The 142,327-nt window shown below is 42.4% G+C and overlaps 6 protein-coding genes across 13 annotated transcripts; 2 read left to right on the plus strand and 4 right to left on the minus strand.

The window, feature by feature from the left end:
• Window positions 1-882: 882 nt before the first annotated feature.
• On the minus strand, window positions 883-44,905 carry wscd2 (WSC domain sialate O sulfotransferase 2). The gene is made up of 9 exons (XM_085425498.1): window positions 44,411-44,905; window positions 18,365-19,269; window positions 15,361-15,475; window positions 13,292-13,476; window positions 10,342-10,463; window positions 10,097-10,271; window positions 5,650-5,814; window positions 5,355-5,555; window positions 883-2,642 (listed from the first exon to the last, which is right to left on the minus strand). The coding sequence occupies exons 2-9, from the start codon at window positions 18,750-18,752 to the stop codon at window positions 2,290-2,292; spliced, it is 1,704 nt and encodes a 567-aa protein (XP_085281624.1). The 5' UTR covers window positions 18,753-19,269; window positions 44,411-44,905; the 3' UTR covers window positions 883-2,289.
• Window positions 44,906-57,757: 12,852 nt separating this feature from the next.
• Window positions 57,758-74,353, minus strand: LOC146657436 (sodium- and chloride-dependent GABA transporter ine). Of its 3 annotated transcripts, XM_085425499.1 has the most exons (13): window positions 73,754-74,353; window positions 71,020-71,154; window positions 68,024-68,237; window positions 67,572-67,704; window positions 67,327-67,461; window positions 64,360-64,463; window positions 63,759-63,883; window positions 61,812-61,924; window positions 61,193-61,333; window positions 61,002-61,101; window positions 60,158-60,258; window positions 59,913-60,080; window positions 57,758-59,453 (listed from the first exon to the last, which is right to left on the minus strand). In XM_085425499.1, exons 1-13 carry the CDS (start codon window positions 73,947-73,949, stop codon window positions 59,328-59,330), a joined length of 1,791 nt encoding a protein of 596 aa, XP_085281625.1. In that variant the 5' UTR covers window positions 73,950-74,353; the 3' UTR covers window positions 57,758-59,327. The 3 variants fall into 3 exon arrangements, with proteins under 3 accessions (XP_085281625.1, XP_085281627.1, XP_085281626.1); XM_085425501.1 differs by lacking the exons at window positions 71,020-71,154; window positions 73,754-74,353 and adding an exon at window positions 69,659-70,986 and having other exon boundaries at window positions 57,760-59,453; XM_085425500.1 differs by lacking the exons at window positions 71,020-71,154; window positions 73,754-74,353 and adding an exon at window positions 68,653-70,986 and having other exon boundaries at window positions 57,760-59,453.
• A 15,152-nt stretch (window positions 74,354-89,505) lies between these two features.
• limk2 (LIM domain kinase 2) lies at window positions 89,506-108,090 on the plus strand. 2 transcript variants are annotated; one of them, XM_085425505.1, is made up of 16 exons: window positions 89,506-89,756; window positions 90,019-90,109; window positions 97,102-97,237; window positions 100,649-100,758; window positions 101,882-102,067; window positions 102,345-102,450; window positions 103,569-103,783; window positions 103,890-104,076; window positions 104,157-104,243; window positions 104,537-104,668; window positions 105,163-105,219; window positions 105,575-105,640; window positions 105,731-105,902; window positions 105,993-106,048; window positions 106,243-106,400; window positions 106,776-108,089. In XM_085425505.1, exons 1-16 carry the CDS (start codon window positions 89,741-89,743, stop codon window positions 106,987-106,989), a joined length of 1,989 nt encoding a protein of 662 aa, XP_085281631.1. In that variant the 5' UTR covers window positions 89,506-89,740; the 3' UTR covers window positions 106,990-108,089. The 2 variants fall into 2 exon arrangements, with proteins under 2 accessions (XP_085281631.1, XP_085281628.1); XM_085425502.1 differs by lacking the exon at window positions 89,506-89,756 and having other exon boundaries at window positions 89,949-90,109; window positions 106,776-108,090.
• A 2,426-nt stretch (window positions 108,091-110,516) lies between these two features.
• Window positions 110,517-117,160, minus strand: pik3ip1 (phosphoinositide-3-kinase interacting protein 1). Of its 2 annotated transcripts, none has more exons than XM_085425507.1 (7): window positions 116,996-117,160; window positions 116,457-116,817; window positions 116,147-116,275; window positions 115,629-115,745; window positions 114,095-114,211; window positions 113,835-113,913; window positions 110,517-112,240 (listed from the first exon to the last, which is right to left on the minus strand). In XM_085425507.1, exons 2-7 carry the CDS (start codon window positions 116,566-116,568, stop codon window positions 112,024-112,026), a joined length of 771 nt encoding a protein of 256 aa, XP_085281633.1. In that variant the 5' UTR covers window positions 116,569-116,817; window positions 116,996-117,160; the 3' UTR covers window positions 110,517-112,023. The 2 variants fall into 2 exon arrangements, with proteins under 2 accessions (XP_085281633.1, XP_085281632.1); XM_085425506.1 differs by having other exon boundaries at window positions 114,095-114,277; window positions 116,996-117,157.
• Window positions 117,161-119,478: 2,318 nt separating this feature from the next.
• Window positions 119,479-132,990, minus strand: LOC146657439 (tRNA (32-2'-O)-methyltransferase regulator THADA). 4 transcript variants are annotated; one of them, XM_085425510.1, is made up of 32 exons: window positions 132,794-132,990; window positions 132,519-132,699; window positions 132,347-132,433; window positions 132,236-132,263; window positions 131,971-132,119; window positions 131,772-131,891; window positions 131,567-131,687; window positions 131,201-131,346; window positions 131,040-131,124; window positions 130,826-130,962; window positions 128,018-128,215; window positions 127,189-127,909; window positions 126,767-126,919; window positions 126,560-126,669; window positions 126,318-126,478; window positions 125,236-125,390; window positions 124,994-125,158; window positions 124,760-124,908; window positions 124,528-124,665; window positions 124,344-124,448; window positions 124,057-124,257; window positions 123,808-123,958; window positions 123,356-123,608; window positions 122,688-122,924; window positions 122,369-122,576; window positions 121,900-122,088; window positions 121,103-121,362; window positions 120,830-121,000; window positions 120,483-120,749; window positions 120,192-120,394; window positions 119,984-120,100; window positions 119,479-119,881 (listed from the first exon to the last, which is right to left on the minus strand). In XM_085425510.1, exons 1-32 carry the CDS (start codon window positions 132,916-132,918, stop codon window positions 119,838-119,840), a joined length of 5,535 nt encoding a protein of 1,844 aa, XP_085281636.1. In that variant the 5' UTR covers window positions 132,919-132,990; the 3' UTR covers window positions 119,479-119,837. The 4 variants fall into 4 exon arrangements, with proteins under 4 accessions (XP_085281636.1, XP_085281635.1, XP_085281634.1 ...); XM_085425509.1 differs by having other exon boundaries at window positions 119,479-120,100; window positions 122,369-122,573; XM_085425508.1 differs by having other exon boundaries at window positions 119,479-120,100.
• Window positions 132,991-133,631: 641 nt separating this feature from the next.
• On the plus strand, window positions 133,632-139,898 carry tctn2 (tectonic family member 2). Its single transcript, XM_085425512.1, has 18 exons — window positions 133,632-133,787; window positions 133,917-134,030; window positions 134,853-134,923; window positions 135,178-135,379; window positions 135,470-135,570; window positions 135,665-135,864; window positions 135,954-136,074; window positions 136,746-136,899; window positions 137,003-137,086; window positions 137,175-137,297; window positions 137,408-137,482; window positions 137,564-137,662; window positions 138,186-138,303; window positions 138,385-138,488; window positions 138,644-138,791; window positions 138,866-139,009; window positions 139,127-139,215; window positions 139,626-139,898. Exons 1-18 carry the CDS (start codon window positions 133,700-133,702, stop codon window positions 139,745-139,747), a joined length of 2,157 nt encoding a protein of 718 aa, XP_085281638.1. The 5' UTR covers window positions 133,632-133,699; the 3' UTR covers window positions 139,748-139,898.
• Window positions 139,899-142,327: the final 2,429 nt, after the last annotated feature.

Below are 142,327 nucleotides of genomic sequence, written 5' to 3' on the forward strand. Positions count from 1 at the left end.
ATTGCGTCCTCACTGGCCACATCATTAGGTAGGTCTGTTCAACTGCTCATTAATGCGCATTTATGCATGTCGACATTGTGCAAACCAGCTGCTCTTCCTTAGAAACTGGCATCCCATCCTTTATCAATAGTTGAGGGTGCTGGTGGTGTAATGGTGTGGGGGATACTTTCCTGGCACACTTTGGACGAACTGAGCATTGTTTGATCACCACAGCCTTCCTGAATGTTGTCACTGAGCATGTCCCCTTTATGACCACAGTGTACTTATCTTCTATCCTACTTCCAGCAGGATAACACACCACACCGCAAAACCCAAGCCATCTCGAACAGGTTTCTTTAGCATCACAGTGAGTTTACTGTGCTGGCCTCCACAGTCACCAGCTCTCAAACCAATAGAGATAAGGTGGAGCCGGAGATTCACATCATGGATGTGCAGTGTGATGCTAATATGGACCAAAATCTTTAAAGAATGTTTCCAGCCCCTTGTTGAGCTCTTCTGAAGGCAAATCTGTCTCCAATGTTTGTCTTTCATATACCTGTTTTGATATTTAACCTGCTAAAAGAAATTAGCACGTGCATGTTAGCAGCACACGACATTAGTATTTATAGCTTTAGGTAACGAAGCAGAACGCTTGTCAGTGCTTAGTCTTGTTTTTCTCTTGGCTGCGCTCTCAGAGGTTTACAGGAAAGCCTTGTTGTGCACACTGAACCATAAAACTACAGAGCGCCTAAGGGTCACAGCAGGAAAACACTTTTTCTCTTACCTGTAGTCACAGGCAGATCGCTATTGTGATATGGTATGCGATATATTAATAAAAATGTTTAAGACTACTGCAGATCGTAGCAGATTTCTAAAAATTCAGACATGAGTCACTCCTTGGATTCACTCATTTATTGGGCCATATTACATTACATTCATTCCATAGAAAATACATTCAAATGTGACACCTGTTCAATAAGTGCCGGCTTGTCAATAAATGCAAAGAGCCAATAAAGTTTAAAGCATGTGTTAAAAATAGAAACAACCTCTCCCGTTTGCCTGTTGCAATACAAATATTTTGAACGTGTTCAGCATACACTATAAAAATATAGTTTTATTATACTGAAAATGGAAGTCAGTTAATGCTGTCTGGCTCTCAATCACTGGTGCTGTTGTTGTTTTTTTATCCTTGGATTTATCAATCTGTGTATTTGTTTGTGTTTAAGCGGCAGAGGAGATCGAGCGCCGTTTTAAGACGTGCTGCACAAAAGTTTGCTGGAGTTTTTTTGTTTTTTCAACAAGGAATAGGAAAATGATTACGAGCTTTAACGGTTTCAAAGCTTTTCTTACAACAAAGCAGTGAAAAAAAAGAAAAAAGACAGTTTTCACATTCAGTATGATTAGCTCTCATAAATAAACCTCTACAACAGTCACTACTTATAAGGTAAACTCCAGTCTATTACATGAGTGTAATGCCTAATTCCGCAGTGATCTTTGGGGAAGGTGTTGCACACCGAAGTGCTTTTTGGATTTCTGCATCGAGTCCAGTGTTAAGAAAACATATTCACAGCCAAATGAATCAACGTGTGCGCTGCTCACGGGAGATAAATAAATGCCGCAGACATTAATCCTCTTCTCTCCTCGAGTCAGTCTCTTCGAAAGGGATAACTCAGCTTCTTGAATAACCTTCTGATTTCTCGTACATACAGTGAATTAAACACCTTACAAAATCTTGGAAACACACAGTATCATCACCATCAGGTAGTTATACCCTGCATATTGCATTTTCCCCCCTAACAAAGAGATACAGCTTTCAGTGAGCTTCTTATATAAAATAGTTCTGTAACTGTAATAGCAGCAGGAAAATTAATGTTTTGACTTTTCTTTTGCACAAAATAAGCTCACTGAACACACTTTGCAGTGTTGTATCGTATCTTTTGTCAGCACAGTCAGATGAGCCCCTCTGTAGTCACAGCTACTGTAGCTTCTTTGTGTTAAGGCATGTGCACATGCCTACACAGCACATGTGCATAGAGCAGGATAAGGAGTGCTTTTCATTCAGCAAATGAGAGAAACACAAACCTTGCCTGCTAAAACTGTCACGTCTACTCCATGAATGCATGAAGCTGATTTAGTTTCGTTTAAAAAAGAAACAGATGACTGAAAAAATGAAATAGGTGTCCATCTACATGACTTAACAGACATCTAACACGATAAAAAATCTATTTATCTCATGAAATTCTACAAGATGTGCAGGAATAAAAAGGAAAACTAACAAAATAAAAAGGAAAACAGAGGTCTTCACATTTATCATCTTGGCATGTATTCCTCTGGAACCCCAGACATGTTTCTTTTCTTTAAAGCAGCATCTACTGTTCTGATCAGTTCATTGATGTTTGAACGCATTTCAGGAGTATACGGGTCGTACTCGAGCTTACGTAGCCCCGACCGCTTGAAGTTCCCGTCCTTCTGGCCCTCGACGCAGAGCAGGCGATCCTCAGAAACCTTCAAACCCAGAAACTCGACCATTCCTTTGAGCTTGGTGAACAGGTCCCTCTTCAGATCCTCAAAGTGGACCACGTGGACGTTCCTCCCATAATGCAGCCAGTCCAGCGTGTGGGACGCCCACCAAGGGGCATAGTTCTTGACAAACTCGGGCCACTCTGCAGGACAAAGAGGCCACAGAACATAAATAAATGAGGGTTTTGGGTACCAATGCACAAGTTAAAGGGCATTCTACAGTACAGACTGAAATATAGCAGGAAGAACATCTACAGCCACCCTGTGAACAGCAGATGGATCACCTCTGGCGTCTTGTGTCAGGTCTTTGTTGGATTTTTTCCTGTATTTTAAGAAAATGACTTTTAGATATTGTTTATCTGCTGTAGTTTTTTCAGGCCTGACACTTCTTCTTTTGACCTCCACTTCTTCAATTTCCTAATTTTTCTGTTTTTAAAAGACACACGGCACACCATGCTGCGATATGCCCAGTTTTGGCTAATAGCTCTTTGCTCTTGCAAAAATACTATTTTATCCTAATTAACTGTGTTATGTTTGGCATTTTTCATAGATTCAAATAAAGAAATGGGAATAACGTATGAATTTTTGTGTCAGCATGCTAGTACAAAGTGCCTAAAGATACAATTTAAAATTGGTTCTTTGCTAAGTTTGTCTGTTATGTGTTGACACACTGGTTCATCCTTTGAGTTGTTGCCTTTATGCTTGAATGACTCATAGGTCAACTTACAAAAAAGCACTGCTATAGCAGACTGCAATTAAAAAGAAGTGACGGGGCAGCCGATTTCCAAAGCAAAACCTTGAAAGACCTTCAGAAAGCCACTTCAAAGTGCTCAAGAGCACTTCAAAAAACACCAGAAAGGGTGGCTCAAGACTTTTGCTTGACAATGATGAAACAACTGTAAACCAAAAGTGTAAGTGAAAGAAAGATAATAAAAAAGAAATAACAGAACTGAGCCGTCTCCATTAACACCAGAAAATTTGCACTTTGAGATTTCAGCTTAGACGAAGAAGCGGTTACCAAAGGTTATTAAGTCATAATTGTCAAAGAGCTCATATTGCTAAGTGCATGTACGTTTTGTCTGTTCGAATAAAATTTAAGTTCTCGGTAAAATGAACTTCGGTACAAAAAAGTCAAAGTGTCAGCGTGGGCATAGAGTTAAGAGGAAGTGAGAGCTGTGTTAGCTGTGTTAGCACTGATGTCATTCAACTCCAGAGGCAGGGAGGACACATTAAGTAATTTCTGAAATGTCCGGACATTTTTGGTTGTCATTCAAACTGCAGAGCTGCTGTGAGAAAACCTTTTCTTTCAGCTTCATCTAGTGGCCCATAAAAAGTGGGAGCTGGCAGGAGCTGTGCTGCATAAGGACAAATCTTTACTGCTGGGAGAGGGTATCGATAAAGTTTAAAGTCTGCTGAGTTTGCAATGTCTCAGAAACCAATCATAGAGGCAACTTTAGTGCCAGAGTGGACAGAATATCAGAAATTTCCCCCAAAAACACAACCAGCAGTGCAGAAATGCCAAGAAGCTGCAAATACAGAAGTTACAATAAAAAACATCAAAGTATTTTAACTTTTTCTCCAAAATCCTGTTCTGCTCATTTCAGAGTGAAGACACAGACAGTATCTTTTTGACAGATTACCCCAAAAAAGGCATCTGTATAGCTTCTAAATCTACGAGATTACAGTGGAAAATAACTCACTGTGCTTTCTAAAATGGCATGACCTCCAAAATAAGTTGCACTTGCCCCTGAGCTGACATTATGGGGCCACGCTGGAAGGCATCAGTGTCTGTGACATCATCTGTGCCCCACAGTCTCCCTCTGTGGAGGTGAATGCATCAAATCGTACATGTGGGGCCCTGCGCACAATGTCACGCTGACCCGCTCTCCGTCTATTCGAAGTGGCAGCTGTCAGAAAGCCTTTCTCTTTAGTGATGTCACTGCATCATTTTCCAAACAACAGAGGGAATAAACACTCATTGGAAATGGCAGGCCAAATGTGCTGAAGTTTCCACAAAGAGAGACAACTGCTGGGTCGGCAACTCTCCAGCCTCTGGGGAAAAAAATCGATGAAACCTCGCATAAAGTCAGACAGACGATACGGGGACGAGACAAAAGCGGTTGCCACGGTTACTAAGACATGAAGAATGCAATAGGAAGAGCAAAATTTGCCTGAAATATAAAGACATCTCTATATTTTACACATAGTTATTAATGAAAAATGAACTTAATCCATAATTTTAAGCATCAAGTGGACAAAAGAGGAATTAAACATGACTAAACTGTGACTTCCTGGATGGAAGACATTTCACCAGCTTTTTAAACTGTGCATTCGTTTTCTGACTGATAACATCTGCAGCTAACAGCATAAAGAAGGAAACAAAGTAAGCTGCTAAGTGTTCAGATCATGCATACATATATTTCCCACTTTAAACCTAGAATGAAGATCTGAATCAGACTTGTCATAAACACTTCTAATTTATCTGACTGCTGATGCTGTGGCTAAATGGTGTAAATGATTTTCAAAAGACAAAATGTTGCGCTCAGCCACACTGGTGCAGGTCAAACTGCTAAAAAAGGCCAGAGTTTGATTGCATTTCCTCAATCCTTTGCCCTTCTATATCACAGTTTCTCAGTTCTTTTGTTTTTCTCTCATTTTGCAGTGTTTCAGTTTCTACTTATTGTGAAGCTTTACTCAAACTTTGTTCACCACAATGTTATCAGCACAAAAAATGAAATATGCCCTCAGTGCCTCAGTTTAATGAAGTCTTTTATTTTCATTTTCTTCATAGTACGATGACGGAGAGACTTCCGTGCAACATAATATTCACTGATCCAGAGATTTCCGCAGCTTACCTTTCCCTCTCCAGTGGGCCTGGGAAGCAAATCCAATATGTCCACCATATTTCCGGTTAAATTCTGCCATCAAGGCTTTGTAGGGGTTTCGTATCATGAGGATGCTGGAGTCGAAGGCTTCGATTTCTTTCCTGCCGCTCTCATGTGTCTTAATGCACATTGTCCTCCCACTCCGCCAGTGGTCGCGCTCCCCTTTAAATCCTGTGAAACAGCCCAGAGTGACTTTATAGCATCCACGGTGGTGCATTCATGGCTGAGCGCCTGTGAATCGTGTCAAAAACATGCCGAGGCATACCTTTATTGTACAGGGAGCCATCAAAGTAATAGCTGCCGGTGTAGAAGCCAGTGGCGAGCTCTATAAGGTGGCGAGCCCAGGTGTTACCAGCTCCAGGGAAACTGGCGAGGGCCACCAGCTGCTTAGCACGAGTGGGAAGGAAGTGCCGGTCCATGCACCGATTATCTGACAGTGGACAAAGATCAGCCGATTAAATGAACCTCAAAGTTTAAAATTAATACTGAAAATCAGTCACTTCCTGCGTATTTACACAGTTTTGTAATAACAGACACAGAATTATTACGTTTCAACTTTGGATGATTATTATAGAAAGAAGAAATGTCAAGGCGGGCTTGTTTTATTATATTTTTCTCCACAAAATATCACCTAATAACTTCAAACAGTCTCCCAACAACTCAAGTTGACCTGTCTGTTTCCATCCAAACTATTACACCTTTTAGATATACAACATTTGTGTTCGATTTGTAATAATTAGGGTTTGAATTATTGAGTTATGTCTCAGTCATGCAAGTGTAAAAACAATCTCCTTAAAACTTGCAACAGGATGCAACCTGTCTCCAAATATTCATGATCCAGACCAACTGCAATCTCTCTCAGACACTCTGTGAACAAAGCAACTGACTGCAAGGGGTCACAAACCAGACAACAACATCTCAGCTTCACAGCACTACTGTCTTCCCTAGTAGGGTGTAGCATTGGGCCAAAACCATGTGGTGTGGTAAACAATCGTTTTTTCCAACTGAAACCAGATTTAAAGCTAACACATTCAGACCTCTGACAGGTTCCCTTTTCTGGGTTCAGCTTGCCAAGAATGATCACATGAAGTTCATTTCCCACAGCAGCTGATTTTTGTTTTGTTTGTTCACAGCAACCTCCATTTCTGTTTACTGCAATGTGACTCTGCTGATCCAAGCCACATCTGTCCACTGCGTTAAGGAAACACAGCCCACAACAACGCCTGGACTGAAGACAGACCTATTCTGGATTTTTGAGTTTCATAACAATATTTGGAATAACAAGAAATACAGCGATAAGCATGCATGTGTCTGGAACCCAAGATTTTACAGTCAAATCCAAGAACATTCATGATGATATTGTTTTAAGTAAACGTTTTAGAGCATATACTATTTAAAAATTTGCAAATTTACAAAAAAGGAAAAAAACAAATAAAAATGAATAAATAGTGTTCGGATGATTTGCAACATCGAGTGTGCATAATGGCACGAAAATAAGAATTTAGTGCATGTGTGTGTGTGTGTGTGTGGGGGGGGTGTCAGGCAGAAGCACTCAGAAGTGTGACTTCCTCATATGTGACCCATCCCTTTGCTGTTCGTGTGCATGTCTGCAAACTCCAGACAATAATATCACAGCCATTTTTTTTCTTAGTGCCCTCTGCTCCTGCTTAAACTGCGTGGACACACTCGGGTGTTTTCACACTTGCATCCTGTTTGTGCGCACACAAAATGCTGAGACTTTTTTTTATTTCTGTTTATTCCCGAAATTGTTCACATGTTGTGGTTTTAAGCTTTGTATTTATTTTTAGTTTTTCCAGCTCATAACAAGCAAAATATCTCAGTATTAGGAAAAAAGGAGCCACAGTGGGATAATTATACCTGTTGTGCAAACAGAAGGTTATTATTTTTCCTTCATGACAGAAATTCAGAAAGAAACTAATTAAATTGGAGCCAAAGTGCTTTGGTGTATTGCATCTGGGTTTCCTAAGGTAGGGACCCTGCCCACTCCATATGAATAAGTGGTTCATGTCTTCAGTCCTGTGTGTTTTCCAGGTTGGTATACCAGGAAACCACACACACACACACACACACACACACACACACACACACACACACACACACACACACACACACACACACACACACACACACACAACCTTTTAGCACTAGTGTAATGAGTCTTTTTAGGGACACGGCTGTTTATCTTAGTTTAGTCTGTTGCCATGGCATCTTAAGAAAAAAAAAGGCAGGAGCTATGTTACAAACAACGCTTTTTTAAGCTTCATAATGTACCGATAATCTGTGTGTGTGATTGCGTGTATTTATTTTCAATACTGCGGCGCTGAACCCTTGGCATATGGCACAGTGCCGATAGTGTTAACGCTGTGACTGGGTTAAGGTTTAAAGTGTGACGCTGGAGGTTTTTTTAGTTTGTAATTCATTTGATGTTGTGAGCTCAAATGAGAACAATCATAGTTATTTAAAAGTAACTCTGAGGCTGTGATTTATGCTGTGAGATACCTGAAATATTAACTGGTTGAAAGTGAAGCCTCCTGAATGAATCTCAGTGTTGATTTGGTTTATACAGTTTGAAACTGAGCACGAGTTACGTCTGTTGTTGACATAAAGTAAGTATAGCCAACGCTGGACACTAGAACAAAGGAACATGTGGAAATTTATAACAGTCATGTTTATAACCAACCAACCACTTGTTACTTTGGTACAACTAGTCCTAGGACTCGTAACATTAGTTCACTGCTCTTTAGTCAATGAGTTTGCATAAATTGCAGCTTTTCCCCAATTTTTGGTTTCTGGTCAAACAGGGAACTCTCCAAGCGGACCAAAGTGCGTCACTGCAAACCACACCAGAACAATCAGTCTGCTTACTGAGCACATGTGTCTGGAGAAGAAGCACAGACAACACATTTACTCCTAACATTTGTATTTATATATCTGTTTCCCTCACTTCAGTTTGCTAAAAACTGTGCACACTGCATTCTCCCTGAATGCAAAGTGTGCTTGGCAATGGGCGTGTTTATTGTCAGCACACAACTCTTAGCCTCTGAGATGGATCATGCTCCCACCATAAACAAACCACTATGGAGTTCCTTTGGAAGTACAACTAAAGCCACCTCCTCCAAATTAGTCTTGGTGGTCTCGTCTGTACCTGAATGTGAGAGTGCAAAGCTGACATCTATACAAATGAATCCCACCTCTTTATCCATTTCTCTTTATGTGGTTCTGAAGTCAATTATCTCTTCCTTTAGCCCAACTACTCCATGAAGTTTCCTAAAAACCGGGCTGATAGCTTTTGGATAGTGTGGAGGTACTCAAAATGTACCTGCAGCCCAGAATTAGCTTAGCAGAGGAATTAAATAATTGATACTAGCGCAGGTGATATATTTTTCATGTCAGTTGACAAAAATCCACGATAACCTTTTGGCACGTTGTAATTCAAGTGGTCTAAGAGGGAACTACATTCCTGCACCTCCTCTGGGCTCTGTTTTCAAGATGCACTTCGACCAATCAGACGTCATTTTAGACGAGTAGCAGCTTCAAGAGTGAAGTTTCAGGACTTTGCCTACAAAATTTAAAAACATGAACTTGTCTAAATGAAGCTTACACACACGTTTAATAAGAAAGATCTGTATTCAAACATCTGTCTGCTTCTCGGATGTTTGGTAACTTATCTAAGCTTTGCATCAGTTCCCCTTTCCCACACTGTCAAGCTCATTGCAAGATCACAAGTCCAATTGTCCTTCTGCCTGCCTTCTTCAGGTCAATCAGCCGCTACTCCATGTACTTTAAATATCACTGCGGATTTTTCATTTTCCTTTCCAGATGCCTTCATGCAACCAGCTTCCTTCCCTCTCCCATGTCAGGCTCCATCCAAGCCTCCATCTTCATCTCCATCACCAGCATCTAGATTCCGAGGGGTTTTTCCCTAATCCCTATCACTGCTGGGATTCTGCTGCGTCCAATTGACAGATCTGGATCTGATCTATAGATCCCATTCTCATCACAAGTGATGATCACCATTGTGAATTCTGGGCAGCTCAACACAGAAGTTGGCATCTTATCTAAATGAGAGGCACATGCAAGTAGTAGAAGCTAGAAGGCCAGTGAGTAGTCCAGATGTGTGAGTTAATAAGGAAGACAACCACAACTTTTTTTTATTTCACATCACAGACTGCTATAATCAGCAATGCAGTCAACATAGAAAGTAAGCAACTGTGGAGCCAGTAAATACATAAATATGAGTTGAGTTGAATTCCATGCTAGGCCCAAAACAGCACTAACTTAATATTAGAGTGTAAGATGCATGTCTGGTTGAAGGGGCTAAGAACAGATGTGGCAAAGCTGCAGGAGAAGAACTGTTGATTTTTAAATTCTGTGATTTTTGAAATGATCTTCTTCACTGCATGATCACATCTTTAATCCACCACAGATTCATGCATCTCATACGTGGAATCATCTACAGCTCAGGGTTGAACAGTCAGTGCCAAAATCATTTTGCAAACTTTGCACGACATGTAAGTTAGACAAAGTTCCGGCTCATGCTGACACTTTGCACTTGAATACCACATGTGTTATCATACTTTAAATTGAATGTGCTAAACCTCAGTCTGACTTGGACTTCCCACCAACAGAATGTGACCAACTTCAACACATGTGTGGCTTTTCAGCCGCTGCCAGGAAACACTTAAATTTACCTTGAACCTGTGTCTGGTAGACGACAAAGTACTTGTCGTTTCCACAGCTTTCAAACTCTTCCCCTTGGCACTGATTGAGACACATGCCCTCGTCCTCCAGCTCATGCAGGGAGAAGAGGGGCGTTGGGAATCCGCAGTAGCATCGATCTCCAGCGAGCACAGCCAGCGATTTCTCCTGGAACACAACAGCCATTATACACTGAAGACACACTCGTGCAGCGTACAAATCCCCAACATCCACTCACCCTCTCTGTGCACATGTCCACGCACTTATCCACAGACATGTTCTGGATGACCGCGCTGAAGGGGAGAGCCAGTGTGACATTGTCTGGCCGGTGGAAACACCCTTTGAAAATGGCACTGCCATCTGAAACAGACAAAACAAGCCAGACTGTCACTTACCAACACGAAAGAACACAGAGACCCTAAACTAACAGCAGCACTCGTGTCCCTGGGATGACTTGCAACCTCCAATCCTCTCTGTGGTCTGATGTTGGTGAAGACAACACATCACAAAAGCTGCTCTTCTCCTTCATGTGCAGGTCTTTTTTTTAACCTTATTTTAATTTGTTATTGACCTTTTTTTGCCAGCCTGCTGAACCTAACTGAAAAGATAATTTAGTTTTTATTCACGATGGAAATGTTTCTCGCACTGCACCACAACTTTAAAGGGTGACACCCAGATTTAAGTCACTGCTAAAGGAAATCTAAACATCCATTTCACATTTATTGCAGGCTGTCAACCTGTCAGCAGCGCCAGTATAGAGTACTTACGAAAATGTCTCTGTTGTCAACAAACTGTTAAGAATTAATGACAGAGGAGAGAAACCAAACAAGCGCTGCTTTTCACTGTGACAGACAGTGTGATGAAGACACCTTGCTTGCTCAGACATAGCCAAGTAAAATATGCAAATGGAGCTTCGTCTCTTTGGTATTCCTTCCTCTCAAAGTTTATAGTGTCACTACCAGTAAACAAGACTATTGAGCACTCTCTCCTTTCCTTTACAGGAAGTATTAGTGATCAGTGGTGTCAGACTTTAAAAAAAAAAGAGAATATCCCCTTTATAAATTAGTTCTAGTGCTGTGTGTGTGTGTGTGTTAAATGTTTTATTTATTTTCGACCTTGTTCTCTGACTTAAAGTTGCATTTTTAATGCCACGTTCTCTTCACGGATCCTGTTTGTGTTACCTTTCTGTGTTTTAACATGCTGCAGCTATAAATCCATCCAGCTATCACAGAAAATGAGGTCTCAATAACAAAGAGTGCATCAACGATGCATCTGTGCTCAGTTATTATAGCTTTTAAGAGCTGGGATTTACTCGGCAAAGCTTGCAAAACACATCACATTTCCTCCATTTCCTCTTTGATGTTCTGAGCAGCCCTCACATGACATGAGATCGGGGTTAGAGGTGAAAATGCCGACCTGAAATGCTTGCGCAGCAGTTAGATAGAAGGATTAAAAGCAGAAATGAGAATAATAACAAACAAACAGCAGAGGAACAGAGGGGTGCACTGTGAAGCAGGTTCAGCATAGCCAAACTTTCTTTGTGTCAGCTGGCTCAACAATTTCTCAAACCCCCAGTCAGAGATAACGGATATCGCTACGGTTGCTATCAACAGTCTCTGTTAATCCAGGCTTCCCGCTTCTCACATAAAAGAAGGATTCGGACGCATTATTAGACTTTTCGTCCGCTCAGAATTGATCATTTGAGTGCCGCCTGCTTCAGTCAGAGACATTATGAGGAGAGCAGGTGATAGAGATTGAAAAAGAACGGGCTGTAACAATGAAACAGCAAAAGGAAGGCCTGGGGGCATTCAGGTTTTACAGTGGCCCATACCCCAAAACAGGAATGTGGAAATTACATTAGAATGTGTCCAATTATTTCAACTGATTTATCACAGACTGGTCAAAGTCCTAATCTTTGTTTAGCAGCCATGGTTTCAGCAGAGTAAAATCAGGTCTAGGATCGAGTATAAAAGTATTCATTTTATGCATGATCTACTGAACTGTGACCATATATGGTGATTTTTGTACTGCAGTCTTTTAGCAGGTTCCTTCAGCTGTGCCAACATTTTTATTAGGTTGCATCTATAAAATGTTTTCCTTCAGGACTTGGAGCATGTTGTGATTATAACCTGCTGTGCACCAGGTTATCTGTTCAGCATAAAGCTGAATGTACCAAGGTACAGCCACCTTCGTCACAATGAGAACCTTGACTTTAAGCTTGAAATACCACCCTAACCCAATAATCTTGCTTTGTAGTGCACACCTCTGGAGAGAGCAGTTGAGCTATGAAAATATTCACCACATATCTGCATGGTAACTCTCTCTGATCTCACAGTATTTCCAAGAAGCAGGAGCCAAGAAAGAGAAAAAGGAAGAGTGAATGCAAAAAGGAAAGGGTGGGTAGAGTCACCCCACCATGTGTTCGGGACTTTTTTAGATTATAAAGAAAAAAGTTCCCACAACAAAGCAACAAAGCAAGCCACAGTTTTATAACAGGTATAGCAGGAGAAATAATTTTTAGACACCCTGCTGAATTTGTTACAAAGGAAAGATTTTTCTGGATGTTTGGTTCATATTCTGTCTCTCTCAATTAAAATTCAGCTAGCATACGAAATAAAGACTGTTCATTAGTTTGTAAGTGATCCAGCAGGGAATCAAAAAAATTAAGCATATTCTGTACTATAAGATCATTACAACTCCTGATAATCAGCTCTTTCTCCCAAGACTGAAGTTTTCCACTGGCAGGCAGTCGGTGTTTAGGATGAAGACCACAGGCGGCTGGGCTGTGTAGGTAGAGCAGCTCCCCGGGGAAAGAGGTAAACACAACAGAGCAGCCTGCTCCCGACTGTGGCAATAAAACAAATCTTTTCCCTCAAAGTAGCCGCGGGTGTTACACTCCTGAATCAAAATTACATCTTTGTGCCTAAGTACAGACTCTCAGGACACTCATATCTAATCAGATCCATCTTAGAAAAGGGACCCAAGTTTAATATTTTATTTTCAAATATCAAATTCAATTTTTATGGCAAATCTATAATGAAATTAAACTTTTTGAAGGTTCCATTTAAAGGATTCATTTCACATTTATTTTAGACTGTGAACCTGTCAGTGTTGATATAGAGTATTTATATCAGCAGTGGTAAACACTTGACGTGTTGTGTTATTGGATATGCTGATGCCAGACTTACAGCGGCGCGCAGACTCCTGACTCAGCTCCAGCCTATAGATGGACAGTCTGTTGGGCCCTCCGCACACGTTGCTCTTCTCTCCTTTGCACTCCATGTTGCATTCGCTGTCTGAAGCATTGGGCGCCTGGATCTTATGACCACAATAGCACTCTGCGCCAAACTCCAGGCCTGCAAACATATATCCCCTGGAGGGAAGAGGAAAAAAAGGATTAGCATTGTTAGCGTAGGGAGACAGAGGGGTTTAAGTGATCGTTTTGAGCCTTCATTATGTTCCTTAATCCTCCACAGGCAAAAACAGTTCATCCTCTGGAGCAGCTGGGAGAGCTGTAATCAATGGAAACAAACCACTGATGTGGTTTGTGCATGAAAATATTATTCAAGAATAATGCATCGCTGTGAAAATGAGAAAACTTATGTGCTTTGCAGGCGTCTTAAGCAAAGCCAATTATAAATGTGTGCAGTATACTAGAATTTATCACACAGGGCTTCTCCTCTCCGTACTGTTGCCTGATGAAGGATCTGACTCCCAGAAGGCTTTTCAGGTGCAATTAGACATCGAATATGCATACCTCACACAGGAGAAATCCTCAGGCTGTCAATCAAACCCAAACCCCTTTCCCCCCCTACGATGTGTTGCCCCACATTTGTTTGTCTGCTTTTATTAACCCGCTACTCTAGCAAACGTGGCTGCAAGAGGCAAGAACTAATAGGAGAAGGAGCTGAAAACAGGCATCTCTCTCTGCTCCTATTCTCTGCTCTGTGAATCAGTCATGGGTGTAATTCAGTGCATTCGATAGAGCCGTCCCTGGTACTCCACAGGGAGGGAGGAGGGAAAAAAAAGAGGTGAGAGAAGGATGGTGAGGTATCGCGGAGAGTGAGACGGGATGAGAGGATAATGGGAAACAAATGGAGGAGAAGTGGGGGAGATGAATGGCTTGAAAACTGGAGCGCCTATTTTTACTACATGAAAACTGTGGCAGTGCAAAAAAACCCTAAAACAAAACAGAATTTTTTTGGCAATCAGTGAAAGAATACTTGCATTATAACAAACCGACTGATGTTTTTTTACCTTATAAAACATGATATAAATGCAAATGTAATTTAATAAACGGCCTGAGGCTTTTTGTTTTGTTTGTTTTTTAATGAATGGGCTTTAATTATAAACCAACACCAGCATGACTCAAAACCGCAGTTCAGTGTTTCAACAAAACAATCACATTTCTTTATAATATGCAGAACTAAAACACAGTAAAAGCTGAGCACTGCATAATCTTAGAGGCCTGAAGAGGCCGGGTCAAAATCTAGTTTTAAAGTCTTTATCACGTCGCTTGTGTCATTTCGTTTTGTACGTTGTGTTCAATGTTCTACTCAAGCACAGGAAAACTATTCACGTACACAAACAGGGAGGTTAATGGTCCGGTTAGCTCATTTTGCCCTGGGCCGCAGTAACAGATTAATGTGGCCATAGCTGAACGGAGGCCGAGGAAGGGGCAGCCCAGTTAAGTTCTTCCAGCAAGTTGTTTGTGTGCCATGACCACAAATAAATAGAAAAAGGGTATTTTTGAAACTGCAGATCCAAAGTTGGGAGGACTTGGATGCCTAAAATATCATGTGGTCTGTGGTGGAGCACTGGCTCATACTTTAGCCTATTCCAAGAGCATTTTCAAACATTTTCACACCATAAGCAAATGTATTCTGTCACGTTGAGTCAAGAATGAACTCTGGAACTCAAAAACTGTGAAGGATTTGTTATATGTGATATAAAAATGTGATACGATTGGGAGCCTGTGTGCAGCCACAAATGGGCCTGGAGGTCATCTTGCTTGGTCTGCTGTGCATCTTTCCTCGTGAGCTTTTCTCTCTCTTTCATTTATTTATTTTTTGCTTTTTTAGCTCAGTTACGATGGGAAAGTACCTTTTGATCTCCTGCAGGTTTTTTTATCTCCCCTTCAGCTCTTTTGTAGTGGAGGGTTTTTTTTAAAATTTCTCAGTAGGAATCAAAAGACAGCAAAAAAAAGAAGGTTAACTTGCCTAATGGATGATTTTTTTGTTGTTTGCTACTGTCATACCTTTCTGCACAGTTGTCCTGGCAACGAAATACAGTCATTTTTTTGTAGTCAAAAAAGGAAACTCCTCTCAGAGCTCTTTTCTGAGTGTCATCAATGTAGCAGCCGATGTACTTTGCTGAAAAAGGAAAGAAAACACAGTTGGTCGTGTGTGCAGAGAAAACATAACTTATATGTACATAAGATTACATTTCTAACGTAACAGCTCATACAGAGCAATCAAAACCCTTTGTCAGAAGTGTCAGAGGTGAATTTTATCCACATTAGAGTCCTCACACACAGCGTCACGCTGTGGTGACATCGCACATGGGAGTCCAAACTGGGGCAGAAGCTTTATTTATTTATAAAGACAGATATCCCCTTCTAGTGGCCTGTAACTGTAGTGGCAGTCATCTCTCTGCATTTTTCAGAAGTGTGTGGGGGCTGGGCTCTAGTGAACCTCTGCAGAGGCATACAATGACCCTCTAACAGCTTCTTGCCTCTCATTAGAACAACGTTCTCGTGTTTAACCGGGCTACACAGACCCTACCAGCAAACCTCTCACCATCTGTGCTCTGCTATCACCCCTTTAAACCTCTGTTAATAACTAAATGGGGGAAAAGCATAGAGTCCCCTGCATTATCTTAATTGTGCTGGTCTACAGGCCTGCATTTGAGCAGCATGTTGTGCACTGCAGCGGATGGTAATCTACCTATTGTTGAGCTGGAAAATAATCTGCTTTTTGATGGAGGCAAATGCAGATTTGATGAAACAGCATCTCTTGTTTTGAATAGCACACTTCTGCTTCGCATTACACGAAGGTAAAGGATGAAATGGCAGATGCAACTGATACAATTATTGTTTTCAATCATTTTAGCATCTTCCGAAATGACCTCATTGCAGCTGGTGAATCACATTTTCCATAGTGCTCCGAGTATATCCTTTCTCCAGCCTACTCCTGTTGTCTATTTGTGCAGCATACATCTGTGCAATTGGCCCACACAGCAAAAATGTGCTTATGCGCCGTGGTCTGCATCTTATCGCAATATTCCCTTCAAATTAAATTTAGAGCCAAGGTGAATTAGTACATTTGGAGTAAAAAGAGAAGGGGAGAAAAACTCTTAACCCAAACACAGCCACCTTTGGAAGACAAAAGGCTCTTAAACACTACATATTAATGAGTGGCGCTGGATGCACGAGCGCAAAAGATAGCTTTGAGGTTATTAATTACTCTATCATCACGTTCGGCTGCAATCCCGTGAGGTTAGAGTTTCAGAAAAGGGCGGCGTGGGGGTGGAGGCGTGGGGTGGCTGAGTGTACATTGTAAACATGTTTGCTTTGCTCCCTCTGAATGTAGAGGGAGCTAAAAAAAAAGGTTATTACCGCTTGTGCATTGTTTTATAGTCTAAATTTGAATTCACAGCAGGTTACTGTGCTGTGACTCAGGGATTATGACCCGCTTCACGCTTACAGATGTTGGGAGTCTTTCTCAGAGTTAAAAATCAGGAGGGAACTCTGCTGTTGTCATAGCACACATAGCACAGATGGAGCAGCAGTCCCTCACACTTATGTTTCATCTTTATGGCAGTTTAGCTCTCCCACCTGGCTGTAAAGCTTCTCTGGAGAAAAAAAAAAAACAGGAACCAACATCACTAAAAGGTAGTTTAAACAAAATCTGTCTGTTTATTTACGCTTTTTTTCAAGTGTCTATTTTAGGATTTTATAGATGATTAAATAGAAACAGCCAGATAGCATGTGCTCATTCCCAGTGAAGTTATCTCCCTGCCAGTGCGTGAAGCAGATGATTATCAGTAGTGGCACCCGAGTGTTTCGAACTCATGCTGTTTTGTATTCTTCCTCCGTGGCGCTGTTGCTCTTTGAGTTTCTTGCACTTATCTAACGACTGTGGGTAAAATGTTACATGTTAACATAAGAGGGGAAAAAATGGTGTTACTACTTTTTTCTTAAGGACTTAACTAGTTTATAGTTTTCTCTTGTGTTTCGCCATGAAGATAGGAGCAACACAGGGGTCGTTTTTTACTTAATAAATGCATATGGCAGAAATGTGAACTGTTGACTTCGTTTTCAAATGTTTGTGCTTCATCCAAGAGCAAAGAAAGTGATAGACACGATACGAAAATCAGAGAGGAGGAAGAGAAAACAGAGCCAGGAGCAAATTTGTCCATGTTTCATTTTAAAAGATCTTTGTCCTGTTCAAGCTCAGAGATGTCAGCTGCAGGTAGACACATCCCAGCCTTACACCAGTGTTTCCATAACACATTATGATTTAATAAGCTGGCACTGAGTTTACATGTAAACCTTTTAAGACGGGATTGTGCACATGAGCCAGATAAAGGGGTTAATCCCACAATCGTCTAATCGTCTGGTTGTTGTCATATCAGTCAAAATGTGAGCATGTGCAGAACATGTGAAGGAGCTACAGCTGAAGCACAGAGACAGGGAGATCCTTAAAGGATTTATTCCGGAGAAAAGACATAATTATAATTATCATCTCACTCCACTCTGAGGAGATCTCCCACATGACCAATTACAGCTAGTAGCGTCGAGTCATTAAGATGCAGCAGTTTGTAATTTTTGGGATCTCTTTCATTTTAGCACAAAGTGGGACAAAAGCAGCTTGTGAGTATGCCAGTGAGCTTCCATTATGAATGGGCCTGCAATAAAAAGTTCAGCATTTGCACCACTGCTGCTGCTATGTTGCCAATTTAGCATTTTTCTCATGCAACATATTGAAAAGAGTTAAAAATGAAGCAGTTAAATGAAAAGTGCGATAACAGCGTACCATATATGACAAATGGAGCCTCTCCCAGCTGACATAATGCATGACTCGGCGTTCACCCTGGACAGGACTAACCACTGAACCATATTGTTTAAAACTGCTTAAAAGAGACATTTGCTAACTTGCTTTGAGATGTAAAAGAAACTAAAGGTTGTGGCTCAGATGGTTTATTTGGAAAACTCCCCAGCTAAAAAAAAGTGCACAACTGCAACAGCGGTTTTCACCCACCTCTTCCATCATCCAGGTCTTTGGCATTGCGTCCTTTCAGCGCGCGGTTCCAGTTGCTGGTGTAGTCTCGCCCCCTGCCCACCATCCCAAGGCCCTCCTGTCTAGTTTTCTTCATCCAAGGGGGACCGAACCTCCGTCCACTTCTCCGTTTTTCCTTAAACACCCTACTCATGAGGCCAAGTCCCCGAGTGTCCGATGAAGCCCAGCTGCCCATCTCCGAAGCTATAAGAGAGTCTCGGCCTCCTCGGGCTCCGGGACCGTTGTCCCCGACGAAGCCAGCGTGCAAAAAAACGAGGCTCCCGGCGGTCAGGTAGAGGAGGATGAGGGAGAAGAATCGCACAGGTTTCCTGCGGAAGTAGCGCTGTATCTTCAGCAGAGGCTTGGCCATGCTGGCTCTCCCAGCCACTCAGACACACTCGCCCAGTGATGAAAAATCATAAAGATGAAGAGTCAACACCACACACAGCCCCACTGGGCACCAGCTAAAGCAAAGATAAAAGTCAATGAAAAAGTCTTAGACCTGCATGAAGGTCACCCAAAAAATAACATGTCTTTTCCCTTGTGGATAAATCTCCAGTCTCGTAAGGAAGGCTGCTTGCATCTGTGCTGCTCTGCCGGTTGTGAGAATCTCTTTCTGCTCCCACTGACAGACCTGCCCTGACAGCCGGCTCTGGGGCCACGTCCTGAAAGGTGAGTGGCTCCAGGTGAAAGATGATCGCTCAAACGCTGCTTTCACTTCAGTTATCAGCCTACAAAGATGCCACACCAGCACCGCAGTGGCACTTTCTCCCACACTGTGCGGAGGGAAGAGGGTTTTATTTATCAGCTGAGCTGAGATCCTTTCAGCTCTGTGCGGCCGGCTATTCACTGAGATGATCCGGGAGAGAAAGGGCGTGCCTCACCATCTGCAGTGAAGACACACACACACACACACACACACACACACACACACACACACACACACACACACACACACACACACACACACACACACACACACACACACACACAGGGAGAATAAACATACACCTGAGTTAGTTTCATCACATGTGGAGTGGAAGAAAAAACATGTGCAGGTTACAAAAGGATAAAGAAGGCAGATCTAAAACGTCTTGAAAAGCTACAAATCAATCCGAGAAAAGACACAGAAGCCGAACACTGAAGCATTTCCTTTACAATACTGTTGGTCCATGCAGTTCAACTTTGTTATGCAATGCAAGCGATCTTCATTCTTCTGTCAAACTCACAGCAAACAGAAATACCAGATGGAACAAAGACAAGCACAGAAAATTAAATAACAGGATTCAAAGCAATTACGTATCTTGGAAACGACTCTGTTTTTAACCGTTGCGCCAAACAGTCATAAAAAATTAACTCTACAAGCCTCAGAGTGCTTTATTATCTTTAATAAATTAAGCTAAGCAGAAAGGACAGGAAAAAATAAAACAAAGCTCTACCCCGCAGCATTTTCTTTAAGATCTATTGTCTGTGGGAGTTTGTGGGAATTAAAGACATTTGTGTAGATGACAGAAAAAGAGCAAAAAGCATCTTTTAAAGAATGCAGAGGTTAAAAATCTGGAAGATTAAGGGTGGTCATCCATAAAACACATGCTTTCATGATTCTGTTCAAGATTTACTGATTGCTCCATTTTGGTTGTGTGTGTTTCGGGATGACTGTATCCCGACTTTCCAAACTCTCTGCAGCTTCTCTCAAAGGAGTCTCTGTTCTGGGACGAGCCCCAGAGGCTACAGTCGGATGGTGTAACGCAACACTCCTCAAGGTCAGGGAATTTTCCAGAACATTTGAGGGGACACTCACCCATGTGACTTTTCTGTCTGTCTGCCTCAGGACAAATCTGCAGAAGACTTGTCACCTGAAACCTAAATGGCACCGCAGTCCCCCCCACTTCCCCTTCTTCTTTTCCCCTCGGTAGTCTATGAAGACTCTGGGACCCTCAAGGAGAAAAAGATTACATTCATGTGCTTCAGCCTGACACAAAGACGGCCCTCATCCTGTTTGACGTCTCTCAAAACTTTGCCTGGATGTAAGGATGGCTTCCATTACCGATGTCTCTCCGCATCTTGATTATTGTGTATTTTGTTCATTTTTAGGATCAGATCTCTCTTCCACAGATAAAAACACGAGACGTTCTGAGATGTTGCAGCCATGTTCACGTCAGCTTTACGAGGACACAAAAACAAACAATGGAGCTTCAAAAAATGTCCGAAAAATAACATCTTAGAAGTAAATCTCTGATGGCGCCAAGTCGCTGAGTATGAACAAACAAATTCACAAGAGATTTAAGTAACTGTTTGACATTTGGGGGAAATGCATTAATTTCCTTTGTCTGTAACCTAATTAACATCTTTATTGTTTGATCTGTACACAAACAAAAACGCCTGCTTCTGCCTGTTAATTTTTCCATCCCCTAAGAAAACAAGTACGATAATAAACTCTTCCTTTAAACGTGCCTGAAATGTCATCCTTTCATTCCCATGAAACAACCTCTTTTCCACAATAACGCAGTTACACAGTAAGATAATTCCTCAACAGCTGTATAAACACTGTTGAAAAGTGACTCCTGCACTCCAACTCCACATTGTAGCCACAATAATTTATCATTCCTGCGTCAGTGTTTCGCTCCCGGTCGATGGAGAAAAGATATTCCTGGACGACTCGGCGACTGCTAAACAAGCTGGTGTTTGTTTCAAACCGAAAACTGTTTGCCCAGGAGACGCTGAATCATGTCGAAGCCAGGGTTATGCGGTTGAAAATCAAACTGCGTATTACATCATGCTTACGACCCCTACCTCACCGAAGACAAAAACACAAGTCTAATAATTTGCACCGGTCCTTCCTGAGATCAGGCTGCTTGAAGGCCACGGGGGTTTTGAGTGGGGCTGTTACGTTTGCCACAGCTTAAAATCAGCGTTCTCTACTGAATCGTATAGTAAATGGATTTATGAGAGCAAACGGACACGTGTGACATCTAATCACTCTCCCTCTCATGAACACGACAGGACCACACACAAAGGATAATTACTGCTGTTAATAATTCATGGTCCCCCCTCCCCAGTTACCAAAGTGAAACTGAGCTCTACTTGTGGTTAATTTGCAGTAACAAAAGTGTGGATGCATGCTGCAGGTACATGAGTCCCATGTTTAAAAAACAGGCAAGTACACACTTTACTGTGCCTCTAACTCTGCCAGTTCCAGCACAAGTTAATGTTAATATAATATATGTCTGTGTGGATTTTTTTATGGTAAAATATTCAATTTTTCACAGGAAAAGTCAGAGGATCACTATTTAGATGCAAAATCTTTACAAAATGAGTCAGATTATAAATATTTGCTGAGATATTTCAGACAAAAGTGAAGGTCTGACTGACCAAATAACACTGGCTAACCTCCCTGACCCCAAGTATGATCCCACCGTACTTTGCAGCTTAGTTAATCGCAGAGGTGGGACCAAGTCATTGTTTTGCAAGTCTCAAGTAAGTCTCAAGTCTTTATCCTCAAGTCTCAAGTCAAGTCTCAAGTAATGTCAGGCAAGTCAGAGTCGAGTCTCAAGTCACTGGTGTAAAAGTCCGAGTCAAGTCACAAGTCTGAAACTTTGAATTTCAAGTCCTTTCGAGTCTTTAAAAAAAACAAACGAAAAAATAATGTTGCAGTTATGCTAAATGTAAATATTAGACCATGTAATTTTTAAATCTGTGTTTTTCTCAACACATGACAAAATAGTGAACTTAGAAAATATACACAAATTGTGAAATTGCACCTCTATAAAATGCAGCTCAATTAAACCTAGCTCCAAGAATAATTTTCACCGACAGTTCTGAGATAAGCTGCATGTTATTCTTGGATGTGGTTGTAGGACCAGCTTTAAAATCGCATGACAAAAATATCATACACATTAAAAAAAACTGTATCACCAACGTAGCCTGGACAACATTTGCTAGTTAGATGAAGTCAGCTATCTCATCGTAGCATATTTATATGCATATTTATAATTATACGGTTCTTGGAGTGAGCGCATACACTCATGAAGTTTAGTAACTTCAGGTCACTGCAACAAGCCCAGGTACAGTTTACCGACGGATGGGTACAGGACCTTGAAATGCACCGTGTAGAAAGTAAAGACCATCGTACGTATCATAAGTTTACCAGTCTCACAAATCGTCTTCATAAATACACATTCCTTAACTGTTTATTAATAGGACCTTTGAGCTCAACGGTAATTAATTAGTAGTGGAAATAATTTCTGGTACCCATCACAGAAATGTAGCAGTGACAATAATATTGGATGCTGTAATCGTACTGGGCAATTAGTGATACAAAAAACCTGTTTTATCCTGTGAATAAAAGTATATATTTTTGTCAATGTACCATAATAACAGAAGCGAAACGCAATATTGTGTCAGGACAATTCACTATTTATGCACAATAAACAAAGGAGCATAGCGCGACAATTTCTGTTCAGCGCCAGACTTGCTTGTAACCTATATCACCAATTATGTTATGAAAATGACGTATTAACTACTACAAAACACTGACCTTCGTGTAAATGCTTGGAGCAGACTAACATGTGAGCTGGAGTGTTCTGGGACGTTATATTTGATCTTTGAATGGCTGCAATCCAGGCCATCCGTCGCGTCTTTGTTACTTCGGAAACATGAACAATTTCTCTTCAACGACGTAATCCGATAACAACCGATCTCTTTACCCGTCGGCTTCCCGTGGCTGTCATGCGACCGGCTATTGCAGTTAATAATACAACAGCTTCTTGACATTTTTGTGTTTCTTTTTATCGCTGTATAACTGATTTTAATTGAAAGCCTGCGTGCGCTAGTACCGCTTGCCACGAGTTCCCAGAATCCTTTGCGGTTCTACCCGTGAATGACGTCACATTTTCAATCTCTATATAATATGCATGCTAAATTTTATATTTGGGGTAAAATATCAAGTCTTTTCAAGTAAACCGGTTCAAGTCCAATTCAAGTCCCAAGTCATTGGTGTAAAAGTCCAAGTCAAGTCACAAGTCTTAGAACATTTTTTCAAGTCAAGTCTAAAGTCATAAAATTAATGACTCGAGTCTGACTCGAGTCCAAGTCATGTGACTCGAGTCCACACCTCTGGTTAATCGCATCCTTTCTTCTGGGAGAAAATAGGAGAACAGAATTGAATAAAACAGACACATGAAGAAAAAGGAAATGCAGACAGAAAAGAGACAGGAGGAGCTGTGGAGGTCTTTTTTTTTTTGCCAGATCACCGATATTACTCCAGTGGAGTGGGCACAAACTCACTGACTGACCATTAATTCACATTCATATTAAATGAGCCAGCAAATATTTAATCAGAGAGGATTTCAGGACGGAAACGTCAAAGTTAATCTTTGGCAAGCAGGCGGACGGCCAGCTTTGCTTTTGGTGCAGGCAAACGCCGCCACAAGTCAATCCATAAATATTCTTCCTATGGGACTCGTTGGGCAAGGAGAGGAATGAGTGTTTCACCTCTACAGTCAAGAAACAGACAACTGTCAACTAGCACGGACAAGTGGTGGCTTCAAACAAGGAGCGATGGGAAGAAATCAGCAATAAAATATCTGTGCTCTACTCTGCCTTTGTTTGCAGGTTGTTAAATGTTGATGCTGATCACCTGAAGTGCACAGATCGGGTTTGAGAGTCTTTTCATCCTCTCAGCTCAGCATCAATTTTCATGTTCCCAATGAAAGATTCAAATATTGTCCATAAACACTTTATTGCTGTAAAATGTACTGAATAAATGCACATTCACAGCTATAAACAAAACACCGCCCACATGCTAAACTGACCATAAGCTGAGCAACCGCCTCTCCACATTGTTAGAATACTTTATGCAGTTAAAGACTCGTAAAAACAACCATGCTGCGACAGAGATGACACCAGCAGGAAAAAGGCTCTATTAGAGTGGTTATGCAATACTTGATTTTGCATAACGGTTCTGATTCAGGACAGGAAGAGAAAAGTTATTTCACACCCAACAAGATGTGATCTTTAGTAGATTTGGTTTTTAGACGTGTTATACTTAGTCATGACAGAGGCAGAAAAAACATCCAGTTATGTTACATGACTCTGCAGATCCTTTCCAGGTCGCCAATTTTCTTTGCTTTCGTTCTTTTCACCAGTTCGTGAAGTGCAAATCAGCTGTACGGAATCAGCTATGATATCCTCCCACAGTTTTTAAATGGGAAAAATACCGGAAAACAAGTGTTTGGTAAAGCGAGGTTGTGTTTAGTCCGCAGTGGGGGGAAATAAAAAGCAAGGACAGTCATTAACAATGCGTTTGCACACGAGGGAAACACACACTGCTGTGATGGAAACTAGCAATATCAACAGTGGCAGGAAGAAAAGGTTATCAGGACTCTGGTGCCAGCATTACTGGGAGGGGAAATCATTTGAGGTTTCTTCTAATGCCCTCTTTGTCCCTGTTTGTACAACTTCGAGTCCCATCCTGTAAAAGAGCCGTTCTGTGGGACGTCTTCTTTCCTTTAGCAGCAGAGGGGGTTAACAATGATAGCGGCAGCAGCCCTGACCCTCCCCTCACCCTGGGGCCCGTCCTTCCGCTCTCCTGGTGTGTTTGGCCTGCCAGTGCACATTAGCTATGACTGTCAAATCACATCAAACTAAAGATCGCATTCCTCCCCCGGTGACATTACTAAGCATGTTTGTTTTTACACGCAGATTCCTCATTCATCCGGCTGCAAAGTTGCCTTATTGCAGGTCTGAATGAAATGTCAAAGCAGAGGAGTTATTGAGAGCTCCTCTTTAGCATAAAGTGTGTAAATGTGTTTATTTCAACATTGGTTTTAGGTGTTTTTCAATGAAAACTTTATGGAAGACATCTGCAGTCTAGAAAAAGATCCATCTCATGTAAAAACTGAGAAAGCTCAAATAAACCACTGCCAAAGTTTTGCTGATCTGCAGAAGAGATTCAAGTGGCTCGCTCAGCACAGATGGCAACTCTTAGGAGCGCATGACCCCTGAAAACTGGAGTGTGAACATGACTGTGTCGAGTAACAACAGGATTATACTGCCAAAGCAGTTTTCTTCCTTTAGCGTTTGGCAAAAGCTGCTGTGGTATGTGCTACAGTTTTGGCTTCCCATCTTGTTGTAAGCCATTTTAATTAAAACTGTGTTTATCTCACTGTGTGTTCACATTAGTGATTGGCTTAATGCCCAATACACTTCATTAGTGGTGGCCACTCACAAGGAAACTCATCAGCAAAGATGCAAGAATCACCGCACGGCGACAAATCCCATGAAGTAAAGCACTCTGCTCACAAACATTTTATTACGAATGGTTCAATTTTAAACTTTCTCCCAAATCCAACAACATAACTAGGAACCATCACATCCAGCAGGCTCCTGACACCTCAAAGTATCACTTAACATATCCTGTGATAAAGTTTCTAAATATAATGCTCCACTATCAGCGCTGCCTTGTAATGCATGCTGTTTATTATTGGCTCGTCTGTCTAGAACCTCTGTATGTCTGGATATTTTTAAAAATGTGAACTATCTGATAAAAGTATGACAGAATTTGAGTACGTGTGATTAAAAGTGTGTTAAAACTGACTTGGGATGATGGCGTGCTTAAAAGCGAATAATGTAAGCTGTTAGATTTCGTGTGTTTAGACTTTTTCAGAATTATCTGTTTAACTTCATTTTAGGTTTGAGCAACAAACCTTCGGACACGCTGTAACATGTAACTTAAACATTGTGATAAAAGCTCTGAAGCTCTGAGTTATAGAAGTTCCATGATGTGCAGCCGATCAGTGTATGAATGTAAACACAGACCGTAAGGTTCAGCAGAGGTTTACGTGACAGAAATAATGATGACACGACGCATATGTTAGCCAAGTTTTAAGAGGATACAAAGTTTACAAGAGGACCAGCACTACCATTTTTATTATTGAGAGCATATTTCAGGCTGACATAATCAGCATGTGTGTAAATAAATGATGATAGCAGATTAATAATCCACAAATATTTGGCTTTCATCCACCAAAGTTCAAGGTCAACTCAATGATTTATTTGTCAAATATTTACAAATATTGTCAACATATGGAATAGCACCATATAGGATTTAAAACTCCGTGAAGCGCTACCTTATCGTGGTGGAGGGGTTTGTGTGTCCCAGGGATCCCAGGGGCTATGTTGTCTGGGGGCTTTTGCCCCTTGGTAGGGTCTCCCATGGCAAATAGGTCCTGGGTGAGGGACCAGACAAACAGTGATTCAGAAGACCCTTATGCCCCGCCCTGGAGCCAGGCCCAAGGCCCGAGGGCGAGCGTCTTGGGCCCAAGGCCCGAGGGCGAGCGTCTTGGGCCTTGGTCCATGGGGCCCGGCCGGGCACAGCCAGAAAAGGGGACATGGGCCCATCCTCCCGCAGGCCCACCACCCGCAGGAGGTGCCGTAGGGGTTCGGGTGCATTGTGTGCCGGGCGGCGGCCAGGAGTGGAGGCCCTGGCGGACTGATTCCCGGCTACCAAGACTGGCAATTGTGACATGGAATGTCACCTCTCTGGTGGGGAAGGAGCCTGAGTTAGTGCGTGACGTTGAGAGGTACCGGCTAGATATAGTCGGGCTCACCTCTACGCATGGCTTGGGCTCTGGAACCAGTCTCCTGGAGAGGGGCTGGACTCTGTCTCAGTCAGGAGTTGCCCCTGGTGAGAGGCGGCGGGCTGGGGTGGGTATTCTAATATCCCCTCGGCTTGCTGCCTGTACGTTGGGGTTCTTCCCGGTGGACAAGAGGGTTTGTTCCCTGGGCCTTAGGTTCGGGGAACGGGTCCTGACTGTCACCTGCGCTTATGCGCCGAGTGGCAGTTCAGAGTACCCAGCCTTCTTAGAGTCCCTGGGTGGGGTGCTGGAAGGTGCTCCACCTGGAGACTCTGTTGTCCTGCTGGGAGACTTCAATGCTCACGTGGGTAACGACAGCAAGACCTGGAGGGGCATAATTAGGAGGAACGGCCTCCCTGATCTGAACCTGAGCGGTGTTTTGTTATTGGACTTCTGTGCAAATCACAGTTTGGCCATAACAAACACCTTGTTCGAACATAAGAGTGTCCATAAGTGCACGTGGCACCAGGACGCTCTAGGCCGCAGGTCGATGATCGATTTTGTAATCATATCACCAGACGTGCGACCATATGTTCTGGACACTCGGGTAAAGAGAGGGGCTGAGCTGTCAACTGATCACCACCTGGTTGTGAGTTGGATCAGGTGGCGGGGGAGGATGCTGGACAGACCCGGTGCACCTAAACGCGTAGTAATGGTGTGTGACGCTGCTGTATTGAGCTGCGGCTGCAAGATGGTTGGTGCCTGTTGTGGTGGTAACCCCGAACCAAATGGTGGACACCAGAGGTGAGGGGGGCTTATCGGGCTTGGTTAGCCTGTGGGACTTCGGAAAGAGCTGACAGGTACTGACAGGCCAAGTGGAATGCGGCTCGGGCAGAAGCAAAAACTCGGGTGTGGTAGGAGTTCGGAGAGGCCATGGAAAAAGACTTTTGGACTGCCTCGAAGAGATTCTGGCAAACCGTCAGGCGTCTCAGGAGAGGAAAGCGGTGCTCTACCTGCACTGTGTATAGTGCTGGCGGAGCGCTGCTCACTTCGACTGAGAAAACTGTCGAGCAGTGGAAGGAATACTTCGAGGACTTCCTTAATCCCACTGACACGTCTTCCGAGGAGGAAGCAGAGGCTGGGAATGAGAGGGATGACCAGCAAATTTCCGGGGGCGAGGTCACTGAGGCAGTTAAACAGAGGCACCAGAGAGCCCCTGGTGTGGATGAGGTCCGCCCCAAGTTCCTGAAGGCTCTGGACGTTGTAGGGCTGTCCTGGCTGACACGCCTCTACAATGTTGCGTGGAGATCAGGAGCAGTACACGTGGACTGGCAGACCAGGGTGGTGGTCCCCATTTTTAAGAAGGGGGACCGGAGGGTGTGTTCCAACTTCAGGGCCCACGACTCGGCCCCGGATAAAGCGGAAGAGGATGGATGGATGGATTTAAAACATCAAACTGATGATAATGCTCTGCAGAGCTTTTTAGATAGCCTTTGTTTCTTACTGCCACTGTTTGTATTGACAATACACAGGCATGTAGGGAATCATACATGAGGATGTTAAATATCATGTTACTTTCTTGTGATTTTGTTATAATATATATGAATACATGTACAAAGTTCCTGAATAAGTATAATATCTTTGGAAAACAAGATAAACGTGACCAAAAACCTTTACCAAACATGAAGGCTACACATGTATATCTATAGCCACATAAACAAAAAATAATTATACTCAGTATCTCAAGTACATGAAAATGGGTTTGAACAGGACAAATTAACAAAATCCTGCACTGTGCACTTGTTTTTACTGCACCACAAACCTCTTAAAGTAAGTTCAATGAGAACAAATAAAAAAATGAACACATGTAAAATACAATGCAAGTCCTTTAAATGTAAATATTGCCCAGACAGAGAGCTGCCTTGGGGGAGGTTTGTGCTTTCTCTTGTTTGTGCTTCTGCATGTTGTTTATTCAGAGAGGTACATTACGACGGAAGTTGAACACTGCCATGCTTTCTCAGGGTTAGCTGGCTTAAAAAAAAATCCAGTTGGCAATAACCAGTGTCACATCTGTGGTTATCAACTGTTTCTGTGTGCTCGCTTAAAAAGGGGTATTTCACACCTCATATGACTCATCTTCCACACAAAATGAGTGCCGCCTACTAAATGGTAAAAAGAATCTACGAAGACTACAAAAAATATAACAGCAACCATGTTGAAGGAAGGCAGGACAGGAATGCTGCAGAAAGCGTAAAATAAGTTTATTTTGAGTTAATATATTTATTCTAACGCTGAAACATTAAAGCTTACGTCCTATAGTGAAATTAATTTTATTGATTCAACAGGTATTGTTGGTGTTCTGACACATATAAAAGTATGAAGGCATTTTCTGCACATTGTCCTGCACATTCCCAGCAAAAAATCGATGCATTAGTATTAACTAGTATTAAAAGAATTGGTGAAAATGTGCCATTTTCAGCAGTTTTTAAAGTGAAACTCCTGACCATTTTTCCATTCATAATCCAACCAAATTGTGGATTTGGATCAGAGTTAGCCACCTGAATGTACAGAATATATATCACTACATCTTAAACCCACAACTGCAAGCACGTAAACATTTGGGGCACTAATCTTAGCACTGAAGAAAAGAAAGGAAACGGTAAGCCTGCTAACAAACACGACACACACACACTCACATCTTTTTTTTCTCATCAGAGATAATAATTGTAAAATACGACCTTTGTCAAATCACATCCTGCCCTGGAGAAAACTCAGTCCCGACCACTGCATCACTATGAATCATCTAACTGCTTAATTATTAGTTTATCAGCATAAGTTTACGGAGAGACACTACGACAACAATCATTCATCTTCCCCAAAACAACACTGAGAAGTTAATTATTCAATTCAGGAAAAGAGCGTCTGCTTGATATTTCAACATGTACGTGACATTTCTTTTTCTTTGCCAATGTTGAAACAAGCAGTCGCTGTATTCCTTCGTGTTGTTACCTGGCCCGGTTAGTTAACCTCCCCCAAAAGCCAGTGGTAATTATGAACAGCATTACATTTGTTATTGGAGAGAGCTGAATGCACCAATGAGAGGAAAACATTTTAAGAACAACCCCCCCAAAAGCTTAAAAATTAAGCCCAGGATGGCAGGGAAAAGGCATCATTGTAATCCTGATAAAACTCCAGGTCCATTAAGCTCAGTGGTGACTTTTACTCAGAAAAAGAAGAGGTAAATTAAAGGGTCTAAAAATAATGTAATCCTCTCCTTTGACTAGCCCACAGTAGCATTAAGCTGCAGAGCTTTAATAGAGTCACTGATGATCATGAACATTTCCACCAGAGCAGAGTGATAAGCAACTTATACAGTGAAAGCAAAGTGGAAGTGATAGAATAATAGCTCTATTGTGACTGCGGACACGAAGCAGCAGAGTTCAATTAGGAACGAGCAAAAAGCCAAAATCCGGATTAGCACAAAATTTTCTGTATATTTAAAAGAATGGAGAAAATAATGAAATAAGAAAAAGTAAGTTGTTTGACTCTATTTCGGGAGAGAACAGCTGGAAATGTTTTTGATGCCAACCGAATGACAGTTCTGGTATTAATGTGTCAGCAAGCTCCTAACAGAGATAAACATCCCAGATGCCTGCTGTGTGACTTTCTGACTCACCCTCGCTAGCTGCAGCACCCAGATCCCAGTTGGCCACATAGACGGGCATTTGAGAAACAATCACTTGAATTGGTTCTCTTTAATGGCTTCATAAAAGAAGTAATTATTCTGCAGCGGGAAGGCGCTGTCAATGGGAGATCAAATGATGTCTTCCACTATCCAACCTTAACAAAGCTCCTCATTCAGGACCTTACAGGGTATCTGCAGCTTTTTCTCAAAAAAGGAAAAGAGCTTGGTTTTTTGTTTTTTTTGCCCCACTTCTCTTCTCGCACCTTCTCTAAGCACACAGGATCTCTGCTTTAATTAAAAGTGAATTCTCAAAGCTCAGCTCTGCTGTGAATCTCAGCGCTCTCTGCTTCAATACGCTTAAGGAGGGGATTGCGGAGGGTTTTCAGTAAATGTTTAGTTGGTGAGGAGGAAGAAGAGGAGGAGGAGGAGGAGTGTTGGAGGTAAGGAGGGGAAAAGTCGTGTGGAAAAATGGAAAGTTTCAACAGTCAACAATTAATCTAAAAGCACAAGACTCATTCACTAGAGAAAATGTAGTCATTTATTAAGAGAGAACAAGGCAAGAGCTTAGACTTTAGAAAAGTGCAGTGCTGCAGCACTCATGAACGTGCATTTGCCTGATCTGTATTTGGTATCACTCATTATCAAACATATTAATATTTATGGGAAGCTGTTTACTATTTGTGAGCTGGATTTTTGAGTACTCTTCATTTAGTGCCCACTGTTACCATCATTGTTTGTGGGAAACATATTAGCATGGCTGAAGCTCTGCTCCACTTATTGGATCTGCTCCATTTATTGTTATTATTTATGACAATAAATCACTTTTTTGAGGGCCTAAACATGTTTGAAAACTCACGGGTTTTGCACGCGCATCACAAATAAGGATTCAATATTTTAAGGATCTCAGCACCCTCGGCACATACTCTGGCCTACATGAATGAAATTTGTTGCACATTAGATTTCCACTGTGGGATCAACACATGACATACAGCAAGACATACAGTGTAACTACTGAATGCTCAGTAATGCCGCCTAGTGGGCACAGGAAGTGATAAGTAACAAGTTTACGCAACAGCCAGTTAGATTCCAGGACACATGGCTATACTGTTGATGTCCTTAATCAAGATTCCGACTTCCACTTGAAAGCATGAAATGCGCCATCGATATGGATAAAAGAGTGAGGACCACGTCATCTCTGCTCAAAGCTTTAATTCTTTTTTGTTTGGGAAAATTATACTTTGAGGGGAAATGAGCATAAATAATCTGCTAAATTGTATTCTCTGCTTAGTGCCAGACAACAACACTAGCATCACTCAGGAGTGTGAAAAACAAGGCCAGGGGTCCAGAATAAGCCTGGCAAAGACCCCAATCCGGCCCACTGGTAACCTTTGGAAAATGTGATGAAGGGCATCATTTCCTGCTAAACAATTACAATTAAAAAGCATGAAAGTTCCTGTTATTTTCACTATCTACCATAGAAATTATAGAAATAAAGTGGGCCCACAAAGGGGAAAAAAGGAGATTTTCTGGGCAATGAGCTGCCAGAACTTTTTCTGTAATTTTACAAATTTATTTATTTGTGCTGCATTTACTACATAACCATTTTTTATTTTATTTTTTATTCTTCTTTGTCTTATATTAAATGGGATTAAATATGTAATTAAACATGTGACACACTGACAGAAATGTGGGTTTTACTGGTTCGGCCCACTTAAGGTCAAAGTGGGGTTTATGTGGTCCACTGAGTTCTAACATAAAAGGTTTAGAGGCCTTCGTTACTTATTTATCAAAATAAAATGTTGTGTTAGTGTTAGCACTGCACTCGTCCATGATGCACATAATCCACCGTCTTTGCCAAGACAGTTGATCAAACACAATTCGGTTTTCTGCTATTCCCTCTTGCTGAGTGAAACGGCAGTGCTAGAGCTCATCTCTGATTTAAAGACCACTTAATGTAGAAACAACAAAGGGGACTTACTTAGAATCGGCTTAGCAGTTTAGTTGTATCTCGCAAAAAAAGACCTCTACATAAGTCATTGGGAGGAGGTCAGAAAGAGTGGAGGGTGTATAAAATGCGGGGTTTCAGAAGAGATGAGAGCTCTGGATCCTCAGTCCCACATGTTTTTGGCAGCAATTAGTTATAGCATATAAATGGACTACCAAAAACAGAGCTGGAAGAACAGTGACTATTGGATTTGCATTCACCAAGCGGACAGAATAAAACAACTGCCAACGCAAGCTTGTGGTTATCTAAGCTCGTGTGCATCTAAGCATATGCTCGCCATCGTGTTTTCCGTGCCGGCTTGGGTTGGCCAGGAGATGTTTTTACATGTTATTGCCCACGAGTGACCACAAAAAAATGAAAGAGATTTGACAGATGAGGAAAAAAAGCTGAATTATCCCTTTACAAGTGCAAATATGCATAATTCTATTTTTTTTTTTTAGCAGAATCACTACCGCAGATCAGAGGTTTGACCGCTTTTCGTGCTAAAAACACCAAAAGGAAGCATCTTTCGTTTGTAATGATCCGAACTGCATCCTCTCGTACTCATGGAGTACGGCTTAACTTATTCCCTGAGGAAGATGTTGACACAACTGTCCTTGTGTATCACACAGCTCCTTCTGGACCGCTAGGCAGAGTAAGAACAGAAAAACAGTCGAGTGCTTGGTGGTGCAGCAGGAGGGGAGACAGACCCTCCACTGTATGACACGCATTCAAGCTCCCATGTCAACGAGCAGCCACTCTGCTGAAGTGTCTTTAAGCAAAGAGCTGGATCCTCCAGCACTGTTGTTCTGCAGCTCTTCACTCTCACCTCCCACAGCAAGGGGAAAATGAAAGGAACACTGTTGTTATTGTTACGCAAATACAATGAACAATAGAGCAGACAGGAAATACTCGTTAAACGAAACAATCATTAACGTGGGTTTCAAACGCTCTGAAGACACTTTTGTTTTTACGCCATAGGTATTAACAAAATCTCACTTCCTGTATTCTGAAGTCTTTTCTGGTTCCTGTGAGGAATCACAGTGGTCTAAACCCTACGCAGCTGAAACTGTTGTCACCTAAAGAAATCATTTCAAATTTATTGATTAGATTTTTTTTTTTAAATAAATTAAGACTTTGACGTTTGAGTACTACATATGTCTGGAACACTCCCAACATGATTAAAGAGGTTACTCAGCAAGCTGTGTGGACTATAAAAGGTGATCCTGTCCATGGCACCACATGCTGGGATGACTTCAGCAGATATAAAATCTTGAAACTACAAGCTGCTGTCTCAGCATGAAGCTCAACAAACAACAGGATTCTGTAAAAGACTCGGGTATATGGTATTTTTCCACTTCATTCTGTCACTTTATGTGCTTTTTAGATTTAAAGAAAATTCTCATTCTCTTCGGCGCGAGCAAAAACTACACCAGCATGTCTGTTGCCTAACATTTCAATGCATGTAAAACGTCCCTCATTCCTATTTCTCCAAGTATCATTACACAAATTATATATGATGAATGTGATATTATTGCATTGTTATTTGCTACATTTCACCCTTCCATCTGATTAATGTAGAAGCTAATCTGCAGTGTCTGCAGAAATACATTATATTGCATTTGTTAATAATATACTTTATCTATGACATCTGAACCTAAATAGGTGCCAGTTAGTAAAGTAAAAAGTGTGACATTTTCTGGGAAATATATGGCGGAGGAGAAGCAAATAAATGCAAAACGTACCTCAAAATCTTTTGTAAGCACTCAGCTGGAGTCCACTACATAAAAGCATACGTTTTCCCAGAAAGCGGATGAAATGATCCGTTTTGCAATTCTAAAAAGTTAAACAGCAAACATCTTGAGCTAAGTTCCTTATGAGATTGCAGTGACAGTTGAGTAGTTATATATGTTGAAATAAACCACGAAAAAAACATCAATGTTTTCAATTTACAGTGTTTGCACAGACCGCCGCCCCAGCAGAGCAGAAGCTTATGCAGCCAAAGCATATGTTTTGAATCATGACTGAAAATTATTTTCTCACTTCACTGGAGAAATGTTCTCCTGCCGCTAGTATTGCAGAAGTCTATATTGCATTTACCACCTACACAAACAACCCACAGCAGAATCTCAAGTAACTGACACCCATACTGGTGGAGTGTCAAAACAGCAACTTATCTGCACTGAACATAACAGCAGCCTCGTACCGACTGACTTTATTTTACTTTACAAAAAAGATAATGAAAGGATAGCATGACAACAGTCTGCTCATCTGTCGTGGAGCGCTGTTGTACACAAGCTGTTTAGCAGTTTTTGATGAGCTGTTCGGTGTGAACAATTACGCAGGGCAGTGGTCTGGATGCATTCATTGGAGGAACATGAAGAGCGTACATATAATAGGATGCTCTGTAAGCACGCCTCGCAAAATGTGTAGTGAACCGCGCGCCTCATCAGCATCGCGCAAATCTCCGTGCAAAAGGTCGAGCAGCACCAGAGGCCTACTGTCAACATATCTTTTCCAATTAGATATGAAGATTGTTAGAGGCCTCGCTGCTTTTACGTTCTATTTTTATTCAAATGATGGTGTTGTTGATAAGTTGCTGATGTTCTGATGTCCTCGCTGTTGGTCCCGTCAGTTCAATATTCCCATGACTGAACACTGATAATAACCACAGCGATAATGTGCATGTCAAATTCACACGTATTTTAAGACTGGGGGGAACTAAGTGGGTTTTGTGTAGGAGTATGTTAAGATATGCACTTCCTTTACTTAAGAACTTTTCATTAGTTTCTTTTTCTTTAATGTAATTTGGCAGAATATCGAACAGAATTTAGGACAAGGACTATCTGCCTTCTCTAAATTCTGCTTTGTTTTGAAAATCAAATCCTTTGAAGAAAAGGAAGAGAAAGAGAAAGCTTAAACTTTGTGTGTGCATGTCTGTGTCTGTGTGTGGTAATGCAGTGTTGTGCCACACTATTGTGATGTGCAACAAAATTACCATAACATAAATTATTTAAATTTTAAGGTGACAACTTGGTAATTATGTGAAGATTTAGGTTGAGGTCAGGTTCACAGGAGTTGAGGTTTATTCGTTTTGCTAAATTGGCAGCAGGGATTTAAGAGTCTGCTGTCTCCCCAACACGCATATTTTTATATTTCCAATTATAAATCTTTGCTTCAGCTAAGAATGTTAATGTAAGTCACAAAACAATGCTTTCACAATAATCTGCTCACGATAATCAAAATACGGTGATTCTTCTACGGTGCATATCTGGTATAAGCCACGAGAAATAACTCCAAGGAACCAAAAATAAATTATACAGGAATTTGTTTTGCATGCTTGCAAAACTGATTTTTGGCAAGAAAAAGCATTGTTGATGCTTTGTCCCACTTTGAGTTTTCACATCTTACTTCAGCATTAACCCAAAGAATATATGTAATGCAATAACGGGATTTGTCTTTAGAAAACCATGAAGAAAATAAATAAGTACAAAGTGCAAAATTGAAAACAAACCAAGTCAAAATCAGGTCTCCTGGTTTCTAAATAACAGAAACAGAAACTAACACAATGGAAACCAAACTAAGTAAAGCTGAAAAAGAATCCATCTGACTTAAATCTGCAGATATCTTGGTTTTGCTCCATACTGACAAAATGCCAAACACTGTTTGGCCGGAAAGGAGTGGCCTGGGAAATAAAAAGAAGACCACTTCCTGTGGATACTGTAATTATGAATCTTCACATATCCCTCAAACAAAAATATGGAAAAAAATGTTTATAAAAAACCAAAATATAATGATAAAAGATGTATGTGTTTCAAATAAATAGATTCAAAGTAAGCAAGTTATGCATGATAATACTGGACAAACAGAGGAAAAAATAAAAGGATGCTTGTATGGCACCTTTGGAAGTTTGAGAAATGCTGACTAGGGCTGAACGATATATCGCATTTGCGATAATATCGCGACATGATCAAGTGCAATTTTCTAACCGCAAAGGCTGCGATTATACTGCGATTATATTATACAATTCATGGGCTGCATCCTCCTGAGGCCGCATTTGTAGACCGATTACGTCACAGCGACGCGCCGAAGGCTGTCCAAATTACTACCATATCCCAGAATTCATAGCGCGGCCCAGTCAAACTCCAGTTTCCAGCAATGGCGGCCGCTACTAAGTTTTAAAATTACTCATACTAATCTTTCTGGGTCACAAAATAAACTTTTAACATATTTTCAGGCGAGAAAGTAGTTGTGTAAACATCAAATATCTGCTCGGTTTATCAAGATATCCCATATTTGCAAAAGTGCTTCGACGTTTTCAGAGGCGTCTGCTACCCACCAGCGCGACAGCTAGCCGGGAGCTCGAGGGTTACTGATGCGGCCGAGAACGGCACAACTCCCGGCACATCATTTTCAGATCACCGCGGAGTTTCGCTGCTCGGGTTAAACGTAATATATAAGTCACTTAGACAACCTAAAAATGTTATTGTTGGGCTTTTTTCAGTGTTTTGTTTGTTCGTGAGTAAATCGGTTTGGCTGAGATTAAAGTTATTAGATTAGATAAAATAAAACTATTAATCCCCCGGGTGGGTTCCTCCTTGGTTTTCACACAGCTGACTAAACGTCAAACAGAAAACTTATTAAACAGAAGTATGAGACAGTCGAGAATTTACACCAGTGTCTGGTTATATTTTAGATAGCAAGAAGCAGACGGCCGAGTTTATTAAACTCCACCGAGACAGCGGTGACGCTAATCAGAACTAGACCGTCCAATTTCACGCCTTTAAATTTTAAAGGCGTGTTTGTGTGTGTGTTTATACAATTGCTATTATGTTTGAACTTTATGTGTAATGTTACTGACTGCAGAGATCAGTAAGATGTGTGTATTTTTTATTAGTTTTATTTATTTAATATTATTTTTTAATTGAATGACTGTCTAGTAGTTCACAGATGTCGAAAAACTGAGTGTGGTAAAGCCACTGATTTTGTTTATGTATATTTCTGCAATCTGCACATTGTACTGACTTTCATTTTAATGTTTACACCAGGGTTCCTTGTCAGCACTTTATGCTCAGATGTTTGTAAGCTAAAAATAAACTATTGTGTATGTTCAAATATACTGTTGTGATTGAAGAAGTTAAATAAAAATGTCAGTCATCAATTCATGCATCACCTCATGTCATCATAACAGAGGTCTGTCTTCCAGGAAAGAACAGTTTAAAATTAATGTAATATAGTATTGGCCATACTATATGATGTATTGCTTGTCTTTGTTTAATAATACAGAAGACAAATACCTTAAAAAATAATCGCATATCGCATCGCAATCGCAATATTGGGGCAAAAAATCGCAATTAGATTATTTTCCATAATCGTTCAGCCCTAATGCTGACGCAGTGGTGCAGGGTTGTATTGTTCTGATAACAAGATGCACTGTGTATTATTGAAAGTGACAGAGCATTTCAGGGCAGTGGTTTCCTATTGCATTGTTATGTAAGTGTTGTTTGAGACTAATAAAAAAGATAGAAGCTGGTATCTCCCATGCACACAGCCCTTCTGCTTCGAGGGTTGAAACAGAAGCAGGTTCATTTAAAATGAGGTTGGTAGGGGCTCGTCAGACCCATCTTCTCCCGCTGTCTCATGAATTTCACTCTGACCAGTATATCTTAGAGATTCTTGTTTTTCCCAATGGCTTATGCTACAGTAGACGTAGAAATGGCTACAGTATCTGGGGATTTCTGACAGCTGCTTGCTTTGGGCTCGCAGAAAGGAGCGTGCCTCAGTGCTGCAGCCTGTATGAATAAAATATGATGTGCACATAGAGTAGTGCTTCACTGTTGCTCTGATGCAACATGGAACAACATCTCTAAAGCAAAGGAAGAGAGAAGAGAGCTGCCTGTGTTTACAACTGAGTATGTGAGATACAGAAACGGAAGTCTATGAAGCAACTGCGTGACGACAGTGAGGTGCTCAGTAATTTTCCCAAGGAAATTCTCACATTTCAAACATGCAGTTGCATTTATTTAAATTCTCCGTTCACCTGGGCCCCAAATACACATTTACTCACTTCCTTCTTCTTCTTGTGGTGCAAAGAGCTTTGGTTTTTATCTCCACCTCCCTAAGGGACTGTGCATTAGAAGAAATAAACCCACTGAAGTCTGCGGACTAAGCTGTGAACACAGCAAAAACAAAACAAACACAAAAAACACAGAGGCGAAGATTTATCATGGAGTACTTTGGATTATGAATTCTTTAAGGTCTGGAATAAACAGAGAGCGATTAGCCCCTCTAAAAGGCCCTGTAGTTAATCCAGGAGAGTGCTGAACATTCGAGCAGTCATTTCCAGGCTGGGTTACTTCTCATGGTTTCTGCATTTACTGCTCTGCATGTGGGAAATGTTGTGGAGATGATATCTCTAAAAGAATAGACGTGATAATGCATTCATACTGTGTTAGGTCAAAAACAAATAAACAAGAGACTGCAGGAACTGATTAGAGCCTGATCTGTAGCATATTTAAGTAGTAATTGTTCAGATGACACAACAGAATTCCCATATGCTGCAAACTACTTAGCATGCAAGCAGAGAAGTCTAAATAAACAGCTGAAAGTTGTGGATAAATAGCTGAAGTGTCACAGTATGAAAGGAGAGCTTCTTGAACAATTCCAGGATGTTTTGTGTGGATTCACGAGGGCAAGTGTTTTCTTAACGAAATAACACAGAATAACTGCATAAAGTAATTTCTTCAAGAGGCCGGGAACCACTAGAGTCGAGAGCCTGACACTGAAAATAATGTGTTTTGAGCCGAGTCTGAGTGCAGCCAGATCGCGTTTAAGTTGCCAGTTGACTGAGGAGAGGGGCTGAACTGGGAGTCGGTGAGGCACCGAGTGAAAACTCGAGCTGAGTCATCCTACCACCCCCGAGCAACCTGGGAAACATCTGCACCATCACCGAGAGAGGGGAGGTGATGAGGGTTGACATGGCGTGGCGATGGGCTCGTGCTTGACCAGGCGTGGTGCAGTCACTGCGTGTGATAGCTCCCAACATCTCATCCAACCTGAGCAGCATTACTGACAGATGGAGAACATTAGCACAGAGGAGGAGTTCATGTGTGCGCGCTCTGCTCACTGCCAGATTCAGAAAAGTAGCCGATAAGGGGATAGACTTAGCCGCTTATCCTGCTTGCTGCTGGAAATTAATGGAACAACATGTAAGGCTGAGTGTAAGAATAATAAGCCCCTACTTTAGGCGTGCCGTGTATAAATAGGCGCAGCTTGGTTACCGATGCACATCTTTCAGATGAAATCCCAGGAAATGCAATTACTGAGCAAACAACTGTGGTAAAAAAAAGTGCAAGTATTTACCCTTTAATGACACACTCCCAACAGGAAATGAGTGAAAGTAGTTTATCCATTTAAAAACCCGAGTATCCTGTTATTTCACGGGCAGATGAGTGGTTTGGGGAGGAACAAAATGATGCACATTTTGATTTGCCCAAGTAGTTCATTTTACAGCAACCTGACAAATTTCTCTAGCAAGTGTGACGGCCCAATTAGGGAGCAGCATGCTGAAAGGAGATCTGAAGCCAGCGCTGACACTGACTGCACAAGTTGACAGACCTGGAGGGGGCTCCACTCCTTCAGATTCTTTATCACACCGGGGCTCCTGCTGCTGTGCTGCAGTATTGTTGGGACAGGGTTTATCAAAATCTTCTGACATCCTCTTTAAAGCAAAAGCATGTCTAATTCTTTACGGTGCAGTCTGGAAGTTGATGGATGTGTTTTTACAGACTGACTAACACTGCTTGGAGTTATGTTCCCAATGCTGAGAGAGCACCACAGGGCTGGAACATGGAAGGAACATCTTCTTTATTGACCTAATAAAACTAATCAAAGAATCCCAGTGTTTTGCTGTCATTAAATTATACTTTGTAGCCAATATCTTTAACGACACTGTAAACAAATTACGTCTTGTTATCGCAACTCCCACATTACTCAGCTTCCTTAATCGGACTATAAATAACTTTTATGTGGAAAAACTCATTTAGGACTATAAAAGGCAGCTTTTTGGTTAAGGTCAAGAACATTACCCAGAGACTTGCACGCAGGCATGCGGTCAGACAGTCTTGGTCTCCGGTTCCTAAAAGCGGAGTTAGTAAACTACATTTTTTCCCCCATTTAAAGCCTCTCCTGTTGCCAGATTGGACTTCTGTTGGGGCAGCAGGTATAAAACACAGAGCCCAGCAGTTTAACACCAACAAAAGGCTTCTTGTGAAGCAGGGATCGAGTTGAAAAAAGAACAAGGAGGTCTGCTACTCAAGGTGAACAATTACAGTAGTGATGTACTAATCCCGCCGACAGGCAGAGTCTCAAGGTCAGCTGTAGACCACAGAAAATGTGTCTTTTAAAGTCACCTTTTTCTCCTTATCGTCTGCTCCTTATCTTTTTCCATTTTACCCAATTTACACTCTATTTACCCTCCCTCTCAAACACCTACAACATCACGCCGTCTGACTAGACGTTAGCAATCAGAGAACTGCGAGGCAGCCTGATGGCACAGAGAACAAACAAGGAGCTCGAGACCCTGACACAACAGTAAATGTTTTGATAGTTCCAGTTCAAGGACAAAGCTTTAGAAGAGAAGAGCATGTTTTCCACATTGGGTGAGTACCAATCTATGTAGCCAACAGAAAAATCTGTTTAATTACAATTATCTGCTGAGAAAATACACCCTGTGTTCAGAAAACTAAAGGACCTGATTGCACGGTTAAGCGCGGGGTGAATGCAATTTGACGGCAGGTGTTGCTTTTGGATTGCACGAGAGGTTGGCGGTCGCATTTCAACTTTGAACTTTAAATTTCCACAATAACTTAAGAGTAACATGCAAAAAAATGAAATATGGTTCGTGTTCCAGAAACCAAAGAAAGGTTTGTATGACACTGAAAGAGCAACTGATATTTAGCTGTGCTCGAATAATTATGCACCGTGCACTTGATTAAGATATAAAAAGTATGCAATAATTACCTACTGAATGTCTTTGCCTCTGTTTAAAAACACACTCGGTCTGCCAGGATGTAAGGAGATCGACGACATGCAAGCACATAACCTTGCACTGTGACTCAGACAGATACAAACAGAGGCCTCATATTAGCCTCGGTTGGATTAAACATGTCCTCAGTAGGGTGCCTGTGTCTGTCTGAGAGAAAAGCCTGAACAGCAGGTCTCTGAGTTCAAAAATATAATTGGCTTTTACATTATATTCACTCACTGCAAACTGACTGCGAGCACTGTGAAAGGTTTTTTCACCTGATCATCAGAACAGAGACAAAACAGATCGACTTGAAGGTGGTAGACTATATCGTCTAGATGTTTCCTTTTTAACATCGAGGTTGCTTGTCTTCTTCTTCCTCAATTTATTTGAGCCTGATAAGTGCATCTGCAAATTTAATATCTTTGGACAAAATCCCCCACACTTGACTTACAGATTAGTCTTTCGGGGTTTCCCAGCTTTGTCTGATGTCTGCCTCGCAGTATTTCCTCACCACCTGTCTAGGCTGTCATTATCTGGCTACGTCTCACAGAGGAAGTCTGCCGTTGTGAATAATCCTGGTATAAGCTGAAAATCTGGCTGAAATGTGCACACGGCGAGGGTGACCCACTCCTTCGGCCTGTGCAGCCGTAACACAGTTTTAAAGATTATCCTCTTTCTAAAATCAACTCTTTCTTCAAGGAAACTGAAAAAAATCAGTTACTGACAAACATGAAGGGACAGCGCTAGTTGTGTTTGGTATTCACATCCATGCCACTCACTGTGAAACTACTACTGTGTGTTTGAACGTCAGACACTATAAACAGTCGAAAACCAGCCAAGTATTTAATGCTAAGCTATTTTTGTAGACGCTGTAATGAGGATCTTGACATCCTTTCTTGACGGTAATATATCAGGAAGGAGCGCACCATCCAGTCTAGTGGTGCTGCACCACCCTCACGTCACTGTAATGGCTTTCACAACCACGCAAACTGTGATTCCTCTGGCGATCTTCAAAGCTTGCGTCCACTGGATGCGATCCATGGAATAAGCGCTGGAGGAATTCAAAGCCTTCTCCCTCTGCCGCCAGTCACCCAGTCACTACACAAAGGACTTCATATGTAAGCACATTCAGGTTTCTCACAGTTAATCCTGTGTGTGAAAATCATTCACATTCAGCATCAAGTTAAAAAGAAAACATTTTTTCTTTCAGGATTTCATCTTCATGGTCACCAAGAGGATCCTGGAGATACAAAATGCGGTGACTTTGACCCTGATGATTCACTGCATCGGCAGCAGAATCTATTTGACTTCTGTACAAATATGAATTTCAGCCATCAGCATGTTTCCCTGACGTCTGTTCACTTCTGCCTGAGGGAGGACTGAGCTTGTGGGAGAGCACAGCTAATGTTAGCAACAATAAAATCTATGCGATTTTATTTTTAAACGAGCATCAGCAGGTTCCTGCCTGGCACAAATGAAACCACAACAATATTCAAATGCAGCAGAAACGCAGATTTCCAGTGGTTTCCGCTCAAATAAAGTGAAATCGAAAACGGTTAGGTAATATTTTACAGTGATGTTCACACTATTGATCAATTCAGCTTGGACTAGATTCAGGAGCTATGAACTGAGTGCCATAACAAGCGGTCTATCAGGCTCTATGCTTTTTATTTATTGCCATGACAAGTGCTGAAACACCAGCATGACCAATTAGTCCCATTCATCAATTGATTTTTGAGCATTGTGATCCATCTTAACAGCCACTACGCTCTTCTTCTCCCACCTCCACGCTCCACAATGAGCAGTTTCTCAATACAGTGAACACCAAGGTCATCAGAAACAAGAAGGGTTACTGGAGGTCGCTCAATGTGCATAATATTCTGGTAATGCTGAGGATGAATGATTAAATATAAATTACACATTTACACTGTATTATTTTATTGTTTCTTGATGCAAAATCTCACTTGTACACTTTATAAAAGACAGTGGAAATCTTTTCAAGCCGAGGTAAACCTAAAAAATATTCAGTACACTGCAAAACACTTGAGAGAAGCACTTTAAGAGAACCACATAACCTCAGGTACAGAGACAAACATCCTTGAAAATACTAAAATGGTTTCCCAAACCAAATTTTAAAAAGGCTATGAATACAGGCCTCTTTTCAGAGTCTCAGTTTGCAGCTCTTCAAAAAAAAAATAGCAGGTGGGCTTTAATGAAACGCCAGGATCTTCACACAAATGCTGAAGGGGTTCTGACTGTGGCCACCAGACGGGCACCTGGTTAGACTGACGCATTTTTAGCGACCACTGCTCTGAGGAGACAGCAGAATACGTTGCATTAAAAATATAAAACATTCACTTCCGCACTGGGTTAGTCTGCAACTATGTTAAGAGCAGAATAGCTTCGAAAATCTAGTTCAAATGGATATTTTTAGTACCGGCGGTTCAGTATAAGCAAAACATATGGCCAGTCTTTTCAACAAGTGACAGTCAAATTCTGCAAAAACCATTTCTGAGCTGTGGTTTTTGGTCTGAATCACTATTCCAGAGCAGCTGCACTGCGAGAACATCAGGACTCCTGCAACACCAACACTAAGCAAGCAAGCAAGCGCTGCTTTTGCAGGACATATTTCGAGCTGCTGCAGTGAAAAGGGGAAAAAACATATATATGTGTCCTCTGTGTGTGTGTGTGTGTGTGTGTGTGTGTGTGTGTGTGTGTGTGTGTGTGTGTGTGTGTGAGTAGTCTTCGGGCTTACCTTGAACATGAGTCAGAATAAGGCTCTCAACACAAGCTTTGGTGTTGTTGCAGTTCACAGGACGCAACTCAGCTCAGGATGGTCACCCCTCGGGCTCAGACATGATTCATATCCACGATAACTCGGCCAAAAATGAAGAGCACCATACTCTCAGAAAAGCCCTGTAGCGCTAATGTTAGTTTGTCAATCCCATTAGCCCGTACAGTCTCTCTGTGCTGCTCAATAATCTGCTGTAGTGCAGATGAACCGCTACACGCTTCCAGCTCTCAGTCCGAGGAGAAGGAGGGAGTAATGTTAATGGCCTCACCAATGGACGAGCCCCTCTGAAACAGTCCGGTCTTCGCCCCGGTGGCTCCAGTCATCTGTTTGGGTCAAACAGCGAACGCATGCGGTGCGTCGACTTGTCGTTTCTGTCGCCCGTCCGATTAGAAGAGGGCTGTTTGACGCGGCGAAGAGGCAGTGCCGCCGCACCGTGTGCCCTGCACTCCCACGCGGACCAACAGCACTGCCTGCTGTACTTAAAGAGACACAGCAGAGCACACAGAGGCGCAGCAGTCCCCGCACTCCTCCCGACGCTCAAGCTTTCCGGGCCACACAGGTGACCACTCAGCGCGGCGACGATGCGCTCCCCTGCGGATAAGCTGATAAAAAATGCGATTTTCATTCAGGACGGGGTGCAGTGTTTGCACATGCAAGCGGTCTGCGTGGGTTATATGTTCTGCGATGGATCGACCGTCCAAAAGTTTGGGTATCCTTATTTAGGATTCTCCAAAAGGCATTTATAAGGCCTCGTTTTGTTTTGCTTTGCACATTTTCATAACTTGGAAAAGCAAAGTTTTGGAAAGCAAACACTTTGCAAAGCTTGATAAACTTCCAACATGTTGCCTAGCAGCCTGAGCAGTTTGTTAGACGCTCAAAATGCTCACAAAACACAAACGATTTCAGGTAGATGTTTCCTCAGCTCAAGAAATAGCATGAACCTTTGAGGTTATGTTGAGGTATGAACACCAAGGAATCAGGGTGGCAAGTAAGGCAACTGTGCAGCCACGTCTGCACAATAAGACCTTTATGGAGGAGTTATCCAGGCTAAAAAAAAGTCTTATGCATTTTAAGAAGAAGAAAAAATCCTGTTAACTGATGAAGATAAAACTGAATTTTGGCTGTGAGTAGGATGTAGATTTTAATGAAAAGAGCACAGCGTCAGCTGCTAAGCACAAGGAAAGTTGGTCATGTTTTGGAGCCAGCAGCATGGGATAAAAATTGATTCAACTAATGCCAGAAAAATGTAGAAGCAAACGCCACACTATGTGAAAAAAAATAATAATAATGATAAGCTGAATATGAAAACAGGACAGCTTTTAAAACAGGATCATAGTCCTAAGCACACGTCAAAAACTCACAATCGGTTTCTTCTAGAGGAAAAAACTGAAGTTTTTGTCTTGTGTTCAGTTCACCCAACCGACCCAACATTTACTGAAAATCTGTGGTCAAACCTTTGAAGTTCATACAGGAAAGCCTCAAAAAGTCACACAACCAGAAGCCTTTAACTTCAGAGGGGAAGTTAACTTCTGACATGAGAGCTCAAGACTTTTGTTTTCTTGTTTGTTTGTTTTTTGAAACTCTAATAGAATAAAAATAACATAAATTCAGTGCAGTGTATATAACTCCCTGCTGCTCATCAGAGCAACTGGAAGCATGAAAAATAATAATAAAAACAGATATAGCTGGTAATAACATCAGTAACAGTGGTGGTGGTGTGTTTGTGTGTGTGAGTGGGTGGGGGGTTGTCTGCCTGCTTTGCATGCTGATTTTAATCCTTCCTGCATCGGCCTTCACAAACACACATCCAGATGTTCAGCTGTTCCTGCTCCACGTAGGATTTCAAGTCCGATCGGGGTGATCATCCATTCTGCTTAACCACAAATCTCTTTGTGTGTAAACTGCACTCTTCAATCACTTTTATTGTTCTGTCCCTGACAGTCGCTGCTGTTAAATCAATGGCTTAAAGCAAGTGCATTACACAGATCCTTAGGGGTATGAACACAAATATCCACATGCAGAGACCACATGGGGTATAACATAGAAGATATACAGGGATTTTTAAAGTCTCCAGTCTACCTGTTTCTGAAATAAAGACGAGTGTCAAACTGAGGGATTAAGAGTTAAATGAATGACTACTGTGGGTTTGTCTCATCTGTGAGGTTAGTTAAAGACTGTGTAGTCCCTGTGTAGCTCCAACACCTGCTGTTTGGGCGAACCACTTACTGCAATTTTAACGCTAGTCTGTCCTTAAGGGATGGTGTGCTGACACAACAGAGATGACTCTGCATATTTCAGCAGCATCAATTCAGTGGTAGGTTGTTTTCTGTAGCCCTGTCACCTGTAATTACACTCTTCTTCATGATGACTCAGCAATGGACAAGTGTGCAGTGGTGGTATTGCTCACGATGAATCAAGCAGACAGGATGGGACAGTAGCCAAAAAAACCCGGACTCTGTTATTTCAGGATTGGTGGCTTGATTAATTCAAAGAATTTCTTCTTTATTATTATTATTATTATTATTTTCAAGGATATACAGACATGCATTGGAGGTCAGGAGTGGGGTATAAATCACGTGGTGCAAGAGATAAAACTCCAGGCCAGCCAACAGCCCTCATACATCATGAGGCAGCAGTCACTGCGTTGTAAGTCTGTGTGTGTATGACAACCACTGGTTTATATCCCCCTCAGATTTCAGAAAACTGAAGTAAATAGATGATAATGGGTTCATTGTGTAAATCAACGCTCTCTCATGGGGATACGTTGGCGGGGAACTGAAAGAGGAGACAGAATTTTCCGATTGTAACCGTCTTCTGATGGCTCTCTTTCATGTCGCCATCTGACAAATGGACCAGATAGCACACAGCCCAACAAAAAGCTCAGCCGCTGTGAAACTTTTTTTGATCCCTCCATGATTCACTGAAATATTCAGATAAAAAAAAAAAAAACATCCCACATATCTCAAGAAAGACCATTCTTTGACAGATCATTTTAATGCATGGGCCCTCATTCAACCTCTTTGTGTTCAACTGTGTCCCACCGAAAATAGTCAGTGTAACATTTTGGACTGTTTGCAAAGCTTCGTATGATGTACTGAAGCTACGCTTTAAGAAGACCCTTACATTGCTGTTTAAAGAATGGAAGAGATTAGCTTTAGGTAAGTTGCCAACATCACATGCAACTGAAAAAAAAACTCATACTGATGTCAAAATGATGTCAGCGTGTGCCGCATCACCCACAGCTTTCAATGACACTTTTGTCAGAGAGCCACTGTGACTGTTTTTAAGGCGTGTTTTGAAGCACTAAGATCCACTTAATTGTCACAAGAGATTAGAAACAACAATACAGCTGGGAATGACAGATTTGCCTCCATCACACTCAATGAATAGTCAACACTGAAACTGCAGCTCATCAACTTTGAAAGCAGCTGACATCATCTAAAGTGCACAGGCAGAAGTACGAAGTACTGAGGAAACTGTTCAGCCTGAAGATTGTTATTTCCATTAGATAGATAGATAGATAGATAGATAGATAGATAGATAGATAGATAGATAGATAGATAGATAGATAGATAGATAGATAGATAGATAGATAGATAGATAGACTTTTCTTAAGTCAAGTGTATGAGGGTAAAAGGGCAGGAAAAAAAAGGGGGGGGGGAGATGCTACAGGATCATAAAAAAAACTCCAATCAGGCTGAATTAAGGGTGTGCTTATGCAAAAACATGGGACACTAAAGGCTAAAAATGGTGGCAGAGATGAAGCAGGTGGTGACTTGGATGAGTTACTCAACTCTAACTGACCAGGGTGAAGTGTAGATGGGTAGGAGGGGGCTTGCACTAATGAAGTTCTGAAAGGAAGAATAATAGAAAAGCACTGAGATTTAGAGCACATGCGACAGAGGCTGATGAAGGTAGAGAAGGAAATGACTGGGCCAGAGTGATGAGGACAGATTTAAGTTTGAGAGGGTGTGGAAGCGTAAATAATGTAAAGAATAGACTAGCAGCCCAAATACAGGCCGATGGGTCAAGCAGAAATTTCATTTTCAGTGGGAGAAACGTCTCATCGGTCATCCAAGTGACTTCTTCAGTACCAGCTGACTTCAGAGTTCCCCAAAAATATGTTTGCATAATGACCGAAACTGGCACCCCGGACTAACAATGGACTGTGAGTTCAGCTTCCTGATTATGATTATAAGGTTGGGGAATGGTTGGCTACATTTTTCTTTTATGGTTGTGTAGTATTCCTGTTATAGGTTATTGGTTATAGTGTATTCATTTATTCATTGATTTATTGCTGCTGTAATTATGCGATTAAAGTGTTTGACTAATGTTCTCTTATCTGTCTTACTGCTGACTTTTTAAAAATCGAGCCAAAGTTTATTAATCACCTCTGCCCAGCCCTGAGCCTAATGGAGGTTTCTTCTTGTTAAAAGGGAGTTTTTCCTTCCCACTCTTGCCAAAATGCTTGCTCATAGGGGGTTGTCTGATTGTTGAGGTTGTTTCAATTATTGAAGGGTCTTTACCTTACAGTTTAAAGCATCTTCAGGTGAATGGTGTTGAGATTTGGTGCTACTGTATAGAAACAAAATCTTATAGATGGTATTCATATGGCATATGTTGAAAAGACTGCAAATAGACTGACTAAAGCCTGCCATCTTTATAATAATGGATTGGATTTATATAGCGCTTTTCAAGGCACCCAAAGTGCTTTACAATGCCACTATTCATTCACTCTCACATTCACACACTGGTGGAGGAAAGCCACGTTTGTAGCCACAGCTGCCCTTGGGCAGACTGACAGAAGCGAGGCTGCCATATCGTGCCATCGGCCCCTCTGGCCAACACCAGTAGGGTAAAGTGTCTTGCCCAAGGACACAACAACCAAGACAGCGAGTCCAGGGATCGAACCGGCGACCTTCCAGTTACAGATACGCTTCCCAACCCCCTGAGCCACGGTTTCTATATAGATGGCCCCTGTCTTCACCATTTTCTCCTGCAATATTGCTGATTGTGCTTACATCTCAATCGGTTGATAATCGCAGGTCATGTTTATCGATTTTGTATTGTGGTGATTTTTTATCTGCCTCATGGCCACTCGATACACCCAATTCCTGCAGTGAAATCTCCTCAGTGTGATGCATTTTATTTCAGTGTCATTATCTTTCCTAACTGCTGATAAACCTCACAATTTATTTCTGAAGTATTTTTCATTTATCCGACACACAAATAAGACAATCGATAAGTCCAGTGGGTGTGCACTCTGTTTGACCTTTAAACCAATAAACACTTGCCTCCACAGGCAGCTCCTTTGGACGAGCTGCAGTTACATAAGCAGGTTTTACTGACTCACGTTATGAGTAATTTCTTTGTGCGAGGGTTTACTAAGTGTTACATTTTTGTAATTTTTTTACTGCCATTCAAGCGCGCGTGAAGCTCAGGGGCTACATGTGACACGTCGGTCACGTAGTGAATAGAGAAGCTGTTTGTGTCATTATTTTATCCATTTGCACTCTGTTATCAGTGTTGTGACGCTTATACAGTCTTTGTGTTGATAATGACAGTCTGAACACACTGTACTTTGTCGCTTACAGGAAGTTGGGCATCAAGTATCAGTAATAGGCCGTGATTTAGTTTATGCCAAAGTGCTCAATTAACACAAACAAATTCCTAGTGTTTCTGTCTATCTGGGTCAGTTATGCACCGTCCATTCTGTATTCAACCGTAGCCTTCAGCTAAAATATGCAGCACTGTGAAACCTGATTAGGGATCTTTCAGAAAGCGCAGTGGCAGCAGCATGACATACAATGTTGTAGGATAACGAGCGGTGATGAAATCTCCGGAGATAAAGTTAATGTAGTGGACGAGGGTGTAAAAGAAATTAGGTTCTGGCTGCTATGTTCTTCATAAAGGGTGAAAGGAAGGAGCAGGTGGAGCAGGAGTTAGTGAGGTAGCAGCCCTCATCTATAAAACCGAGTGATGACTGCTGGCATTAATAATTCAGCAGTCTTTCTGAAAACTACCAAAAAATAGATCCTGCATTATTTAAAGGGCACACTGAATTGATTATGCGTATCAATTGGTAATGAGGTTATCTTAAGCATTCAACTTACAGTGGCACCACGGCAATCAAATTCAGCTTTTAATATAGATTTTACACCAACAAAAACGCTCTGCTCGGAGGAGTCAAGCTGTGAAATCAGCCACACGCTGTAATTGCTATTCAGGAGGTGTCTCAATGTCGTTGCTGCAGCGCTGGGTAGTGTTTCCGAAGACCTACATCTTTCCTTCATCATGAAAAAAATCATGATTATTTCATCAAGTTACATTTGATCTTTTTGACTCTGCTGGAGATTGTATCTTATTAGATGCGTCTGACACGATTTGGGATGTTTTGCTCACCGATCCGATTTCTGTGATGCTTGGCTGTCAGCATCACAAGCACAGTGCTGCAGCTTAAACTTAATCACACTCTTGATGAAAACGCACTCTTGTGTATTATGGCTGCAACAACCGTGGCTGGAGACATGTTTTGGGGGGCTGTTATCTGTTCTACTTTTGTGAACACGTTCATGTTAACTTTAAAATGCCTGGAAGGAATTTCTACAAATAATTTGGCACCGATGTTGACTTGGACTCAAGGATAAGCTGATAACTGATCCTTTTTGATGATAGTTGTATTTTCTTTAATTTATACATACTTGTCTGACGATAATCACCTACATTTATTACAAATGTGCTTGTTTTACTAAAGCCTCTAATGACACATTCCTCCATAATAAATAGATTATACAGATGTTAGGAACAGCAACATTTCCATTTAAGCTAATTTCAACAACCTGAATAATACACTTACATTTTTGTTTTAAGAACCAGAGACATCTAGAACATGACTAATACTTGACACATGCTTTCAAGGGGCTTTGTTATGGGCCCTCATATCTGCCAAGCTGTCTGAAAGCTCCACCTCTTCGTTGATGTCTGCACTGAGTCTTGTATTATTAATGACTACAGTGTGCACAATAAAGACAAAGGAGAGTTGCGAATGGCTATGTGTGTATGTGTTTGTGGCTGAAAGTGAAATAGTAAGAGAGATTAGGATGAGAGTGTGTCATGGAGAAAATGCTACTACAGTTTGAGTGAATAGGTAAATGTGTTTGCATATGCATTTAGAAATTTATAACAGACAGGCTCATGTGTACAGTTAGGTCCATAATTTGATGGACATGGACATCAGTAAATACCACAGCTCCGATTCTACTGGCAACCATACTGCCTCTACCATGTTTACAGATAATCTGGTATGCTGGAATTCTCCATATTTCTTTCTTAAAATCATTTTGTTCATCCTGGTTTATCTGTCCAAATATTTTTTTTTCCAGAACTCTGCAGGCTCATGTAGATGTGCTCTGCAAAAGTATAATCTGACCTTCCAACTCCTGAGTGTAACCAGTGATTTGCACCACTTAAACACCATGTATTTACATTCATAAAGCTCTTGATTGTTGACTTTCCCAGTGATGCTCCTGAGTACTCCTTGAGAGTTGTCTTTCTACCTTTTGTGGTCTTTCAGGCCTGTTAGTGTTGCTGAGCTGGTCAATGCATTCATTCTTTTTAAGGATGTACCAGATTGTTGATTTGAACTTTGGTTTTTGGTCTTTCTCTGAGAGGTATTTTTTGATTTATCAGCTTAATGATGGTCTCCGTCAATTGCACCGACCTCATGTTTAAAATTACAGGGAAAAGATGTAAAACAACACTTTGAATCAACCTAATGTCTACTTCATTTGTTATAAAATAATTAGGGGACAGGCCTTGTCTGGCCATGAAACTGCATGTCAGTCAGTTAGCTAATTAACTCTGAGCCTCTGAAAATCAGGAACTGTGTACAAAAATGGCTATAATTACCTGTAATTGCACTTCAATTGCAATATCTGATTTAATATCCACTGTGTTACAAATGCAAAACTACAAAAATTGTGTCTTTGTCCAACAAATTATTGAACTCACTGTAGATAAAACGGCAGAATTTTAAAAATTTCTTTTAGGGATAGCAGATAAAATTATCATGAGATGAACAGAAGCTAGATTATGTTGTACATAAAATAACAAAAATGCCCCATTACATAAACTTCCCTCCTAAGTATTGTCAAAGCCACTTACAGCACAATTACAAAACAGTGTTACAACATTATCCCTGTGTGTGAAAAATAATAAACCTGTAATCTTATTACAGTACTTCATGCGTTCCATCGATGCTTTCACATCCAAAGCAGTTTATTGATTTGAACATATTTGTTCATCCCAGCCGCATGCTGCATTAACCTACTTTTTTCCATTTTTTGTGCTGGTCTAGTGTTTGTATTTTAATGCCATGTGACAAAAACTCATTTCAGTATTTGGACTTCGTGTCTCTTCAGGAAATTGCTAAGTGTCAAATTCTTAAGCCAGACCTGCAATGCCAGCCTTTGAGTGATAATTATAGGCCCTTAAAATCACTCTCACCCACATTACACATATTCAAATTCAAGGCAATACAAACACAAATACACACACGCATACATTCATATCATAGTGAGGACATTCATTGACATTTTGATATTAAACCCTAAACCTAATTGCAACCCTAACACTAAATTCTTTACTGTCGAACAGCTCATTAAGTGAGGCTTGAACTCAAAGACAAACCCGTCTTTATAATGGTAAAAGTAACAACACACACACCAACTTGTACCAGTCAATACGAGATCAATGTGTGTGTGTGTGTGTGTGTGTGTGTGTGTGTTATTTGTTTGTTTAGAGCGCTTACTCTCCATGCGTATGATAAAAAATACAGATTTCAAAGCAGCTGTCAAGTGGAAGCTCAGTCGTGTCACCACCATCCATTCTGAACGTCCCCAGGAGAGCTGACCCACTTCATGGTGCAATTTGTCTCAGTGACATCCTCCTTCTCTTCTGTCTTTTTCTGCCACTGTCGCCATAAATAAGTGCAGATGACCTCAAAAAGGAAGTAAAGTTAACTTCTGTGTGTGTGTTTTTTTCTACCCATGATGGCACTGTTCTGACAGTAAAATCAATAAGGATCAACAGGAATCCACACCTCTGTCGGCGTGACACAGTTATCCCTGCTTGGCCCCGACTCTGATCTGCTTCAGTTCTTCCAGACACCTGCACAGATTCTGAACGGACCGAGAGCGACCGCAAAAAATGTGCATGAAGGTTAATGCTATAAAGTGGTTTCTCTCCATAGTGGAGATAAGCTTGACGCTGATGTTAACATGTTGTTCAACTCCCTAGAAAATGTTGTATTTTGTAAATTTATGAACTCAAAGCACAACTTCAAGCCTGCTAACTAGCCACATGTATGAGTTGGAGACTTAAAGTAGTGGCTGTATGGGGAAAAAAACATTAAGATATGAATAATTTTCCTGTTCTCTCATACCTTGGCTATGTAAAATGGGAGTCTCTTTTACATGTTTACTTACTGGGTGGTTGGCACAGCTCCACCAGCTCCAGTTTTAATGTTGGAGCTGGTGGAGCTGTGATACAGCTGTGATACAGATTTTTCTGTTGAAACTTGCTGTTCTCCTTTTGTTGGGTGACAGAAAAGTGGAAATATTGCACAAAACTCAGCTCTATAGATTTATTTTCTTAACACCCTCGTGGCTGCTTGGGGTGTTCCCCATGGATCAGTGCTTAGACCTTTGCTGCTTTTTACATCAGTGTTGTGGGGATGGTACAAGAATACAAAGCTGAACCATCTGCTGGGGACTGTTTAAATCCCTGCGAGGTGTCGGCATCCACAATGTAGGATAGACTTTACTCAGTTAAAATAAAAGTTGTGCCCTTGACAGTCATCTGTATCAATCTTTTACAAGTACAGTGGATGCACAGAAGTTACATTTATTAGTGTGTCTGTGAAGGTTCTCAGTCATCCAGGTCATCGTAGTCAAAGGAGCTTGCAAAGAAAAGCGTCTGGACTTCTTTAAGTTGCTTGAAGACGTTTCACCTCGTTACACCACGTTTCACCTCAGGTTTAAATCTGGGACTCCCCACCATTTGACCTTAGAACTGAAGAAGCTTCTCGGATGAGAGGTGAAACGTCTTCAAGCAGCTTAAAGAAGTCCAGACGCTTTTCTTTGCAAGCTCCTTTGATTTATTAGTGTGGTAGATTTGGAGAATATATTTTTGCAATACTTGTAGAAAATTGTATCGTATTTGGGAAAAAAGCGGGGTATGGACTGCAGAACAAGTGAGGCTGAATTATGGAGGTGTTTCACGAAAATCTATTTAAATTGAAAAAAGGCAAAGGCACCACCCCCTCAAGTCAAACAGAGTGCAAATTTAGACAGGCATGCAGAAAAACCACAAACCTCAGGGCCATATTCAGCTCTGTCACTTATGAAAAAAGACCTGAATGCCTGTGCAAACTCATTAAGTTAGCATAGAAAAAGTAGTTTATTACTGCATCCAAGGAGATGGGAAAAGGGGAAATAATTGTGTTTCTTGTGGCTATGCACAGAAAATGTTGTGTGTCTTTTGCAAGGCATCTGTTCCAGCCTCGTCTAAAATCCAGTGAGTTTCTTTCCATGAGCAGAAGCACAACTGTTTTTTTCTGCCACGCTCCTGCATGAACAAAGCAATACATCCATTCTATACATGAGTTATTATGTGCATGCATATTCAGAGACACCTGCAAAGATGCAACTCTTTCCCCAGCTCACTCTCAGGACTTTTTGACAGCGTACCTTATTAATGCCCGTCTGTATATTTTATATGCGCTTCAATGCCCCGGCACATTTACCACCCAGTTACTATTTTCTATCATCTCATTAACCTGCTCTCTCCTCTCTGATTCATCCCTCCTGCACACCTGCAAATGCAACCCAGAGGAGGCGGGCGTATAGCACACTCTCAGCTCAAGCACGTCTCTTCATTTACTTCTTAATTATTAGTTGAGTTGGGAGTTATGAGTAGGCCTCTTTTAGATTTTGAGTTTATTAGTTTAGTTTGCTTATATTAGTTTAGGAGAGCAGTCTGAATCAGACAGTTTCATGGTGTGGGTGGTTTGTGCTCTTCTTTCTCTTTTGCTTTTGCTGGGGCTCCTCTTCCCCTCGGGTCTTCTCCGCATGTCGTATGTTAGGGTCCTTTAAGCCATGGATTTAGGGACCATGCCACTATATCAATAACAGAATTTACTAGCCATATTCCTGTCAAGTAACTTGTACTTGTATCATGTTAATTATGTGGATCTGAAAATTCTAAATAAACTCTAATGTTGACAAAGAGTTTAGATGTGGTATGCCCACAATTTCATTCACGTGGTAAAGTAGTATGGCTACAATGTCAAAGAAAATGTAATCTGTAAAAGAGCCAAACAGTAGTTCACATTTTTCACAAAGGTCAACAACTTATGCTGTGGGCTGCGGCCTTGTTATCAGCAGGAGGTGAGCTGCATTCAGCGACAGACTTTAAGCCTGAAAGAAACCACCCAAAATCTGCACAAAGCCAAGCAACAGTAGCTTCAAAAGCTTTTCTCTGCATATGGATACTCATGCACAGCCAAGATACACTAATGAGCACTATATAGAGTTAAAGTTACATAAACAAATATGCTTTTCCACGCATGGTGGACAAATGATGTCTGCGTTAATTATATACAGAAGTGGTGCTAAATGTTTGAATAGGCTGAGCATTCAAGCAACCAGCAGTTCCTGATGTTGTTTGCAGCAGTCTTACCAACGGCCACCAAAGTTTTGCTCAGTGCACATCAAATAAACCACAGCGGCAAGCAAATGAGCATTACAGATGCAGTGAAGAACAGATTTGCTTTAGAGATTTGTTTCTGCAAAATGAAAATGTGCTCAATGCAAATCAGCAGCCACACAGAAACTAGTTAAGAATGTATGCATGCATGCAGAGGCGTGAAATAAAACAGCACTTCAGGCCTTTATGACATTACTGTTAAAATCAGACTTGGGTTTGTGTGTACATAGTTGTATTGCTACATCGCCTATTTTATTCACAAGATTGCTCAATATATCCTTAGATATGTGTGGGTGACATCCTCCTCACAAGTATATATGTAACCTCTGAGACAGTAGACCATATGCATAGATACTCCTGTGGCTTCCTTTGATTAAGAAACTAAGTAGTTGTAGCTGTATCATCATGACACATGTATGTCAGTTGAGTGGATAATGAGGGAAAAGTCCCCTTCTTTGATGTACTACTTTGTGTTATTCTCAGCACCACTCCTGTGACCAGTAGCAGCAGGCATATAATCAACTTTGATCTCCACTTCTTTTACTTAATCATTTTCTGTCTCACCCTCTCTCGCACACATACAGACCCACACAGAGACATGCACCCTCATTAAAATTAAACCAGATGTGATCCTCTTACTTTCTATTAGTAGTCTGCAAGTTCAAATTCAAAGTTAGATGTTGAAGTAACAGAAAACTTGTTTACGAGGAAGTGAAATTGCTAACATTTCAAGTTTCTTCTCAGGCTGTTATATTTTGAGCCAGTGGTTTTCCTGGAGCACCACACAAGCTAGCGCTACTCAAGAAAGGCAAGATAAGATCTGAAACACCTCAAGCAGGTGTATCAGTTGCTGGTTCACCTCATTTCCTGGCACATATAAATGTCTTAACACCTCCAAACATGAGTTAGACAGTGTCCCATCTTTGCCTCCATTGCCCATTCAGGCTTGCAAACACTTCCCCTTTGCTATGGATAGCCATTAATTTACTTCCCCTTGGGTCACACAGTCTATAGCTATTGATCAAACAGCCTCCCAGCGCTAATTTAGTGCCTGTGACACATTCTGTCATGAGGGAAGCAGGAAGGCAGTATTGATTAACATACAGTTCTGCTAGGACCACTGCTGCAGCACTCCATGGCAAGGGCATAATTAACTTCCCAAAGCTCTTAGAGCACTGCATTCAGCTCTGCTCTCCTTTGCCTCGAGTGTTTCTGCAGCTCAGTGCATTGACCACAGAGACAGTTATCAGGACCTCAGCTCACAGTGGAGTCATTAAATCTAAACATGTGTACTGGTGATACTCGTAGACAGTACAAAGAAGCCATTTACTCAGTTCCATACTAACATATGCACATAGTCCCATTAGTGCATAAAGATGTCTCACCAAATGATTGCTAAAAGCTAATAATTTTGTCACTGAGGTGATTATAACTATACAGATATATACACACACACACACACACATATATATATACACATATATACACATATATATATGTGTGTATATATATGTATATATGTGTATATATATATATCATTATGAGCACAAGTACAAATAACAAGTGCTGTATGCAGAGATTTCTCAAATCTCATCTCGCATTTTTTTTTTTGCTGCTATGCTGCCCCCTAGTGACATTTGAGGTATTAATTCAGATAAACATTTGCACACTTCATGTTTTTACACAGACAGCACCCCAAAATCACAACATAGTACACATATGATTTTTTTAAGGAGGGCTTTAAAAAATAAAAAATAAAAATAAGAATGAAACCTGATATATTCAGCACATCACAACACATGGCTGCCCATCAAATATAAGCAAGACTTAAAACATTTCTGAACAAAATTATCAATTATTATTATCAATATTTTTAAGTTATTACATTAAAAGAGTTTTGCAATTTTTATGCAGATCATATTAAAATTCCAATTAATAAAAACTGTAAACACTGACCTCTTGTGTTGACAGAATTTATATTTAATTTATAAAAACTTTGTAAAATGTATAAAACTACTGATAAAAGTCTTATCACCTTCTTTGTATTAGTTTAATTTCAGTTCATACGGTCCGTCATCATTACAGATTTGGTCTAAAAAGGCACTCTTTGAATAACTACCAAGGAATTCTGACATTCAGGCCTGTACTGTAGTGCACAAGCTTTTAGCCAATCTCATATGATGGCATCAGTGCAATATTGATGTGTGATTTACTTACCAAAAATATGTAATTTAATTTTTTCTACTTACAAAACAAGACAAAAAATTAACACCGTGATGTCACAGTCATTATCAGTGTTGCTGTTATTTATTTCATTTTTTTAAATTGTTCTCCCAAGTTCTGTCAATCAGGACGAAAAAGTGAACATTATAACTGACAAACCAAAATATTTTTAGCACAGAACGTCTCCAGAACACAGGACTGAACATAAGGTCATGACTGAGACCTCACAGAGTTAAATCAAGGCTTAAAGTTCCAGCACTGGCTGAACCATGTTAATTACATTTAGACTGTGCTCTAGAGACCCTGGATCAGACATTAAAAACTGTACTTTCCACTACAGTGCAATCTTAGAGATAAAGCTTAAAGATAAATTTCTAGTAAACGGAAATTTTTGGCTTCTCCTTCAAGAAAAAAATAGAAATAAAAGTCATAAATTATCAGCTGTTTTGGGGTCAAAACACAACCAACTTGAGTTACCAAATAAGTCCTTCCCCACTGAAGTTATTATAGACTTGTTACCTAGATTCTGTTTATAGCACTAGCTCAAAGGCCCCACTTATAACGTCTAAACTCTTGTGGGTTGCCAGCTTCAGTTTGGTTAAAAATATAATCAAACCTTCCTCTCATGGTTAGACCAGCTTATCCTTTATAGCAGAGGTAGGCAATACATTTTCTCAAGGGGCTACAGGAGTGGGACTGTGGATGGCCACACAAAATAATTGCAAAAAATGGCACGTTTCTGCAAAATGTCCACTTCAAACAGAGTGATATTTCTACTTTGGTTGTAGTTTAATACTTCATCTTCTTTTGTCTTGATCAGTAAGATTAATCTAGTCTGTTTTGGTCTTCTCAAGTGCATTAAAGTCAGGGTCAGTGGCCTTGTATGTGGTCAATGTGTCAGAGGTGGCACCGAACTGAGTAATTTTTCAGACGCCAGGTTGTCAAGGTTTTGTTTTTCCGGCAGGTGAGCCATAACATTCAGGTCTATTGTCGGAGTCATAGCTGTTTTCAGTCTCTGGGGATTAAAGAAGGTAAGGTTTAAGCAATCATCAGTTTGAAAGTAATGTTCAAGCAAAGATTTAAATAAATAATCAGCAAAAGGACTATCCGTAATATCTGACTGTCACTGGAGCCACTAACCCATCACCGAACACTGCCCTTTTTATCAGCATGATTCAAAAGTCAATGGCCGTGTTTGTTCACAAACATTTTACCGCACTACTGTGAAAATGTGACACTAGTTCCCAGAAGATTAGGCAGACTGACTTTAGTCATGTTCTGATCCACCAGCAGGTCAACATTTGAACAAACATTTTAAAAAACAAATCTTTGATAATACATAAGTTTCTGTCACATCCAGGAACAAAGCAATGCCACTGGATTAGGTTTAAAGTTTGCTAATTAACATGCTAGAATAAAAAAAGTAAACATATCAAATAAATAAGCCAAAGTCTGTACAATCATATTTGCTTACCTGAAGAAGGGATCCTTTATTGTTATAGATCTCTTGTATTGCACCAAATGGGATCCATACTATAGAGACCAAAGAGACGCCCCAGCCAACCCATTCAGCCCACACTGGGTACTCGTACTTCCCATAGTGAGGAGGAGTGTACTGAATAATGCTGGAAACCAGTATGCACTATATAGAGAAATGAAGAACAGTCTTATTAACTACTTTACTGGTGGTTTTAGGTGCATTATTTAAACAGGACTCACCAGCACCAACATGGGGCAGAGCAGCAGCCAGCAGACTCGGAAGTAGATATTTGGACTTTTTCCTAGCATCCTCCTGATCATTAAGGAGATACGTGGGATACCTGAGAAAAAGAAAGAGTTTAATTATTTAACCCCTTCTTGCAAAGCGTTTTGGCAGGTGTCCACAAAAATATTAAAAATAACCCACAAAGCAAGCACAATCGAGCCAGATATGGCATGCCATCGCATAGACAGTGCCATCTATGCCAAGCCCAGCCCATATCTGGATGACATACATCTTATCATGCCAGAAGTCAACCAGCAGTGCCGGCTTGTTGCCAGATCTGGGCCAGACCTGCTTGCTATGTGGGTATGGCCTCCTCCATGTCTCCTGATGTACTGGCCTGTATCCTGGTAGCACCTCCATGCTCTGGACACTATGCTGACAGACAGAGCAAACCTTCTTGCCAAAGCTCGCATTGATGTCCCAGCCTGGATGAGCTGCACTACCTGAGCCAATTGTGTGGGTTGTAGACTCCGCCTCATGCTACCACTAGAGTGAAATCACCGCCAGCATTCAAAAGTGACCAAAACATCAGCCAGAAAGCATAGGTACTGAGAAGTGGTCAGTGGTCACCACCTGCAGAACCACTCCTTTATTGGGAATGTCTTATGCTAATTGCCTATAATTTCTATTCCATTTGTACAACAGCATGTGAAATTGATTGTCAGTCAGTGCTGCTTCCTAAGTGGACAGTTTGATTTCACAAAAGTGTGATTGACTTGGAGTTACATTGTGTTGTTTAAGTGTTCCCCTTATTTTTTTTAAACATAAACGAAAAAGTGAACTTCATGTGAATTTTACCAAAGATCCAACAGATGGCAACAACCTCAAAGAAAGCCAAGAACACAAGAGAAACCACAGCAGTGTAGTGGTCCATCAGCTGAAACACGTAGATACCTCCCTGTAAGTAAAAGACAGACCTACATGACAAAACAGTGACTCTTACCACATCCCCAAATGTGTTTCCCTGAGAAGTGTCTTACATACTGTACCTTGGTAATGTGAGGAATCCCCAGTACAAAGCAAACAAAGCACACAGCCAGGACCAGCAGCTCTTCTCTCTTCAGGAACGGCAGAACTTTGACTCCAAATTCATCCTTTATGTATGTCACAGCTACCTCAACTGTGCCAAACTGCAGAACAAAAGATTTAATACAAACTTAATGGTTATCTGCAGACCTTGGAGTTTTAAATCATAATCACAGTCATTCAGATGTCGTACATATTTCTCCTTGTTTAGCCTGTCTGTCTTACTGTCTGTGTTGTGAGTGGCAGATATGGCAATACTCAGCCCTCAGTTCTCTAGCACTCAGCCTACCAGCTCAACTCAGACAGACGAGCATTCTCCAGGCTTCTCAGCCTGCATGCTCTATCTCTCTTGATCCATCTTAGCTTCATCTTAACACTTGTATATTTACATTCAAGCCTTTTATATTAAAGCAAAAGTAGTATGGTAATAAAATATCCAAACAGTAAAGGCAAACCACAGTGAGGGTAAGAGACCTCTTTTGATACAAGTGTGCAAATGTTTCCTTTATATTCAAAAGTGCAAAAGCTAAAGTTTGATGTAAAAAATTAAGTGTACAGCGCTGCAGATGTTTAGATGTTTACCTGACTGTCCACGCCCAGACACAACAGCATGATAAAGAAAAGTGGGGCCCATAGCTGAAAGACTGGCATGGTTGAAAGAACTTCAGGGTACACAACAAACACCAAACCAGCACCTGAAATATAACACAACAGAGGACTTGTTGCTATTTTACAATGCAGACATATACAAATGCAGGATATCCGTTGCTATTCCAGCTTAAGTTGGCTGTGCTGTACTGAGCTGTACTTTAAATGTGTGTTATTTGGAGCATATTTTGAGTTCTGTTAAAATATAAACTGGGATCCATTCAGTGACATGCACATATTTCTTTGCTTGGCAAGAGTTATGAGATAAATATTTAGCTTAGCTCAGTTTATAGTGAAGTAAAGGGCTCAGACATGTTTAAGATAACCCTAACTAAAGTGTAACAAAGCACAACAAGGTCCTTCATTCATGACATGAGCTCCTGAACTCCCTGGAATCATATAGCTAGACAATAAGATTTCGCCTGCACGTAGAAATTAGCGGCAGCTTAAAGAAGCACACTGCAAGACTGTAGTTGGAGACTCGGGAGGACGAGAGAACAAAACTAGTGTACAGTGAAAAAATATTTGCCCCCTCTCTGATTCTTAATATGTCACTTATTTGCAACACTTGAATGTTTCAGATCATCCAATACGTTTAAACATTTGACAAAGATAACCCAACCCAAGGAGTGAGCCCAACTCCTGAAAAACATCCCCACACCGCAATCCACTAACCTTTACACTTGGCACAATGCATTCAGTCAAGTACCGTTGTCCTGGCAACCATCGAACCCAAACTCATCCATCAGAAACGCAAAAGCGTGATTTGTGACTCAAGCGAACATGTCTCCACTACTCTAGAGTCGAGTGGTGCTGTGCTTTACACCACGTGGGCTAAAGCTCAGGAGGTAGCACAAGTCACCTACTGACCAGAAGGTTGGTGGTTCGATCTCCATCTGCTCCAGTTTCCATGCCAAAGATACTAACCCCATGTTGCTCTATGAATGTGTATGTGTGTTAGATAAAAAGCCCTTACATAGAAAAACCCATTTCATTGCCCCGTAGTTCTGTAGCGATGGAAAGTTAGCGACCCATTCTTTCAGTCGTGTTTGTAAAAGCAGTCTGAATGCCTAGGTGCTCGGAAGTTATTGGAATTCAATGATTTGGATGGGTGAGTGAATACTTTTGGTAATATAGTGTATCTAACCAGCACAAACTGCAATCAAGCATTCTTGTCTAAGGGGCACTTATTAAAAATTACAATTTGTGAAGAAAGTTCAACCAATTAAGAGCAAAGTGATTTTTCAAAGTGAATCAGACCTAACATCTGATGACAGCTGACAGGAACAATTTGACATTGAGATCAGAGGATTTTATCTGAACACACGCAATCTGTCTTTAATAACTCACTGCTTGACTGCTGATGCTTAAATGTTGCTTAAACACTTAACAACACTTAACTAAATTCAACTACACTCTCTCACACAGGCATGTATACACAAGTTAGGTACTCAAAAAGGGCACTTGAAAGATTTAGTACTGTTCATTAAGCTGAGAAAGTCTTGCAGTTTCGACTATAGTATGAAAACTGAATTTGCCACAGTGCAGTTAGATTACTCTACTTACAGCAACAGACACACAATTGTTTGTACAGGCAGTTGATGAATAGTACTCCTTATAGTGAATACAGTGAATTTTCCTTATATAATTAGTCGGGAGCCACTTTAGGAAACTGCATCCAGATGTGCACATCCTGAAATATGCCTTTATTTTCCATGGAAAGAAGAGACATGTTCCAAGGACAAGGAAAACAAACATCAGCTCTTAAAACAAGCCTGGGATCTGTCTCCAGTCTTGAACTATGATGATCTATCTCTCTTCTTTTTAAAGTCCTCAAGATAAAACAAAGCTACAAGTCTGATGTTGTTTTCAGCGACTCACCATCTGTAGCTATGTTGTCCACTGGGAGGTTATGTATATGAGACATGTAACCGACAGCTGAGAAGATCACGAAGCCAGCCAGGATACTAGTGAAAGAGTTGGCCACTGATACAATCAATGCATCCCTGGTAAAGAAAAAGGACAATGTCTGTGAAATGTAGTTTATTGCTCTCGTGTTATTGTCAAGCTCGCACTTTATCAGAAATGTCTGAGACCTTCAGTGGTGCACATGCAGCATTAGCACCCCAGGATCTTTAACAGCAAAGCAAATTTTGAAAGAAAATACAATTTGTTCCATAAATAATTTAACTTTGTTCCCCACCTGCTGTGAGCAAAACAGCTATATAACCACATGCCCTCAAATCACAGGCAACCAAGACCACTGCTGTTCATCAAGGAAACTGTCAAGTTTACAGTAACATGCTGTGTCTGTATTAACTACAAGAAAGAGGGTGATACAGCATCTTTTAATTTATTGTGTATTGAAGTCAAGTGAACCCACACTGTTCTTTTTCAGCATTTTGTGTCCATCTTATTAAAAAATGACTGCTTTTTCCACTCTGTTTGAGCTTTTTTTAGACAGAGTGTTATGAATGCTTACCTGAGAATGTTGTTGTTGAACTTGTTGTAACTTGCCATTGAAATCATCGAGCCAAATGCTATTCCAAGTGAGTTAAACACCTGGGCAGCTGCATTAAGCCAAACCTGTGATATAGACAGAGGAGAGCCGAAGATTGATACGAGTATGGTTTCATTTGATTTGGATTTGAAGGCCATGGAAATGTATTTTCTTTATAAGCATCTTCCTGCAGAGGTGAACAGTCTTGAGTGAAATCAGATGAGAAATCTATACGTTGTGATTTTCAGCGAACAAAGTCATGTCAAACATCTTTGTACACTGCCTGCAGTTTAGGAGCTATTGTTGCTAATAACTAATTACAAACAATGAAACTAACCATAATACCCATTAACATGTGACCTGTTGTGGTGGTCTGTGGTGGCCTGCACTGGGGCGCTGGCAGCAGGACCCCTGATTGTTGTCTGTATGATGGACGTAGTGAAGGAGGACATGCAGAGGATTGGTGTGACAGAGGAAGATACTACAGATAAGGTGAGATAGAGGCAGATGATCCTTAAAGGACCCAGTCAAAAGAAAGAGAAGAAGAGGTATTTGTCATGGTCTTCCTATCCTCACTGATTTTCTGCCAAGATTTGTTTCTTTTTCTCTCTCTCCCAATTCTACTTTTTCTGCATAATCCATCATACAACATGTAATCAAATGGAAAAGTCTGTTTTTAAAACTTGTTTTATTAGTTTAAATTTTTTAACTTTATGCATCAAGCAAAAATGTTATTATATGCAACATTCTCTGACTGGAAGAAATTTGTTTAACATTTAAACCTATTTAAACCTATTTTCTGCACATTCCAGCACACAAAATAAAATATTTTTTGTGTTAACACTTTTGTCACTTTTTATGGAATCAAACTTAAAGTAAGGTCAGTACTTCCACGCTTTAAACGCTGCACGCTCATACTCTCTCCTGCACTCGATATATTATCCATTGTTGATCTGCACACAGCTGTTGTCAGGAAGGTAGCACTCGCTTACATCACTGTCATGAGACATTCTCGCAAAAAACTCACGGTTTTAGTAACGCAGTAACGCAGCGTTCCTACAGGAAAGTAACGGTAATCTAATTGCAATAGTAATCCCTTATTTTACTCGTTACTTGAAAAAAGTAATCGGATTACAGTAACATGTCGCCCATCTCTGGTGGTGAGCCAGTCTGTCTGAGAGTGTTTGCTTTTAAAAATACATATTTTCTCTTCTTACAGTCATGTGAAAAACAAGGATTTCAGGAATAACTACACCTATGATTCAATAGCTTGAAGCATCTTTAGCAGCGATAACTGAAGTAATTGTTTTCTTTTATCAATTTCTCACATCATTGTTGCAGAATTTTTAACAATTATCATGTTAAGGAAAGACTATAGAGTTGTAGTTCTTTGGGTATTTTTTTGCAGCAGTTTCTACTAGAGATGGACCGATCCGTCTGATACTGACCTAAATTACTGGATCGGATATCGGAGAGAAATAAAAAATGTAATCGATCCATTAAATATCAAAAAAGCACTTCACAAAACTTGTGACATGGCATATCTCGGCTCATAACCGTAGCACGTCGGAGCAGTGCGCCTCACGTGATAGAGCGGCTGTGGCGTGCGAGACCTGCCTCTCTCTCTCCCTCCCTCTCCTGCTGCTACTTCAATCATGAAACTGATTAATGATCAGCTGATCGGCTTTTCTGTCGTGAATCCGTCTCTCTTGTTTGTTTATCGCCCACTTCGCACCAGAAAGAGGAAACCAGAGGCTGAACAACAGCAGCACGTTTAAGCTTGATAATCTGTTGTTAGAATTTATTTAATATTACTTTCTACACCAGGATCGTTTTTCTACTTAGCTGACGGCTGGTAACTGTGCAGCAAAGTTTAGCCAGGGGGGCCGATAGGGCATTAACAGGGAAAAGGGTGCACAAAGACATACTTTTCTTTCTTATTCTCATTTAAAATGTCTAGCTTTTAATAAATAATTATCTGAATTATTCTCCTTTAAAATGTCTAGCTTTTAATAAATAATTATCCGAATCTTACACCCAAAGTTTTAATCTGATGTAAAATGTATAGAAGTCCATTACTGTATATAGTAACTATTAAGTCTAATATACCCTAGTAAGCTATAGTACTTTTTCCTTTGGGAAGGTACCATCTGTGCAGTCTGCAGTTCTGTTGAAGAAAGATGTTGAATCTATTTAATTATTCTTGAAAAATAATTGATTTCTGTGCATTTTTTTTTTCACCCTGCATCAAATTAAAGTTGATTATGTTGATTAAGCATCATGAGGTGGAGGGTGGTTCCCTATTTTTTTTTTTTTTGCTGGGAGTTTGCAACCCTATTAGTTAGGTTGCTTATTCTTTAAAATACCAGAATAGGGAGGATGGAGTAGGTTTAAGTTTATTAGATTGATCAGTTTTGCTGAACTATGAAATATTTTGGGTGCAGTGTATTTTTTGCATACAGGTATAACAGAATAGCTTTAGTGTTTGTTTGTTTTTAAACTTGCGTATGAACTTATAAGAAATGCAGCAAGATATTAAAAAAACTTTTATTGATTAAAAACACACTATATCGGATTCATATCGGTATCGGCCGATATCCAAATTTATGATATTGGTATCGAACATAAAAAAGTGGTATCGTGCCATCTCTAGTTTCTACATGCTTTTCTTTTCAAATCACTGTATGTGGCCAAGGAACAATCTCAACAATCTCAACGTTTAAAGAGTCCATGGCTGAAATAACCTTTTCAGGTCGGGTCTGGCATGCTTTAAGATTGACCCTTGAACAGACACAAGTTAAAAGCCTACTCTTTCAAAAGGGACACTTCAAGCTTCAAAGAAAGAAAAAGGTGACCTGATTTGTTTTTGTACGCAGACCAGTACAAACTAGTACAAATTGGGTTTTGGTACCAATGTTTAACCAACATCCCAGAGATAAGTAGTCTCACCTTCACTTCAAACAGTTTGCTCCACACCGGTGTGACAAAATAGAGGATACCATTCTTGGCTCCAGGAAGCTGCACATTGTTGATGAGCAGGGCAAACAGGATGAAGTATGGAAACACAGCAGTGAAATATACTACCTATAGAAAAAATGGCAAAAAAACCAAATGGTGAATGTCAACTTGAAATCCCCCTAAAAAAAAAACCTTCATCACAATCACCATGACACAGCAAAAGTCATTTTTCTCACCTTTCCTGTGGATTTAACTCCTTTAAATATACATAAGTACACAATAACCCAAGCAAAGACAAGACACCCAAAGAGTTCCCAACGAAGACCACCTAATTCTTCAATACCGCGAGTCTTTTCCAGAAGTCTGTTTCTGTGAAAAGGAAAGAAAAACATGCGACTAAAGTATCTTCAAATACCCAGAAAATTCGAGATAACTGCGATTAGAACATATTAGTAAAGCCTGACCAGCATGCAGTACAATGCACTCACAGAGAGAAGAAAAAACTACAAAACATTTTGAGTTAAACAACAAAAACTGCTTTAAATTTGGTCAAAGACACTTTGCTAATGACTAATGACGGTTTTCAGTAACTTTAAGAAGAAGAACACAACATGATTTGAGCGAGCACTGCTTATACAGCACAAAAGTGCCATACAGAGTGAGCTGCAAGGAAGTGATGTCTTCTCACTCAAAGAACTGTTGGCTAGCAGACTGCAGGTGGGTATCATTGCCAGGAAAGCCACTCGAACAATTTCCAACAGCATTCCAGGTGTTGTTGCAGGACTTCCAGGGCAGAGTCTCCATTCCGAAGGAGTTGAATAAATAGTAAAGTGCCCAGCTCATGAGCACATTATAATAGGTGCAGAAAACGAAGGAGATAACAACTGTGGTCAGACCAACACCTGCAGAGTGACACGTGGGGATAAAGAGAGTAGTGAGAGACAGCTCTACAGGAGTCGTGCCAACTGTGGGAAAGAAGCTGTACGCGTTGCTTTATTCTCATACCCAAAGCATTACTGAGTGCCATATACTTGGGCCTGATAACAATGGCATATATCTTTTGTAGAACAACCAGAGAAGAGCCAGTATCATTAATAACCTCTGCCCAGTTTCCCCAATACACAGCCACAGACGAGACAAATTCCTGGGGCCTTTGAGTAGAAATTACGCCTTTTATATTCACCTGCTGAACAACAAGACTACTGAGTGAGGTGAGATCAAAGCCATTCAGCAGATGTAAATTATTCAGTCTTTTAACACCTGTGGTTCTGAGCTGCGTGTCAGGTTTCAGACTGGGGCAAGTATATGTGTAAATACCAAATGCAAGTTTCAGCCTCCTCCTCAGGGAATTCAGAACAATGACTCGGTTAAAGAGCTCCCATCTGGAAGAGGTATACAGGGTCATTAATTAGCTGAAATATCAGCCCTTTTAAATACAACAAAAAAATCTGTTCATTTGCTGAGTCAGACCGTTTTATGTGTCGAGATCAATGGTTAGAAGACTATGCTGCCATCTTTCAGAATACACTTATTTGTGCGCTTTGGGAAAGTCACTTAAATGACAGCTAAAAGTCTGTAATTTAACACTTGTACAGTTGCTTTTCTTCATTTTCTAGTCTGTTTCCTAAATAGAGACTGTTGGTCATCTAAGCAAAGGTACTGAGGATTAAGAGACACAGTTTTGCACCTTGAGATTTCCAACTTTTGCACTTTTTTTGTCTGCCAGTTGTTTTTTTATGGACTTTTTGTGAATTTCTGCTGTTTATGTAAGATTAAACATTCACTGGAGTATTTTTTAACACTTGTGTCTGTACTTCTACTTAAGTAAAGAAAGCCTGTATTTCTGCCACCTCTGCACAGCTGCTGCTCATTGTCGAAAGGCTGGAATGCCACGCGCCACAGATCCATGTCTGTAAAATATACATGTCTCCATGTAGTAAAATGTGGAGGGGGAGGCAGCTGAATAACAGCTCTGAGCAAAGGAAAACCCTCTAATCTCCAGGATCAGTGCAAACCACTGCTTAGTAAGTGAGCTCTACTTCCTTTTGTTATCACCTGTTTGCCTCTTTCACACTAAATATTATTTCATATTATATTATTTCACACTGCCAAAAAATCTGAAACAGTTCAACTAAAGAAAAGCAAGGCAGAGTAATTAAAGTATTGCTAGGATTAAGGATTAGTGGATAACTCAGACATGGGTATATTTGCTATATTTGTGGGAAGCTGGGAAGCTGCATCATGGATCACAGGTACATGACAGTAAACTGCACTCAAATTGCACAGGTGAGTCATTCAGAAGAATATACAAAAAAAAGACTACCTGCTTTGGGCCCCTGTTTAGCACAGAGCATTAACCAGGAAGAAATGAGCGATAAATCAAGTGAAGGACCCAAACGTTTTGACCGGGTAGATAATCTCTGTCCTTAAGGAGATAAGAAAACTATGGAGAAAAATCCTCAAGTTAGAACAAGAGAGAAAGCATTGTCATTTCACACCCACAAGTAGAGATTGTTGATGGCTGGTCTCTTGTTTGATTTAGAGGGATTTGGACAGACTGTTGGTCCTCTCAGAGTCCATACTTTTCATTTTCTGGAGATGTAAAACTGTGGGAATGTCTCAGCTTCTATATTTTTTTTAACAACAATCGAACTTTAAGGAATATACTGATCCACTTTATTGGCCTTTTTAATGAACTAATGCAGACTCAGAGAGAACATCTTCAGTCGCTCGTGATTGACTTAATTATCACGGATTTTACTGACGTCAACTTGATGGTTTGAAAGGTTCAATCATACCTCACAAAAGTTAAAATACATGCAGTCACAGAAGTTGAAAATTTGGCTAAACAAGTTCTCATCCATCAACATGAAAAAATATGAAAGAAAATAAAGCAGGATTTATTCAAACCAAAGCATTAAGATAAGATAACCTTTATTAGTCCCACACGTGGGAAATTTGTTAAGACACCTGCATGCCTTCACCGTGGCTAAATATGGATAAATAATATTTATCTGAGATCCTTTTTTTACTTTACACTGAATGGTAATGTGGGCTTCATGGCTGGAGGAAAGCAGAAAATCCACACATGAGGTCTGTCATGTTTTACATAAATTATTCCCGTTTTTCATGATTGTCAAGTTTTTAAAAAAAACTTGCTTCTGTCAGGGTGTGGCAAGATTTCAAACCATCTCACTCTCATACATGGGTTGACTGCACTTTGTGCTTGGTTGTCTTTATAAAGTGTGTTGCTGTTTGTGTTTCTTAACCCCTTTGCAGCTTTAACTCATCCTTGGCTGAAGACTTTTCTTTTTTCCATTTCTGTGTGTCGTCTGATTCATATGCTATGTTTTAATGTTGACAGCAATTATCTTTGAAATAAACACAGATATAATCTTGTGTTTTCATTGTGCTACAAATTTTAAATACATCAAGCTTGTCTGACCTCTTCTACAGTTACCTGGGTTGGTAGGGCAGTCCATTTTAGAACTCACTGTTTAGACTCTGTATTGATCAGCTGGAGTTTCTGGTGCTGTTGGCTAATAATTAAATATTTGTCTGCAAATATATGAGTTGGACTCTTGGTTTTGGATTTTGAAATCTATTATAAATGCATACGAAGAAAAAACGTGTTTTAAAGGTGGTCCAACAACAAAAATAAATAAGTCCTGGATAGTAACTTACCTTTCAACAAGGGACAGATTTTGGCGAAAGCATGCACAGGCCCTAAACGAGTATACTGCCCAACAGTAAACTCCATGAAGAGCAGAGGAATGCCACACACGAGCACCATGGTAAGATAAGGAATCAGGAAGGCACCTGAAGAAAACAAAATTTAGCAGGTTTACAGCTCTTCTGAATAAACCAGCTGCAGAAAATTCCAAATAAATACTGCTGCCAATGTCCAGATGACAATTGTAAGCTCACAGTGATTGTTTTATAGTAGTCATATATTTATAATAACTAAGTAAGTAACTGCTGAATATCCTCTTTAACAAAATCTAGACAGCTTCTACGCTGTTTAGAAGTTAGTGTTTGTTCCTTTGCTTGCTTGTTTTGCTGATCATTTATGGTCGGTGGTTCGATCCCAGGCTGCCTCCTTGCTGCATGCCAAATATCCTTGGGCAAGATACTAACCCCATGTTTGCCTACTGGTGGTGGTCAGAGGGCCCGGTGGCGCCAGTGTCCGGCAGCCTCGCCTCTGTCAGTGCGCCCCAGGGCAGCTGTGGCTACAATGTAGCTTGCCATCACCAGTGTGTGAATGTGTGTGTGAATGGGTGAATGACTGAATGTAGTGTAAAGCGCTTTGGGGTCCTTTGTCATGGTCCTGGGTCGGTGACCCAGCGCTTTAAGTTTATTATTATCATTTTCCAGTTCATCATGATTATTATTGTTGTTTGAGTTCTACGTGTTATATTCGGTCTGTATCTCTGTCTATGGTGTCACCCCGTCTGTTTGTGAATCTGTTTAGTTCAGCGTCTTGTCTGGTGTCCTGTTTTATTGTGAAGGTCTGTGTCATATGTGAGTGTGTTCAGTTTACGTTTCCCCTGTCTCGTCAGCTGTGATTTCTCCCAGGTGTGTTCCCCTCCTGTCTCTCATCCCTTGATTACTGCCGTCTGTGTATTTAAGCCCTGTGTTTCTCTGTGTCAGTGTCGCGTCGTTAACGTCTGTTCACCCTCAACTTGCTGTGTGTTCATGATTTCCAGTCCTCCTGCATCTCAGTTTAGAGTTTTGTTTGCTTTTGTGAGTTTTATTTTATGTTGAAGTTTTGTTCCAGCAATAAAGCTGCATTTTCAGTTGAAACCTCGTTTCCTAAGAGTCCTGCACCTTGGGTCCACCACTCCTGCCTGCCTGCCACACAGCCAACCATGACATCCTTAAGGACTAGAAAAGCGCTATACAAATGCAGGCCATTTACCATTTTACCATTTATGCAACAGAGTACAATTTCCACTAGAGGCAGAATTTGCTTGTATAATTTTTTTGTGATGATTATCAAAAAGCATACAGCTGATGCTCAGTTTCTATTTCCTAAATGCTGGTGTCAAATATTTTATTATTATGATAAATGATTATGATATTTTATACCAGAGCAATGTCATTTCAGCCCCAGATTTGAACGTTTCTGTCACTGTGCTTAAGGAACCCACGCACATGCATGTGCCACTTTTCAAATATGTGCATGAGGAAAAATAGCAGGAACTGTAATTGCGGGTGTAAAAGTTTGAACAAAGTGTATCTGAGCATTATTGACGAAATAATGATGAAAAAAAGCATAACTGAAAACATAACTAAAAGTAAATCTGAAATGTACAGAAAATGTATTTCTTTTATGTTTGTGCCCATTTCTACTTATTTATTGAAGTAAGTATGAAATATTAAAGTCACTAAGAGTTAAACCCTTTTTATTGTCTTTGCATTTTCTCATTCAATTTTATATTACCAGTTATTTTGAAACAAATAAAAAAAATCCATAAAAAACAAATCAGTAAATAACTAAATAACCCTTGCTGACCACTTCAATGTTAATCTACTGTTTAACAGACTACACAGTCACTGTTACATAACTGAAGAATCACGATAAATGATGGAGTGCAGGTAACCAATCATATCATATGATGATTGTTAGGTATTTTAGTACCATGGGAGCATTTACTGGATATTGTTTTATAGTGACATTATACAGGAAAACTCTGTCATTCAATAAGGCCCCTTTGTTTTAGTTATTTTTCTCTTTGACCCAAGAATTGATGTGTGAGAATCACAGGCTGGTACAAGGTTGAAATACCACAGAGATCACTCCCTCAGCTACATTAGTTTCTAAATCTCTTAGGAGACGCCTGTTGAAGGCCAGATGGTTTGTTTCAGAATTCACTAATGAAAGAACTCTTTATTTCGTGCCTTGAAAATATGTCGCTGAGATAATCATAATTGTAGCTGAACTGATAAACTATACAAAGGGTGCTTCTTCACCCAAGGGCAGGAAGACGCTCCCTTATCTTGGTCTGTACTGGTTTAAACTGAGAATCTGCTGACTCGTGAATTTTTCCCTCTATATAAACTGTTGTACTTGAGAATAAAGTTGAGTCGATTTGGGAAGACAACCTGAAGCAGTCTGTTTTCTTGTTCTCCCAAGCTGCTCCCGAGCTCGTACTAACACGCTGAATGGCATGCTTGAATGTTACTTGAGAATATATTTGACTGTGTTACAGATTAAGGGACAATCTCTGCTGATAGACGCCCACGCCTCGGAGGAAGCCGATCCACGGATTAGGCCCTGGAAGCAGTTTCCTTCAATGATGATTTTTCAGTCCCGCCATGCAGAAGCCTAATAAACTAAAAAAAAAAAAAAAAAAAAACCAGTAGCTGCTGCTATGTTTACGGTCTGCTTCGTGCTCCGTGTCTTTAGCACTCTTACCTCCACCGCTGTTGTAGCACAGGTACGGGAATCTCCAAACATTACCGAGTCCCACGGCGTAACCCACCGTGGACAGGATGAACTCCAGCCGGCCGCTCCATGTGGGTCTCTGAGCCTCTGCGGTCATCTCAAGATCTGCAGTACCTGATTCCCTGCTATCAGAGGTTTCCCGTGAGTTCTCCACACCAAAATCCATTGTAGCTTAGTGATGAAGGTAAAGAGGGTTTTATTAAATCAAGATGATTCGTGCTTTAATTTGTCACAACAAATAAGTTGACTAGATTTGGTCGAGTGATGTAAAGACAAGAGAAAAATGAACTTCTAGAGGGTCTGAACCAAAGATGTCTGAGGATAAAAGGGGATGATATGCGCTACCAAGACAGCAACGACATCCCAACAAGGACTCCTAACCCAGACAGGTGTCATGTATGTTAAGGCAAAGCCCACTCCTTGTGTAAGCCTGCCTTTTCACCCTTTTGCCGGTGTTGCACAACACCTGGCTACTGTCAAACAAGTGTGGGTGTTTTGGATTGGTCCGTTCCCTTTCTTTCCAAAATAAAGGTCCAGAATCCCACCCTTTTCGTAATTGACAGACACATAAAAAGAACCAGTCTTCTGGCTGGTATCAGCACAAAATAAATATGAATGTGATTCAAAATATTCCACATCAAATGAGGAGAAAGTTTTAAACAGGGAAAAAAGAACAAGCTGCCACCCACGTGGAGTACACTAGCCCAGACAGTGTGTCACAGATTAGTAGGCAGAGGACTCACTCGCAGGACTCTGAAGTTTAGAGAGAAGGTGAGGGTTTATTTGCAATGTGACACCAAGTGAGAATATATACATATATACAGTGGAACAGATAACGCGGGGCTCCAGGGAGTAGGGCGGGGTCCGAAGGGAAGGTCCAAGACGGGGGTACACACTCGCTCTTCTTCAACTTGATCCGTAACTCACTCCAAATGTCCACACCAAAAAGCTCACGCTCACTCACACACATCCACAGAAATCCAGACGGCAGGGAAGACGGGCAGGGAGTCTAGAAGGCCTGTACACAGAGGAAAAAAAACAATGTCAGGAGGAAACTCTAGGAGATCAAAGTGAACAATTTCATGGGCTAGGCTACACTGACGCTAGGTAGTGTGACGATCCAGCGAGGAAGCAGCCTCTCTTGCCATCTTAAGTAGTCTGCCAGGATCAGTGTGAATGAGCCACAGGTGCGTGTTCAGGGCGGGTTCAGAGGCGGGGAATCAAGGTCCAGTTCCGCCCTGGTGGGAGAGGCTAAGACAAAAAATACACACACCACGACCTCTCCAGATCTTGAGAACCATGACACAGTGGTAGATCGTCTTGCATCCCTCTTTTATTTTGAAAGGAACCCGTTAACTCTATTCCTGCTCCCGCTCCGCTTTACTGGCCTAATGCGAGTTTGAATCGTATGAATAGATCACTGGCTTTGTTCGGTGTAATATTTACCATGTAGACCAGTTTCCTTTACTGGCATAGGGAAAAACTCATAAAGAGGGATTACTCTAGCCAATATAAAGTTGAATTGAAGGTTCTTTTAAAGTGGTTTTATTTATGGTCCTTTCTGCTCTTTTTACAAAATCTATATTGGATGAGTGTGTGCAGAGTTTTATTGCTTAAAAGCAAATACACTATTCTACTCTGTTCTATAGGGTTTATGTTCCGTAAACGTGTGCCACAAGCTGGTTGAACCGCAGACTGACCCGAAGACTAATTTAGCTGTCAAGTAGCAGCCAATCAGAACGCTCCCTGCTTGCACGAGGAGACTGTTGGTGGTTGTTGGGAAAAGGGAATGGAAAGAGAGCATTGAAGGACTGTAGCATTGATTTATTCCTCAAAGATGACGGTGTGCTTTTGTATGTGTATGCGTGTGTGTACATGTATGCAAGCATGCATGTTGGTAACCAGTAAGCAAATCCAAGGCTTGCTTTCCATGCGCTTAACTGCTTATATTGTGTTTCTGACAACCTAGCTTTGTCCAACTTTGCAACATGTCAGTTGGTTGGAATGGCCTCGTCGGATGGTTTCGTTCCTGTTTATTAGCTTGTAAATTTTGACATTAGAGCAAGTTCATATGCTTTGCACAGTTTAGGCGTTGCATTGCTTTTTTGTTGCATTGTTTTAATGGACAGCAGGCAAGAACTACCGCGTAGCACCCCACATTATATAGAGGCCTCCTTGTTGCGTTTGGGTTATTTGTTTTTAAAGTTGCAGTGTTAAAAATGTCATCACTAGATTTCAGTAGATTGCAGACTGCAGTCAGCTGTTCTGTTTTCTTAACCCTCACAATTCAAATACATACTTTTTGATGGCTATCTGTGGTGAATGTAAGCTGCCAGTCCCCTGTTTACCTCGGCTGTTAGTAGACTGCAAAGCTTTGTGAAAGGGGTAAATAAATGAGAAGAAATCAATTAGGAAAAAAATATAATGTTCATGCACATTTCATGGGTCAGAGCCCTGACTTCAGTGCAGGAGATGAGGCTTGAGGTGTGTTTTCTCTTTCCTTCACGTTTTCACTTTTCTGGTGAAGAGCTGCCCAAGATATGAAGGCAAGGTCTTTCATATCTTGAGTCTGAAAGTACAGCCATGAATTAAAACATGCCTCTGCATTATGTTTAAGTTCACTGGCAAAAAGAGAAGTTTGTGTCTAAATATGTTATATTGCATGTTTACACAGCAGATGTAAACTTGAGGTTACTCTATTCCGTAACCCCTGTTCTCTGATAACATGAGTGAGGTGTCTCACTATGGGGAACGCTCTCTCAGCGTTGTCCTCAGAAGCCTCTATATCATTACTCCAGCCAGTATTGGCTGGCAGTCGTGACGCTTGCGTCAGGGAGGGGCCACCCTCCTCCCTATAAAAGGGTGTGACGCAGCGTCACCCGTCATTCAAGATAAGCTCACCTCTTCCTCGCTTCGTGCAAGGAGGGTGATCTGGTGAGACACCTCACTCATGTTATCAGAGAACAGGGGTTACGGAATAGAGTAACCTCAAGTTCTCTTTCAAACATTCGTTTCGGTGTCTCACTATGGGGATATGCAGACTCCCGTATTGCCAGATAAGCCCATCTGAACGACTGACTGCCAATTTAGGAGGTCTTGTGGGGACCCACACTTAACACAGCGTGGGCTAGAGACGGTGCAGTGACATCCAACCTGTAAAACCTTGCAAAGGTCAAAGGTGAAGCCCAGCTCGCAGCTGCACATATCTCTTCTATAGAGACACCCCTAAAAAGGGCCCAAGAGGTTGCCATCCCTCTGGCAGAATGGGCACGAAGTCCCTCCGGGGGGGGCAGACCCGTGCTGGAATAAGCCAATTGGATCGCCTCGACAATCCAGTGGGAAATGCGTTGTTTGCTAACGGGCTTGCCAAGATGTTGTTTAGCCCAGGAAACAAACAGCTGATCCGACCTCCTGAAAGCCTTCGTCCTCTCTATATAGGTACATAAAGCCCTAACTGGACAGAGAGCATGTAGGCGCTCCTGTTCAGGGGAGGAGAAAGGAGGAGGGCAAAAAGCTTCCAGCTCCAATGGGGTGCATTGAAGATAAGGATTTTTGGGCACAAAGGCCGGATTTGGCCTGAGTGTGACTCTAGAGTTATCCCGCGTGAATCGGGTGCACTCTTTGTGTATTGACAGCGCATGAATATCACTGACACGCTTCGCAGATGCGAGAGCCAGGAGCAATGCAGTCTTCAAAGACAGGATTTTTATTTCCACCTGGTTTAGTGGTTCAAATGGTGGCTGTGAAACTGCCCCCAGCACCAGGGATAAATCCCACGTGGGAACGAGAGGTTTAGACACTGGGTGGAGCCGCCGTGCCCCTTTCATGAAACGGCAGACTAGCTGGTGATGGCTCACCGGGCCATCCACGAAGCCCACATGGCAGGCTGAAATGGCTGCTAGATATACTTTAATTGTGGAAAAGGCCTTTCCTTTATCTAACAGTTCTTGGAGAAAGGAGAGAATTGTTGTCACAGAGCACTGAAAGGAGAGAGTGTGAGACTTTCCACACCATTCCTCAAATACCCTCCACTTGTTCTCATACAATGATCTTGTGGAGGGGGCTCTAGCACTCTGAATAGTGGCTATAACACCCTGGGGGAGTCCTGCCGTACTCAGATTCAACCTCTCACGGGCCAAGCCCACAGGGCGAGGCGCTCGGGGTGAGGGTGAAAAATCTCCCCCCTGGCTTGGGAGACTAGGTCTCGTCGGAGAGGGAGAGGCCAAGGTTCGCTCCACAAGAGGGGCATGATCTCCGCTAACCAATGGGACCTCATCCACCTTGGGGCGATCAATATCATTGTTAGCCCTCTCTCTCTCACTCTGGTTAGAGTGGGAGAAATTAAGGCCAGTGGAGGGAACGCATAAAGCAGAGCATGTGGCCAGTTGTGAGCTAATGCGTCTACCCCTAGCGGAGCCTCCTGGTCCCTCAGGGAGAAATACAGTGGACACTGAGCATTCTCCCTCGAGGCAAACAGATCGACCTGTGGCTGGCCAAAGCGGGTCCAGATTTGGGTCACCACATGTGGGTGTAGGGTCCAGTCCCCGTACTGCGGGTTTCCCCTGGACATTAAGTCTGCTTCCAAGTTCAGGGCTCCTGGAATGTGAGTGGCTCTCAGTGACAACAGATTGATGCTGCTCCACATGATCAGTCTGCGAGCCAGCATGTGCAAAGGACGGGAACGTAACCCGCCCTGTCTGTTGATGTATGCCACAACAGTGGTGTTGTCTGTTCTGATCAGAACATGGTGGTTTCTCAACAGGGGAAGGAAGTGTATCAGTGCTAGAAAAGCTGCTAGCAATTCTAGCCAATTTATATGAGCACCCCTCTGTTGTGAGTCCCAGCTGCCGCTCACTGCTCTGCCCTCGTGAGTGGCACCCCAACCCGTGAGACTCGCGTCCGTGGTCACCACCTTTCTGGCTGTGACAGCCCCCAGTGACACCCCCTGAGTGAGAAATGTGGGATTTCTCCAACAGTGGAGTGCTGCAGCGCAGTCTGCTGTCACTCTGATATAGCGGTGGGTATGGCGCTTTCGATTTAGTCTCAGTGATGCAACCCATCGCTGAAATTCCCTCATATGCAGTCTGCCTAGTGGGATGACTGCCAGTGAAGACGCCATTAATCCCAGCATCTGCAGGCATTTTCTGAATGGGAGATATCTTCCCAACTGAAAAATGCCGGCATGTGATAGCATTTTTTTTTTTACTCTGTCCACAGAGAGACACGCTCTGTACGAGGCGGAGTTTAGAGCTATTCCTATGAAAGAGATGGCCTGAGCTGGCTGCAGGACACTCTTTTGGTAGTTTATGGTGAAACCCAGAGCCATCAGATGATCCACTGTCAACCTGGTGTGCTCCCTTCCCATTATTTCTGACTCTGATAGCAGCAGCCAGTCATCTATGTATGTTGCTATGCGGATGCCCCGCCTCTTCAGTGGGGCTATGGCCGCCTCTGTGCATTTCACAAATACCCGAGGGCTCAGTGAGAGACCAAACGGCAGGACCTGGTACTCGTACATTCTGCCCTGAAACGCAAAGCGCAGGAATTTTCTGTGAGGCGGGTAAATAGGGATGTGAAAATATGCGTCCTTCAGGTCTATTGATGTAAACCAATCGCCTGGGCGCACTACATGCAGCAGAGTGGTGGTCGTCAACATCCTGAATTTGTATGACCTCAGATGCTGATTCAGAGCCCGTAGGTCCAGTATCGGACGTAGTCCCCCTCCCTTCTTGGGCACAAGAAAATACCTTGAGTAAAAGCCGCATTGGCTCTGCTCCTGGGGTATTTCTCGTACTGCTCCCTTTGATAGCAAGGTAGTTATTTCTTCTTGCAGGATCCTGGCTGATTCGCCTTTCGCAAGAGAGAAAATCACTTTGTGAAATCTGGGAGGGGTGGTTGCGAATTGCAAACGATAGCTTCGCTCTAATGTCCTCACAACCCATTCTGGCGCAGCGAGAGCTCGCCATCTCTCTATTCTTGCTGACAGCGGCCCCAAAGATAGGCGCTCCACAGTAGACGGAGCTCTGGCTCCCTCTTGTGGCGGAAACTGGTCCTTCTGACCAGACCCGACTGCGCATGCGCGAGCGGCCCTCGCTTGACCAGCGCTTATGGGGCCGGACACCACTGAGGGAATCAACCCCGGTGGTGTCTGGGTGTGTGGGGACATTATGTTTTTCAACATACTGTAACGTTCACAAGAACCAGACGGTTGGGGTCTCAGTTTGTCCGTTTATTCGGCACATAAGCCAGCGGGTTGTTAACTCAGGGGGAAGCGCTCTCGAACTACACCTCTCTTCAGCCTGGCACACACACAGAACAACCAGGTCCCCCCACCCCTTCCTGTACACCACCCTCACTACTTCCTGCAGCCCAACCAAACATGAATCTTAAAGGAACAACAACAGTGTGCAGAGAAAACCAACATGTCACTGTCCAGTAACACTTAACCATCGTTACACTGCCCCCCCAGCAATAAGTTCCTCGTCCCCGAGGGAACGACACAGTCTCTGAGGCGGGGCGGTAGCCTACGTTCCCTCCTTGACCTCCTGAGCCCCTGAGGAGGACGCGGAGCTTCGGGGCTTTGGGGTGAAGAGTCCGAGGGGGGGGAACGCAGCCCCGGTCGGGGGCCCCTCTGAGCAGGGTCATGGACGCTCTGTACACGTCCCTCTGGAAAGGAGGGGAGGGACTGTCCTCTGTAGGGGGCCATCCGGTCTCTGTGCAGCGCTACTATCCTCCCCCTAGGAGGCAACTGCACCCTGTAAACAACCTCCCCCACTCGCTCTAGGACGCTGCAAGTCCCCACCCAGCTGCTATCCAGTTTAGGACACCGTCCCTTCTTCCTCTTTGGGCTGTAGACCCACACCAGCTCCCCAGCACGGAAGTGCCTCCCTTTAGTGGTGATGTCGTAATTCCTCTTTTGGCGCAGGCCTGCCTTCGCCAGCTGCTCTCGGGCGTAGGAATGTGCAGAATCCAGCCGGTCCTGCAGCTTCCTTGCGTAGTCCCGGCCCGGTGGTGCCTCTGGCGCGTCCGGGGGTTTCCCAAAAGCCAACTCTGCAGGAGTTCTCAGCTCTCTCCCTAACATGAGCAGGGCAGGCGTACATTGGGTGGAGTCCTGCACTGCCGACCTGTAGGCCATGAGGGTAAGGGGAAGATGGTAATCCCAGTCCCGTTGGTGTTCTGAGGTAAGGATGGCTAGCTGCTGGGCCAGCGTCCTGTTAAACCTTTCCACCAGCCCATCGCTTTGGGGGTGAAGTGGGGTGGTGCGGGTTTTCTTAGTCCCAAGGCGTTCACACATGGCAGCAAATACCTTGGACTCAAAGTTACGCCCCTGGTCACTGTGGAGGGTCTCTGCTGTTCCAAAGCGGCTGAACATCCCCTCCACTAATACATCAGCGACCGTCTCAGCCTCCTGATCTGGGATGGCGTATGCTTCCGGCCACTTGGTAAAATAGTCCATGGCCACAAGAACATAGCGGTTTCCTCTGTCTGTGCGAGGAAATGGGCCCATGACGTCCACAGCTACTCGCTCCATTGGGGCTCCTGCTGGTTGCTGCTGAAGCTGAGCCCGGGACTGGTCTTGTGGCCCTTTGTGTGAGGAACATGCATCACAGCTGCGGCAAAAGTCCTCCACATCCCTCCGCTGTTGACCCCAGTAATAGCCCTGGCGGAGGCGGCGAAGAGTCTTGGAGACCCCAAAGTGGCCAGAGCCAGTGCTCCCATGGCAGGCTCCCAGCACAGCTGACCTCAGCGACCTTGGCACCACAACCTGCCACCTCTCCTCCCCCGTGGCAGGATCCTTCCAGGCACGCTCCAACACCCCCTCCTTCAGCCTGAGAGCTGCAAACTTGGCCCACAGCCCCCTGGTACAGATGGAAAACCCAGTGACCTCATCCCAAAGGGGTTGCTCCCCCTTCTCCAGCCACTGCAGGACCGGCAGCAGGTCTGTGTCTTGTTCCTGCCGTGCCCTCCACTCCGCTGCATCCACCACCAGAAGAACCCTGCAGGCGAGCTGTGCTGCTCCGTCTATTGTCGTGAGTTCCCGCTCTATTTCCTCTCGCTTCTCACAGTAACGGCAGCCAGCTGCAGCACATGGGCGGCGAGAGAGGGCGTCTGCGTTAGAATGGTGCGTCCCTGCTCTGTGCTCCACGGTGAAATTGAAGGCTTGGAGCTCCTCCAGCCAGCGAGCCACCTGTCCCTCTGGCTCCCTGAAAGACATCAGCCACTGAAGGGCAGCATGATCAGTTCTGACAACAAATGCTGTGCCGCACAGGTAGTATTTAAAGTGTCTCACCCCCGCCACCACAGCCAACAGCTCTCGTCGTGTGACACAGTAGCGCCGCTCGCTCCTGTTCAGGACCCGGCTGAAGTACGCCACCACCTTCTCCCCTTCCGGTCCAACCTGCGACAACACTGCTCCCAGCCCCACATTACTTGCGTCAGTGTCCAGGACAAAAGGCAGGGCGGGGTCAGGGGGGGCAAGGACTGGGGACTCTGTCAGCGATCTGCGGAGGGTGTCGAACGCCTGCTGACAGTCCTGGGTCCAGATGAAGTCACGGTCCTTCTGCAGCAGGTGGAAGAGTGGTGCGGCTATGGAGGAAAAGCCCTTCACAAACCTCCTGTAATAAGACGCCAGTCCTAGGAAGCTTTTGAGCTGTTTCTGGTCTGCTGGTGTGGGCCACTCGGTAATGGTGTGAATTTTTTCCTCCAAAGTGCTGATGCCCTCACGACCCAGCTTGTGGCCCAGAAACTCCACCTCCCTCCTCATGAAGTGGCACTTGTCGGGATGCAGCTTCAGGCCTGCAGCCGCCACCCTCTCCAACACTTGTCTCAGGGCATCCAGGGCAGCATCAAAGGAGCTCCCGTGCACTAGAAGATCATCCAGGTAAACCAGACACCGTTGCCGTGGGACGCCAGCCAGCACACTGTCCATGAGCCTCTCGAAGGTCGCAGGAGCATTGCAAAGGCCAAAACTCAGGACTTTGAACTGCCATAGTCCCCTGTTAGTGCAGAAGGCTGTCTTCGGTCTGGATTCCGGGGACAGTGGCACCTGCCAGTAGCCACTCCGCAGGTCCAGGGTGGAAAACCAGGAGGACCCGGCTACTAAGTCGAGGGACTCATCAATCCTGGGAAGGGGGTAAGAGTCTTTCTTCGTCACTTTGTTGAGTGGTCTGTAGTCCACACAGAAACGCATCCTAGGACTTTTTTTCTTAGGCACCATCACCACCGCGGAGGCCCACGGGCTATCAGATGGCTCTATGATGCCCGCCTTCATCATTTCACACAACTCTCTGTCTGCAGCCTCCTGATGAGCCAGGGGCAGGCGGCGGGGGCGCACTTTAATAGGCTGGGCATCCCCGGTCTCAATGACGTGCTCTACCAAGTGTGTCAAGCCAACATCACTTTCTTTCAGGGCAAAAAGGTCACTAAACTCTTTTAGTACCTGCCATAGACTCTCTTGCTGCTGTGGAGTCAGCCCCTCACAGTTCTTTGACCAGATACTCCTCACTGCTGAGAGCCTCTCCTCCTCCTCCTCCTCCGCTCGCTGTTCTGCTGGCGGGTCTGCAGGGGTCTCTGCGGTGGAGGTGGACGCCGCGGCAGATGCTGTGCAGACCGGGGGAGGAATAAGCGGCACCTTCTTCCCATCAGGGAGTACGAGGAGGCCTTTGCCTAAGTCCAGGACACCACCAATGGCTCGTAAAAAATCCAGCCCAAGGATGCAGGCGTCCTGCACGTCAGCCACCCAGGCAGCATAAGACACACCGAGGTCCCCCACCTTGAACTGGAACACTCCCTTCCCTCTCATTGGGGCCAGATCACCGGTCACAGTCTTAAGTTGCACGTTAGTCGGTTGTACAGCAGCTCCGGTTGGGACAATATCGGGTCGGACCAGCGTTGCATTGGATCCCGTGTCCAGCAGGGCCGTACAGGACACCCCCGCAATCGTCACTGGAACATGGCAAAAGCTGCCAACCTGGGTCCAGCCCACAGTGATGGCCGCACCGGGTGGAGGTGGCGGTGGTGTGGGGATGTCGTTCTCCCAGGCCCGTGTACTCCCGCCTACACGGGCCCGTGGGCGTTTCCCTGAACCGCTGCAAGCTTGGGGCACTGCCTGATGAGGTGTCCGACTTGTCCACATCCCCAGCAGCTCTGAGGTCGGCGGTGTGGGCCAGCCTGAGGGGAAGGCGACTGCAGCGAAGCTGTCTGCACCAAACTGCACAGGCCCGCTGGCGTCTCCATCTGTTCCACAGGTGCTGACACAGCCCTCACCACGTGTGCGTCGTCAGCGCCCCCAGAGGATCCTGCAAGCATCTCCCTCTCCAACGCTAGCTCCAGGGCTGCACTGAGTGTGGCCGGCCGAGCAAGCTGAGTTTGCATGCGGAGCTCTTTAGGGCTCAGGGCCTGCAGGAACTGGTCCCGAGCTAACTCCGCCTGCACTGATGGTGGCATGCTGTCATACGCCCTCCGGCAAAGGCACTCGACTTCATGGGCCAAAATGCGGAGGGGCTCACCTGGCAATCTGCGTCTGTTGTGGAACTCCGACCTCAGCAGCACTGGCTGGTTATACTGCCCGAAGCGCCTCTGAAGTCCTCCGACCAGAGCATTATAATCTCCCCTCTGCTCCTCGGTCAGCAGCAGCAGGCATGCAGCTGCATCCTCACACAGGCACAAAGCCAATTGGAGAGCTTTATGTTCCTCAGACCAGCCAGCTGCAACAGCTAACAGCTCGAACTGTGCGATAAACACTTCCCATGGCGTCTTGCCGCTGAACTTAGGCGTTTTTATATTCGCTGCAGCTTGCTGGGCGCCGCCATGTTTGTTTACATCACGTGACGGCGCGCCAAGCGAGGTCGACTCCTTCCCGCCGGAATCGCGGCCGCTGTGCGAACAGTTCCCGAGCCTAGTCAAACCTGGAGAAAATCCAGCCTCGGCAGACAGCCGCAGCGCCGTTTCCCTCACTCCATGGGCGGGCGAGCGCGGACGAACCTCCCTCTCCTCCCTCTCCTCCGTCTCCTTCTTAATCCTGCCCGGCAACATCCTCGTCTCGTAACGGCAAGCGTCGCCGGCAACAGGGTCTCGGGCGTTCTGGGGTTCTTTTTTCTCTCTTCACTTCTGACACCAATGTAACGTTCACAAGAACCAGACGGTTGGGGTCTCAGTTTGTCCGTTTATTCGGCACATAAGCCAGCGGGTTGTTAACTCAGGGGGAAGCGCTCTCGAACTACACCTCTCTTCAGCCTGGCACACACACAGAACAACCAGGTCCCCCCACCCCTTCCTGTACACCACCCTCACTACTTCCTGCAGCCCAACCAAACATGAATCTTAAAGGAACAACAACAGTGTGCAGAGAAAACCAACATGTCACTGTCCAGTAACACTTAACCATCGTTACAATACTTTCTGTGTTTTTCACACATTTTTCCCGTGCCCTTGGCAACATGCCTGGATGCAACGGGTGAGTTTTTTTAATAAACAGTGTGTTTTGTGAGACAGACATGCTTGATTCAGCTGAACAGCGTTTCGTCGTCTCTTTTTTGAAATCCGCTCTGTGGGATCCAACTCGAGTCCCAGGCGCTGAAAGGTGGAGGCAGAACACACTTCTCCGAACGGGCTCCGGAACTGAGCCCTGGAGTGAACTTGGAGCCCGGGCTGGTCCGGCTCCGATCTCCCCGTGGGGGATGTTAGGCAGTCCGCTTCTTCTTGCGGTCCGACTGCTTGGCTGGTGGTGGGGCACCCTGAGCGGCAGCAGGCGGGACGTGTTTCTTGGGCCAGTGGGTCTTAGGGTTCTGCGATCCTAGAGGACCCTGGGCCGCGACCTGCGGGGCTGGGCGGCGAGGGATTTTAAACGTCGGCACGCCGGCTGGACGGCTGGTGACCTGAGCGAACGTGCGGCGACCGGGTGGAGGCGCAGCCTGGGTCTTCCTAGGGAGACACAGCTGCAGGGCCTCTCCCTCTTTCTTCTTCTCCTCGCACCGTCTTTGCATGGTGGCAACGGCGGTCCCGAAAAGCCCAGCGGGGTCGATGCTTTCGTCCAGAATGTCACGTTTTTCTCTGTCCGAAAGCCCCGACAAGTTCAGCCATCTTGCCCTCTCCTGTAGGACGATGATGCTGAGGGCTCTGCCCGCCGCTTGTACTGCTGCTCTAGTGAGGTGGAGACACTGGTCCGTAACTACGCCCAGCTCTTCCCACAACTCGCTAGCATCCGGGTTCGCAGCAGCCTGGTCCTGGAGCTCCGCCGAATAGGCTAGCAGGAGCGATGAGGCGTTCAATGCCCTCGCGGTGGTGGCAACCGATTTATACGCCTTGTCAGCCAGGGAGGACTGCAGGCGTTCGGCCTTGGAGGGCAGGGACGGACCAGATGACATGGAGAGTTTCTGGTTCGGGTGGAGATGAGAAGCCACCAGATTCTCCACTGTGGGAATTTGGTAGATGCCCTTCTCTTTCATTCCAGCGCAGTCAAACGCCGCCGCTCCCTGCACGGGGTTGGGTGACGAAAATGGCTTTGCCCAGCAGCGTGTGACCTCGTCCACGCATTCGGGGAAAAGCGGCAGTACCTGCTTAGTAGTGCGCTTTGCTTTGGGGAGCCTTTTACCCTCGTATCGTGAGGTGGAGGTCTCCGTTGTCACCGCGGGCCATGGGATTGCCAGCTTTTCAGCTGCCCGTTTTGCCACGTCAAATAGCTCCATGCCGCGGGACTGTGTGCCGGGGTTATCACAATCGGCCCCTTGTGTCGCAGAATTCCGACCAGAGGGGGCAAAGAAAACGTCGTCATCCTCGTCCGAGACGAGATGTTCCGACGCTCCCTCAGAGGATTCGCTGAGTAGCTCATCATTAGCCTCGAGGGAATCAAGCATAGCTTCGCAGCTGACCTCGGCATCATCCACCAGCGGGAGGACGACATCCATCTCGTCGCCCCAGCTGGTGCCTGGTGTGGCGGACTCAGTGTGCTCCATCGGTGGGCCGATTGGAGACAGCATTGAGTCCTCCTTCGACAGGCTAGCCTGGCGGGCTAGCCTTCGGCGAAGGCTTTTTAGGGTGAAGCGAGCGCAGTGTTCGCATATACCCGGTGTGGAAATAGCCGCTTGGGCGTGTTGCAGCCCGAGGCACATCACACACGCGTCATGTGTATCTGAACCTGAGATTTTGCAACCGCAGGGGCAAATTCTGGGCAGCAGTTTGCAGTCTGCCATATTAAGGAAGCTTGGTGTAGCTAGCTTGGAATGGCTGGACGGCTAACGCTGATCCTTTTTTTTTTTTTGTTTCTTCTCTCGGTCGGGTAGCTATGGTGAGGTAGTATGACCTGGCTAGTGTGGTGGCTAGCGCTTGTGCTACTTGGCTTGGTGACCGTGTGTAGCAAAGACAGCTCTCCGACCTGGCTCTGTGGTGAAGAGCAGGCGACTCGAAACGCGAGCCGTGCTGGCGCCCGGTGACCAAGGTGTTAGCTTGCTCGTGTGGACAGTTAAGCTAGCACTCACGTTCGCAGTCAGGAGAGATGAGGTTTCTAAGAAGCGAGAAGAGGAAATTGAATGACGGGTGACGCTGCGTCACACCCTTTTATAGGGAGGAGGGTGGCCCCTCCCTGACGCAAGCGTCACGACTGCCAGCCAATACTGGCTGGAGTAATGATATAGAGGCTTCTGAGGACAACGCTGAGAGAGCGTTCCCCATAGTGAGACACCGAAACGAATGTTTGAAAGAGAACCTAGTTTATTATGTCATTTGTTTCTTGTTACAGAACCAACACACACAGAAGGAAGACCTGAAGTGTAGCTTGCTCCTATTTTTCAATACAAGAACATCTGCTTTTTAATTACCGCCCCCAGAAGGTAGAACTGCGGTAACTCTTAGAACAGGGTACTCCAAACAGAAGTGGCTTAATAATAGTGTTGTGTCAGGATGTGTATGGCAGCTTCATTGTAAGGTCCATCATGACTATTACAGTGTAACAACAAATACTGCCAAATATAATGTTTACCTTGTTTAAATAACAATGAATGGGCTTTCACGCAGCTGCATTCTAAAATCAAGAGCCAAAGACTTAATAATAAGCTTATCGTGAATATCGTCCTGGCTACTGTAAATTCTCCACTCTCAGTTTATTCTACCTTATCTCAGTTTTTCTCCATTACTTTAATGCACTTTTAACAATAGCCCCATTTTCATTAATATGCCACACAAATATTGAACCATGTCCCACGCTTCAAAACAGGAAATTAATGTTTCAGCCACAGTCAGTGAAACTGAGGAACTCATGACGCATTCATGTTCCTGCCTGTATACTGGCCCTTTTACGTAAACTGAAGATTGAAGACACAGTTCTACAGTTTTCCCAGTGTTGTGTGGCTTTATTTCGAACATGTTAAAATAACATAACAATAACAAAGAAAACAAAGAAACAAGCAGAAAAAATCAATGTGACTGTACTGTACTGTACAATGGCTATTTCTGAAGACTACTTAAAAAATAACAAGAAAGCTTGGCTGACAGAGGCCAGGCTGTGCTGAAGAATAAATGTGGATATCAAGCTTGTTGAACTGCGCAAACTGTTTTTTGCTCATATTTCCATATATATTTGCACATGTTTCAATAAATCACTACACCTATTCCCCATTTTCCAAGCAAGACATAATGAAATGAGGTGCGGCGTGAGATTTCACAGCACTGTACTAATACTGACAGATGTTACAGTGAATAAGCCACTTTTTTTTTTCAATAAACAAAACTGTATAAATTTTAAAATCTTAGTACATACCAGCATTTGTGTTGAATGCTTTGAAACTAAAGCTCATATGTGATTTAAAGGGAAACTAACTCTTTAAATTCAATCGCCTAAAGGTCAACTATGAGTCATGAATCATGTTATTGTAAAAAATGCTTGAATGCTTGTCTTCTGAATTTGGAAGTGTAAATTATAAAAGAAATATTATTCTGCATGGAGCAGAGAAAAGCAAAGAAACAACACGCGCACTTTGCCAGTTTAATGTGTGCTTAAATCTTCTCATTAGGTCTAATACCCTTTCAGTAAATAACATTCATTGCTATTCTGCCTGTGTTGAAATGGTTTTAAAGAGATGATGCCTACTGATTTCAGATGTTGCAGTGAAATTATTGTTTTGCCCAGCCCAGTATTATCAGTGAGCCTTGGCTATATAACAGAAATAAAACAATTTAGAAGCACTTTAAAGGCTGACTTGTTCCTACAGTTAATCCCATGTTTTCCATTTAAATAGGAAAAGTGCAAAACACAAATTGTAAAGCAAACCATTACTGATGATATAGCAGTCATTTATCTTTTATAAAATTTTAAAATAATTAAATGGGAATTTTAAAACAGAGAAATCCTTTGATACAACTGTAGAACTTCAGGAAAGACACTTGTCTTGCGTCTTATTGTACTGTACTTACTCTTTTGCTTTAAGAATGCAATAAGATCTGATGATTATATTATCCTTAATATATTATGACGTCAACACTTTAAAAGCATCCCATCGTTTTTATGTCGCGACAATAACATACAATAACGTTTCATTTCTATCCACAAAAGCCTAGCAACCACATAGCAAATCGTTGTGTAGTGCGGTGATATTGGCAGTAGATGGCGCCACTGTTTTTCCTTTCGCGTTTGGGGCCAAATCTCAGTTTTCTCCTTCTTCCAGGTGCGGAGGTTTGGCCTTTCCGCTCTCCGTACAGGAATGTGAGCACTGCATTACGTCAGTCATCCTGCCAGCGGCGAGAGAACAGCTCCGTCCAGGAGGTCTCAGCTCACTGCTTTCTCTCTCTCTCTGTGGAGGATTAAAGGCGTTTGTGTTTTCTTCCTGCTGTGTTTAGAGGTGGGAATCTCGGACGGGGAAGAACGAAAGCGTGAAGCGGCTCATGACAACTCTCCTCTTCAGTATGAGGAGTTAGTGAAAAAACAAAAAAAGGGACCTGAATATCGACGACACTCTCGCGGAGTAGATGGAGGAACCAGGAGGTAAAGTGGTATTCCACACTGTACCTTTACATTGAAGTGATGCTACATTGCAGTGATGTAAAAGAGCACCATCTCTCTGTCTGAAGCGCTCAGCTCACGCAATGTTTTTACCTTTAAAAACTGGGCTTTTTGGAGACCGAGCGCAGCGGCGCGATTGTTTGCTCGCTCAAATCCAGATCCCAGTTAAACCAGTATTGCAATTTTCACATGAGGTTTCTGCGCTACACCTATTTACAGGGGAGGCTCGTTTCTTTCTTTGCAGATAAGTGTTACTGTGTGGGCTGTAGAGGAAAGATTCAAGACTCGTTTCAAATGAAAGTCCTCCAGGACACTTGGCACAACGCCTGCTTCAAGTAAGTGGCTGCAGATCCTGATTTTAAGGACCCTCATTACTGTCATGAGCACAGTTTTGTCACTCATACTCCGATGGCTGGAGACTGTTTGTGTATAAGGAGGTGTTAGCTCGCGCTGACACAGACAGTTGTTTGTGTGGTTGATTTTGTGTGTGTGTTTGTAGTTTACTCTGTTTGGATGTACTTACAAATGGACCTGTGGATAATCCCAGAATTTTCTGTTCTGTCGCCTAAACACAGACTCGTGTCTGTTTTCAACTGTTCTCCATCGTTTTTGTGCACAAAATGTCCTCTGTAGAATGTCATTCGGCAGTCCCAGCTGACAGATCGCCTCCCCAGGAGAACTTTGCCCCTTCTGCTCTTAAGCTTAATGATTGCCGCCGTGGAGATGATGTGAGCTCTCTGGTTCGTACAGGTCACTGACCATATTTTTGTGTGCAGCAGTAAACCTGCAGTTTGATGTCAACATACTGCACATGCCAATATTATATAACACACAGAGGGTTTTTCCCCATGGAGATCAGTTGAAGGTTGTTGTTTTTCCCCTCCGTGTTAAATAAGGAAGCTCAGGTTGTTTAACAGGAATGACATGCGGTATTTCAGCTTACTGCGGGATCGCAGTTGCATTTGCTGGGTTGTATTTAACTAACTTTATAAAACTGATCAGCCAAAGCTGGCTGACTGAATCTGTGAAATATTGCTCATTAGTGAATGTTTTTTTTTCCCCTCTCTCTATCTCTGACTGAGAAGGCGCACCTAGCACACACAAGTACACCCAAAAATGTGTTTGGGAGTGGATCAGGGTTCCTCTGGCACTAAAAATAGAACACATTTAATATTTTCTAGGTTGACTGAATCTTACAGCTGAAAAAAAGGGACTCTTAAGCCAGTATGTATGTGGCAGTGTCCTTGCACAACCTTTGATTTCACTCTTTTAAAGCACACACTTCTCAATAACACACAAAGCCTATTTATCTCAGCAGCAAGGTTCCTGACGCAGCTGCGTTACTCACCCTTGATGCTTTCCCTCCCTTTGTTCTTTTATACCTTTTCACATTTTTGGAATTCCTGGTCATTTCTTTGTCTAATAACTTCCCTTCTTTAAAGTTTCTGCATATATGAAATATTTTTCTTGGGTGTTTGTTTTGTTTTTTTTCTAAGCACCATTGTAAGCTGATGCCATCGTCGCTCACATTCTTTGCAAGACATAACTCGTTAAGCAAACAAAAATAAAAATGTCCTTGCAGATGTGATACCCTGTGGTGATCCCATTCTCTATTGTCAACATGCTGCCCCTCTGCCCTCCGTATACCTCCACCTTCTGTAACATTCTTGTGAGGTGGCGTCACTCTTGTTCCAGTAAACCTGGCAGTGTTATTCAGGCCTATAGGTAATGGCACATTCAGCTCTGCAGCGTTCTGCATTCCTAGACGGCGAATCAGAGATGTGAGCTCTCTGTCTCAAACACTACAGAAGCCTTTGTGTTGTTGGCTTTTTTTTTTCTTTTTTCTTTTTTTAGACAAAACTATTTCCTATCTTGTTCACTGCTTTCCACCTGCATAACTGCAGATCTTATTGCATTTTTTCTATGGTTAAAAATAGTCTTTCCCATACTGGGGAGAGTTGTTTAACCAAAAATAGAAGCCACAGCTAGATTTGTACAACGCTACTATTTTTCTTTTATGCCTTCATTTACATTTTGGTGTTGCCTCGTACTTATACATTATAGACTTTAAATTCAGTGAAATTCAACAATTGTTTTGCTTTCAAGGAAAACAACCCCCCCAAAAAGCCTTCTGCTTATGTACACGTTTACAGAGCACCGGGTGCACACGAGCATTATTTAGAAGATGTGGATGAGTGGATGTTTGCGCCTCATTTAGCCTACCTGTGAAGACATTGCATCTGGATGTGCTGTTGGAAGCAGGCCAGCCAGTGGAGGCTGTAAAGGATGCTTTGGAAAATGTGGAAAGTCTTATGTCCTTCTTGTGGAGGTTACTTAGGTACAAGCAGCATTGCAAGTACTTCTCCTGATGGCTGTGTCCTCTATTGGCATAATAAAAGTTGAAGGTGTTGACTTGGCCTCCAAATTCTCCATATCTGACTCCAGCCGAGCAGTTGTGGGGTGTGTCCAGTATAAACGGGTCTGATGGAGGCCCAATTTCACAACTTTGAGGACTTAAAGGAGCTGTGGTGAACTTGTTGGTGCTGATGCTGTTGCACACAGTGAAATACACCTTTGTCAGGCTTTCAAGGCCACATGTAAAAGATCATCTCAGTGTCTATTTCTATCATTACTGCCACACTTTAACAAAGGACTCCAACGGCAATGGATATTTAAGGAAACAAGTAATGTTTACTGTGTAGTGTTTGTGCAGCCAACGTGACTGTAACCACCTGAGTTAAGTGCACACGCCCATTCAGCACCATGTATACGAGGAATTTAGGTGTTTTTATAAGCTTACTTGCATTACTTAATGTAGATGGTAAAAGGAACAAAGTGTACAATACAATTTTGTATATGAATGCTTTTTGTTCAGAACAAGTTTTTCTTTGTATGTTTGTTTTCTCTCCTCCACCGAGACACACAGTATGTTGTACATTCAGTATTTTTGAAGAAATACACCTTTTTTTCTTCTTCTTTGTAACTATTGTATCTATTGAAGGGACAATGAGAGTGTTGATACCTCCAGTCGTTGTTGGTGCTGTGCTGACATTACTTGTCTGTGTGCTACAGTTTGACAAATACTGAATGTTTCAGGCTGATGGCAATGTCTGAGTGCTACAACAATCAAATGTGTATTGTGGCCTATTTATTTATTTTTAACTTAGTCACTTTATTAGTTACATCTTGTCAGTAATAGGTTGGACCTGCGTTTGTGTTCATAACTGCCTTAAGTCTTCATGGCATAGATTCATCTTCAGAGATTATAATCCACACTGATGTGATAGCATCACGCTGTTGCTGCAGATTTCTCAGCTGCACATCCATGATGTGACTCTCCCGTTCCACCACATCCCAAGGGTGCTCTATCAGGGTGAGATCTGGAGATTGTGGAGGCCATTTGAGTACAATGAATTCATTGTGATGTTTAAGAGACCAGTTTGAGATGATTCCAGCTTTGTGATATGGTGCGTTATTTCACTGGAAAAAGCTTTACTTTTACTTTCTTTTTTTTATTATTTTAGAATAAGAATTTATAATTATTATTGTGTGTGTTGTATATTGTAATATGTCAGGGGCAACCTTTTGGGAAATCTGAACAGGTACTAAAACAAAAGCACACAACCTTTTTAAAGCTGAAGACGCCGGACTCCATCAGGCAGCTAGTAATAACATTTTTACCAAAGCAACAAATTCTAAAAATGAGGCTTTTATTTGATTTTATTTTGTGTGAGTTTTCCAAGTTCGCAAAATCATTTCCGAATATTTTTTTCAATTTAAGTAGTTTAAGTTAACTAATATGTTTTTCACTTCTAGTAGTTTTTAGTTTTGTTTTAGTTAACTATAATAACCTCGTGTCAGACTACCATCCGAATGCTGCGGCAGAAACTGAGACTCATTAAGACCGGGCAAAATTTTAAAAGTTGGCACTGTAATTGTATTGCAGCAGAAACGAGTCAATAATAATATAATGCAGCATCTGTATTTTCTCCCACTCCTAATGATGTTTGATAACGTTATTAATCATTTAATGAAAATGCCAAATTTGTGTAATATTGTGTCACACCCAGACATCAGATGTTTGGCCTTTTAGTGCAGTTGTGACCACAGCAGCTTAGCAAGCGTTACTCATGCAATCTTGACTTCAGGATAATTGTTCTGCTCTGTAACTCCTCATCACAGCACAGTGTGATACACCAGGCTGTATCTTGTGTCCTTTTCTTTTATGTTGCTTTCATGTCAGAGGAAAAAGGTTTGTTTCCTGACACAAATATGGATCTGTTTCATGTCACGTCCTCTCTGCCTCAGAGCCAGCTGTTCCCTCATTCTCCACTTTTCTCTCTGCAGCACAGACACAAACATGTGGTCTTTCCTCCAAAGGACAGCTCCTTCTTAAGTAATGCCAGAAAACTCTGAAATATTTGGAGTCTGTGCCAAAGTCAATAATCCTGGATGAACTATACCTACAGTGGAGAGAACAACGTGATACGCGGGTCTGTCTCTCACAGAATTCTGTCTCTCACAGTTGAAGTGTACCTCTGGTGCAAATTACTGACCTCTGTCATCATTTTAGGTGGGGGAACTTGCACAATCGGTGGCTGACTAAATACTTTTTTGCCCCACTGTAACTGGCAAAATAATCATGCTGGGAACCACTCTAAACTGAAAGTAGTTGACTGTTTAATATTATAGCCGTTCCTCTACGCAGCCAGTATATTATCTCACATCTGCTGTTAGTTTTGTGCATAAGTTCGAGAGAAATCAATGCAGTGAACAGCTTTTTCTTTCCTGTTCAAGTCCAAATAGTCGACTGTCCTGACGTCTCTTTTTCACTGTGACTCATTTGTCTACATGTCATCACCAATACATCAGGATTCTTCTTCAGGTGAATGTGTAACCAAGGTGGAGAGGGGGAAAAAAAAAAGCTTGAGGAATCATTTGCAAAGTCGGGCAAAAGTGGCTCCAGAGGCTTCAGTAATCCGATCTCTCATAAAGTGGCTCATCCTGGTTCGGGCCCTGGCAGTTAAATCTGCTGCCATCATTTTTGCATAACCAGTGCAGCTTGTTCAAGGAGCGCTCAGTGCCTGCAGGTGCTTCCCAGTCTGCTGGTAACTTCAGCATTCTTCACTCTGAACACTTTGTCTCAGTCTCAGGCATTAACGTCCTCTTACCTCTGCCAAATATCAGTTTCGATTAGCAGCTAGTCATTTAACAGGAGCAGCAGTTGGCACTATTTATAATGGTAGTGCTAGCTTTTACTATCACGCTTTGTTAGACTGTTGAAGGAAGAGAAGTACAATGAGAGACACTCAGAAATCCTAAACCCCAGGATGGGTTTCTGAGCTAATGTGGCTAACGGCATGACTTGTTAGTATTTAATATGACCTACTTAAGAAAATGAACTGTAATCAAAAGCTGTATTATAGCCCAACTGGATAATTTGAGGACTTTGCCTCTGTAGAGTCTTATCTTGAGCCTGCTTATAGGTTGTTGTCCTGAATCCCATTAAGCACTGAATAAGGACTTGGCAGCTATAAAGGCACTGCGCAGTCATCAAGTAAGAAAAGTTCTCCCAAATCCAACATCTGCTTCTTCAAAAGTGGAGCATTTTTATTTAGTTAGTTACTTTTGTGATCCCTGCCTCTCTAACAGTGCAAGCCCCAGGGCATTTCAGCGACAAGGTATTCGTACTGTTGTACACCTTGTAAAACAAGGCATGTTATATGTGTGGAATTGACAATTGGCAAAGCGATCAGAATTTTTGTTACAGCTTTTCTCGTGTGATGCTTTTACTCAATTATTTTATTTTAAAGACAGTTCTTGAAAAAAAAGTTCCATATTCTTGAGACATTCATTGATAAATCAAAAATTACACTGAGATTCGTTAATATTTTTTGGTACATCACCAAGTATAAATGGTATAAAACACAGATATGGCACTGTGGTGTCACCCTTCGTTTTTGGACTCCACATTTTGAAGCTAAGCTGTAGCCATGTTTTTGTTTGTTTGTTTGTTTTAAGCCAGCTGTTACCTTTATACAGTTGAAGGGTGGAGTGCGATTCAGCAAACGTGGTTCACATGCTGCATTTATAAATTGTGTGGGTGCAACACAGACACACCTATCAGCTTATTAGTTCTAAGCAGTGGATTAATGTAATCTTACTCGCCAAGCAGGAGCACAAGCTTCTAGAATGAGCCAGCGAGCACGCAGCAAGCCATATCATTAGTCAGATAATCCATTTAAAAAGCTCCAATAGCACACACACAATGAAGAGGTTCAATCCAATGACCACATAATTTCCTCAGGGATTAATAAAATATTCTGATTCTGATTTCGAAGGTCTAGATGATGCTGATAACAGATAACTGAATTATATCCATGGATGAGTTATAGAAAGTTCAGCCCCAATATGATTTTCAAAGCTGTGAAGTTTTTGTCACCCTTTTTGGCTACTTGAGGAGTTGCAGTTTTTGCTACTTCTGCATTCGCTGAATTTTTCAGTTCCAGACGTTGACCCTTGATTACAAAGGCAGAGTGAGGAGGGTCTGCCAAGTGCAACAGAGTTAATGGACGTTTCACAGGACGCAGCACGTACAAACAAAAGTCCAAAGTTTTCATTCTTTATGTTTCTTGAAATTTTAAAAACTGCTAGATTAACAAGCAAAACCGATTTTATTTATCCGTGTTTGCTTATTTTTGATTCATTTTTAACTTGTAGACATCAAAGTCACTTGTAGCACGTTTGCAACTGATTAAACTTCTGATTAAAAACGTCAATATTTTTGCAAGAAACTGTCCACATGGCGTTATCACCACAGAGTAAAGGTTTTAAAGTCAGCAGCATCATTGAGGAGGCAGATTTCACTGGCTGACTGCACACGCTGCACCCCTAGGTATGTGTGGCTGCCCTGACCTCACAGGTGGTTTACTGGATGAGAATTTAGGGCAGTTTGGATTTTGTTTTTTTGGTTTGTTTCCTACGTTGTGCATGAGAAACTGTTCAAAAAACACACTTTTTTTTTTTTTTTTTAAGAGATATTGCGGATGCTGAAGTTAAGATAAGAAACATTAGAAATATTGGAAAATCTAAATGCTTGGCTGCTTTTGTGCACAGTCAGTATTCTCTATCAGCATCTTTGGCTGGCTTTTCCCCTGCTGTGTCTCATATGTGTTGTACATCCAACATCCATGCAGTCAAACAGGCTTTTGAGACTCTGAGCGCCTTCATGTCATCATAGACATCTGCTTCACATTTCAAAATCCATTCTGAAATCTTTTGTTCTGCCTCCGTAACCCTGAGTGTTGGTTTTTTTCTGTCTCCTTAGATGTTCTGTGTGCTGTGACCACCTGACTAACTGGTACTATGAGAAGGACGGCAAGCTGTACTGTCGCAATCACTACTGGGAAAAGTTTGGAGAGCTCTGTCATGGTTGCTCTCTGCTCATGACTGGACCTGCGATGGTAAGTCTGCTGCTTTCATTCTTTTACTCCATTGTATGGAGGGTCTTTTGTTTTTCTTTTTTTAAGCTGTCGCTCAAAGACACTGGAATCTGAGCCAACACCTAATCAGCCCAGACTCCACTAATTTTACATCTCCAAGCACTCTATGGCCTGTAAAAACATTTAGATAACATTGTTAGTTGCTTTTGGCTGAGACAGCACATGTAAGCTCGGGTGTGGTATGTGAAATAGATGCACATCTCAGGCAGTCAGGATGCAATTAAAGGTGCGATCAGGTTGCATGTTTTTTTTTGGGAGGGGGTTGTGTCTTGTAAATCCAATAGAAGTTTTTACACAACATTGGCTGGGCTTCTTTTAATGCTTACATGACACGCTGACCTGGCCTGGCACTCAGCCCTCTTGTGTTAAAGACTTGAACATAACAGAGTATCCATACTCTGGTGTAGAATGAGAATTACAACCCGCCAGATCGGTTTTTTTGCTCTTTGCGCGTCTGGTACGTTTTGTTTTTTCTTTTGGAGACTCTCAACACTGGGTCGAGACTGTTTGACCACTGCTGTTTGCATGTGATTGCCTGGCTTTCAGCGTCTGTCTTGCCATGATCTTATAACACCAGTTGCCAACCTTTTCCCTGCCTACTTAAATAATGCCAGAAAGCCCACAGACCATATTAGTACGCTCTGTTCCTGTTTCTGCTTACTGCTCCAGATTAACGTGCGTTAAAAGGCAGGGGGCAGTGTTTTTTTTGTGGCAGTTATTACATTTACAGATGAGTGATACTTCACATGGGCTGCTGCTGGACTTTGCAGAATGCGGTCTAGACTTTACTTGTGAATTACTTTCCCCCCCTTGAGGCCCCATTATGTTCCCTCTCAGTGCAGAACTTCTCCACAGTTCTCTGTTAATGCATGCCACACTCTGCCACTCACATTATGATCCGTACTGATGGTATAAAGAACAAATGCGCCTGCTTTTTGGGGTTTGTTTCTCCACAAAGAGAAAATGTAATTGATCAACTTGCCTTTATATTTTTTATTAAAGTAAAGAAACTGACATCCATTAAATTTAACCTAAATGTCAGGCAGCATCGATTTTTTTTTTTAATATCTACAAATCAAAAACCTAAAACTGAGGTGGCCACAAATGGGGTCACTTCTCTAGCATGGAGCCAGGCTCAAGTTTTTCTTTTTGCCACCAAGCAACACACATAATGGAGTCCTCTATTTGGTTCTGGCATTCTGCTTCATCAGCCAGCAAAGCCAAGTGTTTTTGGCAGGGCATAGCTGGCACCGGAGCCTCTCAGCCAGAAAGAAAATCATTGTGGTCCATCAGCGGAGGAGGGTCATGCAGCGCTGCTGCTTGTTAAGTATTCAAGTCCAGAACACTATTGTTTCTGTCCTGGTCCAGCTGATTGTTAGTTCATTGATTCTTTGGAGATGTTTTTGGAATTCAGAGCACCGTGTTTATGATCAGTTTATGCAATCCCGCTTTTGTTTTCCACTGCCATATTTTTCTGCCCACAGCGGGGTCACCGTTAATTGTCCCTCACTTTGATCTGGCTTTGCCAAGTTTTTACTGCTCCGCACTGCTGTCTGAGCCTCAGGCAGGTTTGTGGCTGCTCTTAGTCACTGGTGGATTTTCTGTTCCTGGCTTAAAGGCAGGGAGGTACTGACAGACTCCTGATATGTCACAATGATTTGGCTGACATCACTTTAATCTCTCTGCAGCAGCAGGGAATCCTTTCACAGCACGAAGTTTCTGACTCAGAGCTGTGGCAATAATGTGGGAAAAATACTGAGCAACTCCCCATGTGCTTATTGCAAATAGCTGAGATAACTAATCCATAGTTTTAGGACTTTTGTTTGCATCAAAGACAAACAAATATCAAAGCTTTTGATTTATTTTTTCTATTCCAAAACTGTGAGAAAATCAGAGTTGCTGCTCTTCTGCTGGTGCTCCCTTTAAAGGTCACCATGGCAGATTATCTTCCTCTGTCACACCAACCCTCTGCATGGCCACCTTCATTACATCCATAGTTAAACCAAGCCCTGGCAGGGTCCGATATGTTTGATCTGGCAAACATTTTATGCCGTATACCATTCCTGACGCAACTCTCTCCATTTATCCGGGCTTGGGGCCAGCACTAGGAGTACCCCCACCGCTACCAAGCTCTGCTCACAGCTTGAAAGCATTAATATTGAAATCTAAAATCCCGTCCATTCTAGCACTGTTTTGAAAAATCTGTCCACACAAAGAGGCCACATCAGGAGCATGTCGAAACAAGAGATGATGATATAACCCTAAATTTCTAGAAATGTTCTCCAATCAGAAGTGACAAATAAGAATGCGGGACACAGGCTGATGGCAGAAAAAAGGAGTTAAAGGTGCACGGTTCTGAGGTTGCTTTTATTGTCCACTTGTAAACACAGAAAATCAGTTTCTCTAAATCTTTATCCTGGAAGATTTTTTTTAAATTCTCCTTTTTCAGTGACTTAGTCCATTCACAACGACCGTTTTAAGGCCAAAATGCATAAAACAAAATACCCATCCACATGTGGACGGGGCCTGAAACACATGGCTGTATTGGGCAGGTTTTGATAATTGGCGGTCTGGTCTAACAATACCAGGTGAATGTAATCTTTAAACCCTCTCAAGTCCTACTGATCCCCCCCCCCCCCCATTAACTTTCAATCGCTTTCACTTTATCCTCCTCGCCTCCTCCTCCTTTTTTTTCTTGTTGGGTACAGTTTCAGCACTTACTCCCATTGTTCCCAGGTCCACTATTTCAACTAGCGGGAAAACAAGAGCGCCATCCTCTTCCTGTTTTGGTTTCACAATCAAGCCTTCATTTTTGTACCTGGTTGTAGACAAAACTGTCCAATGTGTGCAAGATTGCTAGGCAAACACTTTAAGCCCAGGCATTTTTGTGCAATCGACTTGTATTTCATCACAAGTTAAAACCAAAACTTTGTCTATTGCCTATTTAATTACATAAATAGTCCTGAAATCAACATTTTACTTGTTTGCAAAGGGTAGACATGATCTCATCTTGCATGAAAGGGATGAAAACGGTGTGATGAAACTGAAGTCCTGCATGCATGTCAGAAAGGGAAATCGATGACTGATACTCAGGCAGTGTCGGTGAGAAGCAGCTGAAAGTTTCAGACCATTGAAAGGGAGAAAGCCAGTAAGACGAGTGTGTCAGATCCCCAGAGGGTGATGTCATAGCAGATTCCAGACAGGCTGAGAGTGAAGCAGGTGTTACGGCTATGTCACCGCTCACGGTGGGAGGGAGGAGGGCAGAAAACAACACGCAGCTCACAGCTCACCACCAAAGCACAACAGAACAAGACACCAGGCTCGTCGCGTTACTTCTGAATGGAGAACTAGCCCGTTTGTTTCTGCTTCCAGGTGGCTGGAGAACATAAGTACCATCCTGAGTGTTTTGTTTGCTTGAGCTGCAAGGTGGTCATTGAAGACCGGGACACCTACGCTTTAGTCGAGAGGTCAAAACTGTATTGGTAAGTCACCTGCACTGGATTTCTTTAAAGCTGTTTGTTGAGAACTGCTTAGAGCAGCAATTGTAGGGCCTTAACATACGTGTCTTGGTATGTAGGCTGATTTTCATAGTCTATAAGTAAAGGTTGTAAACTCATTTATACACCACTCCGACAGCCGTCCCATGAAAAATTAGCCAAGTGCTTCCAGCTAACGCCACCAGAGTAAACTGTTTTTATTTTTTTCATGCAGTGTCTTTAGAGTATTTAGTGAAGCCAGATATATTTTTACCTTCATGTTTAGAGTATTTTAAGTTTTTTAATTAACAATCATTTTCCCAGCATTCCTAAGCACTCAGATACATAGATATAGATAATGGGTATTTTATTGATCACACATGGGTAATTAGTGTACATAAAATAATATGTACACTATAAATCTAAGAAAAACCACAGCATAACTTCACTCATGCCTGATGCGGTTTCATCAGTGTGCCATATCTAAACTTCTATTTAACAGCCATAAGCTACACTCACGAGTGTTAAAACTTGACTATATTGGAAAATTGCTTTGATCCAGGAGTAGTCACAGCTTGGAGTCATATACTGTACCTTTTTTTTTGGTCAGCTGCCTGTCCCACATGATGATATAAGACTTAAAAATTTACCCAGAATGCAGTGTTTGAATTTTTATATCCAGTGAGTTATCGCAAAAATGGATAAAGCAGCCGATACACCAAAGCTTGTTTCTGTAACTCTATGGCACTGATATTAAATTGGTGCAATATTGATAGTAAAGCAAAAAGCTGTTGAGCAAAGATTAGATTTTACTTTAGGTTGCAACACTTGGTTGGTCTAAACTAAACTTGATCTTATGTGTTTTTCAACCCTGGACATTTCATGTGGTTCTTCTGCTGCGATTCAGTTTTATAGTCCTTTAATTAAAAATCCTTGTCCCCTCTTTTTCTAGAACGTCTTACATTTAATTGTACTGGCCAATGCCAGGAATGTCTTAAAAAGTTAATGTTCACCCTCAAGTATGTTTGCTCACGATTAGTTGGTCACTTCTGCATGACTTCCTGTTACTCTGTGCCCTCTGAACCAAACTTTAATAAAATGTGCTTCTGCATTCTCCTGGTGTGAACAGCGGAAAGTGCTACAAGCAGGAGGTTCTCACACCCATGTTGGAAAAACGCTCGTACGACTCGGTCCTGGACTCCCTGCCCCACACGGTGACCCTCATCTCGATGCCTTCTGCAGCCAATGGGAAGAGAGGCCTCTCTGTGTCAGTGCTGAGGGATGTCAATGGCTCAGCGAGTGTTCAGGTCAAAGAGTAAGTGGGACCTCGTGATGTCTGACTCCATGCCTGTCCTCGAGGCTCTGTGGGAACAGCATGAGTAATGCTTTACGTAACGTTGATTATAGGTTGACTAAATAGCAGGTGTGTGTAAATAAGCCACTGAAAAAAAAAAAAGTACTTATTGACAGATTAATAATATATGGGAGTTTCTCGAGTCCTGGTGTCCTGGTGGGCAGACAGGACCGGCTGTTTTTAAACCAGCACATTTATTTCATAGTCCTCACTTACTCATGCTGCTGCTGTTTTTCAGGGTCAGAGGAATGCTTATTAGTCCAGAGGTTCGAAATGCCATCCATGTTGGAGACAGGATTCTGGAGATCAATGGCCTTCCTGTGGCGACATTGATGGAGCAGGAGGTGGGCTTACATATTATCTCTGATACTTATGGAGTCATAAGTGAAGTCATTCAGCCAAAGCCGATTAGTTTCATCGTTAATGCAATTCCTTGAGTGCACTTTCGCATAGCAATGTTGTTATACAATCGCTGCACATTTGATTTTTGACATTCTTCCCATTCCTCGATCGTTTTTACATAAGCTGGGAGACAAAGGTGTGTAATGACTGCACTTATAGGCTCATTCCCACGATCTCAGCGTTTTTGTGTTCGACTGGTTGGTTCCTTTTTAATATTTTTGTTATGTTAAAGATAACGAAAATATCAGAACAGAATTTCACCTGAAAAATAAAATAATGCATTAATGAAAAGAAATGCGCAATAAAAGGAAACTCATGTTGGGCAACAACATGAAGTAAGTGACATCATCATGAGCTTATGAATAGTTTGCTGCTGTTGAATGAAGACTAACTCACAGAACTTGATTTAGCTTCTTACTTTACTCGTACCATTAGCTGGTCATCTTTACCTGTCAGACTCTGCTGTGTCAAAGGGTGAACAGAGACACTATTATAACATTGCATGAACTGGGCTTTTAGTTTCCTTCTTCCTCGAACAAAGCACATGGTGCTCAACACTGGGATGGTTGTTCCCTTTAAACGTAAGCATATCTAGACACTCTGATCACAGTAACTTGGTCACTGCTGTCAGCATGCATGTCACATGTCCTGCAATTTATGTGGTGGGAGTGTTACCACCTACAGCGCTGGACTTGCGTCACACAGGCTGAGCCAGTACAAAAACTATGACTGCACCTCAGATTTCACCATCAGTTGTCATTTGGATAAGCAAATACCAGACTTAAAGAATTGACGTTGAACCAGGGCTCTTTGACTGATGCTTTTAAGCATCAGTTTTGAATATAGTTATAAATTATACTGGTATTTATTTATTTTTGCAGTGTTGTTTAGGAAGTTTTATTACATTGCCATCAAATCATCCTAAGGGTGAAGGATGATAGTTTACAGGAAGTAATTGTGGGATTTGTTGTTAAAAAGCCTGAAAATAGTGTAATTGTGGAAAATCCATTAACCCTAGTTAATAAATATATATATGTATAATCTTTTTTTTTCTAACCAGGTGGATGATCTTATTCACCGTACCAGTCACACGCTACACCTTCTAATAGAGTATGACCCAGTCAGGCATCGTTTGGACCGGCTAAGGCTGGAATCACCAGGGAACCGGCTAGGAGTCCCAGCCACCTCCCGCATGCGCATGTCCTCACCATCTGACACGGTGCTGGAGAGGACAGATGTGGTTGACGATGGCACACTGAAAAGGAGGTCTTTAAGGTATGTTACAACAACCAAAAAGCATGCAACTTCCATATTTTGGACTCTGTAATGAAGAAGAGATCAGGGATGCGAGTTATCATTAATGAGCTATGTTGTGTTTCAGGCGCAGTAACAGTATATGCAAGTCACCGGGACCAACTTCTCCTAAAGACCATCCATTTATTACACGAGACATCGGGCGCTCGGAGTCCTTGAGATCCTCCGCTAGCTGCTCTCACCGCATTTTTCGGCCATGTGACCTCCTACACGGAGAGGTCTTAGGAAAAGGATTTTTTGGACAGGCGATCAAGGTGGGTCCTTTACTCTTTTACTCCTGCCATCGAGCAAGTTTTGTGAACTTCATGTAATTCATGTGTTCCTTCTGTCGCAGGTGACTCATAAAGCCACAGGCGAGGTGATGGTGATGAAGGAGCTGATCCGGTGTGATGAGGAGACCCAGAAAACGTTCCTTAAAGAGGTTGGTAATCTGCAGCAGGAGCCTCTGATTAGTCACTGAGAAAGCAGAGTCCACTGTCTCTGTATGGAGCTGTTTATTAATACACACCACTAAAGGCACGGCACATGACCCAGTAGTTAACTCTTTGTATTTGTTGTTGTTGCCAGTGTCTTGTGGAAACGCATTAGCTTGACTTGTATTTTATTCAGTGCTTTTTATCCCACAGACTCTGGTGTAAATCAATTTGGGATCATCTGCTTATAATAATCTGGAGCTTTTTTCTTTTTTTTTTCTGTCACACGTTTAATCTTCAGGTCAAAGTAATGCGAAGCCTTGACCATCCCCACGTTCTGAAGTTTATCGGCGTGCTATACAAAGACAAAAGGCTCAATTTGATTACTGAGTTTATTGAGGGCGGCACGCTGAAGGATTTCATCAGAGACATGGTGAGTCTAAAAAGCTGAAACACTCCTCACCCATAGTGAAGCAGAAAAACAGTGCCAGGAGTTATGTAGGGAGGGGAGGGAGGGTGGTGACCTGGAGTAAACTCTGCACTGATACAGGGCTCTGGACTCTATAATTGGCTGGGTTGCGTATCAACTGACCGGCACGTGGAGTGAGAAAAGTTCTAGAAAGTGTTCTCAGGTGAAACTTGGAGCAGTCGCGCTCCGCTCCCCCCCCCCCCCCCCCCCCCCCCCCCCCCCACTGCCAACGCCTATTCAGCACACGCCCCACTGAGGAGAGTGAGGGTGCTTTGTCCCTAATGAGGCTTAAAGCATGTGGGGGAGGACTATTTTAGATTTAGTTTATTTCATAAAGGTCTAATTTCATTTAACATAGCTGTCTCCTACTTGGTGTAAAATCATTATATTTAACGCTGTTATGGTCTCTCAGAGAGCTTCTGTTTGTCTCATTGCTTTTTCTTTTTCCTGACTAACAGGACCCGTTTCCATGGGAGCAGAGGGTGAGCTTTGCAAAGGGTATCGCTTCTGGCATGGTGAGTTGGCCTCCTGCAAAGAGCTTACTAGCTGCTACTGTCACCTGACTGTATGTGTTCAAACAACCACATCTATTAGATATTAAGTGCCACAAATGAGCCGGAAAATGAAACTAATGAATTCAAAGAAAAAATGAAGTTGAAAAACTATAACCATTAAGCTACTGTGTAACAAAAGGCTTAACATAGCTGTAGATCAACCGCATGCTGTGACAAAGTGCAACCCTTTTATTCATCTTGTAAAGATCTGATGAAATCCGCGTTTAGAAGATTTAAGCAAATGAATAATTTATTTTTGGATTTACTTTGGATTCTCTGTGCTTACTTGACATGACTTTCCCCCTTTTGTTTTTAGGCCTACCTCCACTCAATGAGCATCATCCACAGAGACCTAAATACTCACAACTGTCTGGTTAAACTGGTAGGTGGCATTTCATCTTCTTGGCATTATAAACCCTGTTCTCTCCTATCCTGGGTAACTAGAGAAGCCTCGCTTGTAATCATTCAACAGGACAACACTGTAGTCGTTGCTGATTTCGGACTGTCCCGACTCGTAGTAGAAGAGAAAGTTAAACCTCCACCTGAAAAACCTACCAATAAGAAGCGTTATAGACGGATTGATCGAAAGAAGCGGTACACCGTTGTGGGGAATCCTTACTGGATGGCTCCAGAGATGCTAAATGGTGAGTGGACATTAAAAAGGGGGAAAAAACAGGAATGAGAGCTTAATTTGTACCCATTTTGTAATTACATTTATTTATCTGTTATTTCAGGTAAACGTTACGATGAGAAGGTGGACATTTTCTCCTTTGGAATTGTTCTCTGCGAGGTAAGACGCTGATTTTTACTCAGTTTACTCAAAGTAATGGCTTAACGAGCACATTTTGGGGTTAGATGACAGACCTTGCATGCAATTAAGCCTTTCAAAGTAAGCACTGATGCATTTATGTGTGAAAGCATTGTATGCACATCACTATCTGTTTAATTGACTGCCTACTGTTTATCCTCCTTACTGTGATTCAGATCATTGGACAAGTCTACGCGGACCCTGAGTGCCTCCCCAGGACTTTGGACTTTGGCCTAAATGTTGGCAAGTTTGTGGAGAAGTTTCTCCCTGAAGACTGCACACCAGCCTTCTTTCCTTTGGCTGTAGCCTGCTGTGACCTCACACCAGACAACCGGTGAGCCACAGCTTTTGTTTTAATGTATTACAGATTTCATTTAACTTGTTATGAAAAGTTAATGTTCTGCAGAGTTGCTGACCGGTAAGGTAAAGTTCTTAATAACCTGAAAGAGTCAAGAGATGTGGCCATATGAGAACTGTATCTGCCTTCACTCGAGACGGTATGCGGCCTTTTAATGAAACTGGTTGTAGGAGGAGGAGTGAAACAAAAACCCTTTCAGATGCCATCTCAACCTGCTCGCTGAGAGACACGCCTCTGCTACCAGATTGCTTCCTCATGTTTTCTCTCAACCTTGTCAGTCTGGTTTTAGCCTCAAACCCCTCTCTGTGCCCTCGTTGACCATTCCTTTTTCTCCCTTTTTTTATTCCTCAGTCCACCTTTTCAGAAGCTTGAGGACTGGTTTGCAGCTCTGTCCCTCAATCAGGAGCTGGGAATCCCCCTGCCAGCCGAACTGGATGAACTGCATCAGAGCCTGAGTCGACTTTATTGGCCTAAAGACGGCTCTCCAAACCAGAGCTCCGATCAGTCGTTAACCCCAGTTGCAGCCTCTCCAGATTGCTCGAGCACGACAGACAATGGCACCTAGGACTTCTGCCTGTTCTGTCTGTATTTACTTTAGTGACACCTCTGACCTGCTGCACTGTGGATGTGTAAAAAGAGGAAAGTTGTATTGAACCCGAGCCGTATTAAAACTGGATAACCTGAGGTAGCTGGATCAATCTGTGTTTTTGGGACTTTAACCCTGTGAATACCAGTGAACTGCAAAGATAGTGCAAAAACATTTCAGAATTACAAGTGTTTACTAATTCCTCCTGTGCCACTCATTACAAAGAAGATTGTTCACTCTGTATAAAGACAAAAGAAAAACGTCCTCCTTGGCAGAGGGAAAGACTCTTTCTTTCTAAGGCGGAGGACTTTATGCTCCCACGTGACAACAGTTTTATTTTCTGTCGGGTTTCTTTTGGCTCTGGAGTTGTTGTTGCTGTGTGTGGAATGCACAGATCGGTCCTTGCCCAACAGAGGAGTCACTTCACTTCAGCGGCAAAGAAAACAAAGATCCTTGACAGTCTAGCTCATTGGCATGTTCAAATAAACAGGGCAGGACACACAAAAAAAAAATAGGTGTGACCTTGGGCAGCAAAGAAAGCAAAACACACCGTTGCTGCTGAGAATTCACACATGATGGCAAAGAAATGTTCAGATTATGTTTATTCCAAGCATCACTCATCTCATTTTTGATCATGGATCTGTGTACTTTCTAGCTTAATTATTTTAATTATTTTACCAAAATGTGGAACGAACACCGTGCAGATGTTTTATTTCTGTCGGGGGGGAAAAAAACGGGACAAAAGCTCTTTTGCAGTTTAGGACTGTTAATAATGATTGTCGGACATAATCATGCAAGAGCTGACTGTTTGGAAAAAGAAAAGAACTGCCTTTGTACAGGACTGGATATTTTCTCCACTGTATATAAGTATGTACATATTGTAGCACTAATTTGACGTCTTGTTTTTTTTTCTTCTTTTTTTAATGGGACTTCTAGATTTGTATATTTTAGACATTTCGTCAGCGAATGACATTTTGGCCTTTTTTGCTATCATCATTCAGGGTACTGACAACCAGCTGTAACCACTATTATTTATATTAATGTAGTGTTTCATAAATAAACCTTCTGAAAGTTGCATTTTTAATTGTCATTATTCAGGTGCGTGGCATCAAACGCACTGAAGAGCGACGACACGGGGCGCCTAAGTTTGTGAATGCAACAACTCGAGAATGAGGCGATGTATGATTTTCAAATTCATGCATAGGTGCAGCTGTGACCTCAAAGGCAAGGTCAGAGGTTAAGTTATCTAAAAATCTTGTGAATGCAGTGACTCAAGATGGCAGTCTCCTGGGATTTTCATTTACCATACCTGAATCTACTTAGGGCTGAGGGATACTGGTGGCCATCAGCATTTTATTTTATTTATTTTTTGTCTCAGAAATGTAGTTTAATAAGCTCATTATTGTCAACTTAGGTCTTTAGTTTTAAGATCTGCCACTGGTACTCCTACTCATGGCTGTTGCGTGATGATCTACAGGGAGTGCAGAATTATTAGGCAAATGAGTATTTTGTCCACATCATCCTCTTCATGCATGTTGTCTTACTCCAAGCTGTATAGGCTCGAAAGCCTACTACCAATTAAGCATATTAGGTGATGTGCATCTCTGTAATGAGAAGGGGTGTGGTCTAATGACATCAACACCCTATATCAGGTGTGCATAATTATTAGGCAACGTCCTTTCCTTTGGCAAAATGGATCAAAAGAAGGACTTGACAGGCTCAGAAAAGTCAAAAATAGTGAGATATCTTGCAGAGGGATGCAGCAGTCTCAAAATTGCAAAGCTTCTGAAGCGTGATCATCGAACAATCAAGCGTTTCATTCAAAATAGTCAACAGGGTCGCAAGAAGCGTGTGGAAAAACCAAGGCGCCAAATAACTGCCCATGAACTGAGAAAAGTCAAGCGTGCAGCTGCCAAGATGCCACCAGTTTGGCCATATTTCAGAGCTGCAACATCACTGGAGTGCCCAAAAGCACAAGGTGTGCAATACTCAGAGACATGGCCAAGGTAAGAAAGGCTGAAAGACGACCACCACTGAACAAGACACACAAGCTGAAACGTCAAGACTGGGCCAAGAAATATCTCAAGACTGGTTTTTCTAAGGTTTTATGGACTGATGAAATGAGAGTGAGTCTTGATGGGCCAGATGGATGGACCCGTGGCTGGATTGGTAAAGGGCAGAGAGCTCCAGTCCGACTCAGACGCCAGCAAGGTGGAGGTGGAGTACTGGTTTGGGCTGGTATCATCAAAGATGAGCTTGTGGGGCCTTTTCGGGTTGAGGATGGAGTCAAGCTCAACTCCCAGTCCTACTGCCAGTTTCTGGAAGACACCTTCTTCAAGCAGTGGTACAGGAAGAAGTCTGCATCCTTCAAGAAAAACATGATTTTCATGCAGGACAATGCTCCATCACACGCGTCCAAGTACTCCACAGCGTGGCTGGCAAGAAAGGGTATAAAAGAAGAAAAACTAATGACATGGCCACCTTGTTCACCTGATCTGAACCCCATTGAGAACCTGTGGTCCATCATCAAATGTGAGATTTACAAGGAGGGAAAACAGTACACCTCTCTGAACAGTGTCTGGGAGGCTGTGGTTGCTGCTGCACGCAATGTTGATGGTGAACAGATCAAAACACTGACAGAATCCATGGATGGCAGGCTTTTGAGTGTCCTTGCAAAGAAAGGTGGCTATATTGGCCGCTGATTTGTTTTTGTTTTGTTTTTGAATGTCAGAAATGTATATTTGTGAATGTGGAGATGTTATATTGGTTTCACTGGTAAAAATAAATAATTGAAATGGGTATATATTTGTTTTTTGTTAAGTTGCCTAATAATTATGCACAGTAATAGTCACCTGCACACACAGATATCCCCCTAAAATAGCTAAAAGTAAAAACAAACTAAAAACTACTTCCAAAAACATTCAGCTTTGATATTAATGAGTTTTTTTGGGTTCATTGAGAACATGGTTGTTGTTCAATAATAAAATTATTCCTCAAAAATACAACTTGCCTAGTAATTCTGCACTCCCTGTATGACAGTTGCCAATCCACGTGCATGGTGCTGACCTGTGAGTACAGGTCCCACTAAAGAACACCAGGTCCTCATGGAGTCTGTTTCTGACAGTTTGGTCAGAAACATGCACATCATCAGCCAGCTGGAGGTCATTTTGTAAGACTCCTGTTGTGCTCCTCGCGTAAAGGATTTAGATTCCGTTACCACCTGCAAGATTGTTCCCTTTCAGTGCACGTGTTGTCCCTTTTCATTTGTACCAGAGCAGGTGGAATGGATCCACAAAAGTTTAAGTTTTCTGATGTTTAACTGATTTTGTCCTATAAACAGCCAGCTAAACCTAAGCCTCAGTGTTGTGTTTAAGAACTGCCAGCAGGGGGAGCCAGTGCATAAAAACGTCCTTCCTTTGAACAAATCAGCTCTATTGTATTGTTTTCTTTATTGCAATAAATGTAAGAAAGAACATAGTGAGTCCAACACACCTTATAAGTTGTACTTTTAGCTTTTTTTTTTTTTTTCAGTCTCGGCAGTGAAAATCTGCATTCATAAAAATACAAGTTCTAAATCCAAACGCTGAACAAAAGTATTTTAAACACACTGCTACTATAAACAATGATCGCAGCCAGCGCACAGACACTTAAAATAACGGAGCAGCAGTAACTAAACATTACCAGTGATACGGATCCAGCAATAATCACAAAACAAGATGCTCTGGAGTGATTGGATCATAACAAACAACATAGTAACGCAGTGAAAACTACCATTGCAAAATCTTGATGATGTCTAACGTTTTTAATTATTCTCAAGCAGTCATTTTAGTCCTGTTTTTTTAAGACACAATAAAAGCCTCAGAAGGGGAAACGTACAACAGGCAACCATACACATGCAATCATGTTCTCGAGTGTTTTTATGTGAACACCTAAACTTTGGACTGTTTCTACTATCTACTCCATTCCTGTGTCAACTCTAAAGCATCGCAGCGCACACCTCAAAAGTGTCAATCTAATCTAGACCTCTTCAGCTACACTGCCCTGCACTGCAAAGACAGATTTTTATGTTTTGTTTTGTTTTCTAAACGCGTCTGGTCTGTGTTGCGGCAGTGCTATTTCGTCTAACTACTGTCTCTCGTTCATCCTGAGAAGACTCTGGAAAATTTCCTGTCACTCCTTAACCTGTGAAAAAAAAATAGCAAGTCTTCTTTTTCACGTCTTCCCGGGACCACCATCGATGTTTTCAAATCAAATTTACCCGTCGGCTGAACACGAAAAACAAATCTCCAGGAACATTATAAAGGAAATACATTCAGAAGTATCATGCTAAGGCAGTTTTTTGAGTTATAGGCCTTCCCTTGTCTTTAGTGGGCCTGTCTTACCTCACACTCCCTCATCCTGTCTCAAGAGGGAGACTATTTTTGGACCACATCTGTATCACAAGTGTGCACGCAAGAAAAAGCGGTCTTTGTGCGCACAGGTTTCTTGTCTGTGCCTCCCCGCCAGCACAGCCAGCAGGTCACTACAAATCAAAATAAACCAGATATCCATCACATAATCAAACCTCCCTTGAAAAGCAAAAGGTTATGAACATTTTCCCCGTTCCAAACAACACCTCTTTACACACTGGTGTCATTACGTATTATTATAAACACTGACTTGATATTCGTATTGTTATTTAAGAGAATAGCCCTTATTCTCTTGGCTATCAAAAGTATCAGATATGAACATTAAAGACCTCCAGACGTGCTCATTAACAACAGATCCACTGTAATGGGTTTCTAGTTGTTAAGGCTGTGTCCACTGTGTGTGAACTTATCTTGTTTGTGCCTCACGTGTTAAGAACAAATACAGAAAGGACAAAGCTTCATTCAGTTCAAGTCTCCGGAGACAACACTGCCCCCTGCTCCTTTAAAATAGACATTACTCAGGGAGGTGGAAAGGAGAAACAGGGAGATGGGAGTGCTTTGGTCCATAAAAGAAAAGAAAAATCATCAGGAACTAGATGCCCGCTCATGCTCCAGGGGTACCGGCTTGCTGGGCCATGAGAGGGTCTCCGCCATCCGCGTCGTCCTGCACGGGAGTGGTCTCATGCTCTGCTGTGATAACAATGGTGTTTTCATCTACAAGCTCACAGGTGGGATTGGAGAAAGCCGACAGGGGCAGGGTGATCCTCTGCATCTCACGCTCATAGACCCGCTGCTCATGCTGCTTCTTCAGGTCCCGACCCCTAAAGGCAAACACAAAACATAGATCGGTTATGATATCTCTTTATATATAGTTAACCCTCAAAAGATGAATCTGCAATAACTGATTTTTCTAAATGGATTTTTGTTAATTAACAGTAGCATTTGTTCATTCTCCCTTTTAACTCTTAGCTATCATGCAAACAACCAATCACAGTCAAGTCTTGTTTTGTTTTCAGCATCATGAAAATATCTATCATTCGCATGCACTCAGAAGCCTTGTCGCTGATCCTACACACTGTATTTCTGGGCGTCACCCGAGGCAGCATATTCACGATAAGGGTCTTCAGAGAGCATACTGTACGTAGATAACACAGCCTGTTACACCAAGCGCTGCATTGTCAGCAGTGGGACAGATGGCCAGAGGAACCCAGAACTCACAAGCTGGCAGGGAGTTTATCTACTCCAAGGCAATGCAGCGACGGGAAGCAGCACGAGGTGACCTTCTGCTGATCTGAAGCCAAAACAGGCCAATATACACCTATCTGCCTGCTCCTGTGCTGTCTTTGCTCTGCCTTGAAACACTTTATATCACCACAAAGTCTTTAGACTTCTCACAAATTTCCATTTCTTTTCAGGACCAGAGGGTTAGCGATACACGAGATGTAAAAAAAAGATTACTTGTACTTAATGCTACAAAATGAATCAGTGCACTCCTGGAGGTAATCCAAATGGATGGTGTTTGGGGTAGAAGGGAAGCCTCGAGGGGATTGGTTTCCTTGTCAATAAGCTATCTATTCCCACTGCAGGCTGTTTCCACTGGGATATAGTGTGCAATCTTTGCCTGGAGAAGTCTGGGGTGAAATCTTTCCTCAGCTCTTCTTTTAGGTGGCATAAGATAATGCAGAGTCAGTCAAAGACAGCGAATTGCAAAGAATGTAAGCATGTCTCCCACTCATCAAACTCATTACTGGTGGTGATGCTGCCAGTGTATGCTGAGGCCACTTATAAACCCTTTGACATAATATGCTTCTCCTCCTTATTAGTAATCACTTCCTAATAATAGAAAACGAGGACGGGGCAGCGCTAATCAGATAGGACAGCCCAACACAGATCCGGGAGGGCATTTTGTGTTTGCCAAAGGGAACCCGAGTTCCCTCTTTCGTAACATCGGGGCTAACGTTTTGCACGTTACATAACTGTACGCTTCCTGTCCCATTCAGCCCCTCCTGCTTAAAATAAACTGCAGGCATTTCATTTCATGCCACGTTTGCCCTCATGTTCTGTTGTGGTTTTTGTGAGAAAGCTCATAAAACTGCTGCCTTGCTTCTGAGAAGAACAACAGAGACCATCGGTAGGGAATCTGTTTAATAGTCGATGGCCTAAACTTAAGAGTACGCCGATGACACGTGATGTCGTGTGAATGAATCATTCCGGTATTTCTCCTCCACCTTTCAAAGCTATCAAAAACACTACAAGCCGGTTTAAACTGGACGATGCAACTCTGAAGGATCGCATTTTGGCTTTATCTCACATCTAAGTAGCTCACCATCCATGAACAGACAATCCTGAACATCCTCATGCACACAAATCCCTCTGATACTGAACCAGCTGGCCTGCTGTGAGTAAGATGCTCACCTCTTATAGAAGTAGCCCAATGTGATGCCCACTCCAAGGACGATTATAATCCCCATCATGATGATAGCAAGGACATATCCTGAAAAACAAAAGGAGAAGAGGAAAATGGTTAAAACAGAAGATACAGATATATAAGAAAGACTTTCAGCTCCTTTAAAAACTAAACTGTGTAATTTATAATTAAAACGTATTCAAGCTGCAGGTTTGTGCACAATGCCAGCATCATACATGTTTTTAAAGTACAAAAAAGCACAGCATACCAATAGCGCCAAGGTCCTTCTTCTTTTTTGGTCCTGTATGAACTCGCTGGCTGATCCCCATCACTGGCTGCAGAGCTGGAACATCTCCCCGCGAAGCTTTGGCTGGCTGAGCGCTCTCTGTGGAGGGAGTGGTTGCTTTTGTACTGAGGGATTCAGTCTTTGCTGGTATGGAAGAGTATTGTTCTAAACATACAGCAAAACAACCTTTTAGTGGTCTTTCCCCAAGTCATGTTTTGCCATATAACAGAAGTAATAGGTTGTTTTTTTGGCCATAAAAAAACTTTTTAGTATACTGAGGATGCTTGCTAATCTGTGAAGGCACTATTAATGCTAAACATTGCACAGTGACGTGTAATGTAAAAGTAGTAACAGTCGTTTTGGAGAAACATATGCTGCCATTCCAGAATGTGAAGTCATTGCATGTTTGAAAAGGCAATTCCAATGAACATCCTGCAAAAACTACAGCAGCATGTCTGCGTAGTAAAACACTCTGGGTCTGAACTCTGGAGTTTTTCCATTTCCTACCTTTTATCTCTACTTTTACATGAAGTAGTTCACTTTGGCAACCCTAACCCAAGAATATGTATTTATGCTTTTAAAACCTAATATATAGTTTTATTCTTTAGTGTGTGGCGGTACTTCAATTTGACCAGAAGTGGACCATGTGGTGTCCAATTACTGCTGGTCCAACAACATTACCGCTGACGCAAAAACAGCGGTAATGTTGTGGCATGACGAAAGCTCTGAGATTTCTCTCAACAAACTGTTGGGATGTAAATCAATAGGGGACTGACGAGCACGTGCCTTTTGGGTTGTTTTTTTCCAATGTACCAGACACAAACAAGCCCAGCACAGCCAACTGCCACTCCAACAGATGACAACGTCTGCTCTTTAAATCTTTTGTTCCCCGTTTCCTCCACAGAACTTGTTTATCAACTCTGCCCCAGTTAAAGGGCAGGAAGTCATAAACTGATTCAGCCAATTAGCTGCTGTCTCCGTGGGAAAAACCTCTCCTCTGTGCCAATAAGCTCGGTGCTGGGCGTGGTCAACGGCTTTCCCCAAACAGAAGTTTGAGACGCGTGCGCTGGTGCTTTGTTATTGTATGACTTTTGTTGGCTCCCCAGAAGAGACGGAGACAAAGGTCACGCGAGATTCCTCAGAGTAACTTAACAGCGCCCAGCTGACCTACTACACTCTTAAAAGCAAGTCATCACTGATCCATCTGCAATGAGACTGGAACAAGTTTTAGACATGTGCTAGATGGAAACTTTGTTTTTTAAGTGATAAGAGTTTCCAACTTGGCTGCACACTTTTTGCATTGACTAATAAGTTTTACCTCAAGCTGAGAAGCTAGAAAACATCATTATTAGCAAAAAAAACAAAAAAAACCCCATTTCTACTGCAAGGCCAGACAGTGCAGCTTATTTTTGGCCATGTTTCTACAAATGTCGAATTTGTTGTGCAAATGGCAGTTGTACTGTGCATACAACTCGTATAGTATTCATAATTACCGCTGTGTATAGGGTTTACCAACCTTTGCATGTCTCAAGTGCACAGGATTCTCTCTGAATTGCTCCATCTGGGCCAGCAATGTAGCACCAAGGCCTCTCAGAGGCGTCTGGGTTTCGGCAGTAATTGTGATCTCCAACACCTACGGGAGGAATGATAAAAAAAATAGCATGTGTCTGATACCATGCCTTGTAGAAATAAAGGCCAATCTCTACATGTCTGTCCCCACTGTGTGGATTCATTAATCATTAACACTACTTCATCACAGTACAATGAACGGCCTGGTATGAGCACAAACAAAGGAAAAGAGCAACTGGTGCATAAAATAGGCCACTTAACACCATCAACAGGCACAGATGCTGAAAATTCACATCTTTTATTGTATTTCACAGCCTTTCCTCTGATTTTGCCATGTCAGCACCTCAGCCAAGATGTTCCATGCTGTTTGTTATCCAGCACGGAAACTGTTGTGCCCAATAACTGTGGGCATTTCAAATCTGACTTCATTTTAAGGGGGGCATTAGATCTAATATAATTTTGTACCTTTTTCTGAATCTGGATGGATTGTAACATCATAGTCCCTTGTAGTATTGGTCCAGATTAGGCAGCTCAGACCTGAGGAGGAGTTCTGTTGTTCTCCTCTGTAGTCCACACCATGGGATCTCACGCAGTCTGAGCGAAACAGCAAAACAACAAGTGAGCGCAAGACATGAACTTATTTGTGCAAAGAAAACGAAAGGATAGAAAAATAATATAAACATTCACTCGGAGCACAGCTTTTAGAAAAACAAAAAAAGAAAGAGGAATTCAACACACACATACATAAAAATCAGTCTATAAAGCACAAGTTTACCTTTTTGGTCTCCATTTGATGCCCTGCTCTCCACCAGAGCCACGCTCAGGAAAACAACGTGTAAAGAGAAAAACACTTTGCAGAGCTGACGGGCTGATTTCACAGACAGCATTTTCCCTCTACACCAAAAATGTATATATATATATATTTCAATATATACAAAGTGTTTCCGATGGAGGACGAGCCTGTGCTGGATTCAGACACACTGCCCCTCTTGCTGCAGTCCCAGCCCTTGTTTTTGTCAAGACGAGCTCTCAGCTTACTTCGTAAACAGCCTTCTGCGGTGGAGGCGGTGGTGGTGGAGGAGGAAGAGGTGTCCTTTGCAGTGCAAACCTCAAGGTCCTAAAGCCTCACCAGATTCCTATGCAACGCACACACACACACAATGAACATGCACAATGAAGAGCATACCCTGAAAAATAATACGTGCAGCCTTGATAAGAGATTGTTTTGCTTAAGCTGTGAGGAGAACTTATTTCCCCCCCCCAACTATCAAGCCTCGATCCTGTTCCTTAACCAAGACTATTTTCCACACTTACAGCCTTTTCTCTGGTTTCCTATAAATAGCTGCTCTACTTTTCCATTTCCATGAAAAAAATTTTAAAAACTTTTCCATTTTTAATCCCTCTCCAACTGCAAGGTCTTATCTGGCTCTAACTACTTGGTGCATTTATCCAAACTCCCTCTTCCTGTTTCCCATGCTTCCTCTCCACCCCAGGAGGCTTTCTTTTTTTTTTTCCCCTCCCCCCTTGTTTTGTTCTTTTTTAGGTGGATATTGTCAGAAGTTGACTCTGCTGAACCTAATAAAGCAGGGCTGCCAGTTGTCTCTTCCTGTGCACAGGGAGCTGTATGCTCAAAGCAGAGTGGAGGCCTGTGCCATTGTTGGCTGACTAATAAAGAGGGCAGCCAACCCGTGACTCAGTCAATGTTCACTCTGCCACTTTTCAAATATATGCTTACTCAGTTTTCAGGCAATCACCAGAGCAAACAGTGAACATGTGTGCCGTACGCTCCAGTACACTCTGGCCTCTCTGGATCTAATTATTTTGTCTCATTGAGACTATCTATGTCATAAACACTTGCACTTTTTATCAGCACGACTTTCTCCAGAAATGAGCTGCTGTAAAGAATTCTCCTAAGAAATTTCTCTCCATCGTGGTAAGGAATCAAAAAGTCAACATGACCATTCGATTATAGTTTCTCCAACCTGATGAGGAAGACTTCCTTACCTTCAGAAATGTGTCTGAGCCCTATCTGAAATCGACTAAATTATAATAAATATGCCTTGTTGGAGATTAAATGAAAGAAATCTGTGAAAACACATGTTGGCATTGTCTGCATTCATCTTTGTTCTCCTCCACAGAGACCTGCTGCGCTAAATGTTCACGTTAAAAGGCTAAACTTCCTGAAATGTTCCAGCTCATGCATATAAATTAAACAATTAAACTACTAAATCTGAGTGATCTGAAGCTTTAGGCTGTGTAAGGTTGACCATTCACATTGACAATCCAGATGCCTGTGCCTAATATTTGATGATTTAAAGGTTTGGAAAATGATAGTAAGCAGCACTAATCATATTAATGACTAACATTTTTCCAAAGTATCACCCTTAAAAAAGTTCTTGATTATATAAACTGCATAAGCTTTTTTTTTTTTTTAAATCAAGATACAAGAAGCTGTCATTTCAGATTTCATATAAGATTTAAGTCATTATAAAAAGAAAACAAAACTAAGTGTGGGTATTTTCTCACTGCAAACGCAAAGATCAGCTGGGTCCCTGTGGTAGAACAGTGGAAAAACATGACGTCCAAACAGTGCAGTGCACACACGTCAGTATTTATTTACACATCACATAAAAGGGGCTTCGCATACATGGTCTTGTTTCACGTTGCCATAGTTAATCATTTCATTACCAAGGGCACGGGCTTACTGAGAACCCAGAGACTGTCAGTCACAAAGGCCGTCAGAGGCTTTTCTTGAAGCAGATGGTCATTTTCCAGTTTCATGCACTTTGCCTCCAGGAGGAAATCTCTAACCATCATGACCTTAAACTCACTTCTCATACTTTGTTTTCAAGTTTAAGGGGAATAAAGGAGCGTTCAGTCAAAAAAACACAATTAAAATAGCTTTTCATTAAAAGTACACTTTTATTTTCAGGCATGTGAAAAAGCTTTCAAGAGTTAAAATAACAAGATTATTAAAAAGTAGGAAAGTAAAGTGTGTTTAAAACTAAGGAAGGGAAGCATGGTTTTGTTTTTATCTGCAGCTGCAAGCTGTAGGCACTATTTAAACTCTTAAAGGATTCTAGATAGAATGATTATGTTTGTCCAAATATGGCCCCCACACTTGTGTTCTCCTGCTTCCATTATTTAAAATGAGCCGGTATCAACACGGCCCACACGGTTTCCTTTGAGGCTCATGCTAATCTCACAGTACTCAGGTGTGGATTTTGCCATGGCTCATAGAAGACACATTGCATAAGTTTAATCTACGAGCCATTAATACAAGCTTATAGTCATTACTGTTGCATAACCTAGATGCACACAAGTGCAGCGCTTCATATATGCACAGTGCAAGCACATATAGAGGTAGGTTCAGATACAAATAAACTGATAATGCTGCACTACTAATCATGTCCAATGACAGCATGTACACCCGCTTTGATGTCCCTGTTTATCTAATAACAAGAGCTGCCCATCTCAAACAAAAGCAGTGATGTAAGACTGCTCAAGTGTGCGGTCTATTGCAGGGCAACCGCCGGCTCTCAATCACATTCAAGTCCATAATCATCAGCCCTCATGTGGTTGGAAAGGGAACACTTATCCAGGCAGAAGGCCTCTAATGGAACAATAAAGCATGCACTGTATTCCCCTGGTGGGTAGCAGGCAGATAATTTCTCCAGATGCTGTTGCATTACATCACTGCATCACTCTGAGCCTCACTGCTGTCGATGCTCAGACACAGCAAACTTGTAGCTGGGAAACTGTTTATGGTGATCAAAGGCAGACCTGCTATTCTAGTGACTGTAGCTCTACAAGAAATGAACCAACCCTCAGAAAATGTTATTAAACTTTATTAAAAGGCATTGTATCATTAACATCCCTCTAGAGATTAGGAGGAGCAGCTGTTTTCTTTTTCTTCTCTTTTTTTTTTTTAAGCATATGTTCAGTTGGCATGAAGAGCCTGGATGGTCTCTTTTCTGTAGAGCAAATATTATAATGTCCAGAAGTGGTAGCAGCTCTTACATAACCTTGTACTGCAGCATCAGGATCTGCAATACTCATTCACGCCTTGGGCCTTATACGAGTATGCCATCATCATCATTCTTCAAGTGTCTGCAGGTAATTTTATCCACAGCCACATCAGCCAAAAAGGCTCTGCTCATTGAGCGCTCTGTCGTAGTGGCAGCTCTCCAGCCACAGCAGCTGTCAAAGCAGAAGGAAAGTGGACACCGTTCTGAGTGAGTAGACTACAAACGTCCTGTAAATGCGTGTTCACGGATAAAGGATCACAAAGGTGTTGTATACAATTAGATGTTTTCAGTAGTCGGAGGAGGAAGGCAGCCCTGGTCAACAGGCCACACAGGGTGCTGTGGAAACGGGGGTCCACAAGGAGAGCCAGCCATAAGGGGGTCAATGATTCAGCTATAGAAAGAATAAATAATTGAATTATAACATTGAAAATTCACAAATATGCAAGAGTATGTATATGGCGTTTGGCATGCTAATGTGGCACCTGGCTGGACTTCTTTGCAGACTGCAAGGCTGTCTACCACCTGTGCAGCATTGTCCTGTGCCCATGAATTCAGGCTCCGTGCCAGAGAAGAGGATTGAGAGTACTTTTCAGCCATCTGTAGCAGGTAAGGCAGTACATGCACGGACATCACAGAGGGCTCTGCAAACACATTGGCCTCATCCTGCTCATACAGACTGGAACACCTGAGAGAGGGAGCAATAAGCCACACGCAGTTAATATGGTTATATGGTTACGTTTGTACAAATGCATTGATTCAGTGATGAAACGTACCCCTCCACCGAGGCATGTCTCAGCACAGATCTGAGGTCAGACTGAGGCAGGTGACACATCAGCACCTCCAGTGTGCCAGGAGCATCCCAGCACTCCTCTAGCAGCACATCCAAGAGGAATGGCAGAGCTTGATTGACCTGCACAAGGTAGACATTCCTCTGGCTTTGGCCTCTTCTTGCATGGTGGAGCACGGAGGCGAAACAAGCCGCTTTAATCCTCACCTCCTGGCTTTGGTCCTGCAGCAAGTAAAGGCCTGTGTTGATCAACCTAGGAGGGAAGATTCAGTGTTCTGAAGTCTTGCTCATCAGAGTGCATCACCTGACGACATGCTTTGACTTCCTTAATACCTGATCATAATGGGAACCAGAGTGCTGTATTCTTTCATTGTGTGGCTCATGAGTGGCGCTCCAGCCACACACAGAGCTTCAGCGCATGCTATCCTGAGCACTTCAGGGACATCTGGGGCCCAAAGGCATTCCAAAATACCACACCAGCGCTGGATCATGGATATCTTTAGACTGATTGGCAAAAGAAAAGAAGAAAATTAGGGCTGCAGTGAGACGTACTCCAATATGGGACTTAATAAAGAAATAAAGTGGGGCAATAAAATGTGTAAAAACCTGGATTGTGGCCAATGGGACAGCAGCAGGCTAGCAGCAGAGAAAGCCTGGGATAGAAACTCTGGCCCGCCTCTCTGGTCCTCCAGGTCCCTAAGCAGCAAATCCAGACACTCAAGCAGAACTGGCTCTTCCAGTGGGGCCAAGAGTACAACACGCTGGGATGAAGCGGTATCACCTCTGGCCATCACTGCCACCAGGGCTGCAAGGTAGCTCCTGCAATACTCCACACTGCGGCTCAACAACGCCTCCCTTAAATTTGCCTGGAAGTGGATTTGATTGTAAGACGTTCAGGTTCTTTTTTGTCTTTTAACAGATAATTTCTCTTTATTTTCAGTTTACTGAAAGCAGTGCTTATGCATTGTTACCAAATCAGATGAACAGGTTAAAAAAAACTGCTGGAAAATAAACACCAAACCACAAAAGAATCATCTTTCCCACTGTGCAGGTATTCAGGATCTTATCGGATCTTTTTTAAAATGGGTGAGTAACACTGGCAGGAAACAATGCAGTTGGTTGATTTAGCGATAACATAACACACAAGTGATATAAAGGGAATATATCCTCAGCACGACTGTGCTAGAGTCGCCCTTTTTCCAAATTATAATAGTGTACGGGCACACCCTTTCTTTTGCCAGCTGTCAACCTCGGCTGGCATTATATTTAAGATTATCTTTGGCTCAAAGGTTTCCTCTCATTGTATTATAAGAAGGTCGTTACAAAAAAAGCTGCTCGGCTGGTTTTGGGAAAGTCTGCTTTCTCTGTGCTGCCTCAAGTGTAGGGAACAAATCACGTTTTACCTGCAGCACCCTCTGGACCACTTCTTTCAAGCCAGTCTGCCGCAAACTCTGCCCATCCAGGACCCATGCAACCAATGTGAGTCTAAGATCAGGGCTCGCTGAAGAGAAGTTCTCCCAGATTTTGCATGCCCACTGTTGATCTGCACATAGAAAGTGAATGGCTTTTTCATGGAAGGATGACATCCCAACCTGTGGAAACAGGTATAGACAGGCTCAATACAGAGCGGATTAGGCAAAAACAAAGAAAGACTTGTGGTAAAAGCAGCTGCAAATATATTTTCTGAATCAACTAGATACTGAGTGACTGAGATCAAGAGAAGAATCCTTAAAAAAAATGTAATTATATTGATAACAGTCACATTTGTGCTTATTTTATATAAAATGAAGGAGCTACATTTGCACCAGCCACATGTATCAGGCTTTGGAAGACCTTTTATGGGCCCAATAAACGGGTTAGTAATTCACACACCTGAAGACTCTGCTGAGGTGTTTGGAGGTGACGCAGGAGTGTGCTGCTGAGATCTGAAAGGTAGGTCTCACAGCAGAATCTTCTAAGAGCATCGACCACATCGAGATAGACTGCTCTCACCAGGGGGCAGCGTTGAGCTTCAGTCACCATCCACAGTGACGCTATTATCCTGCTCAGCACCTCAAACAGGTTATCTGAAGGGGTGCTGCTAATGGAAACGCAGCAGGATTTCAAAACCCGACATTCTGATGAATGAACAAAGCCCTTTGAAAGCCTGAAAGTGTGAGATGAAAGAATAAAGAGCTCTTTTAAGTCTCACCTGTTGCCGCAGAGAGCTCTTTCTAGAATAGCTTTGATCTGCAGCAGCTGTCCATGGAGCCGGTTGTGAGAGCACTGCTGCTGTGGACTGGGAAGTTGAGATGTCAGGTTGATGAGGATGTTCATGTACTCAGAGGGAGGAGTCATGGCAACCAGAGCCTTTGAGGCCATCATTCTCACACTGTAAATCGGACTGGCAGACAGCTGGAGTAAAGGAGGCAGGAAGTCTGACAAAGTTCTGGAAGAAAGGAGGAAAGCCAGGAGATTCACTTAATTAAATATTGCTCAATACAGAGATTTATTAATGTGCAACTAACATATACCAGAAATGTATAAATGAAACAAAATGCTGACCTATACAAGGAACATTTTGATGAATATACTTATTTTTATTCTTGTCAAGAATTCCAGCAAAATGAGATTGCTTATTTCTAAATGTTTTATTCTTGCTCTCAGTAGTTATGGTAGATAGCTATAGCTACATATTTACTGTGCAGACATGAGAGTAATATTGATTTTCTTATCTGACTTTAAGCAAAAAACCAAATGTGAAAACTTCCTAAAATGCCTTCCTTAAATCGCTGGTCTTCAGTGACATTGTAAAGTCACTGTAATGTTTCAATCTTACTTCTAATCAAACTGTTTAAGAGAAATGTAAACATTACACACTCTTCTGAGTCTTGAACACCGGGCTGGAGTTGGGCTAGCAGAGTGAGAACAGGGTAGAGCGAGGGTTTGAGATGTAGCTTGGCCTCATTGGGTGGACCCTCGAGGTCTTGTGCCGACCCTCTCAGCTCGCCCAGGAGGAAGGGCTGGAGTGCAGGATAGTGGAAGAAGAAGGCAGCAGGAGACATAGCATGCTGCGTGGGGCCAGCCTCTTCAGAGGTCGACCGCTGGCCGAGCATTCGTGTGCAGAGAGAACCTGGAAACAGAGGATATTTAGGGCTGAACTTAATAGCCATATTCCTCAATAATCAAAATCGGTTTCTTCTTTAAAAGGAAACTGAGGTATTTCTGGTATTTGTACAGATATTTAAAAATGGAGAAAACACAGTAACAGTCATGATGAAAAACTACAAATACATAGTAAAACTAAAACTCTAAATGAGTGAGTGTCTCACTGTAAAGTTGCAGAGCAGCGTTCCTCATGGCCCAGCAAGGAGAGCTGAGCAGAGTGAGTGACAAGATAGCTACATCTGATGCAAACTGAAGGATAGCTGCTCCCAAAGCCGTGCTCCGCACCAGAGCCTGCAGGGTGTGCACTGCACACACCTGTAAGAGGAAAGCACAATTATTCCACCACCTCTGCTGTTTTTTGTTTTGTCTTTTTTAATTACAAAAACCAACATCTTCCCTCTGTAGCTACGCACCTGTGGCAGGTCCAACGTTTGGTCCCAGTCATCATTTAGAGGAGTTCTGGCTGTTTCCAGCAAGGTTTGCATACTGTGGGCTAACAGTGGTCTTGCTTTACTCGCTTCTTCTGCAGACAAAATGCACAGGATCAGCATAGGCAACCCCGCAGCCCGCCGGGTCACAGATGTAGAACGAAGACACTGAACAACCTGCAGTCCCTGTAAACAGAAACGAGTGGAAAAACTCAATCTAAAAGCCAACAATCCGTGTAAAGCTTTCAACCCGGGAATGCACCATCACTTACTTTTTTCAGCATTTGGGCTGGGATATCCCTGAGCTCTGGATCACTGCTGCTCAATAGAGAAGCGCAGAACTTTGTGAAACCTATACAACATCCCTCTACTGCCCCCTGGTGAGGAAAAAATATAGTTTCATAAAGTTTAGAACATCCAGACTCAGTGCCTCTCAGTGGGCTCTATAAAACTTACCCAGTGACGGCATTTGAGAAGAATATTCTTGAATATTTCTGCAGCTTTGATTAGATCCTGTTTTGTTAGAAGGCACTTGCTGGGTTTGGATTGTGTGAGAATTTTCTCCACCAAAGAGCCTAAAAATATTCCTATTTCCTAATCAGAAAACAAATAATGCACATTTATCAAAGTGGTAAAAACATCTTCAACGTTCAGCAATCAGTTTGTGCATCTACATCTACAGCTATACCTTGAGGGAGACCCAGCAGCAGGTGAGAACAAGGCTGTGCTCTTCAGAGAGCAGGACACACTCCTCTCCCTCTGCCTGGCCACCTGCAGATGTTTGGGCTATCAGAGAGCTGATGGCATTTCCCATATCACAAAAGGAAGGCGGTGCATCTAGGACGAGACAGAGTAATTTCTCGAGAGGTGTAGAAATAAATCTGAACTAAGTGAGAAGTGTTTCTGCAGACTGTTCTGTTACCCTTCTCGCTGGCACATGCTTCCGGATCTCCGTAAAGAACACCGAGCAGCAGCAGAGAGATGTTCTCCAGCAGGCCCAGCACCTCCATGTTCAGACTGGGGTCAAGTGTGTCATATACACTGTTGGGTGTCTCAAGCAAACACCTCTGAAGAGCACTTAGAGCACCTGCAACCCAATTCGTGACAGGATTTAAAGGACTGAAACTTTTTTTGAGGTTTATCTTAAATGTCTCTCAGTCTCACCATGTATAGGCTTTTCTCTGGCAGCAAGCATCATGTCTGCCTTGGCTGTTAGATAGTGCTCCTCGAGCTCCTTCACCAGGACTTTAACCATGCAGAAGGCCTTTGAGTTACTTTCCCTACTGTTCAGCCTGCAGCCCTCACACTGGTGTTTTGATCTACAGTGACAAAAAAACGGAAATTAATTTTCTTCCTGGTGTCCCCAGAAAAAAAAAAAACGGCACAATGGATCCGATCGTCACACCACAGTGAATCTAAATAGTCCAATCAGAGTCCAAAATATACAACGAATAAATGTCATCAGTGAGAATGAAGCTGTTTTTAAGCAGTTTGTTCCAGTTTGATGTACATTACAATTATCAATGCTAAAAACAAAGCTCTGTTTTTATGTAAAACATTGCATGTCTGGTTTCATAATACTGTGTCTCCTTAGTTCATATTACCTGTGAATACAAACAAGTATTTTCAAGCCACAAAAGTTTCTTATATAGAAGACTAAACTGCACGCCATCCTTTCTGCACTGTTCCTCAATGAGCAGTGGCAGCTCTGTTTTGAGTGAGCTGGCTCTTATTAAGCGTGAGGTGAGAACAAAGCTTCTGGTACGTCTGTAAATTTTTAAAAAATCACATGTTCTTCTAGTGGAAATGTCTTTTTATTTTAGCAACTATATTACTAATCTGAGTTAACCCTGATTTATGTTTTTTCACAGAGTTTGGGTGTTCAGTAACTTCCCCTGCCAAAGAAATCTCACTACCTGTGAAGCATTTTCTAAAGTTCCTTTGTATTATCAGCAGGCAATGCAAACTGTTCCTTTGACTGCCAACTGCATCTACACAATCAGGAGTTTATGGACCTACAGCATCATTTAAAGAATCTTATCATTTCAATTCTCCAAAAGCAAGAAAAGTACTGTAGCATTGGGAATGCTACAGTATTGTGCAATAGTGACATATTGCAGGGGACCAAAACACACCACTCTCTAATAGACTGCAACTCTTAATTAATCAACAGCTTGTGCTTTGAATCCACATGCCAAAAAAAAGAAATATAATAAGAACGACAGCCTTTAGAGAGCAGTTCTTACTTCTGAAGGAGGATCTTCATCATCAGTGCTCCCATTTGGGCCTCCTGCACCCGGGGACTGCATAGAAGCTGTTTAGTTCTCGTATGCAGCACTTCAGTGAGATCATCTAGAAAACTGGGTGGAAAAAATCTCAACAATAACCCAGCAGCGAGCTCCCGAATCTGGGGGGGGGGGATTCCTTATATTCAGCTTCGATTGATTTAAACCAATTAAAATTTCAAGGTAAGAAACGGCATCTCTACCTCATTTGTAGAATCTTCCAAACAGCTGAGAAGTACTAGCTGTTTCGTCCTGCAGAAGAAATCCCACTGTCCTCTCTGTCTGGCACAGCTAATGAGAGAACTGATATTTGCTGCAAACATGTTCCACAGATATCATTAAAAGCCAAAAAACAGGAGGGAAAAAATCTGTTAAGTGTAGAATATCAGCATCACATTTTCCAAACGTACCCGGAGGTTGTCCCTTCTTCCTGTCTGGGCTCCAGGTGTCTGTGCAGGTCTCCAGCACTGCTGAGAGCAACAGCAATGCCGTCTTCTTTCTCTGATAACTGTGTCCTGGTGCCAGATAGGTGTATGGAAGCTGACTCAGCCATTCCACAAATCCTATATGACATATGAAAAGAAGAAGTCACTCACCTACGCACTGTTCAAACCTGTTTGAGACTGCCTATCAATCAGAAGAAGCTGGCTTAAAGGAACGATCGCCTTAAAGGGAGGAGAGTTTGTTTCATACAGAGGACCACCTGACTGCCCTGGTGTAGGTTAAATGGGGATTATTTTGAATTGTGAATCATGCAAAGCTACTCTAGTATAGTCTAAGGACAAAAATGGGGAACTAGAAAGGTCTCATTCAAAAATGATGATTTTCTCACCTATTCCCTGATCTAAGAGATCCTGTGTCCTTTCCGAGTGAGAGGATTCTCCTTTCTTTTTGCCCTTCTGTCCTCTGACATATGCCAAACAGCCATCTCTGATCCGAATCAGAAATTTCTTCACTCCAGCCTGAAAATGTTGGCGAAAAGGCGAGGAGTCGCAGTTTAGATTCTGAGGTATGAACGTCCTCATGATCGCCATCTCCTGCGGAGTTGGTGTGTCTTTGGTCTTCGGGCAGCAGCAGAGCAGATTGAGAGCAGCAAGTCGTACTTTGTCATCTGCAGATCCTAGAGCTAGCTGGAGGGTCTCTAAGGTGGAACTACCCTGAAGGGCCCAGAGGGAGTCTCCAGTTACAGCTCGATAAGAGCTCAAGATGCAGGCCCAGGCGTGGAGGTGACCTGGGGTGTATGGGTCCAGGGAGGCCAGCATGTGGTCCACAGCAGAGGGGAACACCTGGAAGGTGCAGGGTAATAACTGCGTTGCACTGTTGTTCTGTAGAAGAGGCACTTCAGATGTCAGCGCCTCATGAAGGACAGATTGCCAACGCCGTGCCCAGTGACTCGCCAGATCCAGCTCCGCGTGTGAAGAAGAGCCATCACACAGCTCTCGCCTCTGCTGCTGGATCAGACTTTTATAAAGCTCTGACCCACACGGTGCCAGGTGATTGGTAAACAAGCACTTCAGGAGATGACTGGATATTTCAGGACACTGATCCAGCAGCTGAAGACAGGAAGGGCAAAAGAAAGACAGAAAAAGTAAACAAAGACATGGCCAATAATGACTAGCTCACAACATTAATTAACACTGTAACTGCCTTTAAATTCTCACCTTGTCAGTACCCAGATACGGCAGCAAGGCGCACAGGCGATGATACTTAGCTTTGGCTTCCCAAGGTAGCTTCATTATTCGCTCGAGCAGAGTAAGATAAAGAGCCCTCTTTGTGTCACAGAACTGTTTACAGTCCATCTCATAGAGATCCAGCAGCAGAAAAAATGCACTGCGAGCAGTTTCTGACACCCCGTCCACCTGCAAACACACAGTACGACAACCCTGGCTGTAATATGACTTTATTATTCCAACATCAAAATGGGCTACAGGGCCAGACCTTTGCCACATCTGGGTCAGTCTGACCACTTGTCACTGTTTCTAATCCCTGCATATGCCCCCCTCAAGAAAACTGCTCTTACCATCACAAAGAATATTACCATATGGCCAGAGGGTGCCTCTCAGCAGCTGCAGGACTGTTTTGACAGGACTAACTGGGATATCTTTGAACATCAGGACTTGGAAATGTACACAGACAGTGTCCTCTGCTATATAAAACACTGCATAGGCACTGTTACAGCAGTCAAACGGATCCGGGCTTATCCCAACCAAAAGCCCTGGATGACCCGGGAGGTCAGGCAGCTGCTGAAGGAGAGGAACATTGCGTTCAGGTCTGGCAAAAGGGATTACTACACCACAGCCCGATCCAACCTGAAGAGAGGCATCAGAGAGGCAAAGGGGGACTATAGGAGGAGGATCGAGGACCATCTGAAGAGTAATACAAGCCGGCAGGTGTGGCAAGGCATCCAGCACCTAACCAACTATAAGATTAATCTCGGAGCTGCGGACGGTGACCTGGAGCTGGCAGAGGAGCTGAATATCTTCTTCGCCCGCTTTGAGACCAGGGTACCGGAGGTATTGGAGCCACAGCAGCAACACGCCACCCATAGCAGCACCACCCTCACCCTGGAAGAGCACGAGGTGAGGCGCATGCTGCAGGCTGTTAACCCGAGGAAGGCGGCGGGTCCTGATGGTGTGCCAGGTCGAATATTGAGGGATTGTGCAGAACAGCTGGCTGGGATCTTCACCAGGATCTTCAACAAATCCCTCGCACAGGCGACTGTCCCACTCTGCCTGAAGTCCTCCACCATAGTCCCCTTGCCTAAGAAGCCCCACATCACCGGCCTGAATGACTACAGACCGGTGGCACTCACCCCAGTGGTAATGAAATGCTTTGAGAAGCTGGTCCGCAGACACATCACAGCAGCCCTGCCCCGCAGCCTGGATCCACACCAGTTTGCCTACAGAGCAAACAGGTCCACGGAAGACGCTGTAGCCACAGCACTCCATGCTGCATTAACTCACCTGGAAGAGCATGGTAGCTATGTGCGGATGCTCTTCGTGGATTACTGCTCAGCTTTTAACACCATCCTTCCACACAAACTGGTGGCCAAGCTACAAGACCTGGGGCTTCCATACAGCACCTGCATGTGGATCAACAGCTTCCTCTCGGGCCGTAGACAGCGAGTCAGAGTTGGCCATCGCACATCCTCAGCCCTGAGTCTCAGCACTGGCTCACCCCAGGGCTGTGTGCTCAGTCCACTGCTCTACTCTCTCTACACACACGACTGCACTCCTCACCACCACAGCAACATCTTTGTGAAATTTGCAGACGACACCACAGTGGTGGGGCTCATTTCCAAGGGAGACGAGTCTACGTACAGAGACGAGGTGGAGCAGCTGACGTCATGTTGTAAGGCCAATAACCTCCTCCTCAACACTTCAAAAACCAAAGAACTCATAATAGATTTCAGAAGGAAAAAGGCAGAGATCCAACCACTATTCATAAATGGGGACTGTGTAGAAAGGGTGGCAAGCTTCCGCTTCCTGGGAGTCAATATAGAGGAGAACCTTTCCTGGAGTGTGAACACCTCCGAGCTGCTGAAAAAGGCCCAACAGAGACTGTACTTCCTGAGAATTCTCAGGAGGAATAACATCACACAGAGACTGCTGGTGTCCTTCTACAGAGCCACCATTGAGAGTGTTCTAACTTACTGCATATGTATTTGGTACACTAGCTGCACAGGGGCTCAGAGGAAAGCACTCCAAGGGATCATTAACACCGCCCAAAAGATCACTGGCTGCCCTCTCCCCACACTGGAAGTTCTACACAACGCCCACTGTTTTAAAAAGGCCCAAAACATCATAAAAGACACCTCACATCCTGGCCACTCCCTGTTCGAACTGTTGCCCTCAGGGCAATCAGAGCAAGGACTAATAGACTCAAACACAGCTGTTATCCAACTGCAATAACACATCTGAATACTACAAAAAAATGTCCATCACGCCACTCTTGTGTTAATCTATGCACGGCCTGAAGCATGTGTGTGGGAATGTATGTGAATGTTTTACTGTTACATCTTATTAGTATTTTAAGTATTCTTATCTATTTTATTTATTGAATTTTATTGTTTTATTTATATTTTGATATTGCTAGGGATGATGCAATGATCGGGGACCATTCTTCATTTCGTTGTTCTCGTGACAATGCCAATAAAGTTTCTGATTCTGATTTATTGAGCAGCTAATATGACATCAACCAAGACAGAATATAAACAAATTTGATTCCAATTACAGTCTATTTTAAGTCTTTTGTCTATCAGACATAAAAATATACAAGACAAACATGGTTACTAAAGAATTATAGAGGAGAGGAGTAGAATATGATAGGATATTTTTTCTGCTCCCCTTTCCTCTGCCTATCCTACTCCTGTCCTCTGTAATTCTTTCCATATTGCCAATTTTGTCTATCGAAGAGTTTGAATATTAAAAACGTCCCACTTCACTTAACAATAATAGTTCTGTTCTCACCGGGCTTTCTGCATTGGTCCAGATGAGGTGAATGAGCTGCTGCAGCAGAGTGCAGTTGTCAGGAAGAAGGCGAACACATGTCACCTTCCACAGATCAGCCAGACATTCTTTCACCTTCTTCAGCCATAAGTTTAACACTGCAACAACACCTCAGGTTTATGTAGGCCACAGAAGTGTTGCAAAGCATGAACAAACAGCTTAGGCAGCAACTCACCTTCGAAGGCAAAGTAGTGACAATCCAGCTTCTCCTCGCACAAAGTAAACACCAGAGGAAACAAACCGTGCAGCAGCAGGCGATTCTAAAGAGAAAAGTTTGGAAATGAAAGCAAACACAACCACAATGCATGCTCTGAGGTGGACTTCAGGTAGATTTACTTCTGGGGCGTCCTCATGTGAACTGAGCAAAATGTGAGGTCGACAGCAGGTCAGGAGACCTCTGCAAACAGCCAGTCTGGCCACTCCATCCTTCTCTGCAGGGTTGCACTGCACCCGGAGAACACCGACAGCCAGCAGCCAGGGCTCTGAGAAATAACAGGAAGTGGGAGCTATTCAGCAACGAGTGTCCACACACTTACAGTGTGCTGTAGAATCTGTGATAACACATTGTGTGCATAGTTTCTGATCAATTTTTAGACATAGTGCAACATATATTACATGTATTGGCAGATGTTCGCTTGGGTAAATATCTGTTCAAATTCCAGTGCTTGATTTGCTTCTACATTCATGTCACTGCTTCCATACCCAAGTGAGAGACCTGTAGCAGACTCCAGGCTGCAGCTCCTCCAGCTCCGTTCTCTGAGGCTGTGTTGATCAGCATGGCCACGGCGGTGCCGGCAAGAAGACGAGTGTCTCTGTTGCAGCTCTGCACGACAGGACACAGTCAGCATTAAGCTGTAACAGCTGACATTTATCCCGTAAGTGAGTGATTAATTAATTCTTTAGAAACCTGTCCAAGTATTATGGCCATAAGGGTCTGCAGGATCTTTTGCACTGGGGCTCTCTGTTCCTCATCCCACACCAGAGGAGCAACATCACTGGACAACAGCTGGAATATCTGCAAACACACCTGCAGAGATTACAGTTCTCCGGTCAGTGACAGAGGTCACGCAGTAAGTTGATGATGATCCACACTGCTCCTCGCATACCTTGACTGTAATGTAGCACAGCGGTCCATCTCTCAGGGATTCTTGCTGCAGTGCGACAGGGAGTAACTCAGAAACTTTGTTCAGCATGGACATGTACGACTCTCTCCACACCTCACGGCCAACAGTGCTGTCTTCCAGGAACATACAAGCTGCAGACAGTGTGTGTGTATATATATATATATATATACGCACAGGAACAACAGTTAAACACAAGTTAAAGGTGGCAACTTACTAAAAATAAATGTAAGTTTAAATTTGTTCTGACCTCTTTGCAAATCCTCAAAACACAAAATCTGAAATGAAGACAAGGTCAAAGTTGGCTGCAGTCCTTTTATGGAAATGTGCGACAAACCAAAGCGAAGTGAGGACTCTGTACCTGGTCACTGTGGACTACGGAGTGGAAACACTCATGGGTCTCTCTAAAAACCAGCTGGTGGTCCACCTTTGCTAAATGTTGCAACATCTGTTAAGGAATAAAATAAAGGTGTAAATGTGCCTTTCTGTCTTTAAGCTGCGAACAGCCACATCGGACACAAAGTAAAGCCAACCTGGTCCACTTTGCGACAAGCTGTGGAGATGCCGACCATCTGCAGCTGCGTGGATATGAGCAGCCTGACGAGAAGTGTGAGATGGTCGTTTTCTAAACCAGACAGCTGTGCTTCAGAAAGTTGTCTCAGCAGCTGGACAGCTTCCTCCAAGCAGCGCTCCTTGCATCTCTTCACGCCGCTCCTGTTCACGGAAGCGCACTTATTCAGCCAAACTTTTCAGAACAGCATGCAGTGTTTTAGAAAATAGCTATGCGTGCCTGAGGTGCAGCTGCTACCTGGACGATTCAGACAGTTTCTGAAGAAACTGCCTCAGAGTCCGGCTGACGTTCTCAGCTGCTTCATTCTCGGAGATCACACAGTCCTGCAGACTTCTCAGCAGCTCTTCAAACCCCAGCATCATCACATCGATTCCACAGTACAGATGTGTACTGTTTCCAGACTCCCAGCGAGCACGTTGATTTACAGGTCACGTGACAAGACTCTTCTTCTACTATTTTTTAGAGCAGCTGTCATCGCAGACTTACAGCCACATGCTGCCACCTAGAGGCCGAAGTGTTATTGTTGCTATCCATAGATTTTCAAATTTGAAATGTACTGGTTTGCAAAAAAAACAAATAAGCAATTAAACAAAACAACAACAACAAAAAACCAAACAAACAGGAAAAATAGTGACAAACTTTTATTATTGGATTTTATGTGTAGTCTTGTTTTGTGACACACACAAGTGTGACACGTCTTTAATTACTGACCTTTTGCTAAATATTATATATACTGTCCTCAAATGTTGATCTATATATTGTTAATATTTTAAGTGTTTCTAGTTGATTTTGTGATGTTACTCATTATTCTGGTACTTTGTATCCACAGAATCGTGGGATGTATTGGCGAAAAATAAAATCAATCAATCAATCAATCAATCAATCAATCAATCAATCAATCAATCAATCAATCAATCAATCAATCAATCAATCAAATATAATGTAATATTTTGGTATGCTTTTCTTCACCAGAGGCCAGTGAGGTTCTGAGTGTATAGGTATAAATCACTCCTGACCAGATGATGTCGCTCTTTCCGTTAAGCGAGATCCTCTCCGGTCTCATCGTGGGCTGTGATTGGTTAAGGACGTTGCTAGGACATCACGAACAGTTTACAAATATGTCGACTTCCTGAGGCAAACCAAATGGCTAATGTGGTCGTATTATTATATTCTTCGTTCTTTACACATGTTTTACTCTTCGCTTGCGTGGCTTACACTCAAAACATTGTCGGTAAGACCTTATATTTAATTTGCTTTGAAATAGCTGACGGTACCTTCGCAAAACCTACCTGAGAAACGAGCAGTTGCTAATTTTTTAGTGAATTTTTGTAGCTAATATGTGACATAACTGTTTTGAAAGTTTTCCAGCCTTCCTTTGTGATTACAACGGGACCAGTGGTCACTGCAGTTTTGCTGGGAAACACCTCGGGTATCTCTCTTAGCCTGAGGACAGTTTCTCCATCCAACACAACAGGTAAAAGCTCCAGGACACCACATATCCTCTTTGGTCCACCAGCCCCCCAGCATCCCAGCATGGTCTGGCAGTGATATTGTTGTACTAGTTTAACTGCATTTTATAAATTCACAGCTTAGAAACTCGAAAAATGAGAAGAATTTAGCAGTAGTAGTTGTCGCGGTTCGAATTTTGAGGAAGAGACATACGAATGAAAGTCCATAGTGGGTCAACACAAATTATTTTATTAAAACACATATGTGGTGAAGATAGGCTCTGCAAAACATCAAGCTCCATCTTCCCCTTACAATAGGTGGGTGTAATATTTATACTTATGATGACCAGTACCTCGCGTCACTAAAACAGAACAGTTCCTCTTTCAGTTCCTCCAGATGCATCCTGTTATTCTACTTGTCCAGACTTCATCTGTGACCAGGCCAACTCCAGTGCAGCCTGCTGAATGCACACAGGCCACATGTAGTAAATTATACTGTAAACATGTAGGCAACCTTTCAATAGCTGAACTTTGCTCCATTGATCGGCCAGACATCGCGCTGCCCGTAGCTTCAAACCATTAATTAACTTACCCGAGCTTCAACCCTTTAATTATGCAATATGTGTATAACATGATTACAGTTGCACCTGCAATGAAAGATTATGTGCTTATGCTAACACCTGAAATACAGACTTTAATATAACCTCACCAGTTTCAATAAATGTGTCAATGAAATGATAACAATGATAAATCATAAATGATGCAACAATAATAATAAGGATTATGAATAGTGACAGTAAAATAATTTTGGATGCATTTGGTTGTTGTTGATGGTTTCCTTTTAACAGGAAACATTGGTTCTCCATCATGTGTAGCAGAAGAAACAAATTGGGTCCTCACAAGGGAGCAGCTGGGAAAGGTAAGAGACTTGTCCTGTCCTTTTTGTGGCATAAAATGGAGAAAATACACACCAGAGTTGTTAGAAGCATGAAGTTTATTTCAAATATTAATTAATGAATTGATCTGAGTTAAGAATGTACAGTGAACAGATGCAACAATGATGAAGTAAGACACAAGCACCTGAGTTAATTACAACAAAAATTTAATTTCATAAAGTTGATCCTTGGACATGCATTTTCTTCATGGTCTTGTTTGTCTCATTTGGTGTCCCAGACTGCAGTTCGAGTTCATCTAAGACTGAATCAAAGTCTGCATTTATGTGGCAACAATGATACAAACACAGACTGCTGTGAAAGAGCATTGTGCATCCTGGAAGCCCTTCAGGTGTCTGCCTGTGTGGACGGTACACCCCAGGCATCGCTGCTGATCCAGGCTAAGATACATGCCCTGTTGGTTCCTGCTAATCCAGGATCTGGTAATTCAAATGAATCTTGTGTCTCACTGTAATGTGCTTTCATTTAAAAAAAAAAAATTCAAACAACAAAAATTGAAATCTCCATTTCAGATAATAAAACAGTTATTCCAAACCAAGTGTACCAGCCCCTGGGCCCTTGTCCTTGTGACCTGACATCCGGAGCGTGTGACATACTCTGCTGTTGTGACACGGTAATATTTTTTAAAAGACAGGTGTGGATGTCAGACAAATATTTTCTTCTGTGTTGATCATCAAGTGATTAATTTGTGACTTCCCCCTCAACAGGATTGTTCCAATGAAGATTTGAAGCTGTTCTCATCCCATTGTCTGCCAGGACCCTTTGGTGGGCAGGTCTCTCCTGCTCCAGATTATCAGTGTTCTGTGCAGTCCACAGGAAATTCCCCAGATTGGTTTCCATTTTTATGTGTCAACTCTCCCCCTGAAAACAACCCTTACCTTGGTCACTTTTACAAGGGAGACACAATGTGAGAAAGGTTTAAATATATTTCAGTCTTGCAACTTATCAAGGAATTTCATGTTTCATGTTATCATCATTTGTCTTTCACCTGTCTAGTGCACCTAAGCCTGGTCCATCATTCCAAAGTCCAGTTTTACCAGCTCCAGTCCCAGTTGATGTTTATATTCAAGGAAATCCAATTTTCACATTAAATGGCCAATACTTCATTGTTCCTCAGGTTAGTGTTAGCGTGTACAGTGGCCCCTCGTTTATCGCGGGAGTTACGTTCTAAAAATAACCCGTGATAAGTAAAATCCACGAAGTAGCCAACTTTATTTTTTACAATTATTATAGATGTTTTAAGGCTGTAAAACCCCTCACTACACTCTTTATACACTTTTCTCAGACAGGCATGAACATTTTCACACTTTTCTGTCTTGTTCAAACACTCTCAAAGTTCAAACCTTGTAGAAAAATAAGTGCAGTATAATAGAATGAAACCAAAGGGACCCGCAGGTGATGACATTTCGTCGACATTGTTGTGTTTGTTGGGGAGAAAACTTGCAAACATACAGTACAGCACTTCAGAGTCACGCTGCTAGCGATCAAAGATTTATGTAAATTTGACAAGCTGAACGCACTTTGTACTGTACAGGAGTAACGCCACGAGATTGATTGACAATGGTCAGCTAATCGGGACACAGAACACAATGCGTTGTAAAAAGACAAAAAAAGCACGCAAAATTGCACCTCAAAAAAATCCAAGAAACAGCAAGGCTGCAAAAGGTGAACCGCCATATAGCGAGGGACCAGTGTATTTAATGCCTTTTATTATAGGAATGTTTTATATGTAAGTATTCCAAAGCAGTGACAGCTAACACTTAATGTAACAACTGTTCTGTTCAACAGAAGGTCCTTGGACTTTGTGTAAACAATGCTCCTGTAGCATTTCTGAAAAATTTCAACTATGAGTGTACAACTCTGCTGCTCTCCTGTCCAACTGGATATCCTCTACAGACACTGTCAGGAAACCTAAGCATTAAAGTGAAGAATGGACAAGGAGGTAGTTTTTAAAAATAATAAATTATAGAAAAGCTTTGAAGTGTTTTAAAGCTATCTGAATGTCGAGCTGTTTAAAAATGGTTTTGTTTATTCCTGTATTTCAGGTGATGTTGTGGTGGATGTAACTGATGAAGTGGCTGCTGATACGAGTCCATTTATTTCCATAATAGATGCAGTTGCCCCCTCAGGTATCCACATTACATTACTGCATTACTAACACAACTCAAATGTTTAATTGACCTTAATGTTGGCATGTTTGGGCATTTTTTTCAAAAGATGAGATGCTGGTTTGTGAAAATTTGACGTTAGCGCTGGATTACAAGTTTTACTGGAGAGAAAATGGCATCACAGGCATCACGCTGACAAGGACTATTGGGACTATCATTTTAAATAGTCGTGGTAAGTGCTATAACGCTTGGCCGTTGTTTAGCTTGACTAATGGTTCTGACTAATATTGTTTTCTTTTCCTGTAGTTTAAACTCATTTTTGGTACTCTCTTGTCTTAACAGCAACATTAAGCACAAAGTATTCTGCCACATTTCTAAATGGAGAATTTTCTGGCGAGCCAAACTCGGGCAACCCAGGTAGGACCAAGAGGAGGTTTTGTATAAAATAAAGTATTTACAGTGCCTGGGAATAACATGTGTACACATTTTTAATGACAGGTTACCAGGTGGGAAGGCCTGTTGTTGCTGGAATTGTGGAAGCTTTGGACAGCAACAAAGGCTTAATAAAACGGACATCAGTTAATGTTTGGAAACCAGGTAAAACCCATAAAGATTGCTGATTAGTAGATGACTGCATGTAACCTACATACTGCCATATAAAAAAGAAGGTTTTCACAGGACTCTGTGCATTTATGTGAAAAACTATCTCATGATTCAGGAGCATGCAGAGCCATTTTTAGTACCAAAAACTTGAAGTGATCATTTTCTTTATGACTTGATCAGTCTTTCACATCATTGTGAAAGAATTTTAGTCAAGCCTTCTGGGCTTTGTTTATACACAGCTCTCTTTAGTCCTGTCACAGCATTTCAATCAGGGTGAGGTCTGGACTTTGAATGGTGCGTTGCAGTTAATAAAAAGTCTTTGATTAGGAGCCTCTGGGTGCTACTCACCCTCTTCATTACTATGGAACTATTAAGGGGGCACTTAGTTTTCCACGGGATTTCACAGAGTCCTGTGAAAATGTTATTTTTTACTTGACTGTAAGTTTCAGTCCAAACAATTTGACTTACTGTACATTGAAGATAACCAGTCCTCTCCATTTTCTGATCTGGCTTCCAGTGAGTGATGGACTCTGTTCCACTGCTGGGATGAAACCGGTTCTGTTTGGAGAGAATTCAACATCAGGGTGTTTGCTGCCTGTCAGCCGGCAAAATCTAACTCAGTGTAGCCTTCTGAGGTCAGTGGCTTTGCATGATTACTTCTCTAATGTATATATGTAGATATATGTGTTTTTTAATATAGTTTCTTTCCTCTTTAGAGAGACTGTTACTAACCTACAGGCAGATTTGATTGCAGCCACATATGTGGCAAAGAGTGGAAACCCAGATTTTCTAACTATGGCAGATTGGATAAACATAAGTTGTAAGTACACAGTGCAAAGAAAGAATTTCCTTTTTTAAAAAAAAAAAAAAAAATTGTCTACTTTTTAATTATATTAAACTCCTTTTTGCCATTCTCGTTCTGCCATAGTATTTTTTTTATGGTTCTAAATGTTTTTCACAACATATAAATTCCAGTTGTGACACTGAACTCAAGCACAGCAATGAAAAACAGCACAAGTACATGTTACGATATTCCGGCCCACCTGCATATCCATATTTGGAGTGTTACCACCAGCGTGGTAGAGGGTGTGCCTCAGAGGGAAATTCGTGCTTTGCAAGTCAGGTATGTATTAGAAGGGGCTATTGATTATTGCACATAATGAGTCACTTCATATAAAGAATTCTGTTCTGTTTTAGCAATAGCCCATCTAACTGGGCGCTGGACTGTGGTGGAGGTGCTATCTCTTCATGTGTGGACCCAGAGGAGCCTCAGTTGTTCTCCATCACCTCCTCTGTCACATTTATTGACATTCCTATCAACACCAGACCAGCGAAAACCAGGTGCTTAATCCAGCAGAAACAGTTTTTATACCAGATACAGATTAAAGGCCGATTAAAAACTTCCTGTGTACTTTGTTTCTAACAAAGTGTTGCTTTGTTAATTAATTTTTCCCTTAGGTTTTACATAAACTTCACAGAATATGACTGTAACAGGAATGATGTGTGTTGGCCTGAACTCGCCTTTCCCATCACCAAGTATTACACAGGTGAGAATTTGTTAAATTCTAGAAACTGTGCAGTGTTTTTACTCTTTCCTTTTGGACGTTATTTAATCAATTAGGAAGAGTCCTTACCCAGAGAATAATTCCTCTGTATTCTATTTGTGGTTTTAAAATAATTTTATCCATTGTTAGACCTAAAAGCTTAAACAAGAGCAACACAGGCTCTACTCCAAATTACAATGTAATATTCAGTGTAATTGTACCAAAATCAGTTCTAGATTAATAGGATTCTGGTTAAATGTATCTTTAAATGCATTAGTGAATAAAACTGATCCTGAGGTGGATAATAAAAAAAAAACTCTCATGTGTTTCACTTTTTCCCCCTAGAAACATTTCTAAAAGTTTGGATTACTGAGACTACAGTCAGTGACCTACTTTCCCTTTATCCTTCACAGGCGAGCCATTTTCTCAGTCGCTGGCTAAGGGCATGATCTTGGTTTTCTTCTTTATCGTTGCCTCAGTTCTTGGCACCCCGTGGAGACAAATCAGACAGGCGTGGAACAACTCTGCTCACTAAAACTCAGTGATGATGGTTTAAAGTGTCACTGAGGATAATGACACCTTTTCCTTAATAACATAGTAACTTACATGTTTATTCCTATGATTGTTGTAGGAGTATAAACTGTTGTATTTGTGAACCTTTTTGCAATAAAAATATTTTTCTATTACTTTCTCGTGCATGGGACTTGATTCCTGGTTGTTGTTTTTTCAGATTTCAGTTGTTCTCACATGGCTCAGGGTCATCACCCAGAAGCAAAATATTATTTCAGCGTCACACAGACAGGCAACAGCTGTAACACAGTTACTGTTCCTTAGGATTATAGACCTGGGTTTAAAGTTATTTACTATATTTTATAGTAATAGTAATTTAAATTACCTCAAAGTTGATGTCACAGAGTGATACTGAAATAAATCACCAGTGCAATTTAAATTAAGAAGCAGGAATATTAATAAAAAAAGTATTTATTTGTGAGACAATGTGCTGCTGACAGTATTTATTAATGTGGTATTTCATGCTGTAAGAGATAATCATCAAATCATTACTGAATGCCGCCTACAGGCCGATATTTATTGCAGCCACAGATGTGCATCAGTCAGCGTTCTGTTGCTGTTTATTGCTGCAGTGTGCACTTTGTGATGAGGTGTGTCTACGCAGCCACATCACTTCCTCTTTTGTTAATTTGTGTTTCCTTTCCATTTTGCACTATTTTATTTTTAGAGTAATTGTTCATTTTTTTTTTTTTTTTTTTTAGTCATCACACTTGTGGAATCTACATTTTATTTATTTTTACACAAACTATTCTGTGTACTATCTTCAAATGTCCACTAGATACACAGTGAAAATGGAACATAGTATAAATGAACCTCTGGCGTCTTCTTTACTGCTCTGAGTACACTAACAGCACAACAAAATGGAAACGGGGAAATTACACAAATGAACTCAAACAAAGGATTTGGGGCAATTAGGCTTCAGTTTGGGCTGTTAAATTACTACGTTATTCTTTTCATTTGTTTTTGGTGATATGGCTTGTACATACTCTGTGACAGCCAGTTACCAATGTATGTGCTAAGATTGCTAAAAATGCAAATGCATTGTATGAATAATGCAGTTCAATAGCCATTTTGGGGAAGTGCATATTCAAATGTAATTTTTAAGGAGGATTTCATTCTCTCAGTTTCTCTGTTTTTTCAGCAATACGTAATAAACTTCCTAATATTTTCAGTTCACTTCAGCAGCATCACAACCATGACTCCAAAATGGTTTTAGAAGAACCTAAATGATAAAATATAGATTTATTCTGTCTGTGAAATCAGATTTATGCGACCTATTTTACCTCCTGTAGAAGCTTGCTTCTGCCACTGAAAAGAAAGCCATCCACAAGTCAAAATTTGGGGTACAGTGCTGTGAAAAAGGATTTGCTGCCTTCCTGAATTTTTTTTTTTTACTCATTTGTCACATGTGTTTCAGACCATCAAATAAAATTCAACTTTAGACAAAGAAAGTAAAAAACTTTCTTTTTCTCAAGTAAATACAAACTCTAGTTCATTCATAGAAAAAAGCTATCCAAACATACCTGGCCCAGTTCTAAATATGCCCTCAAATCTAATAACTGGCTGTGCCACGCTTGGCAGATCTTTTTTTTTTTTCAGATCATTGTCCTGCTGCTTAATCTGAGCGTTCTTGAGCTTCAGCATAGTAACTGATGGCTGGACATTCAGAGTTCATGGTTCCATCAATTACAGCAATTTGAACACGTCCTTAAGCAGCAAAGCAGCCTCAGACCATCACACTGCCACCACCATGTTGGACTGTTGGAATGTTGCTCTTTTTTTGAAATTCTGTGTTCGTTTTAAACCAGATGCAACAGCACTCAAACCTTCCAAAACGTTTTTGAGAAAACTTTTCTCAAAAGTCTTGGGGATCATCACCATGTTTTTTTTTTGGCAAATGTGAGACAAGCCTTTGTGTTCTTTTTTGGTCAGCAGTGTTTTTCTCCTCAAACTCTCCCATGCATGCCATTTTTGCCCATTCTCTTTCTTACTTTAATCATGAACCCTGACCTTAACTGAGGCAAGTGAGACCTGCAGTCCTTTAGATGTCGGTCTGGGGTCTTTTTTGCCCTCGTGAGTGTGTCATCAGCACGATCTTGGAGTAATTTTGGCAGGCCAGCCACTGCTGGAAAAGTTCACCACTGTTCCATGTTTTCTCCATTTAGGGATAATGGCTTTCACTCACTTAAGTCTTACAAATGGCCTTGTAACACTTTGTAGACTGATAGATGTCAAGGACTTTGTTTCTCAGCTGTTTCTTTAGAACGTGGCATGATGTGTTGCTTCTTGAGGTCTTTTAGTGTACTTCACTTTGTCAGACAGTTGGTCTTTTTAAGTGATAACAGATTCTGCGGGTGTGGCAGTAATCAGGCATGACTATGGCTTTTTGCCACTGAATCTAGCTTTCAAAATATTGTGGTTAATCACAGTTAATTCACGATTTAACAAGTGAGGACAATTACTTTTCTCATATGGCGAGGTTTGGATTGGGTTGGGATTTTTTCACTTAATAAATAAAAGCATTATTTAAAAACTGCATTTTCTA

The sequence above is a fragment of the Rhamphochromis longiceps genome, linkage group LG12 (genome assembly GCF_057381845.1).
Source record: "Rhamphochromis longiceps isolate RC_006_pf linkage group LG12, R_longiceps_female_GT1.1, whole genome shotgun sequence".
NCBI classification, from domain to species: domain Eukaryota; kingdom Metazoa; phylum Chordata; class Actinopteri; order Cichliformes; family Cichlidae; genus Rhamphochromis; species Rhamphochromis longiceps.

Bases quoted from the DNA above. Each gene is read 5' to 3' on its own strand.
- pik3ip1 (XM_085425506.1), bottom strand. From the start codon at position 116,568: ATGCTGTCTGTGAAATCAGCCCGTCAGCTCTGCAAAGTGTTTTTCTCT. The intron at 116,276-116,456 runs GTAAACTTGTGC...TGTTTCGCTCAG, and splicing joins ATCAAATGGAGACCAAAAAG to ACTGCGTGAGATCCCATGGT. The intron at 114,278-115,628 runs GTTGGTAAACCC...CTGTATGTTTAG, and splicing joins TGCACTTGAGACATGCAAAG to AACAATACTCTTCCATACCA.
- wscd2 (XM_085425498.1), bottom strand. From the start codon at position 18,752: ATGGCCAAGCCTCTGCTGAAGATACAGCGCTACTTCCGCAGGAAACCT. The intron at 10,464-13,291 runs GTAAGTCTGGCA...TGTCTGTTTCAG, and splicing joins TCAGGAGTCTGCGCGCCGCT to ATGGCAGTGCCATTTTCAAA. The intron at 10,272-10,341 runs GTGAGTGGATGT...GTTGTGTTCCAG, and splicing joins TGGACATGTGCACAGAGAGG to GAGAAATCGCTGGCTGTGCT.
- LOC146657439 (XM_085425508.1), bottom strand. From the start codon at position 132,918: ATGATGCTGGGGTTTGAAGAGCTGCTGAGAAGTCTGCAGGACTGTGTG. The intron at 124,909-124,993 runs GTAACAGAACAG...GTCTCGTCCTAG, and splicing joins AGCATGTGCCAGCGAGAAGG to ATGCACCGCCTTCCTTTTGT. The intron at 124,258-124,343 runs GTAAGTGATGGT...TTCTGTTTACAG, and splicing joins CAGCCCAAATGCTGAAAAAA to GGACTGCAGGTTGTTCAGTG.
- LOC146657436 (XM_085425499.1), bottom strand. From the start codon at position 73,949: ATGGATTTTGGTGTGGAGAACTCACGGGAAACCTCTGATAGCAGGGAA. The intron at 67,705-68,023 runs GTGAGAAGACAT...TCCTTTTCACAG, and splicing joins GCTAGCCAACAGTTCTTTGA to AAACAGACTTCTGGAAAAGA. The intron at 61,925-63,758 runs GTGAGTCGCTGA...GTTATATTTCAG, and splicing joins GGACAACATAGCTACAGATG to GTGCTGGTTTGGTGTTTGTT.
- tctn2 (XM_085425512.1), top strand. From the start codon at position 133,700: ATGGCTAATGTGGTCGTATTATTATATTCTTCGTTCTTTACACATGTT. The intron at 135,571-135,664 runs GTAATATTTTTT...CCCCCTCAACAG, and splicing joins TACTCTGCTGTTGTGACACG to GATTGTTCCAATGAAGATTT. The intron at 136,075-136,745 runs GTTAGTGTTAGC...TCTGTTCAACAG, and splicing joins AATACTTCATTGTTCCTCAG to AAGGTCCTTGGACTTTGTGT.
- limk2 (XM_085425502.1), top strand. From the start codon at position 89,964: ATGAGGTTTCTGCGCTACACCTATTTACAGGGGAGGCTCGTTTCTTTC. The intron at 102,451-103,568 runs GTGGGCTTACAT...TTTTCTAACCAG, and splicing joins CGACATTGATGGAGCAGGAG to GTGGATGATCTTATTCACCG. The intron at 104,669-105,162 runs GTGAGTCTAAAA...CCTGACTAACAG, and splicing joins AGGATTTCATCAGAGACATG to GACCCGTTTCCATGGGAGCA.